Source organism: Leuresthes tenuis, unplaced genomic scaffold (genome assembly GCF_036924035.1).
Source record: "Leuresthes tenuis unplaced genomic scaffold, fLeuTen1.0.hap1 SCAF_9, whole genome shotgun sequence".
Classification (NCBI taxonomy): Eukaryota; Metazoa; Chordata; class Actinopteri; order Atheriniformes; family Atherinopsidae; genus Leuresthes; species Leuresthes tenuis.
Window position 1 is genome coordinate 9,718,201 of NW_027325363.1, and position 101,403 is coordinate 9,819,603.

Here is a 101,403-nt window from a genome sequence, read left to right on the forward strand (position 1 = left end):
TGACAGCCACCCTTCCATGGGACACCATTTTTGTGGAGGCCTGAGTGAAAAGTAGATGGATCAACTGAAGGGCCAGATACATCTCTTAGGTCCTGTGTCAGATTTTTGGTGGATTTTTTTTCCTAATTCTTAAATACATAATTTGTTAATTTCTTAATCAACTGTTAATCTGCTCTAGGTAGTGTTTCTTCAGGTCTGCTACTTCTTCTTTGGTCCACCACTTGTCCAGTCCCCTGAAAGCCTGTTATCATTCACGAGTGCAGCTAAAGAAATGGGAACACAATATGTGTCTTTTTGACAGGCTGCTGGTAAAATAGAATAAAAAAAGTGCATAAAGATACCATTTACACACAACAACAACAATACAATCATCTGAAAATAGCCAGTTACAATGAATGGGTTTAAAATGTGTGAAATAGCAGCCATTGTCTAAAGAAAAACTTTGAAAGTCCTTTAGAGAGCTATTACTGGAAGATTGCAAAAAAGGTCTGGCTGCTTCAAAGGAAAATAGCCTATAAAGAAAGCATTTTGCACTGGACTGTATTTGTGATTCTCTTGAGATTTTATCCCTTTGCTTTTCATTCTTTCCTGATTCTCTTCTTATAGTGAATATGGATCAACCACACACACACAGCTATCCTTTCATTTCAATTGTCACGTAAAAACTTCAAATTGTGCTTCAAATGTACGATTCAATGCGTCGAAAGGCAATAGTTGACTTTTACATGGTAATCTGAATTCTGTTTTTAGTTCATGGTCAAGAAAATGGAACAGGTCCTTCTTTTCTTTTAATTTGGGATACTTCATGGGTGTTTCGTAAAGTAAGAAAACGTTAACAGGATAAGCACGGATGCCCTTCAGCAGCTGCAGCTGTGGATGTGTGCGCACCGCTGGAGGCAGTCGAGCTGCAGACCGGAGCTGGTTTCGAAGCAACTCTGGCTCATGTGAGCGGCGGAGAGGGGAGAAGCACGGGGGAGCTGGGCGGGCATGACATGTGAGCAAAGTCTGCACAGATACAACACATACTCAAAGTATGTCTGCGGCACGAGCGGCTCGAAGCTCCGCTCGACTTTGCACTGATGAGTAAGAGCTCAGCTGCTGATTGAATTGGTTTTGTTTTAACACTCCGTGCTGAGAGAACAGCCACACGGCAGCGGCGGTTCCCCCGTGCCCGCTTCACCCCGATTCAGTCTGGCAGGTGCGGCAGTCAGGAGAGGGGCGGAAGGAGAGCCGCTGTTTAATTAACTATCCGACGAAACGTTGCCGCGCAGAACACCGTGAGAGACAAAAAACGCACGGGAGAGGACACTATGTCAAAGGAGACAAGAGGAAGAGGTAAGGAACACTACATGGTCTCGTGCTAACAGGTAGACCCGTGTGTAATGCTGGATGCTGGTGCGCACAGCTGCTGCATGGATGGATGCAGTCCGTATAGGAATGCGCATCAGTATAAACGGACCTCTGCATGTCACACAGCCCAGTCCGGTCCGGTGGACTGTCCTTCATCTGTCAGTAAGCCTTTCTGTCCTGGTTGTATCAGTGCGTCCGTACAGGTTAAACAAGTATGTCAGATTTGAGAAAAGACTGAAAAACCAAAGAGAACGTAGTGAAGTGTTAGTGACCTCCAGACAGACTGAAAGGCTCGTGGTCAGCTGGCTCTACTGTCACAGCTACTGCTTCCCTACTCTATGTGAGACCTGTCTGAAAACGAGCCTACATGGGGGTGGGGTGGGGGGATGGGGGTATGGGGACACTCTTTTTAGACATTCAGTGTGTGACCATATACTTTATAAATATTTTTTAACATTAACCAATCTGTACTTCTCCAAACCTAGATCCAGACCAGAAATCAGAATATGAACTACCAGGACATAGTAAGACCAGGAGATGTGGGAAGGAACAACACAGAGGGTTTCAGTGGATGTGTGCTATTTATAGCCAGCAGTTTCTCATGCAGCCCATTTGATTGTTGAATTGGGTATGCGGAAATGAGACTTGACAGGACACATCAGCAGAGGCCTTTGAAGTCATGACATTTCTGTTGCATAAAAGGTTTTTTGTTGTCAATTGAAAAAATTATTTGTTGCTTAGATGGGCCACCTGTTTGCATTGTGGTCTTAGTCTGAGTTTCAATGAATCAGTAATGCACTGTACATTAAAAAAGGATTCTTCAGTAGGTCTTTGCATCATCAGCATTTCATTTGTACAACTCTCCTTGAAGCAATCTTCTTCTTTTGTGCTTTCTTCATGATTGTGCCTCAAATTTGAATGTTTTTCCTGTTTAACTAACACAAAAAGTTCTTGGGTCACAGAATACCACTCGTTGTACAGCTTGGATTCTTGCAACTGCAGAGTTTGGGTGTTGTGAGCACTGATATTTTTTCATCTTTCATGCATCTCCACTCTAGAAGATCCCTCAAGCAAATGGCTGAATCTCCTACAGTTCCAAGCTTAGTTTTCTGCCTGTGCCCTCTGTGCTCTGACCTTTTCCTCGGGCCAGGAGTGGACGGAAAATTTTCCTGCAGGGATCCATGACATATTAGATTATTGTTTCATTAAGTGGTGACAAAAAGTGTCAGAATAGAGAGGGAATTTCTTTCAGTGTGATTTGGACTTAGAATATTGCTGCTTTGGATTTAAGGTAATATCCTATATATACTTATGAGAGTGCAGAGACATGCATAGATGATCATATTTAAAATAACATGAATAAAGACCTTACAAATGCTGAGCAAGGAAATAAGCTGATCGTCAGGGTCACACTAACCTTATAAATTATAGACTACGCAATTTCCACTTTATTTCCTTAAACTCAGAAAAAAAGTGTTGCACAGAGCTTATTATTGCAGCTTTTTACATTAATATGTGAATTATTCCAGCCAAGAATAGTGTGTTTTTATGCATGAACCATTAATGGGGTGGGGAAATATTTTGTTTCCACATAATTTCATGCATATAGTCCTACAAGTAGGATATCTTTGGATAGGTTTAGGGGAAGATAAACTGTAAGATTCAAAGGGAAAACTATACTTGAAATATATGTATCAATTTTAACTTGGAAAAAAATAATCTCTACCAACCAATGGTAAATGGCTAAATTGCTAAATAAACTTGGTCAAACATTGAAAATGTGACTGAAATTTGAAATAAGAGTCTAAAGGGTTTGAACAAAGACTGGCAGCACAGCAGATTCATTATCAAGAGCACAAGTATAAGAAGGAACTAATGAAAGGATCAGTTTTATTATGAGGGAAAGATATTTAGGTCACAGTTGATAGAGTTTATTTTAGCATCTAATAACTGTGTACCAGTTTGCTTAAATCAAAATGATGAAACGTTAAAGTGCAGCCTTTATGATTACAAAGCCCTATTCTGGTGCAGGGTGCCGCTTTTTAAGTGGTCTCACATATTTCTACTGACGATAAGACAACCTCCTAAAAGTTGGCACTTGGACAGCGTCTGAAAACTGGTCCAAAAGTTGGAATCGCTGATTTCAGTGGCCACCCATCACAAATGCTGAGGCAGTGACATTGTTCTCCTGTGGAAAAATGGAACCTGTAACATGGTGAGAGTGGATGGTAATATGATTTGCATATCCAATTGTGGTCCAGTCAAAACCTGTTATAATCCAGAGATATAGTACTGTGCAAAAGTCTTGAGCCACCCCTCATTTCTTCATATAATGAGAAGAAAACATGTTCTATGCTAAGTTTCCTGTTATGTGAAGATGCAAAACTGGTTCATCAGTTTGGGGCCTTTTTATGCTCCAATGAATCACTAAAAAATGGTCAGGTACACAAACTGGACAGAAAATTTGTAAAAAAGAAAAACACTGTAATAACCCAAAATGCCTCGTTCACAAACTTGTAGAAATGCAGACTTGTTCTGAAAACACAGAGCACTAGCTCTGGCACCTGCACTGCCCAGATTGCCTGATTGGAAAACATGGAGTTGAGGAGTTTGTGTACCCCACAAATCAAGCATGTAGTCCTATTTTTAGTAGACAATCTCAGAAGACAAATTAGCCTCCCCGGATCCATGGAAAACTGATTTTTTTTTTTATCTGAACAGCTGCAGCTGGATGCTTTCTCCAGTAATCTTAATTGCATTTCTTTGAGTCTCACCGTGAAATTCACTTGCTAATGGAAACTTAACTGCGAGGTCGTGAATTATTTCAGCCAAGCTTTTTAAAATCAATTGAACCCTGCATTTCCTCAGCAGGCTGCTGGCAGGTTGATGGAAATGTTTTGTGTCTGTGAGGTTATTGTTTGTGTAGTCATATATCAAGTGCCCTATCTGTTTTCATTAAATTCTTCACTTTACCTCTGTTCACACTCTAGAAGTAGGGCAGCTCTTGCAGCCCCATTACTCTTCATTTTCCCACCAACTTCGCCAGTGCAAACTTTTTTAATTTCACAAGTTTCACTTGCGTACACAGATCTTATCTTTGTCATTTGCAATCATAACAGTGCCGCAGGCGATACTACACTTCATAATAGTGATTTAAATTTCCTATCTTGACTCACTTGACTGCAAAATGTGCATAATTATCTGAGACAGTCTGTGAAATGCATGCTATGCATGAATATGCTCTATATTTAATCATTTAAGTATATGAGCCAGCGTTTATAATTTTAAGCTTTTCAGGTTGTTTGTTCACCTTCTGAGGAAACACAACCCACCTCAGAGTCCTGCTCAGCCTGCCTATCAAAGCAAAAGAAAGTCCCACTTTTATTCATCCAACATTCATCTGAACATTTTTTTTGAGTGGAGTAAAAATAATTGAGAAATTTTGAGCACAGCATTCAGAGAAGTCTTAAAAAATAAAGCAGGTGTTTCTTACATTTTAAAGTATATTAATGGATTCTCAAAACCATTTTAAGGTATTTTAGTGGCATACTTCTGTTGATCCACTCTGAAACATCATAGCAAATGATGAATCCTTATTTTGGCTGTTAAATTGACAGCACCCCCTGATGTTACTCCAGTAACACTTTACATTAGTGTCTCTACTTGGGGACAAACTTGCTTATGATCCCGTTATGGTCCTATTATGACTTTGATGGTCCCAAATGCTTATTCACTTATATTGTTTTTTAAAGTCATGCTCTACTTATTCATATTCAGACATATTTACATATTCACGACTGCAAACATCATTCACTTCACCATCTACCGAGGGGCTTCATAACTGCTGAAGGTTTATTATCTTTTAATGAGTCTCATTCATTTAACTTGCTGGTCTCAAGGTCACTTCCTGTCCACTTTTTGAGCTTCAGATTAGGTAGATTGACACTGTGGAGCCAAATCTCACTTAGGACATTTTGCTTTTTCAAATCCCTCCCTGTCATTTTTGTCACCCCTCCCCCAGAGTTTAAGTCATTCCCCACTGTTCGTCCTGTCCTCAGTTACACTGAATCCTCCAAGGCTCAGTGTGAGGTACAATACCACTGAGCACTTTGTATTCCTCATAGCTGATGAAATGGAATCAGTTTGAAGGGCTTTTTTCAATTGCTGTCCAAAGAGAATAAATGGGTAGCCTACCTGCTATTTTGCTGAGATTCTCATGCTAATAATAGAGCAGCGGGATGCTGATGAGCAGTCGCTCCCCTTTTTATTCGCCTCTTTTTCTCTTCTTGTAGAAATGAATAAAAATAAATGAATGAAATATTTTTTTTGTTTAACACTGATTAATGATAGGAAATAGACTTACGGGACATAGGTAAATTTGCAAATAGAATATAGTTTGATGATGTGATTTCTCAAAGCATTATTATTTATTGTAGACATGCTAGATAGATAGATAAATACATGATAGCTTAATGCAACAGATTTCTGTGTTTATACGCTCTCCAGACAGCCTGTTTAGCAAACAGCTCCACAGTGTTCTCTGAACTCTACAGAGGCGTGTGCTAATACATGCATCAAGTGACCTCTGATATTTTAGTTGATCGTACAAAACAGTGTTAATTTCAATTTAATAGCTATTTGTCATGGGAAAGCACAGTGACCTTATGTCAGGGAGCAGCTTTTCACAAAGCACACAGCAGCTGGGCCTCGGCTGTTTGAGGTTAGAGACCGGAAGGTGGCAGGGGACCGGCTCCCCTGGAACCAGACTATAGTTGTGTTCTTCTTGTATGTCAGCCAAAAGCCTTTATGTCACACCGATGTGAAAGGCATACAGCATTTTCTTTTTTTGGCTTCTCTGACTCGCTACAGATTTCTGAAGCTTCTCTCCTCTTAAACTGACTTTCTAAATGCACAACTGTTAAGCAGTCTAATGTATTATGCTTTCAATCTGCAGTTGTCCCTGACAATAAGGTGCACAGCTTTTACAGCCATAGCTAATATTAAATGGTCTGCACTTTAGATTCTGCAAAGTGCTTTACATTATGTTTCCAATTGACATGCTCACATACCAGTGGCGACAAAGATCCCAAGGACGAAACCCACTGGCCCTCAGTTCAGGCACCAGTGTTCAGGGACATGTGAAGGAGCTGGGGATCAAATTGTACACCTCCAAAAAGTGAAGGACACACCCTTCCACCTGAGCCACAACTGAGTGCCACAGCCATTAAATTGTTAGAGCAACCCATAGTTGTGATGAAAAAGCTTTGCTGATTAATCAATACATTGAGGAACAGATAATTATTCATTAGCAATTTTAACAGTCAGTGGATTGTATAAATCCATTCAAAGCCACAAAGAGATTTCCAATGGTTCAAACCTTTCAAAAACGAAAAGGAAATTAGAAAATTACAGACATTTAATTTGGAATGTTTGAGTTAAACAAAATATTTTGGGGATTTTTTAGCTTGTCCTATGAAACAAGCTTAGGAGACTTTCTTTATTTTATAGACTGATGCTAACTGAGAGGAAAGTTGTCAAATTAGTCAGTAATGAAAACTAGCCGGGTGCACCCTTTGACCTTTAAAGAGGGTGATCTGGATCCATAACAAAATAGAATGAGGTCTTCCAGTGCCCATTCCCCACCTCCCCACCAAATTCCATTACAATCAATCAGGACGTTTTTATAGAATCTTGTTGAAAGACAAACAAATACACTGACTAACCCATTTCACAGGCAACCATTGGTGTTACACCTGTAGTTCACCAGCTGCAGCTATATTTGGCACCAGGAACAAAATGTTACCTTGCAAGTCAGCTGGATCCTTGTGAGCCACAAGAGGATCCATTGAGCCAGGCCTCCATTAGCCCAGGTTTGATAAATGTAAATCATTAAGGCTCCCACCTTCTGAAATGGTTGGGGCTTTTTGTTGGTCTGATTGATTGAAATTAACTTGTGATGATGACATGTGGATGCCTGCCCTTTTTCAGATGAATTCTATGCAGGACTAAGATAGCCCTGTGTGATAATTCATCTGGCATATCAGGAGCAAACACTGCCTGATGAAAAGGTGACAAGATCCAAATTCTGTCTTCCATTTGAGATGGTTATTTTTCATTTAGGTTTACATGATGAGATTAACTCGATTATAGCTATAGTTGGGTTATGCTCCTTATCTGAGCAAGGGTAATTGTCCTTTGTTACATAGTGGTGAACGCATCGAATTACTGGCACAAAGCATGCAATACCACAGTAGATTAGTAGCGCTGTACTCATTTCAACTATTGCTAATAGAGCCACTTCCGGTTGACGTCTTCACCACCAACAACAACAAAACTAAGGCATTCGAGAAAGATGGCGAACGAAGAGCAAGCTGAAGCTACATCCCTCTACATTTGTGATGAGCTGGTTATGGCACAAACGCCATGCACAACGGCGCATTCTCCATCGCGTTGTTTGTTTCTTTCTGACTGTGGTGACAACAACAGTAATATCGTCTCCTTTGACTTCAAGGTGACGATCGCAGAGAAAAAATCTCGAGCATGCGCTGAACGCTCGATCCTATCCACCGTCGTCTCCAGGCACGTTAAGTGGGCAATCGGATCGAGTTATCCCGGGGTCTTAATTCGATCGAAAGTAACCCGATCCGATTCGATTACTTGTCGGATTAAGCTTGTTACATGAGCTGAATAACTCAATCTTATTGTAATTTAGCCATTAATCCGATCCGATTGCCCGCATGTAACCACACTTTCGTTGTTTGATCAGATTCAAACAACAAAAGTACTTAGTTAAGGATAGTAAAAATCAAGCTTGGTTTAAAATGTATACTTCTACCACTTTAACCCTGTACGTTGACAAGGAGCACTATAAGGTACAGAGTAAGTTACAGGAAGATGCCAAGAGGTCCTGACACATCAAGGGTGTTTGATGTAGAATGACAATGGCTTAAAAAGACAGACAAACATATTAATCACACACCTCCACCTAAATACTAATAATACTTACTCCTCACAGAAGTGCAGGACAAAAGATTAATCATAGAAAGTAGTGAAGGATCTTCAACAGCCATTTTTAAAGCCATTTTTGACTTAGAAGGCTTGAAAAAGAAATGGTGAATGGAAATGTGTCACATTCACATTTAATTTTTTGTGGCTTTTCAGAAAAAATGCCGTGCCTCTCATAAGACAGTTAAGACCAAAGACACGTAAAATTAGTAAATATTAGTTGAATAATAGGCTTATCTTTCTCCATGCTGTATATGTAAACAAGCAGGTCTTTTCTCACCAGTTGTATAAACTTCGAAATAGATAATGTGTTTGTATCTGCGTCCCTGTGGTTTCTCCAGCTTGTTTGCGCTAAACTGGCCAAATTTAGGTTTATTTAAATACAATCCAGTTTACTTTTAAGGCTTGCCTTCTTGTAAACTGTTTGTTATTAGCTGGGTTTTCATTGTTGTTTTTGGTTTGTCACGTCTGACCTGGAAAAGATTAAAATGATGTGATTCACCAGCTGTTTCCGGTCTGGTCATTCAAACAATAAAGCTATGTGACCAACCAGCATCTTCCCAGACAGTACATGATATCCCACATGGGGATTAAAGTCATTTCTAAAGAAGAGCTCTTTTCATTTTCTTTCTAGTGGATTACCACTGCAGTATTTCCTGTATTTTCTTCTAGGAGATTTTTTTCCAGTTAGAGCAACTTTTTCTTTTACTGTGATGGTGACTCATAGCCTATACTTCTACCACCTGGTGACATTAGTATGATTATTATTAGTAGTGGTAGTAGTACTTGCTTCAAACTAGAAAGTCTGATTTACTTGTCTTTTCTCCAGCTTTTTAAAAGATTGCTTCAGAATGGCTTAGATTGCTATTGAAAACCTGGCTAAAGTTGTGCATGGACTGAAGAGACAGTCGGTTAACTAAAAGACTAAAAGATGATCCCTTTACAAGCACATAAATCATTTGGTCATTGCAGCACTGACAAACAAGGACACAAACCTCAATGATAATTATCACCTAGTTGTAGTATTGCAGTCCATTAACAGTCAGTGACCAGACTTGACCTGCTTTGCTGAAGTGTTTATTAACTGCATTGTAGAAGGTGACTGATTCAAAAAAGTTTTTAGGAGAGATCGATCGCTTATGTGTTATTGACTGTAGGGATTGATTTAAACTGTGCTGATACGAAGTTCAGATATGAAGATATGTAGAAAAGGCTATTAATAGCTATCTCCAGATAACAGAGGACCAGGCAGACAATATTTTATTTGTTGTGGGACATCTAAACAGACTCAAGAGACACAGAATCCACAGTCCTGTTCTTTTCTATTTTGGGTCAGATTTCTGCACAGTATCAGATTTTGTCAGCTCTTTGTGATTTCCATTTTCACTCCAGCATGTTGCACGTTGAAATGAGTGGCAGTGGCACGATTCATTTCCTCTCCTTTCTCCATGCACAGAAGAAAAACGTTATTGGATTTCCTCTTGACACTGTTGGTAGGTATCACACTGCGAAGCTTTGGCTTGTCCAGTATTCACTCAGAAGCGATTTGCTGTATCAGGGAGCTCTCCCGCCCTTCCTCTCTGGATTACCATTTCACCCAGTTGCTCTTTTGGGTGCTGTTAGTTGCTTAGACTTACTTAGATTATTTTGATTATAAGATGTAGACACTGGTAGCACTGCGGCTTACAGACCATTTGGATTCGAGAGGAGGGCAAGCGATGAGAGATAAATTAAAAATAAATTCCTTTAGGATGTTAGCATCTTCTCATAAGTTGATTATGTTTCTTATGGCGAAGATTTTTTGTATTGGACCATCTTTAACGCTGAGCTGGTGATTATGGGCCTCATGTTGCAGCAGTTTTCAGTTCAAACTGTTATCATTTAATCTCACAGATATAATATTTGTCCAGTGTATTAACTTTATGGCAGGAAGACTTAGTTGACAAACAGAAGTCTGCTTTGCTTGCAGATATACATGTTCATTTATGAATCCATTGGTGTGTAATTTGGCAGCTTATACGTCGGTTTTAAACCAAAACTGCTGTGCTTAACTTTTTGTCTGTAGTGTAGTAAGAAAATGCTTTAGGTTACTGTTTTTGTGTGGTAAAAAATTAATATATATAGAAAATAAATTCCATGACAGAGTAGCATCTTTTGTTTGTGATTTATTTGTGATTTCAATCACAGTTTTGGCTTTCAGCAATGATGACAGCATATATGAGACTCTTTGTGAGGTTTTTCATTTCCCAATGAAGTGCTTGTTTTGTTTTGTGTTATACACTTTCCTTTACAGCTGTGTGCCTTCACCACACTCACTTCATGTCAGGCTGTGGGGTGTTTCGTTCCGCTCAAACCAAGAAGCTTTCGGAAAGCAACAAATCAGATTAAACTGATCCAAGCTATCCATCCATTAATTTTCTATACTTGCTTAATCCATCGGTCGGGTTGTGCGGGGGCTGGAGCCTATTCCAGCAGTCATCGGGCAAGAGGCAGGGTACACCCTGGACAGGTCTCCAGTCCATCACAGGGCTAAACAGAGACAAACAACCACACTCACCCCTAAGGACAATTTTAGAGAGACCAATTAACCTAACCATGTTTTTGGGTGGTGGGAGGAAGCTGGAGTACCTGGAGAGAACCCACGCATCCATGGGGAGAACATGCAAACTCCACACAGAAAGGCCCCAGCTGGGAGTTGAACCTGGAACCCTTTTGCTGTGTGGTGACGGTGCTAACCACCACACCACCGTGCAGCTGATTCAAATATTTATTTATCGTTAATTACACACTAGATGTTGATTAGTAATCATGTAAAATACTGATCAAAATATTTACCAGAATATAGTGTGTTGGGATTTTTTTCCACTATCAAGCACACCTGAACATGACATTACATAATGGAAACGTCTTACAAATTAGATAAATTACACCTTGTGAATGTGTCAGCTGAAAGTCAGGTGCTATATCTGTCCTCCAGTGGACCTCCTATTAAAGAGGTTTATACTTTTTCGGTTATTTCACATCTTATACATTTGTAGTCTCTACTTTCATAATCCCCCTAAAGGTCTTCTTTGGGTTAACAACAAGTGCTTTTAGTATGTAACGAAACAGCAAATGGTGTCTTTTTCTCTTTCAATCTGATGAGGACTGTCTCCTCTAATGGGTTTTCACCAAATGATAAAATTGTCGTGACCTGCACAGGATAGCAAACTAATGCACATTTGGCTATTTTTGTGAAAAATTTGGCAAATTTTCATCCAAGTATGGCAATCATTCATTCCGGCATTAAGCTCCACATGAGGCTGACTGTTCCTTTTAATCAAGAAGAGGTCAAGGTGGAGTTTCGGCTAATACACATTCTTTATCTAATGTCTTCTCTGTGAGTAGTGTAAGCTCTTTATAACCACCATACAGACCACCATACTGTAGATGATGGATAATGCTCTCAGTGCAGTTAAGTGCCCGCTCAGTCACCAGAATGAGAACTTTGTTTTGATTTTAGCATGTGGGTCAGAGCAGGATACAAGACAAAGAGTACTTGCTACTCCAAGCAACATCTTTTTTTTAAGAAACCTGCACTATTTCTCAAGAACTGAAGGACAGCTTTTAGGTATGAGAATAGCGCATTTAAAGTCAGAAAACATAAGATGGCATTGTCCGATGATTTTTTTTTTTTTAAAGAAATTTCATGCATTGAGTTCCCACTCCAGGGGACTTAAAATCCACTTTATTTCAGGAAATGTTGCACTTCTTTTCTCATTTTATGCTAGCTTGAAATACAGATAGGGTTTTTAGGAAAAGATGTGTGCCTACATCCTGTGAGATTAATGAAAATTAGGCTTCTCTGCCAAAGCCACCTGTTCAGCAATTAAACTACAATTAAAGCCTGGTGCATGTGGAACCCCCAGATGATATCATTGAACCAGTATTCTCTTAAGAGACTTTAGGAGTTAATGAAGCACAGATTAAATACATTGCATCTTAACTTTAGATATATACTGTAAGTTTGCAAAAACAGAGGCATATCAGCTCTGTATCACTGCGTCCTTAGACACATCAAGCTGGCGTAGCAGAATCAGTTGAGTTACGACAGCTCTGTTGATTTGAGTAGTGTGCTCCATGAGGCTTGATTGATATAAATGCACACCTGAGGTTTTGCTTCCGTTACCTCCTCTCTTGGCAGCTCAGAGGTGTGTCGTCGCCTTCCTTCCTGTTCCACCACTGTACATTCACAGATGAAGCGATGCTCAACAAAGGCACATTAGTCCCAGCTTGAAAAGGCATATGTGAGAGCGGTCTATAACCTATGATGATGGAAATCGCAAAAAAAAAAGTCTACTTTTTCGGCTGGATTTCGACAGTTTTTTCACGTGAAATACATAAATGAATTTACAACTTTCACACATAATTCCACAAAAGTGTTCTACTTATATTTTGTGAATAAGACAACCTGCAAGTTGCAACATAATGACTTCTCAGGGCTGGTTCCAAAATTTGGTCAGTCTTCACATAAATCTAGGTTAAAATGCCCAACTTAATGGAAGAAACAGACATGACTGGTAAAAAATCTTTCTTTTGTAGGTCACTTATGTTTCCAAAATTGCCAAGATGGACACAGCCAAACTATAAGGCTTTAGACTTCAAAACAATAATCCACAAATCATTGGATGACATCATCATAGGTGCATTAGCCTTTCATATAAGTCTTTGAGGTCAGCTAGAGTAGTTGGACACTTGTGTTACATAGCTCACTCATTCTGTACGCAACTGGAGGCAGCTGTGAAGTCGGAGGTGAGATGTCATCTTTCCAGCATGATTTCTGACACAGTTGTTAATGCATATGTGATAAGAAGACAGAGAGATGAATGAATCCAATTATGCATTTTTCAGGAGCTGCACCTGAACCCTTTTTTACTTCTCTACTAGAGTTACTAATCTATAATTTCAAAACATCTCCAACAGCTGCTCTCCAACAGAAAAAGATAAGCTCTGTACAACAGTCCTTCAAGGTAGTTTGTCTCTCTGAAATTAGCTTAACGCATCTGATGTGAATGGAAAAATACCCCGTTGATGGATAAATTATAGGCTTTGTTTAAGGTGAATAGTCTGAGTCTGTGAGATTTTTTGTAATTATTGCATGACATATGAGTCATGTTGAATCATGTTTTTTTATTTCTCTTATTGCTCCACAGTAGTACTGTGAACATTATTTAGGTTTCTTAACAAAATACAGAGTGGACACACACTATACAGAAGCACAGCTGAATATGGATTAGATTAGATGTATTTTTTGTTTCAGCCTTGCTTAACTTCTTATTCATTCATTCAGTTTTCCTAAATGCTCAGAGTCTGAGTTTATGATATATGATTTGAATTTTTTTATCCAGCTGTTTACTGGTTCATTTACCAACTTCTGCTTCTCTCTTACACAACTAACCTAAAGTAGCTGAACATCATTTGCAGTGCCAGATAAAACCGCTTAAAGCAAAGTAGATAGCCTCTGTTGGCAGAGAGTCAACTGGAACGGGAAAGATGCAGCTCAGTAGGTTTCATTTTGCAACAGGCTTAGGTGAACTTCCTTTTTTGAGCTGCTTAGAGCGTAAATACTAGGCCGAGAAGCTACTTAAATTTCTGCCAAGCACACTCATGTTGCCTGGGGACGAGGGAGTTTGCTTGTCTTCAACTGGTTTCATATTTAGTCAAATATTTAAGGCTTATAAATCTTTTTTATCTTTTGACAAAAGGGAATTACACGACAAACAATAATCAGAACAATGTGTTGTTAGCTTGCAGTATATTAGATTACACAAATCACTCGCTCACTGGATAAGTCTTCACACAATAACACTAATAACAGCAAAAGTCATTAGCTATATTAATCATTATGTTACATTTACGATCAAACTTGTTGCTTTTAAGCGACTAAAACCTCCATACCGCCATGTCCCATTTTAGGTGTTTACAACATACAAAAACAGGAGCAACACAATGCAGTATTTAAAGGTATTTGCTTGTGAAGTATTCAACTTTCAAAGTCAGAGCAAGGTTACCCTAGTTATTTTTCTCATAACCTGATGAATGCAAATGTAGTGGTATTAATTCATCTTTCAGCCCTATAACAGCCCTGTGGCTCATTAGTTTCTAAATGTTGCTCAGCTAATCGCTAAACGTGTCTGTCTGCTGTTTCGTGCTTACTAAATTACATACCATAGGTTTATTAGGGTTTCATGACATTAGGTATCTTATGCAGCTGAAAAATATTGATTAGAGCAGCCTTAAAGCGGAAAAAGATTTGAAGTGCATTGCAAAAAAACATGTTCAGCCTTGCCATGCATTTAACAAAACTAGAGTCATACCTGTGTGCATGGAACTTATGTGGGTTTGTGTGATTGCAATGGAGCTATCTCAGTAATAAATGCTATGAGCGCTCTGTTTCAACTGGGCCTCTATGTAAACGCTGGTGCTTGTGGATAATGGAAAGAAAGAGATGAAAGAGGGATGAGATGAATCACAAGCAGCCTTGTGCTGCTGTGTTCCTGCTCTGAAGTAAAGCTTTTTAGATACTTGGACACAGGTTTCCTTTCAGCACAGTTCACAGAAGAGCCGGGCTTCTCCCCCTCTCATGTTAGTTACCATAAGTTCCTCACTCAGTTTCAAAGACAAGCTGTTTTGGTTTTGCATCCTTTGATTTTGGTGACAAAAGCAATTCTTATCTGAGAAATAGATGAACTGCTGTTTTTGGTCTGGGATTTTGTTTGAACACTGAAACTGAATTGTAAATGTCTAATTAAGGGCTGGACGATCGTGATATGTAGTTTATGAGCAGAAGATTGGTCTACCACCTCATTATATTTTGTTAATCCTCTATTAACATTTCCATGACACCTTTTTGTACCTGAGAATTGAACATTGTTTTACAGAAATTGAAGCAGTGCATTTATTAGCAGTGGAATTGGCAGGTAGTGATTGAGGCAGAATAACAAAGTCCTACTCTTTTCTTACATTACTAATCCAGGTTTGCAGCCAGAATCACATCTGCTGTTTTAAGTTTTAGGAAACAAAAGCATTTTCATTACAGGAAAGGACAGATGATTGTTTCAATAAGATGAATCAATATGATGCATTTGCCGATACAACCAAGCGTGGTCAATACAGGAAAAAGGGATCTCGTCCCACATGTTTGGAAATTTTGGTTGGAAAAAAACGTTTATGTTACACAAATGTTACATAAACTAAAAGGACAACTTAGTCACTTTGAGGTTACCTAATTATTTGTTTCAAGCCTGAAGTTTTGCATTTGCATCTCAGGTTTTTTGGACCAAGAAGTGCCCATATTTGGGCAAGAGAGGAGGAGAGGGAAGTTATCAGCTTACCATATTGTTACCTTGCAAGATGCGTTCGTAATTTACTGTGATATTGATAGGATTGTCTCCCTTTTTCATCTAAACATTATGGGGTGCATTATGTACATTCTACACAAAAATAAAATAAAGCCCATGAAACTTGAAAGCAATTGATACTCTTGCTTATCAATTATCAGAATCTTTTGAGGGTGTGATTCTCAACTAATTAACAGGTCACAAATGAAACTACAAATCAAATCAAAAACGGATTAGTCTAACACTGAATGTCTAACGCTGTGTGAAACTGTACTACTTACTCCATCAACAAAAAATGGCTTTTAAGGAATTATGAATCCAGCTAATGACACCATAATTACTTGTGGGGAAATTTGTTGACCCACTATCTGAGGTGAGGGGCTTATACTGATATTTTGGAGCCAGTCCCTGATGGCTGTCATTGCACTCTCAGGCTATTTAGTGTATGCTTTAAAAACAGCTGAAAGTCCTACAACTGTAACAGTCATATAGGGTTTTTTGTTCATACTCCTCAATACAACTCATAACAGCATCCTGTGTATCACACACTGCATGCAACACAGGGGGAAGTACAACTCACAAGAGCATTTCCACATAAGAGCAGAAGTCATTCTTAAGTCTCAAAGTCCTCATAAGGAGGAACGAGGTGGGAGAATGGAGGAGCAGTTAAGGGCTGTGCTTTCATTGATGGCCCTTTCGTGTTGTGAGACCGACAACACTTTACTAATTCACTTTTTTTATGCGCTGATTGGATTAAGGCAAAAATAATTACTTGGTTAAGGTTAGAAAATTATCATAGTCTGGGTTACAATACATCATTTTTCACAACACTTCATGGATGCCATTTTGCTGGTTTCTATGGTTAAATGTAAATGCAACAAGTTATTATGAAATGTTGTCACTTTCTGGTTGGCTTTACCAATGAAAAACACTTGGATAGGATTAGAAACACAATGCACCCATACTGTGATGGATGCCATTTTTATCCTGTATAGACAGTTGTTGTCACCATCACTAGAGGTTGCATTATTCTTTGAATGTAATTCAAATGAACAAGGCCCACAGAGACACAATTTTGGGAGGAGCAAAAAAAAAAACCCCAAAAAACAGTGTGATGTATTTTTTTTTGTGGTATTTTGACCAAAACATGTCAACGTGTCAAACATTTAATTTACCTCAGAAAAGTGTGCCAACAAAATACATTTGCTGTTTTATGTGTTGGAATATAATTTATAGATGACATTGTTGGCCTTGACCTATGATTATATATGATTACATGTAAGACAAAACAAATATGTACTGGTATGCCTCAAGTCTGCAAGTCTGAATAGATTCGTTTTAGATTTTTAAACACTGTGGGTAAAATACAGATTTCTAATCATCTACTTATTCTCATAAATAGTTAATTGTTACTTATACCTAAAAGATAACTCTCTTCCATGCTGTTCTCAGCAACATGAATCAACATGCAAACATCAGGTTACAGGATAATCTTCCTGGCTCCCAGACACCAGCTTGATGGTCAGAATTTTATTGCTGCTCTTTGCATCATAATCTGTAGATCTTTCAAACACTCACTCAGTATCTGTTGGGACACAGTGTGCAGTAAATGTCCTGCAGGGAGCCACAGAAATAATTTCCATAACCCAGTGGGGAACACATCACTTGGTGATAGGCACACCAGCGTGAAGATTTACGCACCCAAACAATTGGTTAGATTAGCTAAACCTTACAAGGCTTTTAGAGTGCATGCAAAGTCACTGAATGCAGTAACACCTCATGCACAGCCTCATGGATTGATATCTGTTTCAGCAGTAAGAAAAGTACTTTAATAACTCTTGGGGGCGACTGACAATGTATCAACGGCATTCTACAAATCAAATCCAACAACTGATATAGCAGGTTGACTGGTTTTCAGGGCAGCAGCTGTGTTTGTATTTGTCATAGTTCCTTTCTGTTTGTTGGTTGAAGGATACCTCATCAGCCCTTATTCTCTGCAGCACGTCCTGTTTGTGCCCATGGGAACTCTTAACATCGCGGTGCACAGGGATATCTCTCTCCATTCATATATCTCCTCAGGATGGAACTCTCAGACGCTCAAATGGTCAAGTTGGAAAAAACAGTGTTGGTGTACCAGATGTGCTTTGCCCGCCAGGTGTGCCCAGGGCCCTGTGTCTACAAATGACGCACTTTAGATCATAACCAGCAGCCTGCTGAAATAGGCAAGCACTTGTGTTATACAACTTGACTTATATCCATCCTGCCATAAATCAATCAGCTATACTGACTTTAACCTACAGATGGTCTCTGAGGGCTGGAGGGAAACCCATCTGACAAGAGTCAGAGGCTGCAGGTACAGGCTGCATAGTTTGCCAGTCCATCTCAGGGCTAACATAGAGAGACATGCAACTGTGCACACTACGACTAATTTAGAGTCTCAGTTTATTCTCATATGCATGTCTTTGCATGTCAATATCTCAACTCAGAGGAAATATCATTTCCTCTGAGCTGAGGACAAAACACAATAGGAATCCATCCATCCATTTTCTATACCGACAGTCCGTTAATCGGGTAGCGGGTGGGCTGGAGCCTATCCCAGCAGTCATCGGGCGAAAGGCAGGGTACACCCTGGACAGGTCGCCAGTCTGTCACAGGGCCACATAGAGACAAACGAGACAAACAAACCATGCACGCTCACACTCACTCCTATGGACAATTTGGAGTCACCAATTAACCTGACATGCATGTTTTTGGATGGTGGGAGGAAGCTGGAGTACCCGGAGAGAACCCACGCATACACGGGGAGAACATGCAAACTCCACACAGAAAGGCCCCAGGCAGGGATCGAACCTGAAACCCTCTTGCTGTGAGGTGACGGTGCTAACCACCACACCACCGTGCGTACACACAATAGGAATCAAACATAAGAAATCATATCTGCTTCGACTTTCCTGTATGAGGCAATATGTGTAAAATATTTTTACTTAGACATCACTCTTTTTGTGTGTTTCTTTGCTATAGATGGCATGCAAATTTGTCTTTTCATTCATTATGAAGGGCTAAATGGGACGGATTGAAATGATCAAAATAGATGATCTGCAGTTAATTTGGTTAGCATCATAGTTTCTTTTGCTGAAATATCTACATACAGCTGACATTGTGTCTTAGTCCAACCAATTCTTTTTCTTTTTTCCCCTATTGTACATTATTATAGAGATAATTTGCCCTTGTAGAAAAGTCATGGAAAATAAGAGCTATTTTATCTTAGAAATTCTAACATTACATGATGATTATGGGCTTTAGTTGGGATTTACAATATTTTTTATACATTCATTATACCAAACTACCTAATTTCCTTCTTGAAAAGTCATTTTAGGAGCGTGGCCCCAGCTCTTACATGCTTTATTATTAAGTGAAAATATTAATTACTTTGAAATTCAGCACACAATTACTTACACTTCTTTTTTTATTTAATTTCCTATGCAGCTAAATTTCTTTACAAAATCAAAAATCTGTATTTTTCTGTAATTTCACGTTACAGTACATATTGCAGTGAAATCAATTACATATCCAATGACAATATTTTCCAATGTGTAGAGAAGAAAAATACAGTGAAATTGATATATGAATATTTTAACTGTACAAAGTGATTAACCAGATATTCCAACCATGAAATTCTTATTCTTTTTACACGCGACAAGGTTCTTTTGTCTCATTTAGTCTTGCTCGTGATGTTGGAGAGGATGCTATAGATGTGTGTGATGGGAAAATGAAGACAGAAGATTTGACCTTGGGTCAGAAGGGAAACGTGATTGTTTCCAGTTTTCTTATCCGAGTGCAGGATTGCTGGGATGAAGAGGAAGACACCATCAGGAAACTAAAATATAGAATATTTGCACTGTTCTGCTGTTACCTAAAACAAGACCCTACAAGTTGTGATTCATTTTTTGTGACTACAATATAATCCCGTTTTTGTGTTATTTATAGCAACTGGAGTACAACTATTTTTGTGTTGCCTCGGTTTAAACCAAATGGGTTTCAGCCAATTATTGAGAAATTCTTTGTATTTTTGAGCTATTTGCAGTAATTGTCAAACTGGGTGGTTGACAGTGAATATTGTCAACAATGAAAAGCACTCAGAATCCTTTTTGATTCCTGCTCTTTCATCAGAAGATCATAAAAATCCCTTGTTTAGATACTAGAGTGTTATGACACCACTCAAAGGAAAGTCCATTTGGATCTTTTCACCTGCTGTGACACTTGAGAAACCATCTATCTCCACCTGGGGCTCTCACACTTACTTCTTACTCTTAATCTTTTCAACAGCCGCCAAAGATAAAAAAAAAAGGGAAGAAATCTATATACAAAAATGCATGATTTGTCCATCCTCTGTGATTAATGGCATGACTTTACTTGTCATTCTTAGTCTCAAAGGAGATTTCTTTGTATTTTTTCTTTCAATCCACAGGTTCAGGACGAAAACACAGCGCCTCACATTGGTGTCTGCAGAATATCGCACAAGAATCCGTTGACAGCTCTGATGAGGAGTTCTTTGATGCCAGAGGTGAGGGTCACATTTTGTTTCTCCGTCTTACTCTGCCTTAACCTTGGAGTTTTTTGGTGTACTTTAGAGATGGTCTGAACTTATGTACAATTATTTTGAACATTTTAATTTCCATTGTCTGTGCAAATGGGGCTGGCCATATTGTAAGAGCCAAACCAAATTTATACCATCATTATATAAGGCTGATTGTTTATTAGATGACTAAAAATTATCCTGGCACTTTCAATTTGGGTAAGAGAGGCCAGAATGAGCTGGAATTGGCAGCTATTTTTCTGCATCAGATAGACTTTTGGATGCCTCACACAGCTCTGTAGTAAACTGTAAAACTTAAAGTGATCAGTTACCACTACATCATTGAATGTTCAACATGTTTTCCCTTAACTCATCCAGATTTCAATTTTTTTTTCTTTTCCAATAAAATCATCTCTTCGTGCATTAAAATGACTCAGATGTTACTCTGTACCTCATTCAAAATCTGTCTCTCTAAATATTTAAATAAGATGGAGCTTTTTCTTCACCGCTCCCTGGGTGCGGCAGCTGATCCTTTGTGTTGCTCTAACATTCTCAACACTTAAGCTTGACAATGTCATCCCTTGTGTCGGGAAGGTCACTTTTGAATAAGAGCTTAAAGATTGTGAAACTGAGACAGAAACTCTGACACAAAAAGAAGCAGCAGCTTAAGGCGCATATGTGACTATATATTAGTCAACCAATTTACTCAGTGTAGCTTATGCAAATTACCCATTTGATAATTGAAAAAGGACGGTCTAGTGATTGCTGTATGTTTAAAGATCGCTCATGTTTAGAGGGAAGTGGAAATCAGAATAAGGGTTTTCTTTTTTTCATCAAAAATCAAAGCCTGGAAAGAGCTTTAGCTTTAGAATATTGTCACAGGCCGACATTTGAAATGTTATAGGTTACAGATGACTTTCATTACTCATTTAAAAAAATTATAACTTAAGCATAATCTTTGAATTTTTTAAAATAAAGTAACTAATTTGTTCTTATTACTTTTTCAAAAAAATGAAACTGGTTAACAACAACAGAATAAATCTGTAAATGTTTCCTCATGTTTAACATTTTGAGCATTTTGAGGTTAACACCAGTTCGATCACTGGAACACAAGTTTTACGATGTACAATAATATTAGTACCATTTTCTGATTTTGGTTGGAAGATAATGTTTGAAGATGCTCTTGTCTGACAGCACAGCCACCGTACTCTACAAGGCCATCTTGATGGAGTGAACAATGATTTGATTGTACATTGGAAACAAGTGAGCCAATCAAAAAACAAAGCTCAAAATTATAGCATATACTGTCAATTTCACGATCTTGTCAACATGTAGAGGCAGGTATTTCTAAATGATCCACTCCCTATTGTCTGGAAATATTCTAATTAAGCTCTTCTGCAGGCTTTGCAGCCTTTATAGAATATTATCAAAAAGGTCAACACTTTGATTAGTGACGCTAATTAGGTAACTTTGTTTTCACTTGAACCATTATTGATTAAATAACATTTATTCTTTCATTTGAATATATAACTCCAATATGTATAACTAGTCATTCAATGACTACTTGACTACAATGACAATATTAGATACAGTTTTCTCTGGAAATTTGTTTGGCTTTCTCCCTAAATCTGCAGTTGGTGTGAAAAATACTGTGTTCCTATCATCCACCCTAGCTCACTCTTGAATTTGCTCCAAGTGTGTTGAAAATGTTAAACTTTTACAATGGATTTTGGAAGGAGACTGCACTATATGTCAAGCGGCTGGATATACAAAGTAGTGAACGGGCGAACAAACCACTCGAGAGTCAAACTGATCATCACATTTTGGAACACATTCAAGTGAAAACTTCATTGTTGTAGGGTGTACCTCGTCTCGTGCCCAATGGCTCCAGCGGACCTGAATTGCATTGGGTACAGAAAATAGTACAGAAATATTTGAAAGCTGTGAAATGTACAGAGCTGTGTAAGTCAGACCAACCTGCTTGCCTCTCCTGCTATATCATTTGTCTTGTTCAATTGTCATAATTCTATAAGCATATTCCAGGAAAGTTGATTAGTCTTTTTTGATTGATACAGTAAAGTTCTCATCCATCAGAAAAGATGTCCAAACCCACACATATGGAAATTAGGTGTTGAAGTTATTACAATGAGCTGCTATTATATTTTTAACGTTTCCTGTATCATATTAAAATTCCTTCTAAATCAAATTGGACAGAAACCCCTCCTCTTCTTAGCAAGGCATTTATTGTGGAAGATGTGCAGGCATGCAATATCTAACAGCAGGTTTGACTCACCCGAAGTGGTTGAGAATGATTAAATCAAACGTCCCCATTAAAGGCCTAATCCAGTAGAATGAAATGTTAAAAACAGCATGACCACTTCTGCGTATAAATTGACTCGATAAAGTGGTGGAAATTTTGCCTGTGACATTGGTGTCACCCATGCACATAGCTTTAAAAGAGTCTGGGTGCTAATTTTTTATACAGTATTTGAGGAATTGTAGTAAACCGGGTTTCTCATCATTATCTCTGACAAGTCCGAACCTGGCAGTGCTGGTTCCTTATGTTTGTATGAAACTCTTGCTGTCTGAATCCTTGTTGGTGCAGATCCAAGTTGGAAAACTTAGCCATGGCATTGATTTCTTGTTTCACTCATGTCTCGCAGCATATAGAAACACCACATGGGCATGTTAACAAGCAAAGGATCTTAAAGTGTTCACTTATGGAGAGCCCGATACATTGGGATGTTAAGTTTCTCTGCTGAAAAGGATTGTTAGTCTCTTTCATTGAAAAGCTGGAGGCAAACAGAATTCAACAAATCAGAAAATAACGGGGGATTTAATAGTTTTCCAGTGTGTTCTACGGTTGGTTTTAGTATTTGATGTGCAGTGAGCTGTGATTGTTGACATGTCTAACTTCAGAGCAAACCAAGGATCACATCTGAACATTCTTATTCGCTGAACCAGAAATAGACACACTTAAGACTATGTGTAATTTCTTTTTTATGGTTGCAGAAGAAGTCCTTATTATTAAAGAATAAGGAGAGTACTTACCCAACCAATTATCCACTCAAAGTGCTTATCCCCAAGAGTCTAATTACAGGATTCTTATCATTTCGGTTTTGGCATTACAGCACCTTATTTTACATTAGGCCAGTCAGTATCTAATGGTGTGTCTGGCATTCAGCTATCTCCGATATAATATAAAAACACAATGAAGCTGTGACTTAGTTAACAAACTCTAGGTCATATGAAATGTATATGCTCTGCTATATTTCTGTTTTCACTTGCAGGTCTTGCAGCAATCTGATTAATGTGTTTTTCATTCAGCTATCTCATTCGCTTTTACCTCTGTTTATAGAATAATTTTCCCTTCACTCTTCCTGCCTCAATCTGTCATTCACTTCTTTCCCTGAACTTTGATTTCCCTGCTCTCTCTGACTTTATTCTATTTGTCAAAAATGGCACATTCACAGCGCACAGTCCTAGAAAATATGAAATATTTATCCTTATCCCTGCTATCTGAAAGCTGAGCCGGGCATTGCTCTAAATGCATTTTGTCAGACTGGTGTTAAGGCACCTATCAGCAGCAAGGAATCACTGGGGGATGAGATAACATGGACATGTGTTGTATGTGAACTGATATACCCCATCACCTTCACCCTCTCTGCAGAATGAGATTCCACAGCTAGCTGTGAAATATCCTTACTGGGTGTGAAGGTAAGGAGAAACAGAGATGTTTTTGTGTATTTTGATTAAATATAATGGTTCAATAAGGAGAGAATCCACAATTATCCCCTTGCTTGTCATTTATGTTTCTCACATTAAATTGCTCAAGAGATTAGTCTGACATAAGGGAAAATATGCTAATTTGTTTTGCTGTACACTGATGGTATGGACTATAGACTGTAAAAAAGAGAAGATGGATGAGATGTGAATTCTATGTGTGGAAATGAGTCCCATTCAAAAGTGACAAATTCTCCAATGAAAACAAAGCAGGTAAATTCTTTTCACCAGCAATTATGATGTCATAAGTTAAATTAGCTTCTTCTTGTTAGTATGCTTTTTGTCCTTCTGAAAAGAATTTCCCAATTAATTAGATATTAAGTCTCAAAAGATAAGAATTTTTGTCCAGTAAACAAAATTAAGTGTTTTTCTCTTAGTGCAACCCCACCATCACCACCACCACCAAAATATGGTCAAAACTTGAGTCTTTAAAAAGGCATTTCTCAAACCAAGGAATTTAAAATTTATTTTAAAAGAAAGAGAAAAAAATCCTGTTTTTAGTACTGTTTTTTATTTTTGGCTTGTGCTTTTTAATTAAATATTATATGCACGTTATTGATAAATATGTTTGCTTGGAACCGATTTGTTAAACTGTATGTTTGAAAAATGTCACTGTTGGGAACGAGAAGTCGTGTCTCAATGAGATTACCTGTATAGATAAAGGTTAAAGTAGTTTTGTTTAAAACAAATGGTAATGTCACACTGACTGTGTGCACTCATACAGTTTAAGGTACGGACACGAGAAACATTGAACTATGAGTTGCAATGAGAATAACTGTCTCTCTCAAAATGTCAAACTATTCCTTTAAGGTCCCTATGAAATCAAATTTGATGTTTGAATGTTTTTAGATGGCAGATCTTGGGATATTTGTCATCAGTTAACCAATGTTTGAAGGGGCCACTGGAAGTGACCACCCAGAGCAGACTGCTTTCTGAGAGGCTGCCAGCTTCCTGGCCTTGGTTCATACTGACTATTCACAGCAGAAATATGGACAAAACCACCCAAAGTCAAAGTCAATGCAAAAGTGATTTTATATTTTTTTCTGCCTAAAAATATATTGAAAGACATCTGACGAATGCTGAACTCAAAGCTTCAAACTCAGGAGTGATATCACAGCAGCTCTTCCATAATTTCTTACAGTCTATGGTTTTTAACATGTAAATAACTGTATGATGTTTTCCATTATACACACATTTAATTTAGGGTAGAAAAAACAAAATCAGATACTTTAAGCTGCTAATTAAGTCATTTTTATGCTAAGTTAACTAGCTATTTATTGTGGTTCGAAATCCAACAGATTTATCATGGAAAGATCCTTGCTTTTGAGCCCCAAATCAAACACTGTACGTCACACGGGTTGGTCTGCTGCAGCCACTGTCAGTGTGATACTATTGTGTTTCTGGCATGAATCATACAGTGTTGAGTAGAGACTATAATTTGGAATTTTTTCTCATCCATCTGCGTTTAGGTGCAAACGTTAAGGAGACCAGTGACATCGCATCACATTTTGCTATCTCTTAGTGATGGACAACAATGGCAAGACCTTGTGGCATGCCAAGATTTTTTAAATATTATGTTATGAAAACTCCAGATTATTCTTTCAAGTCGCATTAAAGCTTATCCATTTAAATCTTCAGAGAAGCTTCCTGAAAAGGAGCAGCAATGACAGAAGAAATGCAACAAAGCAAGTTTAACATTGAAAGGAACAAAAAGAATAAACCCTGAATGTAGTGGAGAAGTGAAGAGTGGAGCTATGTCCTGTTAAAGAAGCAGCACAGGAAGCTTTTCCAAATATAAACATCCACTAAATATGAAGGATACATCCCTTAAAAGGGAAACCAGAATGGGGTCAGAAAAAGTTGTTGAAATTTTGGCTGACTGCAGACATCTGGTAACCACAACACTGTGGCTCTCAGTGTTGGCTGCATATAAATGATCTTGTGTTGTTTTTATTTCTACAGTCAAGTTGGATATATTTTTTTCATTTTTCTAAATGTGATTCAAAGGTTATGCATAAAAGCTCAGAGGAAAACAGTACAAACTGAAATGAGGAGTGAAAGCATGATTGAGCAGTGGGTTTGTCATAGGCTCCCCGCTCAAACCATCACAATAAGCCTGGGGGAAGTTTTATTTATGCAGCTATGATGAATGCCTCCAACCACACTATGTAACCTAAATGGACCAGGAAAAGCATGAAAATATATTAAGACTGTCAGGGTTTTTCTCTGTTCAGTTTTAAAAAGATCAGGCCAGACTGTTGGTGTTATAACTTTGTAGTTTTAAACAGTTAAAACTGTCTCTTAGATAATTAAAAAAAAACATCTCAATGTTTCAAAGATTAAAGGCATAGATTGTACAATACATTGAGGAAGGCATGTAAATCTGATCATACCATCTTAAATAATCAGGATTAAGACTGTTCTCTTAGACTGTTGCTTTATCATACATTTGTTCATAAGGTCATCCATTCCAGTCACTGAGTATAAGCACTTCAGTTCATAAGCATGGGGTGCTGCCATTTGACAAGCTACCAGAAGCTGACCATGCGGAGGAGCACAGGCTTTCACAAAGGGAGGCTAGGCTTTAAAGAGACGGGAGCTGATACAGGCCTAAATAAGATGAATAACAATTAGTTTTCTTTTAAAAAAAAGTTTGACTAGTTGAGAAGGAGAATAAAATTATTGAGCAAGAAACTACATGATAGATTCACTTTTATTACAATCACATTCTTCCTTTTATATAGGACTAGTACTAGTTTTACATTTGAATTGCCTTGTGTACGAATTGTGCTCTACAAATAAACTTGCCTTGCCTAGTTTTTGTATTACCTTCTGTATTGTTTCTCAGTTTTTGTGAAAAGCAGCAGCAGAAGAAGCAACTACAAAGTCTGTTTGTTGCTAAGGTTCCCTTCGCTGAGGGGTTTTAAAATGTATTTTATGTTACAAGACACATGAGCAAAATCAGCTATCGATGCTATGAATGCTGCATGTTAGGATCTAATAAAATTAGAAGCTTGTGAAAGTTAGAGAAGAGGTTACCTCAAACCAGGTGGAGAAGGCAGTAAAAGTATGGCCACGTGAGGAGCTATAGCTGGGCTGGGTAGAAACTTGCTTACTGGTACCTTTCCAATATTGTAGAACGTCAAAGGAGGTAAAAACATTACCACTCTGACCCTCCCAGCTGCATATGACCTTGTATAATTTTGATCCCTCTTCTTGAGAATCGATGTCTGGATCAAACATTTACAGCTGAATTACCCCAATGTTAGAGGTGCTAAACACAGCAGACTATGTCATCGACTGACAGGAGCAGAAACAGATACTTTGCTTATTCAAAGATCTGCATTTAGGTATAGTCATACTTCAAGCCATCATAATACCATTACAGTTTTTCTTGGCAAGAATGTGAAAATGTTCAATCGCACTAATGTGTTTGTAGGGAACATATAACTGCTGGACTGGGACTCTCACTGACTGACACATCCATCAGGTCCATCGTTATTTCACTTCCTGAGGATCAGAGCAACATGTCTACCACATAAAAAAGGGTAGTGGTCTGGAAGAGTTTATTTTTTAAAAGATGCCAAATATCTGCAGTTTACATTGTTTCCTTACTAGAATGGATGATAACAAGGGCTGTACAATGAACAGAAATGAAATTCTATTGATGTATACAGTGAATAACTTACAGACAGAAAAATCTGAGCACAAGCATCAGGCACCATCTATTGTTCTTGACAGTTATCAACACTTGATGGTAATAATACTCTTTGCTCAATGGTAAAAATAACTTAGATTAGATGGTGCACATAATGAGCCGTATTGTAAAACAGGAGAGCAGATATGAAATCCGTCAAGAGTCCTGTGTGTTGTTTCTCATGAGAACTAATATGGAGTTTCAGTTTCAGTCAGCTGATATTTCTGTTTGTCAACCAGTTTTTGTGTGGAAACAGCTCAGCTGCTTGCTGGATAGTTAGACACAGCTGCCCCTGGCAAAGCTCCACACAGCTCAAGCTATAGCATACACACAGTTGTTTTTATTTTCCTGTGGGGATTCCTAACTGACACAATGCATTCCCTAGCCTTTCACCCTTACCCTAACCGTGACAGTTGAATGCTTAACCCTAAACATAAATCTAACCACAACCTAATTCTAACCCTAAAACGAAGTCATAACCTTCAAAAAATCACTTCTTACCCCTGGGGAACCTCACTTTGGTCCCCACGCTGACAGGAAATCAACATAACTTAGTGTGCTGTCAGATTATGTGTCCCCACCATGATAAATAAACACACACACACACACACACAGTTTGTCATCACAGGCTCTTAAAGCATGCCTGCAGTGATGACAGAAGTATAACACTGTCAGGGAGAGTCTCAAGCTGACATGCAGACTACAAAAAGATCTTAGTGAAGATTCCGAGTGGTTCCATGACCCGTCCACCTCATGAGTGACCTCCACTGTCATACATAAAACGGTCATTTTCCACCAGTGGCAGGTAAATCTCCAGTTTATCTACTTTTCTGACCTAGAAGCTCTCGAATAAAAGCGAGAAGATAAGCGAAGAAAAGCACAAACGAAAGCACTCCTCTTTGGAGTGGTTAAAAGTTATTGGTACATCATGGTAAATGGAGCATCGGAAGTTTTACACCAAACAAGCCAACAGTGTGAAGGCTTCTGTATTTTTCACTTTTTCTGATTATAATCAACTTCCCACAGAGAAAATGTTTTATGGGCCTTAAAATCTGAATCTGGTACACTTGTTGAGATGATGGGCTTAGGGTCAGTTTTGAAAGCAATATTGATATTGATGTTCCTCCTGAATGATTTTCTGATCATCAGTCCCTTGTAAATTGATAGTTAGGTGATACAGCAGCTGAAGTGAATAGCAACTCAACTGCCACATATTAATGTGAGCTGTTGACAAATTTACTGGGTGTTAATTCAGATTTGTTCTTTGATGACATGAATTTAAATAATGAGGGGAAACTGACATATTAATCCTTAAAAGGATATTTATGGTGATGGCTGCTCCCCACTTTAATGTCCCAATAAATTGCCACTGGAGATAACGCTAATGCTTGTAAGCAAGTAGGATGTCTGTTTATTATACGGCTGCTACCTTATGTTGTAGTAAATCACTTTGCACTATTTTGGATTAAATCTAATGGGACTGTGTGATAAATTATTCAAAATCATGCAGCTTTTGCCTATGTTTTTTCATATATCTGTTCATGAAAGGTTTTGAATAATTATACAACAAGTTTTCTTTAACCTCACTTTTACATTTGGGGGAACACTGCTTTAATGTGTATTCACTGAAAATTGAGCTACAGCCGCTGGTTGGCTCAACTTAGCATATGGAGTAGAAAGGGGAGACGGTCACTCTGTTTCATTGCAAAGAGTACACAAATTTAAGTATGACGGTTGCAGTTTTATTTTGGTTGCATATAGGAATCTTTCTGTTTCAAATGCACAGTGAATACAGGATTACACAAATTTGATATGGAGTTCTTATTGGTGACGTTTGCAGGTGGTGCTATGTCACCTTAACAAAACAAGGAAAGGCTTTTCTTAAAAGTATGGAAAGATCTTTCATTCACTGAGCTATTTAGATTTGCATGGTTATCCTGTCCATTTTCTTGTTAACTCTATCCAACTTCAACTTCTGATTATGCCATATTTACTGGAAAGGGGGAGTTTAAACTCTTTCACTCTTTCTTTTTGCTTTGCTATTAACATCAATTCTCCTCATTTGGTTCACTTAACTTGCTAATGAGAACCAATCTTCAAGTAAAACTGGGGCCATATGAGATATTCTTTACTGTTGCAGGTTGGTATTAAGACATACATTGATCAGCCATAATATTAAAACCACTTACAGGTAAAGTGTGCAACACTTCTCATCTTGATCCAATGCAATGTTCTACTGGGAAAACCTGCATCCTGGGACTCGCATGAATTTCCTTTTGACACCTATCTAAACATTTCTGCAGACCAATCACTCCCCACAGCCAATACAGTATGGCAGCACCACTCCCCTAACGAGCAGCTTTCTGCAGAGGGACTGAACTGAGCCTTGCGAAAACAGCTTAGGAAGGGCTAAAAAGCACATCAAAGAGCCTGAGGTGTTACTCTGATCTCTAAACCATTCAGATACCAATCTGATCTGATCGGAGCCGTGGAAAGCAAGCCCAATACACAGGAACCCTCCCCACAACCCACAGGCCCAAAGGATCTTTTGCTATGGTCCTGGTACAAGGCACTCTCCTGGCAGGATGAGGAGAGCACACTCTATATTAGGCAGGTGGTGATTATGTTGTGGCTGACTGGTGTATTTAAATCTCCTTATCTGGTGTATCTTGTTTTTGTTGTAATGAAATAAATTACACCGTTTGCTACACAGCCCAATAGCCACTTGCTCTCTATTTGGGTACTTGCAATACAACTACTACATTTACAACAGTTACAAAATGTACTTCTGTGGTGCTTAAAATTTTAAATCCAAAATCCAGGTACTCAGAGGAAATTGCATGTTGCCTTTACTGTCAATTAGAATATACTTAAAATAACAGACTCAGCAGCCCACAAAAGCTTTCCTGCTAATAAAAGTAATAAACCGTTGCATTTGTTTCTGATAAGACTACTTAAGCCAAGGTGTGATGAGTACTGGTCCGACATGACCAAACATTCACCAGGAAAAACAGATAATCACTACAGATATCATTTTGCAGACCAGCTTATTAGCCTTTTGTCTGCAGCATGTAAAAACACACTTAGACTGCACAATATTTAGTATGAATGTTATTATGAATAATGCTTAGAAAATGAATCATGAGTGTTTATATACATTTATTTTTATGTACAATTACATTTTTTCTGCTTGTGAGCTACAGAGTGACTCATCCAGTTAATGTCATTTTACAACATAATCCCCAAGACAATCTCATATTAGTAGTGCATCATCAGAACTTGAATTAGCTTAGAATAAAGCCATAAGTAACATTGTGGATCTTCCAGTGCTGCAACAAATACATGATATGATGAAATGAGGAAACTGAATATTGCTAGTATATCGGAGGGGTCAGTGGAGGCTGTTTCCTCATTGTTTAGCAATCACAGCACCATCTTGCTTCCACACAGACACTAACTGACAGGTTGAGGGATGTGTCTAAATCTTTTTCCCCTCTTGTGGCTGTCAGCTGCAGGCAGGTCTCACACTTCTGTTTACCCTTTGTTGCTAAGATTCGATTTTATTGTTTTCTCATGAATTCCTCAAGCAAGAGATATGCTGGACTTAGTTGGTTTTGCTCTCTTGTCAATTTGCACATTTATTGAAACTCCTCCTGTCCAATGTTGGTTTAGTTTTTTTGGAGTTTCACTTCTCAGAGGAGCTTTTGTCTTTTGCTGTGAGCAATACCCAGCTCCTCTTTCAGTAGTTGATTCAGTAACCCGTATTTTTTGTTAAATGTTGAAGCCTGCTTTGTATTCTCCTCATGTCCAAACACGATCTCTGATATATCCCGCAGTGCTCTGTTGGATCAAATATGTGCCTCTGTCTCACTCCTTGTTGTGCTTGTCTGTGTTTGTTTGAATCTGCAAGAGCATGTACTATGTCCCTCCATCATTACATTCAGCTCAGTACCGTGATGATCGGAGGGACATGTGGAGGCACCAGAGGGGGAGGGTGTCAGAGCAGATAGCGAGAGACAAACTGTGACCAATGAGGCGGCAGCAGTGTGATCCAAATGGACATGGTGTGCAGACCCTTGACAGAGTCTCTCAGAGAAGCCAGACATGAATGTGTGAAAGAGGAGAGAAGCTTGGCAGGTAGAGGGGTGTCTTCCTGACTCCTATGACTCATTCAATCTTAAACTGTCCTTGATGTCATGCTGTGACAAGTAGACAACCGTTTTGGATATGAACCACAACACCACACCTTGCTTGTGTTTTTGACTGACTCAGATATTCTTCAATACAACAGAGCTTGTCATTTGCTATGACAGTGAGGTGGCAACAATCCTAAAATGATTGTCAAGTGATATGCAAAAGTTTGGGCACCACTATTTGGATTTGTTGAGCAAACAACCTGATTTTCAGCATCCTAAGGCTAAAGATCACGCATCAAGTTTACTCTTGTAAAAGAAGATGACTGCAAGAAGCTACCAGTTCTGTGAGACTCTTTGGTTGTCTTGCATGCACTGCTTCTTAGAGTTATTCACAGATTTTTAGTTATATGCAGGTTGGAAAACAATAAATGCTCTTTGTAATCCTTCAGCTTTTGACTTCTGAGTCCATTGTTGGAGAAAACATCTGAAGAAAACCACCCTGTTGCTGAAAACATCTGAAGCTTATTGCAGAAGGATCAACATTTTTTTCCAGATCCTCTTTCCTCTGTCAGTAAAATGTTGTGTCTCAAACCCAAGCCCAAAGCTTGACTGATTCATACCCGAGTTTAACAATAAGAGGTACACAATTGTTTTAATTGTTAATAGTTAATAATAATAGTTAATAATAATAGTTCATAATAATAGTTAATAGTAGTTAATAGTTTTTGATTTCCTTAGCAATCCTACAAGCAGTTTTCTTAAAGCTTTCTTAGTCTTCAAGACATTGATTTCAAACTTTGCTGTTAAATGCAAATTTGAACTGAGAAAACAACTCTCTGAAAACACTTCTTGGTAGGGTGCTAGACAGCTGTTTAGAAGAACCCATGGCTACTGATTATCAACACAAGATGTGAGGGGTCAGGCTATGTATAAAGATTTGAAATTGGGATAATGTGGTATTTTTTAATGATGATTGTGGATAAGCCTTGGATCTTGGTAAAATTTATTTGAGAGTTCAGAGTTTTATGGTGCTAAAATATTTGTATGTCACTATATGTTGCAAAAACAACTTCAGCAACCGTTTTTTTCCCACATTTTCTATCCCATTATTTAAAAGTAAAAGTGAGAGTGCACTCGAAATGTCAGTAACAGTCCATCATTACAGAGAAGCATGATAGGTCAAATAGCAAGCATGACCGTAATCAGTGTCGGATCTGGTAGAATGCAGCTTATAACCGTCGCTTTCTCCTCCAAATAAAAGTTTGACTAGCCTGGGGTTTCCGTTAATGTAATGGTTCAGGATTTGATTTTTTTGTTGGAATGATCTGTTTTCCATAACTTTAGTCAGCTTAATGTTTACGCCATCCTTCATCTATAAGTTAACTAATTATTTCTGTTATTTTCACTTCCTCTGTTTGCTTCACAGCTGTTGTAGGTTTAATTGATGACCTTGCTGAAAAAAATTAGACCTAATATCAAGACACAGCTAGTTCAAATCCAGAAAGATTAGGTTTATCAAACAGAGCAGAGATAACACACATGTGACAAGAATCAAAATACAACTTCCAAAAAGAAAGCAAAAAAAATCCAAGCGCTAACTGGACAGGCAATTGTTAGGAAAAGGGCACCAAGCTGAGGTCTTACGCTTAATATAAAATCACAAGGTTAAAAAGCTGAAAAGATGGCCATGAAGGAACTAAGAGACTAAAAGAAATCAGACAGTGGCTATGTCCTGTTTTTTGGTCACGCATGGCAGAAAGCCATCACAGCTGACATCAGTTTGAATGCTGATGTTTGCTTACCCAGAGCACCTATTTTTCATTAATGTCACCATGCTCACAAGTATGAGCAAACCCAGAGACTTATCTAGCTGCTCTTTGCTTCATACCCACATTATACTGTATGCATTATTACAGTGTTTATAAAAACTGAAGTAATTGTCACACATTGCACTGGCTTAAATTTGTGTTTTATACCACTGCTGCTACAAGCATTGTTAAAAATGCCATTAATGATGCAAAATGACAAGAACAAATGTTATCATATCAGAGATAAAAAACTTTCTTCATTCACACTTGCACATCTGACTCCTCTACTATCTGACTTCCTTTTTTCTTCCCACACATTTTAATGAATGAAATCTTTGACAGAATGGTAGTATACTAGATGGCACTAGATAGCTCTCACAATTAGATATTTCACACTCAAGCATGTATGGCTGTAGAAAAGAACTGGAGCCTATCATTCCCTACGCTTTCTTTTAATCTGATACATCGTGACTATGAATTTAATAAAACTGTAGGGCCCTGTCTGTGATTAACAACCACCTGATTTAGATCTAATCAAGAATAATAGTGCAGTCATGTAAAAAAAAAAAAAAGCACATCAGTCATAAACCTCCCCACAGATACATACACATTTTTTAAAACCCAATAAAGATTAGAAACAAAAGACAAGTTGTAGTTGTATGAAAGCTATTATTAAAGGCCAATGAATACTGTATATGTCATTCTTCCCTGTATACTTGCAAGAAAGCTTAAGACTGACCACATTCATGACTGGGAAACAATACATTTCTACCATGAAATAATACCACAACATTAACACAAAAGTTTGGGAAAAGAGAGGAAAAACTGATGATAAAACATGTCACTCTGCCAAGGAGTATTGCGACATTTGTATTCAGTGCATGCTTAGAATTCTTCATCTTAGCTTCATCATCATGAAGTGAAATACTCACAGTTTATGCCATTTGCTTATTTCCATGCTTGATAAAACTATAGTTGATGTTCTGTTAAGTTCTTTGATAGATAACTAATTAAACATTTGCAACCAAATCCAGCATTCCTTATTAAACAGTGTTTGATAATGCTCAGTATACTTCTGTGACAGAGGTGAACTCACTTTCTCTTCACAAAACTAAAGAAATATACATGCCATGATCCCCATTAACAGTAACCGTTATGTAAAAACTGATAAAAACTGTTGTTTATCTGCATACTTGGGATCTAATTTGTCTTAGTGGCTTAGTGGAATTATGTTATCATATTTACAAACCTGTTGCTCTTTTAATTCTTTGAACAGGTTCAGCTCATCTGTTATTGAGATGCTCTGCCAAGTGGGTTTGGTTTGCTCTCTTTTTCTGTGTAATTTGTAAACATTTCTTACAGATTGGTTTCATGGTGTTTTGCAGACTTTCCATAATACATAAGCAAAATTATACCATGTTTGCGCTATCTACCATATCCACAGACTGTAGACTGTTGTTAACAGCACTTTCAGCCTTGTGTTATCAAAATGAAAGCAGGATAGCTTCAGGGATCAGAGGTTAGAAGGCACACCCACTGCTGGGAGAGGAAGACTCAGACACACACTACCTCACTGGTTCTTAAGAAAACACTGACAGTAAATTGCATCAGTTCTAATAGAAAGATATTGCAAAATCTCTCTAGAATCCGTAGGCTGTGCAGCACTCGCTGTTATGCAGCAATAAAAATGTTTTAGACCACCTGTTTTACAATTAATTGATTTTCAGGTCAGCACAGTATGATGAAATACAAGAAACCAACAAATATCTTTACACATAACAGAATGTTAGTCTGTGTAAATATCACTGAAGACTATTTGTAATTTTTCAGAGGCAGCACAATAAACTGTGTGTATCCTGCCATCACAAGCCATATGAAACATACTGTGTTCTACTGTGTATCACACCTTGTTGTTTGCCCTATTTTTGCCTGCCAATTTGTGGTTTTGTTTACTTGCTGCATGTTGAGCTGTGTATGCACTTGGCATAAACAAGATGTACTGTTTGGAAGGCCAAATTTAGATGAAAACACACCTAACTGGTATAAATCATAACTGCGGTGGTTGGGTTTTAGGTGCCTGAGTCACACCTGAGAAGAAGCCTAATGGGATAAAAAGAATAATTTAGCTTTTATTAGTTTGAGCTTCAAAACAAGACGTCGTGAATGTAACAAATATTATCGACATGCAGAGACTGGAATGAAATTTTTTTGCTTTGCTGTGCTGTCTAATTCATCTCTGTTTATGTGTGTTTGTCCCAGCAGATGTTATGGAGGGAAAAAGTGCCATTCTGCTGGGCATGAGTCAGTGGAACTCAAATGACCTGGTGGAGCAGATCGAAACTCTGGGACAGATGGAGCACCAGTCGCACGGTACACTCTGCACACACAACTGTTCAGTCATAATCGGAGTCATACAGACATGTACACTCAATAAAGTTAAAATTTTTCTTGCTCACACATCCATAGTTAAGTTCCAATTACCTGGAATGATAGTGAGCGTTGTCCACTGAATGATAGTGATAGTGATAGTGGCCTCTTTTAAGCTCTATTAAGTCATTTTTGACTATAAGAGGCCAGAGAGAGGAAAAGATGCTATGATTTCATCCTGCAATGTCATAATAAGTACAAGGAAATATTTTCTACTGCCTTCAGACCCATAGTAGCCTTCTAAAAATAAAAGGCTAAGTGTGAGTGAGCTGTGAAAAACTATATTTCTTTGAGGCACAATTTATCAATAATTGAAGGTTATAGAGTACAATATATTTGTTAGTTTCTTCCAAATAAGCAGAGATGAGTGTGTTGTGAAAACCTTGAACAGGGAAACCTTTTTTTAGAGATAACTATTTTTTACTTTTTTCTGTAGCATCCAACAGCAGGAGAGATTACAGCAGTCACTTCTTAACTTTGTGTTTCAGCCCTTTAGCATCAGGCACCCGGTGTCATGAGCGTGTTCACAGAAAACAGCTTATAGTGTCGTATGGGGGATGAGAACTGTGGGAGGTAGAAATCATAAATCACCCTGCTTAGTTTAGTTCATAAATCACTTAACTCTACAGGTCCTTCACTTTTTCCCTTAAGCAAAGCATCATGACTAAATGTTCACTGTGTGTTAAGCTTTTTCTCCTTTAGGCTTTCATGATTAGCTAAGTCGAAAACGAACCTCTTTGTGTACTCTAAATTAAATGAAAGCTTACATTGTTTTTTTTTTGCCAATTTACAAGATCAAAATAGTTTGCTAGACTTTTACTTTTAAATATTATGATTGTTTAAGAAGGAAGTATAGCAGTGTAACACATGATAAGTAACACTTTGGAAATGGCGCTGGCATTAAACAGTAAGTTTCTCTGCTAAAAGCCACCGATTTGGCCAATGAAAATGGTAATGCTGCATAGTCACATCAATTTGAGAATTTGTTAACAGATATTTGTTTGTATATGCACTGTGTGCAGTGAGTGTGTGGGCTAAAAAACAAAAACTATGTGGTAAAGAGGCTAAAGGAGGTGGGTGTTTTTTCTCTGGCATTTCTCTGCTATTAGGGAACCTTTCACATTATACTGAGATCTTTGGGACCATGTGAATATCAAAAAGGCTACTGAACTTAGGGTTCCACAGGAAAAACAGCTGCCCACATAGTCCTGAGCACGCATTAAAGTGAGAATGACCAGATCATCCCTCCTTGCTTGTGGTAATCATTTTATTATTGATCCCTACAGTAGATGAGCATGACTGAATAAAACATATTACAAGCTGAGAGATAAACATGATATTCACATCAGTGGGATATTATCATGCAGTGTGTTTAAAGCTTTGGGCTCCTTGTTGCTCGATGATGCCTGAGGATAAACACGGAGCTTGAGACATTCTTCTTAGTTTATTCATGCTCATCCAAAGCACCAGTTAAAACATAATTCTCGTTTTGGAAGCAAAGAGGTTCTACTCTTTTCTTCCTCCTCTCTCGTCAAATCATTAAAAAATCTTGACACTATCTGGGATTGTTTTTTTCTGATGACTTTACTGCTGAGAGGAACAGCCAAATGCTTCTGGTGAGGCCAACAAATATCTGGATGACGGATATGTGGGCCTACTTCCTAATCTGTGTGTTGGTATTTTTTTTACAATGTAGATGAGTCTACAAAAGCTAAATTATCAAACAGCTAAATCACTGTCAGATGATCAGTGATTGTGTGGGAATTGTATTTTGGCAAATGTGTTCTGCATCATCTGTTGTAATGTAATGTTGTAATGCCTAAATGTAACTAAAGCATGCTTAAATTTATCGGACCTATTTGGGACTACAAATGGAAACCTGAAAGGCTTCAAAGTTGTGTCTCTTGCCTCCAGATTATTTATATTCAATTATATATTTTGTTTATTGGGATGTAACCTGCCAATACTGCATATACAGTATTTTGGGCTTTTATCTCATCTCAATCTCTGATACACAAGTGAGTTAAAAAGCCACCTTTTTTATTTTTTAACCTATTTAAGTTTTATGTATATTGTTCCTGGGTTATATCCTGGTTATCATCATTTTACAATGCGTTTTTCAATTAAACAGCTGTAGATCATTTTTATTTACTAGATGCATTTGTTTCTCTGTTATTTACCCTTGGCATTTCATACCAATTTGTCGAAACCCATTTATTTTTATCTTTTCTTTTTAGATTTTTGTATGTATTTCTCCATCATTGTGCAAACGATGGGGGCTTTTGGGGGTAGGTTGGTTTAACAACCTAGGCTAATGGTGCTAGTAGCGAACAATGGCCTAAAAGCAGTCAGTCTTTCAGAACTTTTTGTTCAAACTCTGTTAAAAACAACTATGAACTGATCAATTACTGACCAAGAGAACACAAGCTCTCACAGTTTGTTTGATAAACAAGGTATTTTTTTCATAGCTATCCGACAGACAATAAGTATTTGCCATTTCTAGGTTTCAGTGCCATTTTGTCAAAAATGGATCTCTGCACCCTGATGATCACCAGTAGGTGAGAAGCTGAGCTCATGACACATTCTGAAAGAAAGCCCTCCTCATTCAAAATTAAAATGTGTGATCAAGCAAAAATGCACACAGTAATGTAAAAGTAGAGACAGGGAAATCTAAAAAGTAAAACATTGAAAAAAAAACAGAAGACAAAAATACATCTACTAATAAGAAGGTGTACAGTGATTTAATTAGAATATATGAAAAAATAAACAGAGCAAAAGTGCATAGAAAAAATAATGGACAAATAAATTGAGGGATAAAACATATATGATAGATAAAATAATACAAAATTATCAGTTAATTCAATTTCATGGTAAAGTTTATATTTCTCACATAATTAGGTTGATCAATCAATTGGTAAGTACAAGAAAAGAGATATTGAGGGATTTCGTGCCTGCACAGAGCAGTATGTGAAACGAATAGGACTGGCTGATGGAAGAATATCATATTTCAGCAGGTTTTCATATTGGGAAATCAAGTGATTCTCCTAACAAATTGCCCCCGTGAGAAAGTTATTAAATTACATTCATTCATCAAACTGTGTTTATCTAACCAATTTAATTGAGTTGCATGTTGCCCAGAGATTTAGGACCACTGTATTTTTCATACATTAGGAAAAGTTCATGCCGGTGATGTGCATTTTCTCTTTGATAGAAACATGCAGGGTATTTTATATAAGAGCAATTTGTATGAGGAATTGTGCAGAGTGAATTGCTTTTCTTTATTTCTGTTTAAATGTTTGTTATATTTAATTTTCTGTCTCTATATGAGCTTATCCTTGTCAGTCAAGCATTCATAAAAAACTGTATCATGATCAGGCAAAAATAACAAGAGGCCATTTAAAAAAAAAAAAGCTTCAAATTGTTTGAAATTTTTCTCTCTGCATTATCTGGACAAAACCCACTGGTACTTACTCCTTTTATTTGCAGCCCCTCAGTCAGTTTTGAGTTAATAGCCTGTCACTTGTTTTGGGTTTTGTTTACCGTTAAATTGATGCCTCTTCTTGTAAAGGTCAGCTCTGAGATTTGACAAGTTGCTTTTAATCAGTGGTTCAGCAGGAGTACAGTCCAGTCCTGCAGAGATTAAAGAAGCTGCGTCTCTAGTCTTGTGATGGCAACATGACAAATGCTTCCCAACCCCCAAGCACCCCATCAACAGACCACTCATGAAGCCAGAAGTGACTTGTGAAGTGCTCAGCTGCAGTGAAACTTATGTATCATTACATTGCTCCAGGAAAAGGTGAGCAGTATTGGTGGATGGCATAAAAGTTTCAAGTCCTCTTTTGTTTATGTGTTTTTTAAACAAAATATATAGATTTATTTTCATATTGAGCAAAATCAACAATGGAGTGATCTTACTGAATAAATAGCCAAACCCTACTTTATTCCTCTCAGCCAATGCAACATTCATCCAGGTGTCATATTTCTTTATGTATTTTGTACATTTGAATTGCAGCTCATCAGTTGTTGCAAAAAAAAAAATAATAACAAAATTGTCATCTATTTTGAATGTTTCTGTCCTCATGGGAAGTTTATGGTTTTGTTTTTTGTGTTGAGTCTGATTGTACTCATAGAATATGGTCCATGTTCAGTCAAGCAAGCATAAACCAGAACTATGTGCAATACTGACTTAGTGAGTATGCATCCTGACACACAGGTGCAGGATCAATCTCTGTCCCCAAGTAGGCAATATTGGCTCGGGACCATAAACCACAGAATGTAAATGGATGTTGCTATGCTCAAAACATCTGTTTTTGTGTAATTGCTGGGTTTGTTAGGAACTCAAAGACACAATTGAATTTGGTCTTTTATATCAGAGATATTCAATATTGCCAGCCTTGTTCTCCACTAAAATAGTTGCATAGCATTTTTAAGTTGAAAAAAATGAGATTCACTACAATAATCGTTCCTCCAAAGTGGTGCTGTGTGGTGATATCCTCATCAGTAACTGATTTTTATGGCCACAATCGCAGCTGCAGAAACAAGCTCTGAACAGCTTTACACTGATTGACATACAACCATGTTTTAGGCTGATGTGGCTGTTTAATAGTGAGTTGTCTATTTGTACACCTTTGCTGTTCTCTAAAAGGTGACTAAAGAGGGCTGTAGATTGAATCGGACAGGAGGATTATGTAGTTGATGGCTTTCAGCCACCACTCTGTCAGTTACAGTTGATCTGTGAGCTCTCAGCTCATGCATTTGAAGTGTTGCCACCAAACAAATCCTTCTTTGCTCACCATCTCTCTATCAATGAGATAATTTGAGGTGCTGGAGCTGAATTGCACATCTGTGGTGCATGAGGTATTGAGTATACTTACTCAAGTCTCGAGTCTTTATTGTGAAAAAAAAATGCAATACATTACCACAGATATGTTGCCTTTTATTTTGATCTGTTGTGAGTGTACAGAGTCTGTGGTGTACTAAAGCTTGCATCAGTGCACTATGTGAGATGCTGAATGTTGACATCATTACCTTATCATAAACTGAATGTCTCCCGATAGTCTGCCTGCCGACATCCAGGGAGAGCCCTATGTGAAAACATCATGTCCAACCATCTCTATGAAACAGAAATAACTGTATATATTACGTGTTTCTACCATTTCTTTGGATCTTGAGGATGAAGTGATTATAGGATGGTTTGATAGTGTTTCATGGAAAAAAAAAAACATTTATGCAATATCATTGATGTTTACCCAGAGACTTTGACTTTTCAGTCATGTGGTGTGATTGAAACGAAAGAAACCAACAGCATGAGACACAGCTTCATACTGATTTTATTACACAAAGAGAACCCAGGACTGCTGGTTCAGAGCACTGTGAAGCTCAGAGACTGCTGCTGAGAATTTTACTCGGAATGTGTTAGTATTTGTAATTACAATGCTGCTCTCTTCCTCTCTTTGCTGCTACAGAGTCAAACTGGCTGAAAATAGAAATGCGGCCCAGCATGGTGCTGCATACAAATGTGCATACAGTATGCCTACTGAGGTTCCTTATTGTTTGTTTTTCATCTTGCACTCAGGAAGAAAAAGGCGTGGATTTAGCTCTGCAAAGCTGGCTGTAGCAACAAAAAACCTTCTTAAAGCAACAGGGTTACATACAGTTTATTTGAGGAAGTAAACATGATGGCCAACAGGTTCAGCAATATCGGCAAGTTGAATTATTTTTGTACATTTTCTGCCTTAATGAGATAGTCATAGGGCTAGATGACAGGAAATGAGGAAGTGAGAGATACCGCAAAGGTCCCCCTGCAGTTCTGAATCAGATATCGGGGTTCATGGTTAGCATTCTCCCTGAGTCTAACTAACCACTGGGGAGTACTCCAAAGACCTACATTTCTTCTGGAGCTTGTCTGTATGCATTTATGTTGCTCATAAGAACGTTAAAGCGATGTGCATTTTGTCAATAAAAGGGTTTAGTTTGTTTACTCAGCTTCAAAATATCTAACCCAATACATACTGTGTTACTTGACTGAAGATATTTTTGGTCAACAAATGAAATTCTTTGTCAACAGTTGGCGGCATCAAAGCTGTATACATGCAACTGATAAATTATCACCTTATGAGGTTGATATAATAACTGCAGATAAACTGACACAGAGCAACATTAGCATTTGGAACTGTTTCTATACATAGCCGGTCTGCTTCCTTTGTTTCTAGCTGTGTTGTTGGTTTCCACCAATTCCTAAGGAAAATGTCTTCTTAACTGTGGCTGTAAACAACGCTAAGGAGACAGAGCTGAGTTGTGAATCACTGTTACATAAGACAAAATAGATACTGAAACAACACTAAACATTTATGAGTTGCTGGCTTGCTGAATAGTTTGTTATGTAATCCCAGTTGACAGAAAAACATGTTTAAAATACTTGTTTCTAGCCACTTAAAATGTGTCCAAATCATCTGCAGAATTTTTTTCTGAAGATTTATTTCACATCAGTTGCTTTTGTTATGTTTTTAGTTCTTGGTTTTGTCACGTTTTCCTTTGGTTTCCCTTGTCCTGTCATTAAGTTCACTCACTTCACCTGTGCTTTCCCTCTCAGCTGCGCTCCATCACTAATCACCTCCCTTCAGTATTTAGTTTCCAGGTTCCCCCATGCACTCTGCCAAATCCTCACCGTCATTCATGTTTCAGGGTTGTCATTAGTTTTCAAATGAGTTTTTAAATCAAGTTTTTACTTTAAATATCTTCATCCGGGTCCAACCCCTCCATGCCACGCACTCCACCTCTAAACTAGACAATTTATTTCGATGTGATTATGACTATAGCATCTGATGAGTCAGAAATTACGGCAACTGCAGCTACTAATTTATTGTGAGCAGGGGCTTAACCAGCTGGTGCTCTCTAAAGTCAGCCCTTATGCTTTATCATGATGGGAAACTGCATAACTTCAGTGGTATATGCTGGTTAGGGTTAAAAAACATTACATTACCCCCTTTTTGTGGCAACAGCACCATTGTTATAGTTGATACTGAAACAAAGATTTTATTATCAGGTTTACACTTTGCCAGGTGTACATAGAATGATAGACTGTTGTGCAGGTTACCTTGTTTTATTAGTTTGTCAAACAATGTCTGTCAGGTTTATGATGACAATTGAAGAGACTGTATTTCTGAAGTTCTCTCAGAAAGCTATTTGTAATAAAAATATCTCCACATTTGAACACCTTACAAAGCAGCTGGGCTGCCAGTCAGAACCTGGGTAACAGTTGAGCAAGGACGATCCTTTGATCTCCATCTAGCTCTAGCTCCTCTAAAGCATATCTGGGTTTATGACCTCACTCCCTCTGCTCTCAGTTAAACCCTCATTCCCTCATATGCTTCTCCTCAGCTCCTCTTACCATTCATTCCCCAGCCTCATCATCTTCTTAAATGCAGCTTCCTCTATTTTCCTACATTCATTACGCTACAAGCCATCTTTACTTTCTAAACCCTTTGCCTCCAAACAGAGGTGACTTTCAGTGATGAAAACCTCTGCAACACAGTGGTATGCTTATAACATGCTTACTCCTTATTTTCCTCTGCTATTTTCTTCTTCATGTCTGCGCAGTAATATTCTGTAATGGGACATCAGCCACTGCTCCAGTGTCCTTCAAGCTTCCCATCTGTTCACTATGATATCGCTGTTAAATAATCTGCATTATTTAGCTTTGTTATGTTCACCGCCACTGATTTTATCTTCAGTCAGTCAGTCACTTTTGCTGAATGACATAATACAACCTAAAATAGACAAATTACATAAGTAATCGTTTTGGAAAACTACAGAGTCTTTGATAAACAAACACAATTAACTCCAACTCGGCTGAATCCTCGGTGTGAGCAGCCAAGCTGGCATAGCATTAGCTGGAATGACTGCGTCAGAGGGAGCAGACAGTTTGGTAGAGATGACTAAGTAATAAACCCCGCCAAACAAAAAAGCCACTTTTTTTTCAGAGAAGATGATACACGATGAGAATGAATAACACGCTAAATGACCCAGAGAGAAATATATTGAATGGGTGAAGGATTTTTCATTTGCTGTGGAGCACCATAGCTCTCTTTTCTATGTGCACCCTGTAGTTTTCTTCAGATACACACATACCCACACAGATAGAAAGCTAATTTTGATGTGATACTCATTTGTATTCTGCAAATGCATCCCCAAAGTCCAAGTAATTTTCAATATAAATTGCTAAAGTTGGGAGTGTCTTGCTTATTTCAGTATCAGCTGATTTACTGTTTATGTATTTCTCTTGAAAATAAAGCTACCAGAAAAGCTTAAAAGCTGCAAGGACAAAAGATGTTTCTCTTCAAAATAATAATGAAACATAAACACAGCTCTCATGCCTCATGTTTAATTTTGGTATCCTTTAAGCCCTGATTGTACTTTTGACAGAGGCTCCTTTGTATCTGTATTTGTTTTGTTCTGTGTTTGTTCTGCCTGTGTTCATGTGCATGAGTACCTTTACTGTCTGCATACACGCACGCTTGTCTGGCAAGATATGAAGCAAAAATTGCTGTGTGATCGCACCCTGAAGACAGATAGTCACACCCATACAACACTGTTGCTGCCTGGAGATCAACAGGGGAGGAGAGAGGAGGAGTGTGTGAAAGAAAGAACAGGAAGGAATAAACTCTAGCAGAGTGTCACAGTTCTAGGTTTCATATAAATATCCTCTGCTGATGGTTGATTCTCTCCTTGATTCTCTCCAACAACTGGAGGGTCAGGGGTTCTGATTCCTGGGGCCTATGCTACAAAGCAGCATTAGTGGCTTATTGTGGTAACTTCACGTTCAGCACTGGATTTTCAGCATCACAAAGCTGGTTCACTTCTTACCAAGTTGTATCACCATGATGACTTACTCTGGAAACAGAAAATGAACGGCAGCAGCTGCACTGATCATAGATTGTGATTGGTCAGCTGATGCCCACACCACCCGTTTTACATGAACGTGTGCTACTGAGTTGATAACCAGCATTACAGTAACAATTAGTCAGATCTCGATTGTTCAGGTTAGTTATGCCAGATTGCCCAAAGATACTCTGGATATTTAGAATCTGCAAGCCCCTGGTTACCACAGTCAAAGCTTGGCAAGACACAGCCCCCAATATTTACACTGAATTATTCATGTGTATGTGAGTGTGTGGTGTATGATAAGAAAAAAAGCCGCATGAATATGCCTCGACTAAGAATTGCTGTAGGAACTTGTGTTAATAGTTGTGACCTCTATTGTGCAAGTAATGTAAGCAGTGTTGCCAATGTAGACTCTTTTTTCCATAATGAATGACTTTCATTAATTCTGTTGTCTGTTACATAAAGCCGCCTGACTCAAATACAGTATTCTGCAAGATTGTTGTATATCCCGTACATGAAAAATCATAATTTATATTGTATAAATTATATATATGGAAATCTTTGTTTGGCGGTGAGTGGCAGAGCTTGAGGTTTTCTCTTAGGCATCGAAACCACAGCTACAATATGTTTCTTTTGATGCCCTGTTTGATTTAGATATTATTGTAAAATATCTTTGTGTTGCTACCATTTATCGCAATTTATTGGTTTAAAATTCATACATATATGGAATATTTGTCCGAAATTTGTATTAGAATGCAGCAGTTTGACTTTTAGCAATGTTTGATCCAGCGCTTTAGTTCAGACAGAAGTGATTGAAATATCAGATCAGCTGGGAGTTTAGACTGAGTTTGCTGTAAAAGTCAATACAAAATTTGATGTTTACAGATGCACATATAGATGGAGAACAGCTGGGATTGTTAAGGACGAACTGTAAGCGCATTTAAATGTGCTCAGAGTCACTTTTTATACTACATAGTCATATTTTGAGTGTCTGTATGCAACTGTGTCTGTGGTCAACAGGTTTGTCATGCAGTGGGGCTGGTGGCGACTCCTGGGGTTTTCTCACCGTAGGGCAACGTGACAGACCCAGATGCCAGTGGCACTGAACAGATGGCTGAATATGTTAGCATGCCTACACTGTGCCAGGGGTCAGACAAGGCTGTTCATTCAGTCAGAAGACAGTGCTCATCCAAATGAGGACCCTAACCTGCTGTTTCTTAACAATACACACTGTGGAGTTACAATAAACTAAACATATCACCTCTTACCTATTGCATAATTTCCAAGCCAGCATCCCAGTATAACATAAAACTTTATTTCCTCCTCATTAGAGGAGTCCAGCTTGCCTGGTGTTGTAATATATAGATCACTCATATGTACATCCATACAGTACATTAATGTAGATATTATTATGTATTTTGACTGAAATAGTCAAACTCATGATTAGACATTGTTTGTAGTGTTAACTACAAATAATTTTTACATTTTTTAAATTTTTCGTCACCATTAAATCAAAATCAAATTTATTTGCATAGCATATTTCATGTACAAAACAATTCAAAGTGCTTTACATAAAATAAAAGCATTGCAGCGGGGAGCAGAAGAAGCATTAAAAATACATAAAAGAATATAAAGAGAAACAAATAAAATAATTAAAATGAATAAAAACAAGCAACAATCTAAATAAGTTAAAAGATAATGTGCAAATTTCATGCATAGACACATGAGAAGAGTAATGTTTTTAACCTGGATTTAAATGTCTACATTTGGTAACAGTTTAATCTCCACTGGCAGTTTGTTCCACTTGTTTGCAGCATAACAGCTAAACGCTGCTTCTCCATGTTTAGTCTGGACTCTGGACAGGACCAGCTGACCTGAGTCCTTAGATCTAAGAACTCTGCTAGGTTTATATTCTGTGAACATATCACAGATGTATTTTGGCCCTAAACCATTCTGGTAGTGTGCTAGTAGTATAGTAGGCTTTTAACATCTATTCTGTGACTGACTGGATTTTAAAACTGGTGTGATGTGTTCAGATCTCTTAGTCCTGGTTAATACTCTAGCAGCAGCGTTCTGGATGAGCTGCAGATGTTTAATGCTCTTTTAGGGAAGTCCAGTTAAAAGACAGTAATCGAGTCTACTGGAGATGAATGCATGGATGAGTTTCTCCTGGTCTTTTTGAGAGAGAAAACCTTTAATTCTGTTGATGTTTCTGAGTTGGTAAAAAGCTGCCTTGGTGACAGCTTTGATGTGGCTGCTGAAAGTCAGATCTGAGTCTATCAACACTCCAAGGTTACAAACTTGGTCAGTGATCGTAAGGGCCCGAGTCTCAAGATATTTACCAATGCTGACCCTCTTCTCTTTGATCTCAGTTTTGTCTTAATTTAATTGTAGAAAATTCTCTCTCATCCAGGCGTTTATGTCCTCCAGACAATGACACAGTACGTCTGCTGGGCTGCAGTTGTCTGGTGACAGAAACACATAAAGTTGTGTATCGTCATCATAACTGTGATAATTGATGTTAAAGTTCTGCAATATCTGACCCAAAGGGAGCATACAAGTTAAACAGAAGAGGTCCAAGAGTTGACCCCTGGGGGATTCTACAAGTCATGGCCACTCACGCAGATTCAAAGCTGCCAATTGTAACAAAATAACTTCGGCCTTCTAAGCAGGACCTACTTACTTTTATACTGTAACTGCTTTACGTCACCCTGACCAAGGGCGTGTCCAGATAAAATGCATTTTTTTTAAAGAAATCACTGCGAGACTCTGGCTTAACCTTTGTGTTAAGGACAGGTTTTCAAACTCGAAAGTGAAGTGAAAATATATTGTTTATTTAAAAACTTACTAAAAGTAGATGACATAGAATTGCAGAAATATGTCAGATTTGGTTAAAGACACAGTTCATAGATACATTACAGTAATAGTAAAATTACTATTTTTCTCAAATTGGCTTTGGCTAACTGGGTGATGTGCATCCCATGAGCATTTAAGGATGGAGCTAAGTTAAAGGGGGCACCTTATTCTTGGCTTTGTCTTAGGAGAGACATGCATCCCCTAACTTTGAACACCCCTGGTGTAAAGTCATGTACTCACATTGACAACACTATCACAAATAAACATCCTCAAAAGTAAACATAATCTCTACTAACATTGATTTAGAAAGATATATTTTTTTTACACAAGATCATATGAACTACTTTTTTAAGAAACTAATATTAACAAAACTATTTTAAGAATTTGAGTTCATCCTCCTCTAGTGTTGACTGTCAGGTCGCATAAGTTTGCTGTCAGACTGGTTTCCTCAAACCAACTTCTCCACAGACTTAACAATCCAGAGCTGTTGGGCCCTTTATATGTTGCATTTTTTCTTTAAAAAGAGCCAGAAAATCCACGCTGAGGTTCGAGGTGTGGTTGTGGAATTACACTGATGACTGATCCAAGTTTATTACCACAGCTGGGAGTCTTTGGACTTCGGTTGTGATTGGATATACTGTATTAAGGTGTTCAGATACTGTTCATCAGCTCAAGAGGTGTCCATTAACTCCATTTAACCCCCCTGCAAGAGACTGAAGGCCCATTGACATGTTTTGCTGCCATTCATGACAAACAGGTGGGGAAAAAAAGGGCTCTCACAAGATGATTAGCTCAAGCCAACATTTTAGAAATACTAACACAAGCATTTCCTGTCAAGTTAGATTCAGTTGTTTCAGCCACATAAAAAAAGTATCTCACCATGCACCAGATATGTGAATGTGCTTTATTTTCCAGAAGGGAGGGTTTTTTTTTCTCTCACCAAAATTTATTTGTGTCAAGATAGCTTTTCCTGCAAAAAACAATCTGGTCATATAATAAAGAAATCAGTTCAGCATTCAACAAGACAACTATAGCTTGTCCTTCTGAATAAAAGATTTGGAGATTTGGAAAATCTTTTTTCAGAAGAAGACAATGCGGCCGTTTCCTGTGCACATCCTCCAAGCAGCACACATGATTCCCCATGATTCTGTAGCTCTCTAATGAGTCTATTCACACTCAAGCAGCCAGGAAACTTGGAGGGCATTTTGCCATTTTATCGTCCCCAGGAAGATATAAATCCAAAGCCTAGAAGCCAGTCTTCCTTTTGACGAATGCAGTCTTTTGTCTGTTGCTTTCATCCTGCTGCTCTTGTCTTTCTCCCCATCTGCTCAGTTGAAGGTGATAGATGTGGAAGTGTGGTGGAAGTGGTTGAAACTTCAGAAAAAGAAGATTCGCTGTGAGATAAACAGAAAAACAAAACTGCATGTGTGAGACAAAAATAAGCAACCTTTTTATGACACAGTGAAATTTTAAATCATGGTTACTCTGACAGAATGATACACAAGAGGATCGATATTTTATCCTTCCACATTTAGCTCTAGGAGACTTCACTAGAGAGCCTTTTCATCTTCACAGCCCTCTTTCTGGGGTCAATTTTCTGTTCCTCACTCTCATAGATGAGTCATGGAATAGCTAAGAGTCCTGTGTGACAACAGCAGCACCAACAACCTCGCCTGACTGGGCTTTAAGCCACTGGAAATGGCCATAGTGTTGCTGAACTATGACACTGTCAGCTTTCCATAGAATACTTTCTTTATGAGGTTATTTTCCTGGGACAGAATTATTGCAGCGAGAGATCTGTTAAATACCACTAAGCTTCATGAAACACATATTGACCGGCAGGACTTAGACCTAAGAGGAAAGTACAAGAAATGAAAACAGAAACACAGACAGATTGTTAGAATCTCCCTACAGCAACAGATTGTACTGTAGAGAAAAAAAAATGTCTTGGCTCTCGCCACAGGAAAGCAGTTTATACTACTGAGTTGTTCCAATAGAAATATGATTTTGTCGCTTTGCTTCAATATCAGACAAATGTCTCACTTGACGTTGAATTCAGGAGAAGCCCAGCGTGTGTGCTGCTTTCACAAACAAGGGGGTGACTGAAGCTCTGCTATTTCCTCGGACTGTTTTTCCCACAATCTGCTGAAAACAACTGCTAACTTCAGATTGGCAGCCTCTGTATCTTCTAATAGACTGTTGCGTTTTCGATGCAAAGCTTTTTGTCTCAGGTTGTCTTATTTTTGGTTTTATCAAACATGATTAGTGATAAAACTATTAGACTGCATTTTTTTTAAGACAATTTCTTTAGAAATTACCAATTTATGATACACAAACATAAAAAAATCTATTCTATTTTAGGCCTGACAGGATAACTATGCTCACAATTTATCACACAGAATTCCACTATAGATTTTTTAAATAAATATACCTCAATATGGCTTGTTCAGCTTAGACGTGTTTTTGTTTACAGTTAAATGCCACCAGTCTGTGACATTCAGTTAAGTCTTACACACACACACATCACACACTCACAGAGGGACAACAGTAAACCTGCTGATGTGAAGATTACATGTTATTTGGTGTCAGTGGGTGTTTTTGCTGCAACCACATGCAGAATTAGGGAGGAGAGCCCATTAACACATTGCACAATGCACACAAGTGCCATTATACCTTCTGATTTAGTTATTTGGTTTGGCTTTGTTTCGTGTATTCACTTTTTTTGGTTATTCATTTTCCATATAAATTTTAAACTCTGAGTCCTCCAAGGTTTTAAACGTTTTTATATTTGAAAGGGTTTCCTTAGAGTAGCATATTATCATAATATAAATGACATACAATGTTTAAAAAAGATCTCTAAAATACGATAATATTTATTACATTTCAGGGGACAGTATGTCAATTAAATAAAAGTAGACTAAAAGTGAACAAAAATGTCAAAAATGCCTAGACTACACTGGATGTAACTACAGTGTTTCCTCTCAGTTAAATAAATCATTTCAGTCAATAAGTCACAGGAATTAAACTCTGCAAGCTTTTAAAGAAACCTCTCTCAGTTATTTAAGGCACGGCTCTGAAACCATTCTATGCCTTTGGTGTTCAGTGAAGAGTGGTATTTTTCTAACACTGTTTCAGGGGCTTCTGTTCGTGTGACTATGGTCTGATTGAAATTACTCGAATGGTCTCAGTATATGGTATCTCCTGATTGTATTTATACAATTCCAGCACAGACTTTGAGTATTATGATATCATTACAAATCAGTTGTTCTCAAACAGTTCCTATTTAAACCTCCTGTTAGATTTGAAAAAGATTAATGCCTCCGTAATTTATTCTTTCTCAATAGTTAATTATTTTATTGCATGCAACCTTGAAACACCTTTGAAACACTGAATCACTTATCACTTATGACCGATAACTAGAGACTTGTCTCACATACTTAATGCTGACACACTTACCTTTAGAGCTTTAATTATAGTGATCACCTTCTCCCAAAAGATTAACATAAGAAAACATAAGAGAATTTCTTCAGCAAGATTCACAACAACCGGTCCAGGATTTGTAAAGATATAACCTTAAATAAAAAACATGTCAACTTTTGTGTGCAGCTAGCCGGAAAGTTGGTGAATCACCACAGCAGTTAATCCTTGAGGGACCATGAGTGTCAGCTCAGATCATTGTTCATGCAATGATTTTAGGAACAATCAATGTGGGACTTGAATTTGAGATATTTTTAGCCCAAACTGACAACGATTACAACACTGCCATCCCTTGACTGCCAGTCAATTAGTCAACAAATGAGCAACCAGCTCACACGTAATTTCAAATAAGAAAAACTTGTTTGTAGAAAAAAAGAAAAGAAAATATCATAAGCTACAAAAAATATATACATGAATATATTAATGAAATGCTTCTTAAAAAGGGTTGTTGAAAACACACAAATGACTATGATTAGTAAGTACTACCACCTTGTTAGTAATAACGTATTGAGAATTTCCACATGCTGCCAGATTGTTTTCCTTGCAAAGCAGTGTTTGCTCACGAATACATCTCACATGGTTTTTTGGCAAAACTTTTTCTGCCTTACCTCCCTACAGTATTTCAGAAATAAAGAGAACTCCCCTGCATTGATTTCCTGTTACTTTGTGACCAAAAATAGTGCAGTGAGCAGAGTCCCTTGTGTGAGCTGTTCTGTTCGAGACAAGCAGGCAGTTGGGGGCAAGCTGTGGGCTGGGAAAGAAGTGGAAGGGAGCCGACAGTGAATGAGTCTGTGAGAGCCTCCCATGACAGTCGGTCCCAGACGAGGAGGCCAAATAAACAACGAGCCAGCGAGCAGAGCACAGAGGCATGTCTTAAGCCTGTGGAGAGAAAATAGAAAGAGAGACAGGAGAGAGCTCAGGAATAAGATGACACAGCATGCAGGGGCTTCCTGAGAGGCTAATGAGTTTGGCTAGGTTCCCATGAAATGCCGCACCACACAGAGAGGGAGAGACTTCTAAAAAATTCTTTTGTCTATATAAAAAAGCCATTTTTTCTGCATCAGAGAAGCCAAGATCTAATCACATGTAAGGCTATATATGCTGCAGCAGAGAAACAATCATGCTCCTGCTGTTTACTGCCTGCACTGACTTAATCTCGTGGTTATTCCATTTGAGCCAGAGGGTACATAAAGTCACCACACAGTTTGGAGCTGGGAATGAAGAGAGATGAAGAGGCATTAGTAATATTGACCATATTCACTGATCGATATCCATTTATGCTTCCGTTGTTGGAGTGCCTGGTTGAAGTAACTCCTGCAGTGACCCTGTCTTTCCACCTTCTCTGCCTTTATTTTTTTTCTTTTCCCCCTGCCACCTCCTGTGTCTATCCTTTACTCATCTAATACAGAGGGTCTGTACCAGCTGAGAGGTTCACACTGTGCCCCTCAGAGCAGCATTGAAGGGCTGGAGGATGCAGAGGTAGGAACCTGGTTATTCGTCTTCCTATGCAGACCCACTGCTGTCACAAAATGCTGCTTCTATTCTATCCCTCAATTTGAGTCTCTGCTTTAAAGTGTCTATTTTTGAACCCTACTCCTTTTGTAGCGGAAATGTAAGACCCATGTGCTGCTGCTCGTGGTGCACGGAGGAAACATCTTGGACACAGCAGGTGGAGACCCCAGCACAAAGGCCGGTGATGTGGCCACGTTGGCCTCAGTGCTAGAGAAGGTGACACGGGTACATTTTCAGGCAGCAGCTGAGCATGTGATGATCAAGCTGGTGCCATGTCCGGCCGTGTGTGCTGAAGCCTTCTCCCTGGTGTCTAAGTAAGTGCTATTACCAAAACATAGAATTTTATTGACCTTGACACTTCAGGTGTCATATATCAGGCTAAAATCCAGAGGTGGTACATTCAATTATTTTTTATATTCAGGATTTCTGGTGAAGGATGAAAAGATGAAAAAATGTACCTGGACTCAAGCACAAGGCCTCTCTGAATTGGTTGATGTCTATCAAAATAAGGTCAATCATGCTTTGTCTTCACCAGAACTCCAAATGAAATGTAATGCTCGAGTTATTGGTGTGTTACTGGTGTTTTTTTGGCAGGGAAATATGACATGGGAACACAAGCTCGAACACATTAAAAGGGGTAATGCTTCTGCATTTTGCAGCTTGAATGAGAGAACAAGCTGAACACGTGTTCTTAGCCAACTGCGATTAAAAAATTCACCCTGGTTATAACGCTCCAGAGCTATCAATGAAGGGAAGAAAATGTGAGGATGTGGAGCCACCTCGCCAGCTTTCAGCCTGGCTTGTACAAACATAAGCTTGCAGGCAAGTCAGACAGCAAATCCTTCCCATTCACCTGTCAGCAGCTAAATGCATCAGCATTGTGTTTGAATGAGCTCTATGCTTTTACAAGGTCAGGCCTACTTAAGTTTCTTCATCCCTTAGCCCATTTCAAATGTGATCTGCATGCAACCATATTATTAGACAAGCAGGTTAGAGGTGGGTCTTAATTTGACCTCTATTACATGAAACAGGTTGTATCATTAATTGAGATTTATACAAAGAAGAAAAGTGAAAAGTTTTTCTGGTGCTGACAGTAACTGAAATCATTGAGAGTTTTCATGTGGAAAAAAGTATGAACATCAGGCCTCAAAGCAAAAAACCAAATCATAGACTTGATGGAAAACACATTCATGCTGAAATTGTGGCGCATACAGAAAGACCTGTTTGTGAAAAGTGTGTCATTGCAGCACTGTATTAAAGAAACAACCTTGCACATGAAGGCAAACTGAACTTGTCTGACTAAACTGTAATTATCATAACAGGCGTGACTCTGCTTCATTTTAGGTTTAACACTATAATATTTGAGACACCAATCTCTAACAGGTGGTGATAGAACTCTGTAAGAATTAAATGCTAAGCTAACTTACTTTATCCCTGCTATTCTGGAAAACCAGCTCAGGTCACCTGTCTGAATAGGAGGGGGAATGGTTGTGTTATTCTATTAAGACTCTAATCATTTACAACCCCAACTCCAAAAAGAGGTAGTGTAAAATGTTAAAAAAAAGGAGAATTCTATCATTAACAAATCATATTAACCAGTATTTGATTCACAATAACATTTAAAAACATCAAAATGTTGAAAGCAAGACAGCTTACCATTTCATTTAAAACTATAAGCTCACTAAATTTATTTGTGGCAGCATGTCAAAAAAGAATTTAGACACACTGCCGTGTTTGCCACTGCGTGGCATCCCCTCTTCTTTGAACAACGGTCTGTAGCCGTCTGGAAACTGAGAAGAACTGTTGCTGGACCTTTGGGAGAGGAATGTTGTCTCATTTGTGCCTGACATAGGATTCTGGCTGCTCAACAGTTCTGGACCTTCTTTGTCATGTTTTGCATTATATGATGTGTCAAATGTTTTCAATTAGGGAAAGTTCTGGATTGCAGGCGAGTCACTCCAACACCTTGTTGACTACAATGCCATGCTGTTGTAATAGATGCTGGATAAGGTTAAGGATTGTCTTCCTGAATATGCAAGGCCATCCTACGGACTGCAGCATATGTTGCTCTTAAACCATACAACTTTCATCATTGATGGAAACTTTCCAGATATGCAAGTTGCCAGTTCCAAAGGCACCGATGTACCTCCAAACCATCAGAGATGCAGACTTTTGAACTGAGCGCTGATAATATTTTCAAAAAGAATTTCAAATTTTGACTCATCTGACCACAGAGCAATTTCCCCCTTTGCCTCAATCCATATTGAATGAGCTTGGGCCCAGAGAAGACGGCAGCATTTGGAGTTCACATGTTACTTCTTCATAGCATAGTAGAGCTTTAATCTGCATTTGGGGAATTTGTGAAATAGTGAACTGTGTTCACAGACAGTAATTTCTGGAAGTGTTCCTGAGCCTATGCAGTGATTTCCATGACAGAATAATGTCGTTTTTAATGCAGCGCTGAGTGAGGGCCTAAAAGTCACAGACATTTGATACTGACTTTTGGCACACAGATTCTCCAAATTCTCTGAATGTTTTGATGATATTATTTGCTGTGAATGCTGGATAGTACAAAATGGTTGCAATTTTTACTGGGAAACATTATTCAGAAATTCCTCCACAATTTAAAGATGCAAATTTTTGCAGATTGCTGAACCTCCGCCTGTCTTTATTTTTTTAAAGGATCTGCCTCTCTAAGGTGCTCTTTTAATACCCAATCAGGTTACTGAACTCTTGGCTCCAACCTTATTGGCTGCAACGTGTTCCTCCAGATATCTTAGAATTTTGTTGCCCCTGTCCCAGCTTTTTCGAAGAAACGTTACTGCCATCAAATTCAAGATGAGCTGATATATTTCATGTAGGAAAAGATAAAGGAATATAAAGGTATATAAAGGAAAATGTCTCACTTTTATTCGTAATTGATATGCTTTCAATATTCTATTGTGAATGAGATTTCCAATTCACTGAATTTTGTTTTTTCCTTAAAAATTTACCAAGAATCGCAACTTTTTTGATAGTTTTTTATATGTTTGATTTATCTGATGCCATGTGTCATGTGCCATGTGTCCAAGCTATGGAATTAATTTGGTGGTGCTATTTCTGCATGTGAAGACATACTCATGCAAGATTAAAGAGTGAGACACTTACATACTAGGAATGAAAGAAGGATAATCTCATTGTCACTTAAGTTGTCGATGGAAAAGGGAGTTAAGACTCTAGAAAGGGGTCGAGAGCTTGTGAGATAGATTTTCTAATATTTCAACGTCTGCCTTCCCAGCCAGCTAGATGATAATTTAAAACAAATGGTCATTCAGGCACAAAGATTTGATGGAAAGGGTCTGTTCTTTGAAGGAGTTCTCAAATAATCACAACTGCAACTAGCACGCTGTGATGAATCAAATCCATTTTGATAGACATGCCAATCTGAGCCGAAGCCAAAGTAACAAAAGATTAACACCAAAGGAGGTGGTTTTAGTGAGGGGACTCAGGTTATATTGACCTTGTATGATTGAGTCAGTTAGCTGAGTCAGAGCTTGTATTGCAGGAGAGTGACCTGTTTTTTGTAATCAGGTTTTAATCTTTCAACCGTACTTGTTTTGACTCATTTGAGTTGGTCCACTTTAAGATGAATAAAGCAGCTGATGTCAGTGCAGATGAAGGGATTTTATTGCACTTTCTAACTGCAAAGTTTCTTTATGATAGTCACCCTCAATTTATATAATGAACTGGAAATACAGAGTTTACTGTTGAAGTAGGCACTTTAAGATTCAGTCCAATAATAGCGAATGTCTGCAAGCATGAGAAGTGAGATGCAAAAATGGCACGAGGGTGGCGAACACGATGAAGGTTAATTGAAAAAATGTATTGACCAAAGGGCCCCAAACAAGATAAATGTTAATGAATCTGCGGAGGAGATTTCACAGCACTGGAAATAATGTGGACAATTAAACTCCTAAACTCTTTACTTGCTGTTGTTTTTAATTGTCAAAATGCTGCTCCTTGGGGCACAAAATGAATAACTAAATTGCATTCTACAATGTCAACCGGTCCTAAGGACTTGTGCTGTGATCACTTTAGCTAATTAATTTGGCCTTTACAACTTACAGGTAGTATTCCTTCTAATTATCTGTGTACAGTCATTCTGTCTGTGGCTGGAGGACATTTTTGAGATCCAGGAGGTAAAAATATGTCTGTGCTCATCAGTTTTCCTTTTTTTTTTTTACTCATGACTGCCATTGTCTGTTGATTATGTGTAGCTAATGACAACATTTCATAATCAATGTCGCATGAGCCAGTAGTCACTGATTTTATTTCTGACAGTGTCAATTGGTTTTTCACCGCTCTCTGATTATGTGCTAAGGATGTTTTTGTCTGAAATGTCACTAATCACGTCGGCTAGCAGTATGTGTTTGGAAGTCAAGTCGATGCTTCTTCGTGGCAAGTGATTGATGATAGCAGTAGTGATTTGAAGCAGGACATGTGTGAACAGGTTTGAGTGGTGTGGCCACTCAGCAGCATGCTATGTGCTTCTAGCACATCCAGAGAGGAAATATTCAAAACCACAATACTCCAGTTGAACTTCAGCAGGACAGAGTTGCTGCTCCATGTCTTGATTTTTTCTTCTTTAATGCATGTGGACACACATAGCTTTAAATTTGCTTTTGAGATTTTTTTACATGAAGACACTGAGAAAAAGCAGTCTCATTAGGAAAATATTGATAAATTCATTACTGCATTAGTTTGATAGTTTAAAAGTACAGTTTAAAATTCAGTCACAGGTTTTTTTTACGACACACAGCATCGACTACTGGCATCGGCCACTTTATTTTTTTCCCGTCTAGTACTACAGTCACTTTCAGGGCTATTTTCTGTTTATTTTACTCATTATTCTTCATACTCATTTCATTCCATATATATCTATAACTGTTTATTCTGTCTATATCAAGGGTGAGAGAAATGCAATTTCAGTCCTCATGCATGGTTTCCATGTATGTCTATTGAATCCATACATTTTTGCCTTCTTCATTCTGAAGCAGAATTTTACATGGTCCAATTTGTTAAATCAGCCTTTTCCTTCAGATATCGAACTAAGAGTTGGCTTCATTAAAACTTCCCACATAAACACTTCTGCAGAATTAAAGCACCAGCTGGAGATTTCCATCTTTTCCATGTTCTCCAAGATTATTCAATTCTTTTTCAGTATGATTCTATGGACACTGAGTCAAACTATGACTAGAGTTCAACCTGGCCAGTTAGTTGAACCACCGTCCTTGTCCCAGTATATATGCACAGTAAGGGAATTGACTTATTGACTACAGTATTTCCGATGCCACAATGCTGTGGACTGTGCGAGGGAAATTCATTTTGTCCCTTTGTTGCCTTTAAATTCTGTCTTGTAGTAACTCAAATGGTGATTTTGTCAGAAGACGCTGTGTTATAAAGAGCAGTAGTTTGGAAATGCATAAGTGACCTCAAGTGGAAACTCAGTCTTAATGGGCTGATTTTCAGTCTCCATCACTTCTGAAATATGTATACAGGTTTTAGAGCAACATATGCCGCCATCAGGATGTAGTCTTTTTCAGGGAGACCTTGCTTATTTCAGTAAGACAATGCTAAACAACATACTGTATCTATTACAGCATGACTTTGAAATATAAGAGTCCAGGTGTTTGATTTCCAGAACTTTCGCCAACTGAAAACATTTGATGCATCATGAAACACAAAAGAAGAGAACCTATGTCCTTTGAGCAGCTAGAATCCTACAACAGACAAGAGCGGGAAAACATTACTTTCCTAAAGGTCCAGCAACTGGTCTCCTCAGTTCGCAGATGTTTACAGACTGGCGAAAAGAAGAGGGAGTGCTACACAGTGGTAAACATCAAATTCGAGTTGGGCTCTTTTTTTTTTTCAGATGATGTACATTTAATTTTATTGACTCTTACTTTTGTGATTTTTTTGTTTGAGACATTTACCTAACATGAACAACAATCCAGATACAGATAGTCAATCTTTTTTTGGTAATCTCTGCTTGACAAATTATAACATGGTGACTGTTCTTCCATGCCTTAAATGTTATCCATCGAAAAACCTGCGGTTTAATCTGTATATCTGAAAGATCAACCCCCAACTTCCACAAGGTGAGCTCTCTTATGTTGTGTTAAAGGCTACAAAGCTTATTAAAACCTCCTGACAGCAATGAGAGGTAGATATGTTTTGACCGCCCCCCCCCCCACATTGAAATTAAGCAAAGTTTGTCCCCAGATGGCTCCTGATCGTGAAGATACTCACACAATATGTGCAGTCAGTGGGCATTAATACACACACACTTATTCCAGTACTCTTTTGTCAGTTATCAGTGTGTGCTCTAATGACAGTGTTGGACTTGTGGAGGTGTGGAGACTTGTTTATTTCAGTGTCAATATAAACATTTGAGGAATAGGCAGCCATTCAGAGAGGGATTGTGTCTGTGTGGATAATTTGCTCTCATTCTGGGTAACAGCTTAGCTAAAAAATCACACCTTTGATTGGAGGTGGCAAAACCTCTTAGCGCCTCAAAGACAAACTTCCACATAAACAAACTGTCTTGGACTCACTGCTTGATAATTTTGTATGTACTATAGGAGGTCCCCATAGAGAATAAATATTTTTTTCTGCTTGTGTTGTGTAAAAGACCTACTGTGGCCCAAGGGGCTCTGAGGGCTCATTAGTGCAGTAGTTTTGTCTGCTAATGATAGTACCTTGCAGTGCTGCCTATGAGCTGTGAGTCAGAAAACAGGTGTAATCTATGAACACACTTGCACACTTGCATCCTACACAGAAACAGTTTGGGAAGAACACTGACTGTGTATTATTACACCACAACATGGCCAATTAACAGAAACCCAGAAAAGACACCATCACTATCACAAGTAAACATTTCATCTATCTAGAGTGTCATCTGAGCAGCAGGACAGAAAGTAAAACAAATTCCTGTTTCAGCAGAGTTGTTGTCATTTCACAGTTTTCTATCCAGAATTTCCACTTGTCCGTCTCCATGGCGACTGACATCAGCTCATTGTGGTGTGGTGTCATTATTCTGGACAGTAGTTGCTGAGGACATGCCACTACTTTTTCCCAGCCCTCTTTTGAATTAAAGAGACTCTGCAGAGTACCATTACTGTTCATGTTAATTGTGCTGAAGTTGTGCAGTGCCAAGCCAGCCATTATTAAACATGGGGTGCAATTAAGCAGGAATCTGACAGACTTCAGAGTTTTTCAGTTTGCCATTAAAAGGCTAAGAGGCAGGAGGGTGTAATAGATTAAATCTCAAGGTTATGCTGCGTGAGATGAGGCTGATTTGAGGTTTATGCGGCTCACTCAGGTTTATCTACTCCTTGCTGTTGTTAATGGATGTCTTCATCAGTGAATTACCATAAAACTTTGAGGCAAACTTTAGTGCATCCCCCAGTATAAAAACATGTCATTATTAGTCTGCCTTTAGGTGTCATTGAGTGGATTAACTTACAGCTGATCTTAGATTGACTAATGTTTCTGGCCTTGATGCTTTTCTTTGTGTCTTCAAGGACATACAATGCAGTAAAACCTCTCTATACCATAAGTTTATTCCCAGTTAATGTATAAAAATAGACCCTTGAGAACAAATGTGTTATTTCTTGAAGTAATGAGGGCAGACTCACCATGGTGATGTTATGCACAATTTTCTGTCATAGGATTTGTTGATGTGTTTTTAAGAGCAGAACCCTTCCTGCACTCTCTGTACTACTTGATTTATGTCAGATTTATTTAGTATTATATCACATTTTAGAGAAACATGTTATCCTGATTAAAGAAATATAAACTACAGGCAGACTGCACCATAAAATCCAGATCATAAAGCACCATCTGTGCCAGTCCTGCTTTGTCAAAATTGTTTGCCCAGTGTCACATCCACCACTTCATTGATCATAGGCAATGGAGGAAATTCTACTTCAGAGTTGAAAGATTAGTCAAAGCAGTTAAATACAGATTGGATGTCAATGGTTTGATGGAGCAGGGGTTCCAAAGAACATGTTTGTAAAATGGTAATGATCGGATCAAATTGGGTTTGTTCCAACCTGCTGCCCGTTGGACGTTTTACCTCCTAATTGCCAAAGCAGATAAAACCAGACAAAAGTCTGGATCATGTGTACACATTTTTATGCACTCTTTTGAATGCAAAACAGTTACTGCTCTGTGATAATGACTAACAAGTGTTTGCATAATCAAGTAATCAAAAAATAAAAATAGTGAGTGTCTCTTCTGACATTTGTTTAGCATTGCAGCAGGTGTTAAACCTCTATTCCTGTCCGTTGGCTTCTGAGTCTCTTTCAGAGATACAATTGTGTTTAGAATAATGAGTTACTTTTTTCTTTCTTCCCTATTTGGAGGTCTTGTCGAGCAAGTGTGTGTTTTGGGGGAGCTGTTAACAAGACTAAGAGAATCAAGCCCCAACAGCCACAAACATCCTTGAGTAATACATTACAAGATGACCTGATGGCTCCCTGAGTAATACACTGACACCATAAATATTGCACATCACATATTTTGTGGAAAGAGTAATCCTGTTCTTATGCAAATCATTGTGTGATGGGTGGTTCTAGAATATACTAAAAAGATTTCCTATTTTATTTCCATAGTAGCTTAAAAAAAAGTAGCTTAAAAAACAGTAGAGTGTGTTTTAAAAAAAGCTCCCCTTGAAAGCAGAGTGAGCACTTTACAGATACAAACAACCTCTCAAGAGGTGTTCTGTTTTCCTCCTGACAGCAACACATCTTAAGCAGGAACTCTTGTAGTTCTTTCTCATTAAGGGCAGTTGAAGAAAGCCAGGAGTGTAGCTACCCAGTGAACATGATCTACAGAGATTACAGAGCAGGTGAAATACGCTCACATCAAAGAAGCTTTAACGCATAAGACACATAAGCTCGCCTCTCCTTCAAGCACGAAAATATCTTAACTGAGTTAGAAGTTAGAACAGAGTACTTTTACTTTATGGTAAAGTGGCAGTTTTTTTTTTTTTTTTTTAAAAATGGAATATTCAGTATTTTAGGCTTTGTTTAGACTGCAGAAAAATCCGATTTTGCCATCTGAGCTCACATTTGAAAAGACTTTCCACATTGTTATTTACAAGTACTCAGATGGGACTTGTATCTCCAGACGTCACCAGTGCATCCGCATGGGTTGCTGCGGTAACAAGGTTGGCGTCAATAACTGTGCAGCTACACATGTTACATCGCTTTGATTGGCCATTTTGTTCCCACACAGCAGACAACTCTCTGGGTTTTGCTTTGCGTGTGAATTTGGCCCATTTACAGTGGGGTTTCAAAATCCAATGAATTCAGATTTTTTTTTACACCTCAGAGTGAAAGCATTTATGTTTTCAGACAGTCTATTTACCTTCTGAAAGGAATTTGAGCAGCAACAATCTTGAAAAATAGAGTCTTGTTTCAAAGTGGTGCTCGATTTGTCTAGCCAGAACCCCAAACCGCTAGATTATTGCAGAAAGAAAAAGGAATCAGATTCACACATTCATAAAACCAGAACCTAGATTTATTTCTTTAAGTCAGGGATGTCCACATCTCGTCCTCGAGGGGTGCTGTCCTGCAGGTTTTAGATCTTTCTTTGCTTCAACGCGCCTGATTAAGATCAATGTATCAATCGGCAGGCTTGTGCAGAACTTAACAATCTTTTGATGAGATCAATTTCATCTGAATCAGGTGTGTTAAAGCAAAGAAACCACCAAAAAAATGCAGAACAGTGGCCCTTGAGGACCGACTTTTGACATCCCTGCTTTCAGTGTTTCAGCTTTACTCTCAGCATGAGATCTTTTAAATTGGAAATGGCTGAGCTCTTGATTACGGTACTGGTTGCAGCTGGTGGGACTCTGCTTCGTCTTATCACACCTGTCTCCACTCCTGCATTAACCTCACACAGACATATGAGGATGGAGAGAGAGATTGCCACCAAGCCGGTGGGAGCAGCTTAAGGCTGCAATAAATATAGAGGGGTAACAGGAGAAGATGCAAAGATGCAGAGGTCTGTTATTTCTAACATTATTTTTATGGTCATTTTTAAGTTGCAAAATGGAAAGTTCCAAAAAACACTTTTTGAACTCATTTCAGGTCATTTGAGACTTTTTCAGATCATAGTTGACTAAAAATGCAGAGGATGCTTTTTTTTGTTACTCATCTACATTTGCATGTGCACCAAGTTCTAACTATATTTAAGGGAATTAAATAAAACAAATACTTGGTTTAGGGACAAAGGTATCAGTAACTTTTGAAAGTAATTAATACATGTATTTATTTATCAAGCTGTCATTGCATATGGCTGTTGTTGCTGGCAAGAACTGAATTCAATTCCATTCAGTTTTATTTATATAGCGCCATATCACAACAAATTTCATCTCAAGGCACTTCAATAATACAGTCCAATTCAAGCCTATTAGAGTCCAATTTTTGTCCAATTACATCCTGTACTAGTCTGTGTTTCAGTGGAGCTGAAGAAGCCTCTGACTGATCACACTAATGTTTCAACACCATATTATTCAACTTCTGCAGCATTCTTCTTTGCACAGTCAGGTCCAGGGGCTACAGAGCAATCCCCAGGACAGAACCAGCCTTCTTTATCAGTTTTTCCAGTTTCTTTGAGTCACTGGTTTTGATGATGCTTCTGCCCCATCAGATGGCTACATAGCAGATTGCACTCTCCACCTAAAACTTGTGGAGTATATGTAAGCTCTTGGTACAGACGTTAAAGAACCTAAGCTTTCTTAGGAAGTACAGTCTGCTCAGACAGAAATTCTTTGCCATTTCACAGTAAAAGCCACTTTACATGTAATTTGGAGGTGGTGGTGGTAAAAGGTACTACTTTATCAAAAAAACAGACCTCTAAATGATATAAGCACTTAATGTATTGCATGTGTATTCACTGTACACTTGTACATTGTATAGAATTTTTTGTAGTATACCTTTGTCAAATAATTACATTTTACCTTATTAATGACTGTTAACTAAACTGCCACTGTAACAAGTCAGTGTAAGGGTTGTGTGATTAATAGTCTATCTTGTATTATTTCATGTTAAATAGGCATGCATGAGTTGAGCTAAGTTAGGCTCACTATTCACTCTTCTTTTTGACATACATGAACAGGGAGGAGATTTTCTGACTTTCTTTAAATGTGATCTCTTTGCTACTTGCAATTCCCCACCATTCGTCTCAGAGGGGACTCTGTAGACTTTTTTTTGTGACTCTTTGATGCATTTTCTCTGCTCTCAAATTCAAATTCAAATTTGCTTTATTGGTATGAATGGTAACCATTGTTTCCGAAAGCTGAAACATATACTTAGACATACAATTCAATTATGATACAATTTTACATTAAATATTAATACAGTTACATATTATTTACATTAGATACATTTAATTTAAAAAAAGGTAGATAGAAATACACTGTATCAAAATCTTATTGTTTATCATCGATTTTTTTAAAAGAATTTAGTTCTCATTTCTTTATATGTGTCACAGTGTAATAGGAAGTGTTGCTCTGTCTCTACCTGTCTTTGTGGACAGAGCTGACACAGCCGCTCCTCCCTGGGAAGTCTGTCTGTGACTCAGAAGGCTGAGACTGAGGCTGAGACTCTCACCTCACTCATGCTCTTTGCATTTTTATGTTGCTCTTACAAGCAAAAAAAGGCACTCTACTTGTGAAAGATGGATTGTAAACTTGCCTTTATACTTTCATATTTTTCTCAAACAGAATAGGGTGATAAAACATGCTTCTGGTGCAAACAACTGCCCTCCAACACAGATCTGTCACTAAGATGTGGCAGTGGGGATTGTGGAGGTGGCTCTGTCTTCTTTAGATGTCAGATACTGACTGCTGAACGCTGTGATGCTGGAAGCACAACAATCACACAGGCTTTTTCTTTTCCAAACAGATTTTAAAAACTTGAAGCATGTTATTTTGTTATTGGTGAAAACATTAGTCATGGTAACTCAAATTTCAGTTGTCTGGATTTTTAAAAATCTTTTTGTAGAGGAATGTGAATTTTTAGCTTTATTTAGATGAGACGTACTGAGATTCAGAAAAGATGAATAAGTTTACACAGTCATCTAGATACTTTCTTTGTGGGTTGGGTCCTTCCAAATTGTCTTTCTTTGGCAAAAAAGACCACTTCTTTGCATTAAAAGAACACATTATGAAACAGTCCTACCATTTGCAAAGGTTACAGAGATGATCCACCATCAATTACACCATACACACACAAGAGCTGAAAAACTGACATGGTCGCTGAACAGCTGGTTGCTGTAATACAACAGACCTTGAATCATCTTTCATCTGCGCCGTCTGCTACGTGCATAAAAAAGCGTGAGTGTTTTGAGAACACAGAGCATAAACAGAAGCATCCTTGAAGATTCACTAAACAAAAGACAAAGTCCTTCAAAGTATCCTTGACATTGGAACGGCCCTTTGGGGAGATTTTGTGACGTGGCATCAAAGAAACTTAAGTCGTAAAGTATCCTTGCTTCGCTTTGAGAAGCACCTTTCAAGTTGGCTCCGGCTCAAATTGTGGAAACCTTCTTTGATAAATGGTGCTCAGACTTTTGTTGCCTGGGGCATTGTAACCATGGCAATACAATAGAAGTCACCCAGTGGCACACAAGAGCCTTGTGTGTCTCTGAGTTGACTATATCAACTTATTTTTTTTAGTTGGAGAAAAGCATTGCTTGTCGTGTGACCTACAAATAAATCAAGGCAGTGCAATTAGCAGAACAAGTACATCTCCCATGTTTTGTAAAATAAACATATTTATTAATTCAGTTAAATTGTAATAAAGGTTTCACATAAATTAGATCTGTGCACTCACTTGAGAAAGATTGCTCCAAAATGTACTTAGATATAGTTTAGCTAAATGAAAATAAACAGAGTGCAACCAGCGTAAAAGTATGCATTATTTACTATAGAATGTAGTTTTATGCTAAATCAATTAAAGGAAGTGTACCTCAAGAGATGACAGCTTTGTACACCAAGCATAGATGGACAGTGCAGGTAGACAGTGCTAATGGTGCTTGAGCTTCAGTAAAAATCCTTTTTCTGAAAATAAATCAAACACAATCAATTTATTTATGCACACTCCATGTTTTTTGTAAGCACCCATTAGTCTCGTAAGAGGAAAGTGTTCGAGGCCATTTATTTCATGATGAAAACAGAAGATACTGCTGGAAGTCACTGGGCCCAGGTGTCAGTCATTAGCTAATGCCTTGTTTCCTCACTTTTCTGGACTGGTGATATTCTGTAAAAACTTCCATGAAAAGGACGCACAAAAACTGTTTTGTTACATTTGCCGGTATATTCAAAGTTTGGTTAATTTTACCTGTGCAATAAGAAGCTTGCTGCTAAAATCTGTTAAAAAAAATATTATTTTATATGCAGAGTAATATTCTCACTATTGACCTTGTTCTAAATAAGACAATATTCCTCTTATGATGTTTACATGAGTTTCATATAGGGTATTATTCCATTCATAATCTCATTTACACTATTACAGATCATAGTACAGTTAATGACACACATATCTGCCTATACCCTTGAGATGTTTGTGCCCATCCAAAGCCTTCATTATTTGTGGCATTATACAATGTACTCTATGGGAAAATAATCCCATTTTTCACTTGATTTGATATCTCAATAACCATTATTAGAGCACTGTGCTCATTTTTTGGTTTATAGCCCCATTTTGAGATTGCTATGCTCACTTTCTTGACTAATGACACTTGGACATGCTGAGGGTTTGAGGATCGAGCTGCCAAACTTCCACCTTACCCATTTGAGTCATGATCACTGCCTAAGTGTGTAGTCAGATCAAAAGCTCACTTGTTATGCCTTTCACTGAATTTGAAACTTCAAACATTCAAATGTCAACATGAGTTCACAAACCAGTGGGTGACATCAACGTGCTTATGTCCATCTGGTTTGTACGAACTGTGATCTAACTAGGACACTGTGATCACAGGTAGAAAAAATAATAAACACCCAGAAGAGAAAGAACATACCAAATGCAAAACTGAAAACTGGACAATATAGACGAAAAATGTAACCTTTAGAATAAATCACTAAACATGAAGATCTATCAAAACTTAAAGAGAGTGAAGCTCAGCGCCATACCAGTTTTGGCTTTTCTTTGAGATTTGATAACAACAAAACTGATTAGTCCACGTTACATCAGGATTATTATTTAATGGTTCAATTCATCAGGGAAAAAAGGATTGCTGATCTTTTGGTTCTTTGGTTCTTTGACTGCTAAAAACTCCAGACCTTGGCCTGTTTGTCTCCATCTCTGTTGTCTGTGTCATATATTGTTGTTTCTTCCTGATATCAGAGCATATGATGGATGGTGGCTGCTCAAGGAGACAATGCAGGGCATTGCCATCTTTTAATGTTCCTCACTTTGTCACTTGATCTGTATGTGCACTCTGACACACACAAGCACAAGCAGCACACACATCCATTAATGTCTAAACAACTGTACAAACACTGACTGCTGTTGCTGAACTTGTTCTTGTGTGTTTTATTCCTTGAGATAACCTTGTTTTTCCCTGCACTTAGTCTGTATATAGAAACACTCTCTCATACACACAGACACACACACACACACAGTAGCATTGTGGGAAAGCCTGGCATCAAATTAGATTAAGTGCTTTGTGAACCCTACATTTATAGATGTAGCTTAGTCAAGATCGTAACCAAAGGGGAAAACATCTCATTCTGTTGTTGAGGCTGATATGATACATTGCTAATTGTATCTAACCATAATTTGTTCTGACTTTATTAGAAACTAATAACTCACACTCTACAAAGCTGGAAGGAGACAAGCAAAAGTTCATTGAATACATGATGAAATCAGAAGTGTTTCTTCCAGCATCCATCCAGCCACCCATCCGTGGATGTATCCTTCTGACTTGCTTCCCTCTTTTCCTTTCCAGTCTGAACCCATACAGCTATGATGAGAGCTGTGTGTCCAGCAGTGTGGACCACCTGCCTTTGGCTGCTCTTCCTCTTCTTGCCATCGTGTCTCCACGCTATCAGGATGCCGTGGCAACTGTCATCGAACGGGCCAACCAGGTTTATCGCAGCTTCCTGCAGTCGAAAGATGGCCAGGGATTCACTGGGCAGGTCTGCTGTGCCTTCTTTTCTTTAGAAAGGAAATGGGAAAATGGAGAACTACTTGATGTTAGTCTCACATCATGAAACAATGGGCTGTGGTCATAGCTTATGATGAGTGAGCTATGTAATATATGAAAACTGTGGGAGATTACCTCATCAGAAACCTTCAAGTCTTAAGTGGCACATTTGTCTCCCTTGTACTATGTGATTATAAGCTCTTGGTAATTAGCTGCACAGAAGACCATTCATACTGGTGGTGAATTTAGACATTAGGCCTCTGCACTCTGCTTATTACAAAATATATAAACAATTGGAAGTGGAATCACAAAGTCAGCACTGTTGAACACTTATATCTGTACTCTTAGCTGCTGCAGTTCAGTGACTGTAGTGCTTGTTTAAAAATATGCATTTTGTCAGGTTATGATGGTGATTAAGAGCTGCTGGCCAACATGATCTTGATTAGCCAGTCAATCGACTAGTCACTATAAAGCCACAGCAGGCCCCTTACAATGATTGCAATTACACCACTTTATCTATTGTTTATTGGCTCTCACTCATGTGTATAGCTAGCGCTTGTGTTCTCTGGTAGCTATGCTTTCATGATTCTGCCTGCTTCTGCTGTCTATCACTCAACTTTCCTGAAAATGATCTACTTTCATCCCCACCCATCCCTCTCTCTGAGGAGTCTTTTTCTACATATTTGTTAACTAGTTATTAGCTTTATTTTAAAGAACTCTGGAGATAAACGTTTCAGCACTCTCATAGTTTAACAACAAACAAGCAGGTTATAGTGACAACATGGATTGGCACTTAAGCAGAAAACTTCAACACCATAGACCAATTCTAACTAGGTTATGTATGCACACAGTATGGCCATGCTGCAAAAATTAGGGCACGGTATTAATGATGTGTTTATACTGTGTCAGCAGAATGAAGAGAAGATCAACGCTTGGACTCTAGCATTAATCAAACATTCTCATGGACACCAGCTGAATAATCTAAATATTAAAAACAAGCAAAATAAGAATGCTTTGAAAAAATGTCATATAAAAAGATTTAGTTATTTTAGCAGTTTTGACTTAGCAGCTATTTCATCGTTAATGAGTTGAAACCCACTGTGGCACATTTTGTATTGATATTCCAAATATACCTTACTCAGAATTATAACTTGGAAGCTGATGTGAGGTTGTTTCCTTCCCAAAGGACTGATTGTAACTAGTCTAAACAATATGTTAACACTTCATTAAGATGTTTGTTGTTTTCTTCTTGAACAAATTTGTCCTACAATGCAATGCACAAAGGAAATGGAGGAGTTGCTCACTGCTCTAAAACAACTCGGGTGGATAATGACAGGAACAAAAACAAAGCTGTTTCATTTCTCTAATTTAATCAGCAGTCATAAGATCTGAATAAACCATCTTAAAAAACACATTGTATTAAAATTAGTTTTAGGTATACTACAACTATAGGTGTTTGTATAGAATTGAGCTTCATGCTCTCCTGTCCCATTAAAATATGTTCATACAAGGCTTACTGTTGAGGTTGTCACTGACTGAAGTCACCACATGAAGAGGGTGTATAAACTGTATATTTTCCGAGCAGGTTTGCCTGATGGGTGACTGTGTGGGTGGAGTGCTGTGCTTTGACGCTTTGTGCTTCAGCAACCATCCAAGGCCCAGCAGCCCCAACAACAGCAGCAGAAACAACAGCACGGAGAGCCTGAAGGTAGAACTTGATGTTTTACAGATAACACAATGATGGCACACAGGGCTGTATGGGGGTTTAGAAAAGCTGGTGAGTGAAAATTTCACCAATGCTGTATGACAAAGAGATTGCATGCCTCTGCTACACCTTATTTTCATCAGTGGACTTAACCGCAAGAACGAACACACACAGGTGGCAATGTCCTTAGCACAACTTTATTGTCCCTGGTGAACAAAAAGGTGACTGTCATGCATAAAATGTGCCTCTGCTATGTATATTTTTCTGGCCAGATTTTCAGCACATTAACTCTACATATTGCTTTTAATTTGCCATTGTACTTCAGTGGCAGTGTCCTTTCTTTGAAGCCTTGTCCACAACTTCATGGTCATGGTAGAGGTTAATCTTGAATGTGGGCCTCACAGTTTATTTTCCAGGGTTAATTTGCATGCATTGTTGTGAGCACCATTTAAAGTAGCTGTGATGTGTGGTTGAAACACATTCATCATGTCAACTGCCGTCCTAAACCAGCTTGTTTTTTTGTTTGTTTTTTTTTGTCCTTCCCTCTCTGTTAAGTGTTGCATTATTCCGAGTTTCTCTTTCTCTTCTTTGCTATTCAGATGCACTCACAACTAATAGATTCACTCTTGCACTGACACATTTTCTCCCTCCTACACTGAACAGTTCACCTGGGAAAACACGTCACAAACCACCATTATATTATGTGATTTCCTGACACAGCCATAGTCGTGACTGGAGGTTTTAAAGCAATTTCAACATTCTCCTTCTTTGTTTCAGGATAACTCTGGTCTCCTGAGGGAATCCAGTCCTGGTTTGAGTTCTAGCAAGAGGCTGAGTAAGAGCAACATTGATATTTCTGCTCCCAATGAAGGGCAGGGCGGGCCACCGCTCAGCCGCAAGCAGAGTGACTCGTATGATGGCGATACCTCATCTACTGGCCAGCACAACTTTTTTTCCAGGTGGAGCCTAACACACAAGCCACATTTAAACATTTTAGATTCTTATTTCTCTATATATCTGGTATTCTAGGATTAGATTGGGTCAGTGATATGAGTAAACAGGACATATTTGGGCATACAGAAATTTTTCAAAAGCAACTAAATCCAAATCTGTAAGTTGCTTAAACCAAAGAGGGAGAGAACAAAAGTAATGGTTTTCAGTGTCTTCATTGAACAACTCTATTGTAATTTGAAACTCTAAACAAATCTATAATTAGATGCCAGCAACACTCTCTAAAAGTTGGGAAAGAGGCATGTTTACCACTGTGTTACATCACATAATTAAATTTTTTAATGCAATTAATTACAACCAAATTTTTGGCCTATCATCCAGGTCTTCTGTTAAGTGTCACCCTATCTCGCCCCTGCTTTTTATCAATATTTGCAGCTTGACTGCATTGTCTGCCTACCTGTCACAGATGGACTATAAATAGCCCTTTGTGCCTGTGCCAGACAGTCTGAGAACATACTGTGGGTGAATTTAGCTGGGCAGGGATGGAAGGGGTACGACTGCCGTGTTTACTTTATCTAAGGAACCTATGCTGTGATTCCAGGTCAGAGGCTTTGCTAGCCTTACACCACTATAGCCACGAAAGATACTATAGGATCCCATCAATCCCCAGAGATGCCACACAGTTCATGGCAGTGCACCTCTTACCTTTCACTCCCTGTTATACTCCTTATTAAGCCTGAGGAATGGCAAGTAGAGAGAAAACTCTGCTCTTGGTTGTGGTCTTTGCTCTTACACATCCCAGTGGATATTCCCAGTCATCAGAAGGGCTTATTAAATCTCCTTTTCCAGGACATTAAATCTTCCAGCAAAGTGGCCTCTCGTTCGGCTGTCTACCTTTAGTTTGTGATGTTTCCTTGTGCATCTTGCTCTGCTTTGCTCTGATTGGAAAGTGCCCTTGAGCTCATGTTCTCATGATCATAACACTGCATTTATTAGGGCTCCTGAGGGTGTGCTGCAGAAAATCAAGAGCAAATTTATTTATTTATTTTTTCACATGCTTTCCATTTATTCTGTCTGTCCTGGCTAGAGATGGTTACTTTCATGAATTTTAGTGATGTTTATACAGAGAGTGAGAGAAATCATAGATAACTGCAAGTTACATTTAAAAACCTAAATGGACTGTCAGCATTAAAAAATTGAGTCAAGAAAAAATGATCATGTGCAATTAGAAATTCTTTAAAATTCCCATAATGGGCAATTTGTCTTGTTTGTTGAATATATTTGTCATGATTTGTAGTTTATTTATCTGTAAAAAGAGAAAAAACGGCCACCAGCTGCATTAATTGGAACAGTCTCTGAGGCCCAATAGAGTGCAATCCTGTATAAGTTGAAGTATGAAAAGTACACTTACCCAGCTTGGATTTTTGTTGAAAAAGAATTTAAATTGTCAAAAATGGATAGGAGTATTTACAGAGGGAGAGAAGATTAGCTTATTCAGCCTGCTAATCATGCTCATCCCTGCGGTCCTTGTGGTTTATAAGCAATAATTAATATTCAATGAATCACACACCAAAACTAGAAGTACTGTCCTTTAGATGTGAGGATGTTAACTGTGAGGATGTTTTGCTGTAGTAATACATTTCCGGTTGCAAATAGGTGGACAAGTGGACATGAGAGAGAAGACAAAAACCAAAAATAGCAGCAGAAAGCAATCAAAGCAATATTGATTTGACTTTTACAGACGCCTGGAGATTCTTGGCTAATCCTTCCTCCACATGTAAGACTTAATTGGGAAATGTTGGCTCGCTGTTAAGCAGAGGGATCGAGTCAGTCAGCAGCGGAGGATGTGTCAGTGACCGCTCGGCTGTTCAAACAGCTGTCAGTGTGATGCAGCCTGTGAAGGCTGAGTGAAGAGCTGCTCAGTCTGAGTCATAAAGGCTCAATGCCGACAGCGACTTTAAAACAAATCAGCCAACATCTGAATCAGAGCAAAGCAAAATGATCTCTGACTCATCTGTGTCAATACAGCTGCTTTAGTTCCCAGTTTCAATATTAACAATACTAACATCTAAACTTTCAGATTAGCCCTAATACACTTTTTTTGTTTTGCTGCACACAAATACATTAGCCTTAGCTCAGTTAGCCTTTGTCATGCTAGTATATTGCATCATAGAAATCTTGTCCACTCTACATCACATTAATTTGAAATTTTCATGTCTCTTTACCAGACTGTTTAGTCTTGTTTCACATCAACCATCACATTGTGCTAAAGAAAAGCTATGTTTTGCTAAGGTAGCCCCCAGCAGTAACGTTTTGATTGTATTTATAATAACATTGTGTTTTTTATGGCTAATCTCCAGTTTGATGAAGGAAGGTACAGAGGTGCGTGGCGGCAGTAGCACCAGTCTGGTGTTGAATCCTGGACGTTTTGACTTTGAGGTGTCAGACTGCTTCCTGCTGGGCTGCCCCCTGGGCCTTGTGCTGGCCATGAGACGCACTGTGCTGCCAGCTGTTCAGGGTAAGAACTCAGGAACATGCATGACATGAAACAGTCATTTTGTTTATGTAGCTCTTTTCATTAAACATAAACTTATAGCACAATCTATCATTCATTTTTGATATTTTGTGGATTTGTGGATGCCACGATCATTGGAAGGATACGTTGGTTTTTCAGTTGATAGAACAGTAACAAAGTAAACTAGTGTTTGTCACAAAAGTAACTTTTCAGTTGTGTTGAAAATAAACCTTATACCAAGGCCTGTGGCTTTATACTGAGAAGTCCTTAGCTTTGTTCCCAATTTGAATTCCTCCATAATTCTTCAATCTGCAACCACTGTTTACGCAAGACAGTGAATACTCATAAACACAACCTCACCTCAAAAGCAACAATCTCCTAAAATTTTGAGTTTCAAATTTGATAGCATTTGGGACATTTTTCTGAAAGTTTTTTTCCCATTATTGATTTTTTTCTGAAATAACTCGACATTTCAAAGGAATTAATTTGTTAAGATAGTTTCCCCTCTGATTTTTATTTATTGTGTTTGTTGTTCAAAGAAGAAATAAAAGCAGTACTTCTCAGTTGTTTACTTCCGACAAGTTCCTCTACTCTGATAGAATAGTTGGTTTCAGTTGGATTTTGACTTGGATGAAGCCTGTCAACCACATTAAATGCTGTTTTAGATCAGGCACTACAACACCTCAAACTAAAGGTCATTAAATGCCATCCTAATGGTTTTGGGTTGTTTTTGTTGTGTTTTGTGTCCATCAGTGAGCCAGCTTCATCCAGCCTGTTCTCAGATCTTCAACCTCTTTTACCCCTCGGATCCTTCTGCCTCCAGACTTGAGCCACTGCTGCAGCCCCTCTTCCATAAGTTGCCACCATTTGCTGTGCCGCGTTACCAGCGCTATCCTCTTGGAGATGGACGCTCACTTCTCATAGGTATGGTGGGGATTTAACCCTGGAAATCAATGTTCTAGTGAGGGAGAGCTGGTTCACTTAAATATTTCATTACCTAATCTGTTTTCGGGTGTCATTGTATTGACAGATTAATAAGCTTTTGGATTTTAGCATTTTAGGAGATCTGCTAGTGGGAGTAGAATGGCAGATCCTATGTCTTCCTAATGTGAACTTTCACAAGCACACATGTTCACAGATATGGTTGGAGGACACATGGATATCTGATCCCGTCTGTATGAGTTTATCCGGTAGAGGCAGAGTTAATTCCTGCCCTAAAGCCTGTGGTCTGAAGTAATTAAACTTCAGTCTGCCACTGCTCAGTGAGGACCAGGTACAGTATGTGAGATATTTGTCTACTAGATAAATAGCACATTATTGCTATAATCTCCCTGGAAGGCTTAGTTGTAGAGACAGCATTTTTAATGAGCTGCTGATTTATTTGAAGCATGTTTAGCCCACTTTTGGGACATAGAGACTTACTCTAAACAGCAGTTGTGATGCATCGCCTGGTTCCCTCATCTCTTTATCCACCTACAGAGAGAGAAAGTAGGACAAGGACCAATCGCTGGTGCCAACAGCTTATGGGCATGAATTTTTAATCTTAAAATAAAAACTGAACTAATTTCACCCAAAATATGCCCATAGAAATACAACAAGTTTAACTAACAACAAGAATCAATTATTATTATTTTTTTTTTAGTTTTTCATCTTGTATTCATGCATGATCTTTAGTAATGTAAGAAAGAATACAGAGGATTTTTTTATTCATATTTGAACTTTTTCACTTGAGGGTGTTTGGAGCAGTCTAATGGTTATTCCTCTTACTTTCTGGCAGAGAAATTGCAGTTGATGATAGCTTATACATCCTCTGAAATAACCTAAGACGTTCCTGAAGGCTATATTTAGGTTCACAAAGAATGAACAGCTGCTTTGCACTCTGCTGTTTCTGACCTAGGAGAGCAGACTGTTTTTTTGGGGGGAATGGGAGCATTTACTGAGCAGTAGCTAAAACAGTATATTTGAGGTAAAAGATGACAAAAGGTGCATCCAAAACCACTTTCCATTCATCCATCCATTTTCTATACCCGCTTAATCCGTTGGTCGGGCCGTGGGGGGGCTGGAGCCTATCCCAGTGGTCATCGGGCAAGAGGCGGGGCACACGCTGGACAGGTCGCCAGTCCATCACAGGGCCACACAGAGACAAACGAGACAAACAACCAAAACCACTTTTTTAAAATTAAATTATTTAAATCTCTTTTCTTGTTTAATGCTGCCAATAACATTTTGAACCTGTATATTTGTATAGTATGGGCTTCAACCAAGATTAATCTGAAATGTTAGCCATAGGTTGTTGATCTCAGAATGAGATGGACACAAAATGAAATTCTCTTGGACTTACTCCAATCCATCAATCAAAGAACTTTGGTCTGATCTCTGACCCAGCTTCACGCTTAAAGACTCATGTGAGGTTTGGCTCCAAATCTCCTTTATATTACCTGAAAGTGTGAGCATTTCTGTCTTTGAGTGACACAGAAAAACTGACACATGCTTTTATAATGAGCAGGCACAACCACTGTTCTGATAGTTTATCCAACAGATGCTTTCAGTGCGCTCAAGAGTGCTTAGAAAAACCTGAAGGACAGAGTCAAATTCACCTGTTTAGGTTTTAAATTGGTTAGTTGTCAGTTTCTGTATTGGTTTTAGGTTTTGCACCAGAATATATATTCATATAAAGTTCACCTAATTTTAATTAAAATGTACTTATCAGGACATAATGGAAATCATCTTTTCATTAACTCATTTAATTTTAAAATTGAATAAAAACAACCACAAATGTGTCTGTACCATTATTCATTCAACAAACATTAAGCCAAAATGCAGAAGCAGTATGTTGAAACACTAAGTGCATTCTTACTACGTCTATGGGAATTAAGATGGTAAGTATCAGCCAGGTGCTGCTCATCAAATGCACTTTATTAACTGATCATCATCAAGTGTGAGTACTTCTATAAAAAAAAGAGGCTTTGGCTGTTTGATGATCTAGAGCATTCAGGTATGTCCGAACATAATGCCCAGGAGGAAAGACATTAGCAGTTATCCTAGAGAAGCAACTGTTGCTGCCCATTAATCTGGGAAGAGTTATAAGGCTGTTTCCAAACTTTTTAGGGTCCATCATTCTACAGTGAGAAAGACTACACATGTGGAAAACATTCATGACAGTTGCCAATCCTCCCAGGAGTGGACGTCCAGGGAAGTTCACCACAAGGCTAGAAATTGCAAAAAATATAACCCAGAAGCTACATCTGAGACTCAACAGGCTTCAGGTCGCATGTTAAAGTTCATGTCAGTACAGTGAGAAAAAGACCGAACATGTACGACTTGTTTGAAAGTGTTGCAGGAAAAAAATCTTCTTCTCTCTAAATAAAAAAAAATAATCAAAATGGCTACAAAAAAACAAAAAAGAAAGAGAAGAATCAAGTTTTTGCAATTACCCAGTTACAACAACATCCCCTTGGGTTCTCTTGCTGAAGTCTGTGGGTTGTTCCAATGTGCACTAAAACCTTTAGCGAGGCAGTTTTAACTAGCACACAGTGGTCACTATTTAAGTTTTAATAAAGCTCTACAGAATAATCACATAGTGGAAATGATTGTTTGAATGCCTAAAAATCTTTGCTTTTAGATGACACCTGCATTGTTTGGTAATCAACTTTAATGAAGGTTTTCTAACTAGCCTAATAGCACTGATTGTGTCAGTCTTTTGATGTCATAGACATAATCCTCAATCAGCTTCTTTGTTGATTAAACATGGAGCCCGAGACTAATTCTGGCGTCTCGCTCCTGTGGGACCTGTATGCAAAAAATATGACACATGTCTGTTTTGCCTGCATAATTTGGATGCCAAAGCTGTGTTATTTTCAAACATTAATTGAATCATGTTCACCAGTTAGAAGGCAGAATGTTGGATGCCCTGAGCCAGTGGTGCTTATAAAGGTGATGGAGTGTAAAGGCAGATGCACAGCATAGGCTTGCAGCTACACACGCAGGTTTTAATTATGGGTCTGCACCCCGGTTTCATTGATCAGGCCTGGATGCTGTCAAATGATGTGTTGAATTAAAACCAGTCAGGTGCAGGCTCACAGAAGAAACACTCGCACTTGTCACCCATTTCCTGCCCTGTAATATAGCAATTTGTAGTTATGAAGGCATGGACAGCCAATCAAATCCGGCTCCTGTGAGAATGACTTTGATTCAACACCCGTCAACAGTGAAGCTTTTATTATGATGAATGCTGCTAATACAGAGTAAATGAGCCCTCCTCCTATTGATTTCTAGCTATGGTCTAATGGGAAATAAGATCACCCACGACATGTAATGCACATGGAATTATAGTAATATCTGTCAGATTTGAATGCATTCTTAATGATTTTTTAATCTAAAGATGGTGATGTATCTTTAATTACCATGACATTATTGGCGAATGAGTATGGAGGCTGAGAGGATGCTGAGTTAAAAGTCTCTTTCGTTCTCATTTTGGCTGAAATATGTTTCAAGGCCACAGAGCAATCATCTTCTAAGTATGAATTTTCTACTCACTCTTGTTCATCAACTGCTTCACTATTGCCTGCCTTAAGCGTGAATGGCAATCTGTCAGTGTCCATACGAGCCATTCAATATCCTTGTTTCCTGATTGTCTTCTCTACCACCATGTAGCCCCATCTTCTCAAAAAGCATTTAGGTGCTCCTCTTCCTCCACAGCGCAAATCTTTTGAATTCTTATGTGTATTTCAGAATATATATCAGTGGCCTCCTCTCTATCTCTGTCTTTGTCTGTCAGAGTAATCTTTCTGCTTCTTTCTGTTCATTTAGCTGTGAAAGAAGGAGGTGTAAAAGAAAATAAGGCTCCTCAGAGGTTTTGTGCAGGCTTCATTAATGATGACAAATTGCTGAGGGTGTAGCTGTGTGGGACCATCCACATGTGTGAACATGCATTATATTAGCAGGTATAATTGCTTTAATTAGCACAAACAACATGCAACATATACACTTGCTTTGGTAGTTAATAGAATAAAACATAGGATTTCCTTGTCATTCTGTTGTCGTAGAAGCTGGAATAGAATATTTCAGTGTGACATTTTTAATCAAATCAGAGAGCCTTTATAGCATCAACATTCAGTTTGATTATTTAAAAAAAAAGATCGGGCCCATCTCATAAAAATGAACAAAGCCAGATTAAAAATAAAAGGACCAAGTCACCTCAACAAGTAACATCACTACCAGTAGCAAAACTAACAATGACAACTAAAAGAGCCTCACCTGTTCTGTATTCTGGCAACTACCTTATGGAATCAAATTCAGCTTTTTTTTTCCATTTGAAGGATTCCTTGTTTACTCAGAAAATAGTAAAACTACAGTGAAATCAAGCATGAATTCATGCAGATGCTTTGATATTCTATATCTTGTGTAATTAAGTGACAATATGAGATCATCTGAAAATATGCAAAAAAAGAGTAATTATTTCGAGACATACTCACTTTACCTTTGTCCTAACCTCAAACTAAACCTCACCATTGTCTCAGAAACAGCTATCACAAAAGATTTTTCATTTTATCTGCTAAAAGAAAATCTATTGTATCACCTCTTCTCCCTGAGTAATACAAAGCTTAAATTTCCTTTATAATTAACACTTGATTTTTTTGCACCAAATGTATTCTCTGCCCCACTTATTCCCAGTTAGACTCAAAAGATTGAAAATCTAACATCTAATCTGAAAGTCTATATGTACACATTAAACGTAAGAATCCAAAATGAACATTGGTCTGCAACGACTGAGGGGATTTATTACCGTACTCACACTCAAGTCTGTGAGAGCAAGGGTTTATCTGTATTCTGCTGCCGCTGCTCATCTTTCTCAAACCAAATGTACACATGTGACTGCTGGAGACTTATTTATAATCAATTCCAGTTGTCATAGGGTTAACCCCCAGAGTACCTGGTTGCTTCATTAATCAAACTTATTCCTTTATGCGATAAATCTGACTTGCGTATACAAACTGATTGCCAATTGCAGGAACTGGTGGCAAACAGGCACACACACTTTCCATGTGTAAATAATGAATGGAATGCTAATGTTGGTGTTTAAAGAGAGTCGATGTGATATAATCACAGAAAACTCTGTCAGGGGAAACTACAGGGAATCTGTTCTCTCCAGAGATGCGGGAGAATCGTCTCCAATAAAAAGGCCAATCCAGACATGACGCACTCTGATTTACATTTGCAGGGAAGCGGGCACACTTGTTCTCATTAAATCGAAGCTCTGCTCAACCATACTGCTCCCTGTTCCACCTCCACATTTGCACCTTAAATCTAATCCACTACATCCCACATAAATTTACCTTAATTACAGCAAATGGTAGCAGCTAGGCGAAATACAGAGTTGGGGTGATCTGTCCTTTGAGTCTCCACTTGTTTGTGGTAAATATACTGATGTATATAAACTATACCCCATTCGTTTTTTTAGCTGAAAGTGTTATGACTTATAGGAAGTCAGTGAGGAATACATTTTAGCTTCGGGACACTGTGAAGGGCAATGATAAAGAGGTTCAGTCACACATGAGTAAAACCATTTCCAATGTCATAATAAATCCTCTTCAAATTCTGGGCCATTTTCAGTGTTACATAGTAGAACAATAAAGACCTCTCAAAGCTGTGTTATTCACTCTCAAAGCTGTATTTATTCATAGGTATTCATAGAACTCAAGTATTATGAACTTTTACAATAAAACACATAATTACTTTTAGGTTTCATTAGGTTAAATTCTGGGTCAATTTCCTCACTTTTCAAGCATAGTTTGTGCTGGAAAGTTGAGTCGTTCCAATTTTCAAATGGCAGAGGAGGTGCCAACCAAACAAATCACCTGACTGATTGTCGATATAATATCAAACATTAGGCCCACCCACTGTCGAGTGTCAAAGCTTCGCATCCATGTGAATCTTGCCTGATAGAAATGAATAGGAGCAGCTGTTATGACATGCATCATGGATTCTGGCTTTTGAAACTGATTATCGATAACACTGACAATTTTCACAGTTTATGAATAAGCAAAAAATTAAATCAGTCACATGGATGGCAGAATAATGAACCATCGGCAACACCCTAAATAGAAGAAATATAGATTAATGAGTAAAACAACCTCTTAAAATCAGAACAGGACTGTGAAACAGGGCTTTCAAATCTCAACTCTGTGTTAAGAACTGTTTAAAGCAATTTTTTGAAAAATGCACATGTGATCAGAGTACTTGAAGGGTCCCTCATAATGACACTAAAGAAAAAAACCCAGTTACAAGTTACACAGTCCATGCATAGCTTTAAAGCATTGTAGTTGGCCCTGTATGCCCAGTTAACAGTTTATAAAAAAGAAATGTACATTTTGGTGGGAAGTATTCTGATGATGCAGATCGGAGGAACTTGTCTCGTCCTTTGTTTCTTTTGAAAAATTCCTTATTAAGGATAATGTGTTATCGTTTTTCGACATGTTGTTTCACAGACTTATGTAAAGACGTTTCACGTTTCACGTTCTTGTGGGCTGTTATCAAGGAACCATCCAAGCCTCAAGAGTGTCAGAGGAGAAGAACAGAGAGACTCTTTCAGTAGTAATGCAGGAGAAGCGGTTTTGATAAGCGGTCTGACGAAATGATTCAAGGTGGGATCAGTTTACACTTCACAGGACGTGACTGAAGAAGACATTTTTTTCATTACTCTTGAAATAAAAGTTAGATTCAATCACAAAAAGGAACAAGTTCACCTGTAGTTGTCTGTATGTGGTGCCCTCAATGATTGGAACTCCAGAGGGAGTCAAACACCTCAGATCTTCGACCCAGTGTTTGATTTGTTTTTTTAAGTGAGTTGTCAAGAGTTTTTGATGCTCTCACCAAATAGGTATTAGCTATCTCTGATTATGGCAAGTGATTGAAAAGATCTCTGAAATATTTAGAGGAAATACAGTCACAGTAGGAAAAATCATCTACAAGTGGTGCGGATCTCAAATGTCAGTTTGAGGCAAACCCTCTAAATCTCATGACAGAATTCGCAGGTAATTCTTGAAGCCGTTGGTGTCTAAATGCTGCAATTAGAAAGCGGTGGCACAAACTCAACTTTGTGCCAAGAAAATACATACACTGTCCAAAAAGACCGTTTGAGGAAAACTTCAAGTTATCATAAAAGAATATAGGCGATATTGATTGTTTAGAATTATGTTACTCTGGCCAGATTGGTGTCATTCTCAGTAAAGGTACAAGTGTTTGGTGCAGACCAAAAATACTTTTTATAGAGATAAAACCATTCCAACTTTAGAGTATTATGCTCACTGGTTCAGATGCCACTTTTACATAAATTGTTCTAGATCTCTGAAAAATGGGGCCTTAATATGCTCTCACTGTTGTTCACCTTTTCTCTATCTTACTGACTAAACAGAGGTGCTATAGAGCCATGTGAGTGAGTGCATCTTTCAAACAGCACGCAGGCATTACATAATCTGAGGTGTGACAGCAGTGTCTGAAAGAGCACGTTCCCTGGTGTCAGCTCTCTCGTACACACACAAGTAGATTAATTTGTGTCCGTGACCAGTCTGCTGTCAACTTTGAACCCCCTTTGTGCCTCTTTACCTCTCGAGCAGAATGGTAAGCCTCAACGAAAGCATATCAGCTTGAAATCTTACCCTCTGAGATTCAGCTGCAAATTCTGTATCATTACAGAGATCACTTCCCTAACACTAATCATCTGAAATGTGAAAGTTTTTTTCAGCAATCTGATGTCAGACTGATTGGAACAAGTGATTATTTTGGCCTCTGAGGCTAAATGAATTCTACTGTAGAACAATCACATTTATTGGTATTTTTGTCCAAGAATTGAAAATAATAATTTTGCTCACTGAGTTGCTGAGATGTTACTCATACCTATTTTTTTTCACGCCTGTACTGTATAATGTACCTGTAATGTAAGATGAATGTGCTATTTAGCTGACCTTTTTTCCCCCAAAAACAGCTTATTGATGAAATATGTCTCAACCTGTGGAATAACTATATGTCAAAGATCTTTATAGAGAACATATATCAGACTGAGAAAATTAGTGAGATACTCTTATGGACATCCAAAGCCAATAACAAATACAAAACCAATAAATGAACAGGGTACTATGTTGATTAGAATAATTGTGGGCTGTGATTGTATTTCTGCTTAGTGCTTGTCTTTGGTTTTCCAAACACAGAGCAACTCAATACACAGAACTTATTAGGCAAATAACAGCATTGATTTAAAGATTCAGGCAGTCAGTTGTTGTGGGATCAAAGCATTTCTTTTTTTCTCCCCTCTCCATTTGTCCTTGTCTCTTCCCTTACCTTCAATAGCAGATAGTATCCAAGGCCATCCAAGCGTATTTTTGGAAGGTGAGCAATCTCATGGAGGTAAAGCTTCACAAAAGTCCTCTGAGACAAAGACTGAAGGAAGAGGAGGAGATGGGGGAGGTCGTAGAATAAGTGTGACCAGTGTGGAAAGTGAAATGTCGATTTGCTCCTTGAGCCAACTGGGAAACACCATCTCTAACAGTGAGTGGGAGGGAAATAAGACAGAGAAAGGCCACACTGTCCTCTTTCATTTATCTCCCAGAGACAATTTCAAGTTGATTAAGTTTCACATATTCTAAACTGACTTTGGATTTGGCCATGTTTCTGACAATAACTGTGTTTATGTTTCAGTTTCCAGTAGATGGTGGGGCTCCAAGAGGCTGGACTATGCTCTGTACTGCCCCGATGTGCTGACCGCATTCCCAACGGTGGCTCTGCCTCACCTTTTTCACGCCTCCTACTGGGAGTCCACTGATGTAGCTGCTTTTGTTCTCCGGCAGGTTAGAGAGGCTTGCTGATAGAGTTATTGTTTCCTCCCCAGTAAGATTCACAGACCTGGAGAAGCATCCTCTATAATTAGAACAGCAACACAAAACACTGATTTAATTAGCATGCCATGAATTAATCTCTGTGCACACACAACAAAATAATAAGGTTAACTAATAAGGAGAACTATGAGTTAAGGTTCAGTAAACATATTACTCCGTGAAACAAACTTTTTCATTACATATTCGAAAAACAAATTTAGAAATTTGTAATGGTGAAACACTGGAAATACTTTCACTCCAACATTACCATTTACATGAGTACTTTACTTGAGTATTCCCAGCTCTTGATAGTTAGTATTTCTACACCACTTTATATTTAAAAAATGTTATGGTTAGTTGCTTTAACGTAAAGGTGTAGGACAACATCTGACACTCTACACAATACTGTGTAACACTTTGTTAGAGATAGATTGAACAGAGAAGTTGAGTTGAAATTTTTGGTTGATAGATGGAAAATTATTAGTGTATATATTTGATCATACACAGTATGCAATTTTACGAAGATAAAAACAGAGTTAATACCAAACAAAGTCCATTAAACAAAATTTAACAGTTTCAACTTTTTCTAATAATAACGTTGATGATTTACAGGTTTGAGCAGTTGGTCAACACAGTCATGGTAATAGGCAAACCACTAATAAACTGACTGATTAAAGGTATTAATAGGCAGATTATTTCAGCCTTATGTGTAGCAGTAGGGCTCTACCTCCCCCGCAAGTCACTGTTTTTTAGATCATTGCATTCCCCTCATAGGTAAACTCATAACTCATAGGAGTTATGAGGGCTTTTTTTCTGCAGTGAACTAGTACTAAAAGATAAAGCTACAGTTTCTTGTTTATACATACATGCTAATCTTTTTTTTAAATGTAACACTTTCATAGCACCCACAACCCGACCGAAGGATTAAGTGGGTATAGAAAATGGATGGATAGATGGACTTTCATAGTACCTCTTTTAGTTTCGAATAACTGTCTTTTACAGTCTTATGTTTTCCTAAGCCTCTATGTCCACCACAGCAAATGAGACTTAAAATGACAAGACTACAGTCATATGACTTCTGCTGCAGTGAGAGAAATATCAATGTCTGCAGACTCCACACATAGCACACTGCACATATTTAGTTATATATCAGTGCACAAAGAGTCCTTAATGGATGCAGTTTAAATGTCCACTGAAACCAAGTGCATTGTTTTAATCTGAAGTTTATGTTTTCCATCTCTCTCGTTTGAAAAACGTAGCATAACTGTATCACTGAGACACCCACAGAACATTATGATGGTGATCGAATATTGTAATTTGTCAGGCCGACAATCTGTCATCTTCACCTCAGCACACATAGTTGCATACAATTGATTCAAAATGGCGAAGCAGTGCTTTGGAAGCTTAGACAAAAGGTCAGCTGATCAGTCACAAAAAAAAGATGACGCTAGTTGAAATTGATCAAACCCCAAAGCATGTGAATACAAAAAAATGTTAATTCTCTGTAAAACATCATAACCTGAAAAATATACCTACAAAAACGTGGGATAGAAAGTGGGAACAATGAGCAGAATTGTTGAATTAGAAATTGTGTGCAGTGTCGCTGTAATTTATACTGCTGAGCTCTTAGTATCTTTGCAATAAATTAATTAATTCCTTCCCCGGACTTGACAGCATTTACAATAGTAATCTACAAAGCAATGAAATGTTATTTGTACGGCACATTTTATGCAGTGAAAAATTCAAAGGGCTTTTAATAAGACACGAAGACAAGAGGAAAAAAAAATCACGATAGGAACTCAACCAGTTGTATTATGTTGCAGTGAAATAAAAAATCATGATGAAGTAGCATCTGGGAACCAAATACTCTGATGACCAAATACATGAAAAATCCAAAATCAAACCAATCCCTTTTCCATCCACACATCTGATTTTGATCTTTGATTCATGCTTTTATTGCTGCAGTTGGCAGTCTTAGTTTAAAGTAATGAAATGCAACCCAGCGATGTTTCATTTTGTTTTGCTAGTTTGTTGTACGAAATTACTTTGATTGTGGAACAGATGTTCCTATTTAATGATGTCTTCTTGTCTCTCAAACAACACGACACTGAAATAGGAGAGTGTTTATTTGTTCAAGCGCTCGTCTCGCACATGTGGCACCTGAAATATGTTATTAGAGGCAAGTCTGGCAGCAAACAAGAAATAACTCAAAAACTGCTTATTAGGTTAGTGCAAGTGTAAAGTCTTTGCAAGGCAGCATTGAATATGTCTTCCCAATATCTAGTTCAGAGTCATGTGATGTGGAATTACAGCTGAGAACACAGTACATCTTATGAAAAACAGTTGATTTAGCTGTGATGAGTAATGGTCAAAACCATCCAGAGTGTGCAGTGGTCTGTAAAACAGGGTGAAGTCACAGTAAATGACACACAGTAATCTCATGTGCGACTGTTTAGGATTCATGCCACGCATCACAGCTGAGCTCCAGACAAAAGGAAGCCAATTTATCAGGCTTAGAACAGATTTCTATGACTTACATATGAAAAAATAATTTGCTGAGTATGCAGTTTTGGTTGGTTTATGAATAAATGCAAAAGGTCATGACTTCAACATGCAAAAGTCAGATTTGAATTTGCAATGCCAACTCTTTTTTAAGGGGTTTAGGATTTTAAAACGGTCTGCCGCATGTTCTAGGTTTGGATTGGATCTCTAGTCATGTGAATATAACCCTTGAGTTTTATGGTACTGCCACTCCATACAGTATATATCTAGCATTAAAGATGGTGTAAAACCAAAAGCTTTAAACATCTACCGACTGAGCTACTTTCTCACACACAAAGTCATGGGGAAGATGATGATGAGGAGGAGGATGTTCCCTAAATTCTCAGACACCATCACATTCATAATAAATGCCTCTGAAAACACACACTCTTTGATCATTAAAACCTCCAAAAGGAGTGAAATAAAGAAATATGTTTTCAGCCTGTCACAGTGTACTAAGCCTTTCTTAGAAAACATGAGGGCTATGATAGAAGCAAACCAGTCATAACAGCTGCTTGGTGTCTTGTCATGTTAAAGGTTTGTCAGTGAATTTTTTAACAGATTTCTCTGAATCAAGCTGATTCATGTACTTTTCTTCAGCCTAAGTTTGATGTGTCTAAGAAAATTTGCTGGAACTGGGAGCGTCTTAAGTTCCAAGTGAGTCAGAAATTATATGCAGAGCCACATTCAAGTAGAGACCAGTAATTTTACACAAGTACTGCAAATCACCTCTTAGCCCTTAATCTGTACCGGTGTCTCTTACTCTTATTCTCTAAACATTACTGAAAATTTAGTTTCAAGGCCTCAGATAATAAACCTTCCATGTTATCATTGTCCAGTGTATTTTTCAGTGTGTCAGCTGAGACTATTAATTACTTGTTGACAAACCTGTGCTTTCTGTTTAATTGAAGGATGCGATTTTAAAGGTTTGTGTGTAGAAATGCCCGTGTGTCTTTATCAACAGCTCATGCGATGTGACTGTGTGAAGACCCAGGAATCCGACAACTTGGACTCCGCTCCATTCTCTCCCTCCAGCCCACGTGAAAAGTGGCTCAGAAGAAGGACACATGTCAAACTGCGGGTACTTTTATTTTACTACAAATGCAGTATTATGCCAGTTTGCTCAAATGACAACAGAGTTGTGATTGTGATTTGTGGTTGCCTATAACTGGACTAACTCATGAATGTTCCCCCCTTCAGTTCCAAGTGTTTTCATATCAAAGCATTACAGAAATCATCTGGTCTTAAAATGTGTTAAATGCTACCACAGGTGCGTGATAAAAATGTGTTAGTATTTACTAAATAAAAATGTTAAAAAAGGATAGAAGTGAAAATGTTCTCATCTGTCCAAAGGACATTGTTAAAAAAAAGTCTTATAGTTTGTTCAGAAGCAACTTCAACCTGAGCCGTGCTGCCATGTTCTTTTACACATAGAATATAATGTCCCAGGCTGTCACAATGCTGTCCATTCACTCAAACTAAAAATGTAGTTATCAGAAATGGTGACAGTGTTTTGGCTTTACACTGAAAATTATTATAATACTCCCACACTTTTACCTTGAAGCTCTGAAGCAGGCAGAAACACACAATTACCTGATGCATCTGAGCCTTTCTAAGTCATGTCAAGGTCATGTTCCTGCCTTTTTTCTAAAGACCTAAAGTTAGTAACTGCTTTCTTTTCAAGAGGCTATAAATAGAACTGTATATCCAGAACACCATGGAAACATGGTTATATTCTAGTTTGAAAGTTTCAATGTCAACTTGATTATGCCTCACCTTGGCTAAGAAAAGTTTTTCTGATGTCGGTGCTTGAAGCTGTTGCTCCTGAATGCAGTCAGATTTAAAGCAGTTCTAAGCTGATTCAGTCAGTACACATCCAGCACGTTTGCTGCAGTTTGACTGTTAAGAGGCACTTGGGATCTATGATATTTCTTACTTGGATAAGAGCTTGTTGTCACAGCTGGAGAGAAGAAACTGGAGGAGCTGTTGTTACTTTTGGTGCGTGCTGCATTTTCACAGAGGGCTCTTGGTAACTGATGTCTTTCACACTTTTGCCTGTGAGTGGATGGTGACATGTCACTTGTTTGTGCTGTTTTCACAAATGACCACACAGAGCACTGAGCTGTGTCACGTAAATCCAACCTGATACTGATCACTAAAAGGCCTCCTCTATGGAGGATTAAGACTGTCTAAGTCATAAACAGTTAGAAAAGGATGTAAATACTTCTCTATATTCAATTTGACATTTAATTTTTGATTTGAATTATTTTGTCATAAAGTTCTTTTTCACTTTTTTCTTAATTTTTTTCATTTTCTCTGTCTTTTCATGCCCACCACATTATGTATTTTGTATTTTATTTCAATTTTATAAAATATTGTGTTTTAATTATTGTCTTTTTTTCTTTTATCGTCATTTTATTGTTGTTATAGATGAATAAGGGGAGTTCCACAAACTTAAATGAAGTTGAAATGTAACATGTTATGGGACATTTTATACATAAATGAATGCATGAAGTTATTTTTCATTTTATTACTCACATTTATTGACATTAATTAATTCATTGAGTCATTTATATACTTTTGCATTCGTTTCTGACTCTGGTATTTTAAGTCATCCATACTTCTCATAGCAAAAAGCTGCAGGCAGATGTTTTTTGTATTTGTTTATGTGTGCTCATTCTGAGGGCTTGCTGTCAGTGTAACAGTGAGACCTCGTGCTGGCAAACAATTAACTGTTGACAAAGCTAATGCAGGAGAGCAGCTGGAAATATTTAATTTCCTTGTTAAGTTTCACATCCTTTAGATCAATTATCATTAGCTTGTGTTGTGAAACAGTAAAATACAACAACACAGTTGATCGCACTAGCATTTTCTCTTTGCTCATTATTTTATTTAAGAATATAGACTATGAACAGCAGAGCTTTCTTCTAGTAACAAATTGTCACCCTAGTTGTTACTTTTGATCAAACTGCATTACTTCTGGTCTTTTTATGTATTTATATGTCCCAGACAGATTTATAAAATCAGACTACTGCAAGACTTGTGGAGGCCACAGTATGTCTTCGGCAATGTCAGCTGATCTGGCCAACGATAAGATTGTGCAGGTATCCGATAGACCCAACATGGGAGGCACCTGAGGTTAGGAATTAGATACAACTTAAAATAGAAGCTGTTTAGAAAATGCCTAGTACTGGTTATCCATTGAAAAAATAAGTGTGTAGACACTTCTTTTCATTTTCCAAGTGCACTCATGAACAGGTCCTGGAAGATTTGTTGGTTCTATGATCCTCCGCTTGTTAGACAGTCATTTTGCAAATAAAGGGTACCTTTTCAGGGTCTGTGTAAGTTGAACCAGCTCTTTGTGATTATATTGTGCTTCAATATAAGAAGTTATATATTGCATTTGAGTTATGTGAGGATGTTTCCTATTAATACAAAATCTAACATTTTTCATTCGAAGGATAGAATTGAAACTAGGAGTTGATTAGGAGATCAGAGGAGTTGATTTCTGAATTGATGATATTCAAACTATTCCCAACCCAGGTGGCACCTCATGTAAATAACCCAGAAATCGTTTGGCTCAGTTACATCTTTGCTTTAGCTTAGTGAGGCTGCTAAATAGCTTATGAAGGTAAATAACTGACAGGATGGGACTGAAAAGTCAATATTTACAAGCTCAGTTAAACTAGCCACTCACAAATTTAGACTGTATACATTCTCATTTCTGCTACATTGGTAATAGAAAAAAAGAGCTTTTTTTAGGGTAAGGTTTAAGGTTTTGTCATTTCCCTTACCAGCGTGTTTACCATGAAGGTTGTGATATGAGCACTCTCCATATTAAGGGGTGCCTGGTTTGACTGTAGAGATGTGAACATTGGCTGAATTTTCATTCATATCCAGTGGGTTGTTCATAGTGTTAGTGCCCAGCTGAGTCAGCAGTTGGTCCAGTGGGTTGCTAGAATTGGTCCAAATTACCACCTACAGTAGTTGGAATGAATAGTTTCCTTCTCATTTCTCACAGCTGTCAGTCAAACTCATTGTTCAAATCAGTAGCTGACTTTGGCAGGAATAAAGCCTCTGCTGGCATACTACTTTTATCATGGCCTTATAATCATGACTCCAAATATGTAGAATGACAACTGAAAATTCAGTAAGTCTAAAAGGTGGGTACTTAAAAAACATGTGTGTTGAGTAAAACAGTTCATGTTAAAGTGAAGACTCATATTATGCTAATGTGAAATCTTGCTGAATGCAGCCATTTTAGAGGAGATTTTAGGATTAGTGTTTTTTTCTGGTGGCTCACTTTCAGACAAAAACCAGACAAGGAAGCTTCAAATGGGGTTAACATGCTTTTCTGTAATGTTCCTCAGTGCACACTTTTGAGGTATGCGGTTGCACTTTAAATTCTGAGAACTAAAAGATGGGAAAACTAGATGTTTACCCTCTCACTGTCTCTGTTTGTCACAGGCTTGTAATGACAAGTCATCCAAGGACAAGTGCTTTTAATGGAGTCTTGTGAGAGCTCAAGCAGACACGAGTGTCACTTCAGATACCCTGAAAAACCGTGTACAAGTGCACTGAAGAGAACTGGTGTTGTGTTGAAGGTTGAAGGTTTGCTCTGAATGCTCCAGTTTGTGTATATTTAATTGATTTACAAAAACTATCATCTTTCTGTGTTTTGTGCCGGAAACATTTTCACACCTCAGTTGCAATAACTTTCTATTTACTCTTGGCGGTAAAATGATTCTAGCAAATCTGACAAATTTATTTTGTACGCGCTTGCCAATGTTATATTGCAGTAATTTAGATAAGTATAGACTAAACACACTGTAACGAGGCAAGACAGATTTGTTTAATGTGAAATTCTTCCATTTTAATGAGGTGAATGTGTCACCAACAATTATGACCCATAAAAAAAGGCAAAAAAATTCCCTCTATCTGTTGCCTGCTAATCTCAACAACTCAGTTCAACAACCTTTGTTTGACAGAAAGTTCAGGTTCTTTGAAATCAAGAGGAAATTTATAAAAACGCAGTTATCCAAAACAGAACTTTCAGATGCCCTGCATAGTATTGTCGCTGTTCAATTAATTGTCACAGTAAGTAATCCTGTAGATATTTCAGCAAGCTGTCCTAAACTGTGCTATATTGTGGTCATTCACTGATTGTTAGCTTTGAAATATTGATCATACCTTCTATTTATCATCTTTAATTATACGGCATGTTTAAAATTTCAGGCTATGGTTTGAGTACGAGAAAGGGATTTTCATTTTTGATATTAATATGAAACAAGTCCACTTTTTATGTTTCAGTCAATATCTCTTGATCTCTATCTGTGATAGCTAAGATTTACTTCAGAGCATCGCAAAGCACTGCTCTTGGTTTGGGAAACATGGCCCAGCGGTTGTGTTCCAATGTAAATGTTGGCCATTTGATCCCCATTGCATCCTCCTGTCAAAGTGTTTTTGGGCATCACACTGAACCCCACTTTGCTCCACATACAATCAGTGTATGATTGTAGAAAAACAGTGCTGCATACTGTATATAGATTGCTTATATATAATATGAAGCGCTGTATCAGTGAATGAGAAGCACATGTAAAGTGTTTTGAGGAATGCAGACAAGATTGAAAAGGTGCTATACATTGTAAGTATGGACCATTTACAACAAAACACACACAAAAAAACTCTATAATTCAATAAATCACGTTTGATAGCCGAGCAACATTTATCAAGACAAGTGATAAGTGATGACAAGTGCTGGTGTGTTTTACATCTCAGGGCTTCTGGACCATGATAGTGTCCTGAATAACCAGTGCTGTGCTCGTTCTTGTCATGAATGTAGAATGTCACAGCCAACCACCGAGTCAATGATGTCATCGCCACCGAGGATGGACCCCAGATTCTGGTCGGTCGCTTCATGTATGGCCCCTTGGACATGGTCACGTTGACCGGAGAAAAGGTGAAAAGCAGCAACATTATTCCATCATCACTACAGACTAAAGCTTATGTTAATCTCTTCTTGTTACCCACCCTTCTCTCAGGTCGACATCCTGCTGATGACACAGCCTCAGTCCGGTCGCTGGGTGAACTTTGACACAGAGGTGACCAACAGCAGTGGTAGAGTCATGTACACTGTACCTAAGAGCAAGAAGCTTGGCCTGGGAGTCTATCCGGTTAAGATGATGGTCAAGTAAGCATCCATTTAGCAGACTATTGCATTCACAGATGAGATGTAGCAATGCAGAGAAAAAGAGAGAATGGCAAAACTCTGTCATATATCTGTGTTCCGTAAGAATGTGTGAGCTTCTAGCTAAAGAGTGCAAAGTAACAACCATGTTACAGTTGGTACATTTTCTTGTTGTCACGTAGTTTCTCTCCTTTTAACTCAAGGGGGGATCAAACCAGTGCGGAGGCCTACTTGACTGTATTGCCACGGGGCATGGAATGTGTGGTCTTCAGTATCGATGGATCTTTTGCTGCTAGTGTTTCCATCATGGGCAGTGACCCCAAAGTCCGCCCTGGAGCTGTTGATGTTGTCAGGTAACTGTTTGCAGGCTCTGATGTTTTTGTGTGTGGTAATGAGATTAATAAAATGTGCAAATATTTTTAAATTGGTGTGATCAGCACAACTAAGAAGATCATATTCCATTCCATACACCATAGTTCAAACCTCTAAAAGGCCACGGCAAGATGGCTTTTTTCCTTCTTCTGTTACCATTCAGAACTTAACCCTTTCCTCTGACCCATACAGCAGGAATGAGCATTGTTCTGAGTACATTAGCATGAATACCATGAATACCATGAATGGCCGTGACAGTTATCAGAGTTAGTGCACTGTCAACTAAGTCTGTCAGACACAAAACTGTGCAAATGCGTTTTTTTTAAAGAAAGCTATAAGAGCGAGTTCAGCAGTTCTCTCTCTGAACGCTGCTGAGAAGCAGTGTATCTGATCTTGGTTAGACTCAGCTGCCACTGTGACTATGGCTGCGTTGTTAAGATTGTGGCTGTGAAACATTGCCTTTTAATGGTTGTAACACTGTCTGCATATAGTAGATGTAAATTTGAACTCCTGTGGGGTGTTTTTCACATATCTGTAACAGAAGCACGGCAGGTTCAAATACAGCTGGACTTATCTATAGAAGCATTGATTAAACCACAGAAGTTGTCAGAGCCATGTAGAGCAGCAGCTGCTGCAGCTCCTCTCACAACCAGCAGCTTGGTGTAAGTCTGCCTTTTAAAATGAGGGATGTGCTCTGTGTCAAATTAATTTCTTCTTTCCGAACAGTGTCTTTTTTTTTACTGACACTTAATTATAACTGGACTGGATTAACACACCAAGTTCATTTGTGAGGAAGCGTGATTGTATTTGCAGGTTATACAAAAGCTGCCGTCCAAAAAAAATTCACCATAACTTTTGGAGGGCAACTTATTTTTGTGAGTTATCCTCTTGATTTATTATTTGTAATTTGTGCATTATAATTGAAATATCCACTTTTTTTGTGCTCTAACCCTCATTGATGATAGGAAATTTAAGTGAACAGAAGACACACAAACTATGAAAAGTGGATTTTTAAACCTTTATGCAGGTCCTCTCCATAAAAATGGAGAAAGTGTATCACTTAGTCTGTATTTTATGTTATGTATTCACCTGCAGGCATTGGCAGGATCTTGGGTATCTTATCATCTACATCACAGGCCGCCCCGATATGCAGAAGCAGCGTGTGGTATCATGGCTCTCGCAGCACAATTTCCCCCACGGAATGATCTTCTTTTCTGAAGGCCTGGTTCATGATCCCCTGCGACAGAAGACCATCTTCCTCCGACACCTCATTCAGGAGGTACACCTCTGAGATAAACTATCGCTCTGACATTCCCTGGGCACTTAATCTTTCGTCTGCAGCACGTGATACATTTTGTTCCGTGCCCTAAAGTGAGCCCTGTGTATCTCTCGTTAGTCGTGCTTGGAGCGTTGCAGCCTTGGGTTATGGTGCACTGAAATGCTCAATATATCTCTGAATGATTATTTTTTTCTCTCAACAGTGCCACATTAAAATCAATTCTGCTTATGGCTCCATGAAGGACATCTCTGTTTACAACATGCTAGGCCTCAGCCCTTCACAGATTTATATTGTTGGCAGACCTTCAAAGAAGTACCAAAACCAGTGCCAGGTAATTCAGTTTTCATTTGTTTCTTTAAGTGTTTCCTCGGTAGCATTGCTTGTTTTTATCTCCCAGTTTAACTTCAAGGGTTGAGGTTTTCCTCATTGACTTTAATCGTCTTACATCTCTCTGTCTGACTTGCCTACCCTTTCTCTTTGCTGTTTATGTAGTTTCTGAGCGAAGGTTACGCAGCACATCTATCCACACTTCAGTTTGGGCACAGAGCCAGACCTAAGAAATCCTCTTCGGTTCGTATGGTCTTAAGAAAAGGTTCATTTGGTCTCTCAGCAAAGCCTGACTTCCTGTGCAAACGCACCCATCTGCGTAGGACCATGTCGGTCCAACAGCCCGACCCACCATGCACGCCAAACCCCAAGCCTGAGCGAGCCCAGAGTCAGCCAGAGTCTGATAAGGACCATTGTGGAGGGGGACAAGGGGCATGGGGGAGGGCCTCCATACATCGTGGAGACACAACTCCCTGACATCAAGAAAAAGATAGGCAAGTTGCAGGAGGACAGAGGAGGTGGAGAATAAGGGGGTTTGGGTCTAAGGTGATGTGTTATTCTTTGATTGTGGGACATTTAACAAATGTTTTCAGATTATAACAATTTCTGTCTAACTCGTACTCTAGGCCACTCTTCGTATTACAGGAAATCACATATTACAAGTCTTTTCAACTTATGCATAAAGCTCTTCACAAACTTCGTTAGATTCCTCTAAATACATACAGTTTTAAATAACATGACATGCATTATTTCAAATTCCAAAAATGGAGTAATTAATAAGGCCCAGTATTTATTCTTAACTCCTGTTTGGTTTTGTAAACTTGGGGAACTCATGTAAAGTTGTGAATTTCAATTTGAAATATTGCAAGATAGATTGTTCTAACTTTTAGTTTCAAGTGTGGGCTCCCACATCAAGAAACCAGACCTAAATTTGAGAGTGCCACAGTACACTACAAATAGAGCTACTGTACCACAACCTCTGAATTCTTTGAATATGTAACAATGAATGAGATATGGATAAAATTTAAAGACAAAGCTATTGTACTGTTTGTTGTTTCACTGCTTTGAAAGTTCACTACACTATTCAGCCACAACATTAAAACCACAGACAGTAAATGAATGTAGACAGTAAACACTACTCATCTAGTTACAATGCAGTGCTCTGCCTGGAAAACCCACATTCTGGCATTCACATAGATGTTGCTTTGACACTTGCCACCTACCTAAACATTCTTGCAAATCAGTCACATCATCCACATGGCAACAGCACTTCTTTATAGTTACTGCCCGATGCACAGGACAGCAGTGGGCTCCCATTAAAACTGATTAAAAGAACATGACAAAGAGTCTTACTTGTATATCCTGCATCTGCAGGAAATAAGCCGAATCAGAGAGACCGCACCCCACAACCCACAGGAGCCAAGTGATCAGACACTTCAAGACACCCTCACATGTTCTTCGTCCACACTGGTCAGAGCATAAGGGGGACCTACTTAGTATAAGGCCGGTGGTTTTGACATTATGGCTGATAGATGTGCTGTTAGAATAAAAACATTAAACGTGCAATGTCAAATTAATGCATCATTAGTGGATAATGAGTCTTTTCACTCAATATTTCACAGCATTATCTGCTTAGCCTTTGAGAACTGGAGGCTTTAAAAAGCTCTGATGTAAACACAGATTTATTTTGTTCAACTACAGCTGAGTTCCAGCAAAGTCAATAAATCGACATAGAAAGAATTATGTTCTGTGGTGTGTCTGATACATCACAGTGACAGAGGCGTTATTATTTTTATAGACAGATAACTAAGAGCACATGAGAAAAAAAGGTGAAAAGAATAGACATGGATAATTACTGAAACAAAGATGAAAAGTAGCAAATAGGAATTTTTTTTCTCAATATTTAATATTCCTGTGGCAACAAGAATAACAGATGCTATTATTAGCACATGTTCCCTAGCAGAATTGAATGCAAATTTGCCATCATAATAACTATGCAACTGCAATGTCCCCCAGTGCCTAAAACCCACTCGTTCTGGAAATATTGTCTGGACAAATATGAATTATGAAAATTGGAGCTCGCTGGAACAAATACACAAATATGGACATTGAAAGACTATTATTGTGTTAACTTTTCCTTAAATCTGAGACTTGACTTTTTTTTCTCTCGTTTCACAGTGGCATGTCTGTTTACCGTACATTGTGTATTGGATTCAGCTTCACCTTCTGCTTGGCCCTCCACACTTTGTGGACATTTTCCCGATCTGCTCTGTGGAGGAAATTTGAAACATCTGTAGAGGATAGCAGCATTTTTTAGGAAATGACTGTGTCGAGCTCAAAATTATTTTAAATGTAAAACCAGAAGAATGTACTTAAGATCACAAACTTGTACATATGCTGTATTTATGTGCACCCACACGCTCCAGAGTTTGAAGAACAAGCTGATGGTGCCGACTTTGAAGCTTTGGACACTTTGCTTCAGCCTAGGCAGCAGATTACCAGATGCTGCACAACACTTTGGTCCCCTTCACACAGCTGTGCTGACAGGCGGTCAACTCCCTTCTGATGTAAATACTCAGCGCACACCACACCTCCGTGGGCCTCTGGACACAGAAGCACTGTGACATTTTGGTTCAGTCTCCTCATGAACTCTGCAGCCTGGAACCCTGAAGCATCCAACCTCTGCGTTAATGTTACTCTGTTTGATGTTTCCCCTTAGCTCTGGTTGGCTTACTACTCTCCCTCCAACCCCTACTTCCCTCCTCTCAACAAGTCAGGCAGAACATGACTTTCGACAGCCACCTCAGTGCTGGTCTGCAGTTGTTGAAGGGCTGTGGCATGCACAGCTCAGCTTCCTGCGGTCATATTTGCACTACACAGCTGCAGCTCCGAAAAAAGACTTGACTTTATTCCATTTGTAATTTTTGTTTTTCTGGACAGTTGTGCATAGCCACTGTTTGTTGGTCCCTGCAACATCTGAATAAAGACAATTCTTGGGAAGGAAAAACTAAATGTTTACAAATTGATAAACATATAAAAAACAACCTTTTTTTTCTCATATGATTATGACAGTGTTACTAGCCTTACTGGCAGCATTAGTTTAGTGGCTTAGTAGTTAAGTAGCTTTGTACATAGAATAAACTTATTTACAGCTGCACTGAAACTAATAGATTTGTGCTGAATTCTGAAACTGTCTTGTGCACTTGAAGTTGAATCAAGTCTTACATAGTCATGTTTGAAAATTTGTGCAAGTCGGGCATATTTTTCTATCAAGAAATACTGTAAATAGAAATATTTTCAATGTATGTTTTTGGACTTTTTGTTTATTTTGTTCAGGAATTGATTTTTGCCTTAAATTGTATTTGATGTTGTGCAGAAAATTTAAATGATTTGTTTGAACAAAGCATTGAGTTTTACCATCAGTTATGACAAAGTGCATTCCATGTTGTTGATATTTGACCTGTTCTAGACTCTCTTTATGTGTGTGGGAGTGTGTGTGTGTGTGTGTGTGTACAGTTGTTTTTACAGAGAACATGAGGATAGCTATGATGAGTTAACACATCTGCAGAGGAGTTGAAGGACACTAGGAGGCTATGTCAGTGTTGACATATCTGCATGTTCTCACTGCAGCTCACTACTGCCGGTTTTTCAGAACAGAGCATGTATTTTTATAGCACTGGATAGAAACAGTTTGTCAGAGGATTACTCGCTCAAGGTTTTTATACCTGCCATGAAAGAAAAGGGGTTTATGAGTTCTTAGGATGTCTTGCTTTAAGTGAAAAGCTGCATAGGAGAGTGGAATGTGCAATCCAGGAGGGAGCTATATTTAAGTCATTTTCTTTTACCTCCTGAACCCTCTATGTGGTCCAGTAACTAGCTATTTGATTACTCCTAAGTACTCCTAAGAAATGATTCCCTGATGTGCCACCCCTGTAATTGCAGTGCAGCAGTTAGCTTCCTTGATATAGTATAATATTGTAAAACAATACTTAACTCAATTTTGTTTTGCATTTAGACAGTTAATACTGAAACATTGTTATCAAAACAACCAAATGATCATTCAGTGTCCACACATTAATTAAAGAGACCTTACTATTCTGTACAATACATGCTATATATTTTTATGCCAATATGACACACTGAAAGAGTTCAGTATTTATTATTGGGAGTATTTTGTTATAAAAAAGTTAGTAAATGGCAAATAACAATCTAAAGGTTAATTGTCGTGTGCATGCTAATTATTTGATATAGTTCAGTATTGGCTATCAGTCGTCATGTGTGTGATACTCTTAACAAGTATTTATGTATACATAATAATTCACAGAGATACTGTCAGCTGTTGCAGTATGTGGAGAATTATTTTTTTTGTTGAGTTTTTAAAAGTTTAAATATTCCCTAAATTAACATGAGACAGCACATATTTGTGATGTAACCATCCCTTTACCTCAAATGTTCACAAAGTTACAAATGATTTAAAGTCCATTTTTATTTTACTCTTACAGAATAAAGATATTAATAGTATTGTCTGGATAGATGGGAAAAAAATACAAAGAACATCCATATACATCATATAATCTTGTACTGGTTTTAATCTTTCTAATCTCTTATCAAGTACCAGCTGATATTGTCAAATTAGTTGTATTCAAACATCATGACTTACCTATTGGGGAATCGAGCTAATTTGCCATTTATTAACAACATATGAGTTGAGGTCTTACTTTAGTCTACAGTTTGCCTTCGGCCTCTCGGCTAATATGAAAAGTAGTGGGCAAAAAAGCAGCTTCATTATTGTTTGTACAGATCTGTGAAAATGAACATGGCATTGTGTTTATTGGACTCAGTCCCCATTTCATATCGCATAAATAAAAATATTTCACAGTTGACAGACAGTTTTATTTATTAATTCTATCTGCTCCTTATCTCTGAAGATAGAAGCTGAATCACCTTTTTTTTGTTTAAAGTAAAACTTAGAGGCCTCAGTCTAACTTTCTCTTGTCTCCATTCGCTTGTTAAACTACATTCTCTGATCATCAGCCAGTTTGTGTCAGCACTGACAAATTACTGACATTAGAGAGACGGCCAGTTGTGTTAGCAGTCACAGTTGTGGACCTCACTCTGTCTCACACAGTAATCACAGTAATACTTCCATTAATCAGAGAATTGCCACAAGCTGGCTGTGATTGCTGGATATCAAAGCTGTCATCCACTCACCACAGCGCGACACCCCATACTGCACAAATCTAGACCACTTTGACTTTGATTTCCTGTTGAATCTTTTTTCTTTTTTTCTTCAGTTTTGTATGGTCGTAGATTATGTTGACTGCTTCCAAGGTCAAGAATAATCTTTCAATTCAACTTTTCTGTAAGAGCTCAGAAACAAGAACCATGTTGAAACTCCTTGAGGCTGCAGTGCCACACTTTCTTTCCATACTTTCTTCAAAAATCCAATCAATATTTCTTTAGAATTTGAAGGGAATCAGTAGACAACTGGCTGAGACTAGCTTGGCAAGAAACGTAGGTTACATTTCTACATGTCTGAACTGACTAAACTCGTCACATATATTGTTAGAGGCATTTTCATTCTTTACCCATTGTGGTTGTAGCTGTTCAAGCAATGCAGCATGTAATCAATTAAACAGCTCAGTGAACAGATTCTGAAAACATGACTAATTTTATCAAAATTATGCACTGCCTTTGTTATAGTACTGGAGATGAGGACAGCGACCTGCTCCAGGCATTTGGCAGCTATAATGACTTGAAGCTGGAATTCACCAAGAAAGCATTAGAAACAAATGTAGCTCTAAAACAGGCCAGAAATTCCTCGCTTGTGGTTTCTTATACAGAGGGCCATGGTTCCACTAAAATAAACCACAGTGGAAGTCTGCCACAGTGAAAGCCACGATATAAACTCAGCAACTGTTTCTAGCTGGATGTATTCCTAATTTGTGTACCCATTCTCCCTGTAGTTACCTTGTTACAATGCAACTTCTGATTTTTTCTCCTCTCATTGTTCTCATAGTTTAGTTTCCCAGTTGGTCACTTCAGAGGATCAATATCTTAAATCAAAGTAATATTTCTTTGAAGCACTTAAGTAAGACTTGTACACTCACTGCACCACAATCAAAAAAGTGCTCAAGTCACAAGAAAACACAACATCATTGCTTACATGTCTAACAACCCAGCTTTGGACTACAGAATAAAGGTAGAACTGACATGGTTTTTGAAAAATGGGATTATACTTGAATAGAAATTAAAGTTAAAATTGGGAAGCACCAGTTGGAAAAGAGTGAAAACTCCTAGGAAGTACCACAAGGCCTTTCATCCTTACCTTCACAGGAGCAGGCAGATCATAAGGACCAATATTCTTGCAAATGTTTGTTCAAAACAATTTGAGAAACAGAAAATAACATTTCAACATAGTTTTATAGACTAGAGAAGGGTTTTAAATATGCTTGAGTTTCCGTCTCTCCTTTTGTGTTTTGTAGCATGTCTTGTGCATGTAAAAGGCACGCAAAGGTTCAAACAGGGCTCCCAATGCTTGATTGTGAGACTAACAGAATCCACAATCTCGCACATCAAGTAATTTTCTTGCACAATAAAAACAAATTCCAGGTTGTGCAGACACTCGATGTACATGTAGGCTAAAGCGCCTCGACCCAACTGGCCCAGGTTCAAGTGTGGCAATCTCAGGCCCTTTGTTGCATGTCCTTCCTCTCTCTTCCTGCTCCCACTTCATGTCAAGCAACTTTCAAATAAAGGGCCACTAGTGCCAAAGAGTCCTTAGGAAGAAAATTCAACTTATGAAGTAGTGGTAAATGAGCAGACGGAAAATGAGAAATATCCACTTTGAATATTTTCTACTCTCTGGTAGCAGAGTTATCAAAACCTGAGGGGAAATTTGACCAATTATTGTAGTAAGATATTGCTTCGGATATGTACATTGCTTCAAAACAATGTTCAAACATTACAACTTTTTGATTCTGATAGAAATATTTATATATACACCTGAGTTAATGCAGTTTATCAACCTTATTGTAGTTGAAAAGTAACAGAACTGGATCTGGATTTAAATTCACCAGTTATCTGGCAGGAGATTCAGAATGCCAGAACAGCAACAAGGAAAGCATTAAAATCAGAACAGATCAACAATTGAGAACAGCTCGAGTACAGGACCAAAGACGTGCAGTCGGAGACTTGTGGGAGCCTGATTCTTTGCAACAGGAATAGTCTTTGAAAGTGTAGATAACACTGCGCACATTCTTAGCCAAAACACAGTCTTTGGGTCAGCAATGAGAGTAAAGATTTTTCAGTTTTGGGGAGATGGTGTAGAAACGTTTGCAGTAGTGATCAGACTTTGTTTTCTATTGCTTCTAAGTTTACTTTTTTCTTCTTAACTGAATGTGGAACTTCATGTACTTTATCAGATTACTTTAATAGTCTGCAACCATGGCAACCTCTGAATAATCTGCTGTAACTGTTTGGGGAGTATGACGTTAGACACACATGCAAAATCCAGTTACAACACCAGGCAAATCAGAGTCTGAATTCAGCTTTGGTTGACAAGAAATTC

General features: G+C 38.2%; 1 protein-coding gene across 4 annotated transcripts; it reads left to right on the forward strand.

Annotated features, from left to right (window-relative positions):
* Positions 1 to 959: 959 nt before the first annotated feature.
* Positions 960 to 98,716, forward strand: pitpnm3 (PITPNM family member 3). 4 transcript variants are annotated; one of them, XR_011917121.1, is made up of 20 exons: positions 960 to 1,335; positions 20,203 to 20,298; positions 35,994 to 36,104; positions 52,786 to 52,856; positions 52,983 to 53,203; positions 67,890 to 68,079; positions 69,673 to 69,795; positions 70,570 to 70,751; positions 73,104 to 73,261; positions 74,012 to 74,182; positions 82,604 to 82,801; positions 82,952 to 83,100; positions 86,633 to 86,749; positions 91,511 to 91,627; positions 91,710 to 91,858; positions 92,059 to 92,208; positions 93,323 to 93,506; positions 93,709 to 93,837; positions 93,999 to 94,379; positions 96,012 to 98,716. XR_011917121.1 is itself a non-coding variant. In XM_072392225.1 (20 exons), exons 1-19 carry the CDS (start codon positions 1,311 to 1,313, stop codon positions 94,308 to 94,310), a joined length of 2,853 nt encoding a protein of 950 aa, XP_072248326.1. In that variant the 5' UTR covers positions 960 to 1,310; the 3' UTR covers positions 94,311 to 94,327; positions 96,012 to 98,716. The 4 variants fall into 4 exon arrangements, 1 of the variants encoding a protein (XP_072248326.1); XR_011917123.1 differs by having other exon boundaries at positions 82,607 to 82,801; XR_011917122.1 differs by having other exon boundaries at positions 35,997 to 36,104.
* Positions 98,717 to 101,403: the final 2,687 nt, after the last annotated feature.

Bases quoted from the DNA above. Each gene is read 5' to 3' on its own strand.
- pitpnm3 (XM_072392225.1), top strand. From the start codon at position 1,311: ATGTCAAAGGAGACAAGAGGAAGAG. The intron at 82,802-82,951 runs GTGAGTGGGAGG...TTTATGTTTCAG, and splicing joins GGGAAACACCATCTCTAACA to TTTCCAGTAGATGGTGGGGC. The intron at 92,209-93,322 runs GTAACTGTTTGC...ATTCACCTGCAG, and splicing joins GGAGCTGTTGATGTTGTCAG to GCATTGGCAGGATCTTGGGT.